General features: G+C 36.3%; 7 protein-coding genes across 7 annotated transcripts; 3 read left to right on the top strand and 4 right to left on the bottom strand.

Moving 5' to 3' along the window:
- The first annotated feature begins 31,699 nt into the window (after positions 1-31,699).
- LOC124542324 (serine/threonine-protein kinase ULK3-like) lies at positions 31,700-46,745 on the top strand. The gene is made up of 13 exons (XM_047120289.1): positions 31,700-31,902; positions 38,359-38,516; positions 39,141-39,225; positions 40,083-40,137; positions 40,609-40,696; positions 41,289-41,404; positions 41,615-41,712; positions 42,942-43,094; positions 43,572-43,729; positions 44,376-44,521; positions 44,985-45,085; positions 45,658-45,756; positions 46,403-46,745. Exons 1-13 carry the CDS (start codon positions 31,816-31,818, stop codon positions 46,460-46,462), a joined length of 1,404 nt encoding a protein of 467 aa, XP_046976245.1. The 5' UTR covers positions 31,700-31,815; the 3' UTR covers positions 46,463-46,745.
- A 7,374-nt stretch (positions 46,746-54,119) lies between these two features.
- On the top strand, positions 54,120-65,344 carry LOC124542150 (U1 small nuclear ribonucleoprotein 70 kDa). Its single transcript, XM_047120086.1, has 9 exons — positions 54,120-54,461; positions 54,813-54,995; positions 55,764-55,826; positions 56,037-56,118; positions 59,704-59,805; positions 60,854-60,994; positions 62,780-62,879; positions 64,018-64,205; positions 64,862-65,344. The coding sequence occupies exons 1-9, from the start codon at positions 54,318-54,320 to the stop codon at positions 64,972-64,974; spliced, it is 1,116 nt and encodes a 371-aa protein (XP_046976042.1). The 5' UTR covers positions 54,120-54,317; the 3' UTR covers positions 64,975-65,344.
- Positions 65,345-68,473: 3,129 nt separating this feature from the next.
- On the bottom strand, positions 68,474-71,829 carry LOC124542281 (RNA pseudouridylate synthase domain-containing protein 1-like). Its single transcript, XM_047120244.1, has 5 exons — positions 71,385-71,829; positions 70,583-70,820; positions 70,157-70,315; positions 69,513-69,630; positions 68,474-68,693 (listed from the first exon to the last, which is right to left on the bottom strand). Exons 1-5 carry the CDS (start codon positions 71,475-71,477, stop codon positions 68,489-68,491), a joined length of 813 nt encoding a protein of 270 aa, XP_046976200.1. The 5' UTR covers positions 71,478-71,829; the 3' UTR covers positions 68,474-68,488.
- Positions 71,830-72,332: 503 nt separating this feature from the next.
- LOC124542280 (zinc finger protein 709-like) lies at positions 72,333-82,357 on the top strand. Its single transcript, XM_047120243.1, has 11 exons — positions 72,333-72,581; positions 72,940-73,059; positions 74,330-74,548; positions 75,074-75,304; positions 76,301-76,419; positions 77,080-77,176; positions 78,277-78,392; positions 79,452-79,563; positions 80,552-80,653; positions 81,712-81,843; positions 82,250-82,357. The coding sequence occupies exons 1-11, from the start codon at positions 72,477-72,479 to the stop codon at positions 82,322-82,324; spliced, it is 1,428 nt and encodes a 475-aa protein (XP_046976199.1). The 5' UTR covers positions 72,333-72,476; the 3' UTR covers positions 82,325-82,357.
- A 920-nt stretch (positions 82,358-83,277) lies between these two features.
- On the bottom strand, positions 83,278-87,727 carry LOC124542274 (mitochondrial ribosome-associated GTPase 2). Its single transcript, XM_047120232.1, has 6 exons — positions 87,363-87,727; positions 86,590-86,716; positions 85,924-86,051; positions 85,008-85,194; positions 84,620-84,706; positions 83,278-83,620 (listed from the first exon to the last, which is right to left on the bottom strand). Exons 1-6 carry the CDS (start codon positions 87,630-87,632, stop codon positions 83,307-83,309), a joined length of 1,113 nt encoding a protein of 370 aa, XP_046976188.1. The 5' UTR covers positions 87,633-87,727; the 3' UTR covers positions 83,278-83,306.
- Positions 87,728-88,526: 799 nt separating this feature from the next.
- On the bottom strand, positions 88,527-104,646 carry LOC124542138 (zinc finger protein 57-like). Its single transcript, XM_047120074.1, has 15 exons — positions 104,411-104,646; positions 102,418-102,531; positions 99,982-100,188; positions 98,754-98,913; positions 97,164-97,300; positions 96,442-96,570; positions 95,671-95,759; positions 95,250-95,372; positions 94,472-94,579; positions 93,136-93,256; positions 91,600-91,682; positions 90,865-90,982; positions 90,372-90,476; positions 89,744-89,878; positions 88,527-88,640 (listed from the first exon to the last, which is right to left on the bottom strand). The coding sequence occupies exons 1-15, from the start codon at positions 104,507-104,509 to the stop codon at positions 88,563-88,565; spliced, it is 1,806 nt and encodes a 601-aa protein (XP_046976030.1). The 5' UTR covers positions 104,510-104,646; the 3' UTR covers positions 88,527-88,562.
- A 2,613-nt stretch (positions 104,647-107,259) lies between these two features.
- Positions 107,260-140,884, bottom strand: LOC124542341. Its single transcript, XM_047120314.1, has 5 exons — positions 140,824-140,884; positions 119,743-119,760; positions 112,055-112,160; positions 110,801-110,896; positions 107,260-110,428 (listed from the first exon to the last, which is right to left on the bottom strand). The coding sequence occupies exons 1-5, from the start codon at positions 140,824-140,826 to the stop codon at positions 107,418-107,420; spliced, it is 3,234 nt and encodes a 1,077-aa protein (XP_046976270.1). The 5' UTR covers positions 140,827-140,884; the 3' UTR covers positions 107,260-107,417.
- Positions 140,885-144,179: the final 3,295 nt, after the last annotated feature.

The following is a 144,179-nucleotide window of genomic DNA, read 5'->3' as shown; positions in this document are numbered from 1 at the left end:
GGGCATTCCACCAACCCACATTGGAACAGCTTGGTGGAATATGTTCCAAACCTTCTCCTTAATGGGATAGGAGGCCTTAGCCCAGCAGTGTGAAATTTACAGGCTGTTACTTTACTTTACTTTTATGTGAAGATGGGATAATTAAATAAATAGTATCTAATATGTTTATAAGTTTAGATAATTTAAATTGTCTCCAAGTAGCTGTTTAGTGTCCGCGGGTCGTTCTAAATATCTTTTAAGTAAATTCCAAGCGCTAAGTCTCGGCTTAGCGTCAAAACAATTCCCCAACTTCCAGTATTTTAGATAAGCTAACTACAGTCCGCGGTTTCGTGTTAATTTAATTGTACATTACTGACATACTCTGTTATTAAATGGCGAAGAAGACTATTAAATTTCTTGCCGGTTCTCATCAACAAAAAACAGCAAAAACAGCTTGTAAATTTCCCACTGCTGGGCTAAGGCCTACCTTTAAGGAGAAGCTTTGGAACATATTAGATATATAGAATTTTGTTGAAATTAGTCACATTCAGATTTTCTCACGATTTTTTCCTTCACCACCGAGTACAAGATCTATAATATAAGATCTACAATATAAGGTTCGAACTGCAATCATCAGTTGCATGCACCCGTTCTATTCACTGGCTCGTCTCGGCTCTCAGAAGAACAAATCCCTAAAAACCTGCATGTGATCACTGCCAACAAGCATTAGAGAAGAATAAACTGACATAGCTATCCCTCTTTCTAACAAGCGGCATTAGAATATATAATAGAGAGATAACTATGTCCATCTACTTGGTAAGTGCTCTTTCATCATGTATTCTACTGTCAAATAGCATTTTTGTGTTCCAATTTGAAGAGACAGGCTACAGCCTACGACGCGCTGGGCAAGGTTGATATGCCTTAGATTTCCAATACCTTTAGGCATGGGTGATCTTTTGTCAGTGTGAAAAACAATAAAACGTTAAACCTTCAAATAAACCGCATTAATGAAAACTTTAAGTCCATACATCTCGACGTGGAAGTTTATAATTCACGAGACGGGAGCGCGAGCCGTCAGCCCGCGGGGACACATCAACGTTTTGAACTTTCGTAAATAAATGAGACTCGACGAAAAAGTTTTGCAACGCAATAAAGTACGGCGGACAAAAAACTAACATCACTCTACATCCGAGACTTATTTCGCTGAACCAGTATATTTCGTTTCGATAACTTCGTAAGTTTCTGGTCAGGAGGGGGGGGGGGGGGGAGTAATTTGGGGTAATCTAATGTCAGACTATAAATATAGACTTATCCAATTATCGTCTCAGTTTATTGTCAATATAATCTAGATTCCGAACGAGTGATTGCTTTCAACTTAATGTATATAGAAATTTGTTTTGGATTTTGATGTCGAAGCCTTTAATGGCCACCCTCGAGATAGATCGGAGAGGCTGCAGATGTGTTTTCATAGTTCGTTGGTGTTCTTCTCTTGTGGAGGGAGTATACTCTCCTCTCAAGTGCCTCCTTATCCCAGTATCCAGTCTGCTGTCCTTGTCATATCTCCGCTGTCATAGCTTATTCTAAAAGACAGAAGAACTACTAAGGGAGTAACTCTGGGAACACTGCTATGCAGTCAACAATACCGTAGACACTTATACACCGGCCGTGTTACATTTCTTGGGAAAATGTCGAAGAAAATCGGAACAAACTTCTGGAATCAAGTCTTCGTTAAACAAAGTCTCGAATTGGGGCGAAACTTAGTCCATTTCAACAATAAAAAGACGCGAGTTTGCATGTTAACCACTGAAGAAAAACCATTTGTCGTATCTCCACGATTTGAGAACATTCCGGTTGACGCCACAGGTAGTATCGGAACACTTGGCGTCGGTATTACGAGCCTCGTTCAGTTCCGCAGTCAATTAAGGAAGGCAAGCCAAACTAGGTTGAGAAAAATAGGCAAGGTAGGTTTTGCAACCTAAGAATCATTATTCTGCAACTTTAATCAAACAAAGCCACCAAAAATAAATTTCCCACAATCCCTAAGGAATACCCTTAATGTCGCACGTTTGATATATGTATGTACCCTTTAAAAAATACCGTATATAAGAGATACTTGGTAGGGCTTTGTGCAAGCCCGTCTGGGTAAGTACCACCCACTCATCAGATACTCTAAAGCCAAACAGCAGTACTCAGTATTGCTGAGTTCCGGTTTGAAGGATGAGTGATTCTGTGTAATTACGAGCACAAGGGACATACCATCTTAGTTCCCAAGGTTAATATTTCCAACAGCGCCATTGTCTGGTGGTGGTGGCCACTGACCATCAGGTAGCCTATATGCTCGTTCAAACCTATAACATAAAAAAGATATAAAGGGAAAGCGTGGTCGACCAATTTTCACACGATCAACAGTCACATAATTTTCGACGAAGGCGCGACCATACCCAGTTATATAAATGTCGGCGCGAAACCACGAATTTAAGAAAAACACGTGTCCAGAAATGATTATTTTAATAATTTAAAACTATTTGATTGTTGAATTAATAATTTTTAGTGGATTGTGAAGTATTAAGTTAAGTGACTAAGTCTACCCACCTATTTTTGTTATAAAAGACAAAGCGCCCGCCGGTATCGACAGGCTTGGTCGAGCCGTCGGAGCGATCGGACCGCCTCTTATTAGAATAAATCAGAGAAGAATATTCCCTGAGTTTAATTTCAAACCTTGTAGAATGGATAAAGATCGAAACCCTGACACTCCATTATACATATATACAAATACATAACTAAGTCGTTAAGCTCCGACAAAAACCCCGCCGAGCGCTTTAAGATCCTTTACATTGCTAACAAAATCTGTAAATGGTTCTATGTAATTCTGTTCAACTTTCGTCTTGAATGGAAACGCTGGAGTCCCTTTCAACAAGACGTCCCTGAATCCGAATCGAATTCTTTAAGTGTTATTAAAAGATTAGTTGAATACATCTAGTGGGTTGAAAAGCCCAGATGGCCCAGTGGTTATGCATACGTGCATCTTAACCGATGATTGCGGGTTCAAACCCAGGCAAGCCCCACTGATTGTTCATCTTTTTTTTTTATGGTATAGGTTGGCGGACGAGCATATGGGCCACCTGATGGTAAGTGGTCACCATCACCCATAGACAATGACGCTGTGAGAAATATTAACTATTCCTTACATCGTCACTGCGCCGCTAACCTTGGGAACTAAGATGTTATGTCCCTTGTACCTGTAGTTACACTGGCTCACTCACCCTTCAGACCGGAACACAACAATACTGACTACTGTTATTTGGCGGTAGAATAACTGATGAGTGGGTGGTACCTACCCAGACGGGCTCGCACAAAGCCCTACCACCAAGTAATAAATCTGCTTAATTTGTGTCCATAATTCATCTCGTGCTCGCCGGTGAAGGATAACATCGTGAGGAAACCTGCATGCGTCTAATTTCATCGAAATTCTGCCACATGTGTATTCCACCAACCCGCCTTGGAACAACGTGGTGAAATATGTTCCAAACCAAACGGTGGACGTTGGTGGGTTTCACCCGAGATGATGGCGTAGTGATGACATGCGCTGAGGCACGTAATTCTGGTCATTGTTTGGATGTTGCATTATTACTTTATTATTTTTCTAAAATAAAATAAGCCTACGTTACAACTTATTAGATCAGCTGTCTACCAGTGTAAGACCCGTCAAAATCGATAGCTCCGTTCCAGAGATTAGTCCAAACAAACAGACAGACAGACAGGCAAAAATTGTAAAGAGTGTTATTTTGGTATATGATCCATATTTTTAGTTAAAAGCTGTTATTTTTATATTAAAAACAGACACTCGAATTTTATTATATGTGCAGATGTTGGGAAAATATATTTATTTTATTCGATCGAAGTCGGGAAGCTAGCTAGTATAATTATACAGTTAACAAATAAACACGAGGTCGCACACAAGCGAACATGTATACGTATTCAGCACACTTTAATGAAAGGCTTGAAAAGTTTATTCGTACAAAAACCCACTCCTCTAGTTGTATACATTTGAAACCAAATTATGCTTTTTTATAACCCCTCGCCGCATTCGAATTAAATTATAAAACCAAACATAAACTCATTCAGAGTATTTCTTTTGATATATTTTTAATTAAACTTTATTTATGTGGACTGCCTCGTCGGCTTAGTGGCGATATATGTAGCAGAGCTACGAGCTGAGCTACGAGCTACGAGGGGAACTACGAGTATAGCTACGACACGAACACGCTGCCTCTACGATCCGTGTTAAAATCGCACTCATTTTACAGTAACAGTACAGTAACAGCCTGTAAACGTCCCTACTGCTGAGGAGAAGGTTTGGACCCTATTCCTGCTGCTCCAATGCAAGTAGTAAGTAAGAAAAGTAATACCCTGTACATTTCCCACTGCTGAGATAAGGCCTCCTCTTCCATTAAGGAGAGTTTTTGGAACATATTCCACCATGCTGTTACAATGCGGGTTGGTGGAATGCACATGTGGCAGAATTTTGTTGAAATTAGATACATACAGGTTTCACGAGACGAGATGACTTATAAATATCAATTAAAATTAGACAGGAGGTCTGGTACGTTTGTTCAGAGGATCGGAATTGCGATTCAACGGGAAAATTATGCTAACATTCTTGCCACCATTCCCGCAGTCAAGATTTATACAGTAACTGTTTTTAATTCATATTTGTATATATAATGTATTTAAGATAACTATATATAGATAAACTTATAGAATCCATCTCATTTCAATCTTACGATCTGCGTTATTTGAAATCTCAGAATAAGCCTTACAAAGTAGAGCCTTAGGTTGAAGAATCGTCCTCTTTCAACCGAAACTGCTCGACATATATCGAACAAAATCGTTTTTATTCTTTTTATATATGTTGAACTTTGATTTATTTAACTCATTATTAAATAAAATCAAAACAAACTTTTTTTCAAGTAGGCTTTTACAAGCACTTTTGAATCTTCATTTAACAATTAAGTGAAGCTACAACCGGTTCGAAAAGTAGATTCTACCGAGAAGAACTGGTAAGAAACTCAGTAGTTACTCTTTTTTTGTTAACATTTAAAAAATAAAAAATATAAAATCAAGTTAGTTAAATACTATTACTTAAATTAATATATCCTGCTTGGAAGTCAACAGGTATTAACTCCACGCTTTATTATCATCTATAAAATCTTGTATTGTTATCTATACATATAATAAAATTGGTGAAACTGTTTGTAATACTGAACGACTACGCTTATATTTCGAATATCATCGTGTCTAATAACCTGTATAAGCCTAATACCTCGTTATACATATTTATAGTCCCAACCTGGTCTCTGAGCCCAGGAAATCAGAAACCCCGGCCTTATCTAGCCCACGAAAGAAACAGTAAATTACAGTCAGTTTATTCGCAACAATGACTTCCAGATATTTAATTCGTTTGTGAAGTAAAAGTTCCGCAAACTGAATACACGAACTAACTCACTTACCATAATGGAGGTCGTTAAATGAAGTCGGGAGTTTCCTTAACGAGCCTATGAGGGAAGGTGTTTGAGGTACAAATTAAAATTTAACTCCGGCGTCGACTACTTGACCTGGACTAGTGATGGGATAGTTTATCGATATATCCAATTCTATAGTTGGACTTATGATTTGTGTATTAAAAAAATATTATGAATCAGCTGAGATGGCCCAGTGGTTAGAACGTCGCATCTTAACCGATGATTGCCACTATATATGAGTGCTTAATTTGTGTTTATAATTCATCTCGTGCTCGGCGATGAAGGAAAACATCGTGAGGAAATCTGCATGTGTCTAATTTCATCGAAATCTGCCACATGTGCATTCCACCAACCCGCATTGGAACAGCGTGGTGGAATATGTTCCAAACCCTCTCCTTAATGGAAGAGGAAGCCTTATCTCAGCAGTGGGAAATGTATAGGCTGTTATTACTTTACTTTACTTCACTTTCATGAATCATAATATACTCATAAAGGCACTTTAGAAGTCACGTTACAGACTTGAACTAAATGTAAAGCAAATTATCTACTTTTATCGATATCGAGTATTTTCAGGGCTTTCAATGAATACGAATATCGGCCTTTATAACCAGCATTAAGATTTTATTAGAAAATAGTGGTGGTTCGATTCAAACCCATCTTCGTAGATCCCACCCACTCACTACATAATCTACCACTGTAGAAAACTTCTAAAAAAGGGGGTTATCAATTCGACATGCATGTGTGTAACATTGTTCGAATTTAATAACATTTGGGTATGACGATCCATTTAGGCTTACAAGCACGTTTGTTTAATTTCGTAAGTGTATGTTTTATGTTTATACACGAATATCTCGAAAAGGGAAATTAGTATTGAGATGATAATTTTTTAATCTAAGTTAGGTACACCTCAACTTAGGAAACAGTGTAAGTTTCATTAAAATCGATCTAGTAGTTACATATGTATGTTATTATTTCTAGTTCAGTACCTGTATCTAACTTAGAAGTTGGTTTAATTGTTTATAAATTATTTATTGCTATATATTATGTATAATGATATATATTAATAACGCTCGTATAATTCAAAGACAATTACAACATTTTAACCAAAACCATGTACATTAATCCTATAACAAATACAAAGTACAAAACACGCTTTTAGCACGCACTAAAAATTACAAAATTGTTTCGTATTTCTGACAGCAAACTCTTTCATTAAATACCCGTATTATGGAGGTGGATTTCAAACAGCCATTCAGCCAACTTGGCTATATTGAATTTTTTTTTATGGTATAGGTTGGCGGACGAGCATATGGGCCACCTGATGGTAAGTGCTCACCATTACCCATGGACAATGACGCTGTAAAAAATATTAACTATTCCTTAAATCGTCAATACGCCGCTAACCTTGGGAACTAAGATATTATGTCCCGTGTGCCTGTAGTTACAGTGGTTCACTCACCCTTCAGACCGGAACACAACAATACTGAGTACTGTTGTTTGGCGGTAGAATAACTGATGAGTGGGTGGTACCTACCGAGACGGGCTTGCACAAAGCCCTACCACCAAGATGTAATGACGTTTCTTAGCTAGTCATTTATTGTCATCAGAACTAAGAGCGTGTGCAAAATTTTCTCCTAATCGAAGACCGGAAATGTGGTCAAATTAAGATTTCAAGATTTTCTTACATATATAGAGAGATAGAGAGGGAAAGATCGCGTGGAGAGAACGAAAATATGATAAACTAAATAAATTAAATATCGATAACTTTCACAATGTCACATCACTAAGTAGACGTGTCAATGCAAACAAGCCAGTAAAGATCGCTCAGCCGCTAGACTCACTAAAGGTGGGGGTGGGGGGCGCTTTGCAAGACGTATTTTTTTAATCGCCTGTAGAATGTTTTATACTTCTATTGATATTTTTAATGATCAACTTCAGAGGTCAGAGGTGTTATAACTAATGGTTTCTATATCTGTCTCTGTTTTGCATATCCAGTGCCTATAGGTGTGAGGGGTAAGGGCACAGATCTCAATGTTCTGGGTTCAAAGCCGAGATCGGATAAACTATGCGTTTTTCGGATCACATAGAGCAGTTGGTGCACTGAACCGATTTTGATATGATATGAAGATTAAACTCTATGAAACGATTTAGGCAACCTTGACAATCTAAAATGAAAGCGAAGGCATGGCGGAAACTAGTCCTACTAATCATTTCATAGTATGAAACAAAGTCGCCTACCACTGTCTGCTTAGATCTTGATTACGTAATGCATTTTAATGCGGTTTACTAATAGATAGAGTGATTCCAGAGGAAGATTTTTGTATTTAACACATAGACAATATAGTAAAGAAACAAGAAAATTCTGTAGTATATTTAGTATCAGCATTGCAGCCGTGCGAATCTGGGGCGGGTCGCTAGTATTATAAATGCGAAAGTTTGGCAGGATAGTTGTATGTATGTTGGTTACTCTTTCAGGAAACGCTTGGAAGAAATTTTACAGTAATCAAATCAAACCAATTCAAAATAAACTTTATTCAAGTAGGCTTTTACAAGCATTTTTGAATCATCATTTTACAATTAAGTGAAGCTACCACCGGTTCGGAAAGTAGATTCTACCGAGAAGAACCCCAAAGAAACCCAGTAGATACTCTATATAGGTTATACATGAGAATAATACGTAGGCTACATTTTTTAATGATTTTATGTAATTTGGTCATAATATAACGACAAATATCAAATACCCAAAGCCAGGGTGGGTCGCTAGTAATCCATATATACAGGAAAATAAGATAAGTGTATAAACGATTCCACAAAGTCAATAAACCCGTCCCAGCGAAGGTAGTCGCAGATAAATTAATGCTTCCAATGAATAAATTAAAATCTTTTGACAATAAATAAAGCTCATTACTCAACAAAAGACTGTATGAATGCTTTGCGTAATTTTCGTTGATATTCATTCGGAATAAATAATGATTTAATTTGTAATTAATTATCCTATCCAATATAAAATAATAGCAGTCTGTCACTAATCCTCATCTTTAGAGAAGGTGAGGAGATCATTATACGGTGCCCTAATATGGTTTGTTGGCTACACATTTGGTCAACTTTTGTCGGATAGTTTGGAACCAAAGGCCAAGTTAAAATACTCTTCAGACTACACGAGTCCTAAGATGGTATCTCGGATGCTCTCGTCATTATGAGTGTGGAAAAACTTATCAACACAAACATATTTACTCATGATGTTTCTCAAATGTTGATGTTAGCCGAGATGGCCCAGTGGTTACAGCGTGTGCATCTTAACCGAAGATATTGCGTTCAAGCCCAAGCAAGCACCACTGAATACTCATGTTCCTAATTTGTGTTTATAATTCGCTTCGTGCTCGGCGGTGAAGGAAAACATCGTGAGGAAACCTGAATGTATCTTATTTCATAAAAAATCTTCCACATTTTTATTCCACCAACTCGCATTGGAACAGGGTTGTGGAATATGTTCCAAACCTTCTCCTTAAAGGATTTAGCCCAGTAGTGGGAAATTTACAGGCTGTTGTAGATTGTTTTTGTCAAGGACGAATTGAACACAGGAACACAAATTGAGCTCATGGAAATTCGGCATTTGTTAGTGTTTGGACCCGAAATCGATTAAGATTCACGTGCACTTGGCCACACAACTCACGTTTTTATAACTGAATTCAAAGGTCCTGACGTAACAGCCTCAGCGGGCCTGTTACGGAACTTCTATTGAAATTGGTATCAATCGATGTTTCAATAACTCAATCGTTTATGAAGCGATTCGGAGGATCATTTTCCTTTTTACCTGACATACAACTCATTTGGGACATCAGTATCCCCTAAATGGGATGAGTAGGAAATAGATTGTGAAGTTTTTTATAATCTCAAATCGTCATCATCATTACACAGTATAAAACAAAGTCGTTAACGCTGTCTGTCCCTATGTATCTTTAAAATTATACAACAGATTTTGATGCGATTTCAATAGATTGATTAATTCAAGAGGAAAGTTCATAGGTAAGTAAGCCTTGCCGCCAATCTTTTACTTACTTTATGGTAGAGCTTTTTGTATCACTCATCAAATATTTACATCAATGCCAAACAATACGCAGTATTGTCCTGTTCTGGTTTGAAGGATGCCAGTGTAACTACAGGCACAAGGGACATGACATCTTAGTTCCCACGGTTGATGGCGCATTGGTGATGAAAGGAATGGTTAAAATATCTTACAGTGCCATTGTTAATCACTTGCTATTGAGTAACTCATTTACTCGCCCGCTAAAAAAATAATATAAACAAATAAATAAATAAATAAATATGAGACAAAATCACATATATTACTCTGATCCCAATGTGAGTAGCTAAAGCACTTGTGTTATGGAAAATCAGAGGTAACGGCGGTACCGCAAACACCTAGACCCAAGACAACATAGAAAACTAATGATAATCTACATCAGCCGAGAATCGAACTCAGGACCTAGGAGTGGCTTACCCATGAAAACCGGTGTACACACCACTCGACCACGGAGGTCGTCAAATATTGTTATAGCCGTATAATAAGACTACTATTATTAAAGTACATTAATCTTAGCACGAAATCATTCGCATGAGAGAATCTTTCGTAATCGTCTGATATCCAACGCGACACTGAAAAAATGTCCTGTCAGAAACAAAGATTGGTATATTAGTGGTTCACGGCTCGGCGGAGACGAGACGCAGAGACGATCACAATGACTTATTACAATACTTATACAATACTGACGACTCGCCCCGGCTTGCGATGCTGATAATATATACACATAATATAATTGGAATGGCTGTTTGTAACATTAAAATAGCACATTTTTACTCAATGCATAGGTATGCATACACGGTACATATACCAAAATAATCTGATTTAAAATTTTTGTCTGTCTGTGTATTCCGGCTAATCTCTGGCTGGACCGATTTTGACGTGAATTTCACTGGCAGATAACTGAGATAAGAAGGAGTAACTTAGGCTACCATTTTTTTTGTTGTAAAATTCAAGTAATTCAAAGCGTACAAGGTCACGGGCACAGCTAGTACTAAATATAATAAATAATTTGTTTAATTACGATATCACGTTGGAAACTTTTAAATGTCGTAAACAAAAATCGCAATTTACCCTTCATTTAATCAACTCAAATATAAAAATACACTTATGCATAAACCGTGAACCATTATTTTCTAATAATAAATGTGTAATACGTGCCAAAGTAATAAAAATACAGTATTACTAAAACAACAACCAAAGTTACAACGAAGTACAAGAACAGTTATATTATGTTACTTGCTGGTACGGAACCCTTGAGGGCAAGTCCGAGATATGTATGCCACTTAAACTTGATTGATTGATTGCAATTTTGTTATTGTTTGTAAGTAGTCGGACGTGCTAGTGAAAACCTGATGGTGAGTGGTCAACATCGCCACCAACATTGGAAGATAAGATATTATGTCCCTTGTGCCTGTAGTTAAACATCGTGACTTTACTGTACCCAACGCGCACCGAGCCCTGTGGAATAATCTCCGAAACTTCTCGAGACACAAGACTGAAAATCTCAAGGCGCAAAACAACGCCATCTATTAATGTAAGATAGAACTACGTTGACAGTCTTGGTAGTTAATATAATTAACGACAGGTGGCGCTAAAAATAATTTTCAAGTTTTATTCTATGAAGGCTTATTAGAACAGGTTACAGGAAATGTAAAAAATGTATTGATGCCAACTCTTACACCTCGATATCATTGTTCAAATAAAATCTACAGAAACACTCTTACAGATTGCAGGAAAATAAAAGATGAGTACATAAACGCTGCCAATTGTGAGTTTTAATACGATCGAGGGAGTCGAGATGGCCCAGTGGTTATATCTTAACCAATGATTTTGGGTTTAAACCCAGGCAAGCACCAGTATTTATACTATATATATGTGCTTCATTTGTGTTTATAATTCATCTCGGGATGAAGGAAACCTGCAGGTGTATAATTTCATAGAAATTCTGCCACATGTGCATTTCACCAACCCGCATTGGAACAGCGTGGTGCAATATGATCCATACCTTATCCTTAATGGAAGAGGAGGCCTTAGCCCAGCAGTGGGAAATTTACAGGCTGTTACTTTACTTTACTTTTTATGAAGGGTTCCGTGCCATTGGCTAAAGTTTATGTTTATTGGTAATCAACTTTAGGTATACACATCTATTGATATCGAAAAAATGGCATTTTTTGTATAGGAGCCAAACATATAAATAGAGATATAAGCTGATACGAAAATAACCAGGTGAATTAAAATAAAAGCCAAAGCCTGCGGGCTAAAACTGCACTCACCGATCTTCTGGTTGAAGCGATTTTTGAAGTACTGCAATATTTTTTCACGAAATCCTTTCTTGACGTCGAGTTTTTCTTCAATCTGTAAACATAATTAATATTGACTAATCTATCACATATTATGCTTTGTTGGTGGTAGGGTTCAAAGTCAGCTGGTTAATATTCCTTGCCAATGCATATAAAGTAAAGTAAATGTAAAATCACAGCCTGTAAATTACCCACTGCTGGACTAAGGTCTCCTCGCCCATTAAGAAGAGGGTTTGGAACATATTCCACTTCGCTGTTCCAATGCGGGTTGGTGAAATGCACATGTGGCAGGATTTCTATGAAATTATACACCTGCAGGTTTCCTTCATCCCGAGATGAATTATAAACACAAATGAAGCACATATATATAGTATAAATATATATACTGGTGCTTGCCTGGGTTTAAACCCAAAATCATTGGTTAAGATATAACCACTGGGCCATCTCGACTCCCTCAATCGTATTAAAACTCACAACCACTGGGCCATCTTATCTCAATGTCAATGTATATGGTAACTAACAGTAGGTGATCCATATGACAGACTACACAATTTTTGACCTTACTGGGATATGCGTTTGGCTTTTCCCTGAGTGACCTATTGCGCCGTAATACACCGGAATATCCATTAAAAAGCGGCACTCTCTACGTTTTTTGGCGGCCGTTCTGAGATCGCTTACGAATATTACAGCAACGATACAGAGCTCGACGGTGAAGGAAAACATCATACAAAATTTATAGATATTCTGCCACATGTGAATTCTACCAAACCGCATTGGAACAGCGTGTTAAAATATGTTATACAAAACTTCTCCTCAGCGAGAGAGGAGGCCTTAGTCTATCATTGGGAAATTTACAGGCTGTTATATCGAACTGATTTTCTGTACCGAATAGATGAGTACTTGTATTAAATTTACTGAAGCGAAGCAAATTTCGCCTAATTTCCCATTAATAAAGTATTTAAAAGAGAATGAAATATATAATTTTAACGTCAATATATAAAAACGGAAGCAATGTGTCATTACTGTCGAAAAGCAGAACCATTAACTACAGACGCGATAAATTCTCTGACCTCTCAACCGCGCGCCGATTCGCTGCACACGTATTACGATTACAAAAACTTTTACAGTATAACTGGCGAACGATCGCGGTTTCACTTGTTTTTATATTGACCGCAGGGACGTAGCTACCGCCGTTCGTGCCGTGTCAATACAGAGCCCCTGGGCCACGAGAAATTAGGAAGTCTTTTATTGTTACTACCACCCATAGGTTTTAACACTGTTAGATATACATATAAACCATTCTTTGCATCCATGCATGCTACATACAAATTTCATCGAATTCGATTCCGTGTTTTGGTCGTAAAAAAATTGACAAGTGCTGACCTCCTGAGCGATAATTATAAACCAATGGTAAGATAACACCGCACTAAAAGCGAAGATATATTTATAAAATTTAATTATAATATCTGCCATTAGAATTAACATGGATCTATGAGGTCTATGGAAAACGTCATGTCACAGAAGGAGGCTGAGAAAACAACTCCTCCTCCACTCCTTCTGCTCTTGCCCCAATTGGCGTCGCCCGAACTAGTAGAGTTCTCAGTACTCTGGAAATTTCCTCTAAGTATTAGAAGCCCACATAGGAAGATCGACTGTGAGGGCGTCACGGTAGTATGCGAAAGCGATCTTGTGGCGCCTGCTGAAAAGACGTAGAGGGTTCTGGTTTTTCTTGTGACTATTCCGGTATACTAGTGCGTATCAGTGTTGTTCTGGTTACTTGAGAATACCATATACCCTAAAGCGGAGGGAAAGGGGTACCACGTTATTCCAGCGCGAAAAATAAAGTTCTATGGGGGCACTCTATAGTATATAGTAGTAGTAGTAATTAGTAATGATACAAGATTAAGTATTCAATAGTCATAATTATACAAAACTTACCTGTCCCTTCTCTTCAGTGTTTTCGTGTGAAACGACCCCGTACATCTTCACCATGAGCTCTTTCACTTATTATAATGAAATAACTTTTGGATTTATCTACCAAGTGGTCTCAGGGACTGAGCTGGATTGACACTAGGGGCACTCGGACCCAGGTGTGGCAAAATTAGATAATTTCAAAATAGCGTTATTGAAAATGTCCTTCTGCTATGAATAAGTTATCATCATCATCGTTAAATAGTATAAAACAAAGTCGCTTACCACTGCTTGTCTCTATTTTGCTTAAATCTTTAAACGTCACCTGATGGTAAGTTATTACCATCACCCATTGACAATGACGCTGTAAGAAATATTAACTATTCCTTACATCGTCAATGTGCCACCAACCTTGGGAACTAAGATGTTATGTCCCTTGTGCCTATAGTTAGATTGGCTCACTCACCCTCCAAACCGGAACACAGCAATACTGAGTACTGTTATTTGGCGGTAGAATAACTGACGAGTGGGTGGTACATACCCAGGCGGGCTTGCACAAAGCCCTACCACCAAGTAAAAGTTCGAACGTGTCGTCCTCATTAGTTTTTGGGCTACACACAAGGCCATAGATCAAATTATCCAAGTTTCGACTCCAGGTTGGGCTGACAAAAAGTTATTGAGTATTTCTGTTGACAGATTCACAGTATCAGGAGAGTCTGGAAATATGTAGTCTCGCGCCTAGAATTGAACGTTAAGCTGGTGGACCTGTGTGGACCTCTTTCTGGTCGTGTTGGTTTTCAGAGTAAACAAAATGGAGTTCACCAAGTTTTCCTGTTTGCTTTTGGATTATAATACTTTCTTTGTAACTCGTCTCCCTTGAGATTGTGACTGAAATGGGTCAGTGAGGTAATAAAAGTAGAGGTTGATGACATTTGCGTAGTAAATAATGGTTGATATTTTTCAAAGTTCCAAATCTATCAGCGATGGTGACCGCTACCATCGCTTCTCCAAAAAAGAAATACATATGATTCAAAATCTTTGGGAAGTCATGTGCAAACTATTATTCCATGGGTAGGACTGGGACGAAGTTGACCACAAACCATCTGATAACCCGTCCGAAATGAAATACGCCAAGAATTTAAACGTTTAAACATCAGCCACGGGAGATAAGTGGTCGTAAAACGCGTAACGTCAGATCGGGATCGGGTACGAGCTGGCTCGCCGCCAGGATAACGCGAGGAAACAAGGAGACGCTAATAAAAGTTTTAATAGAATGCCAACGTTTAACTGCGGAGATATCTTGTGATACCACAAGCGGAGATATGGCAAATGTTGGCCAAATGTATCACGAATGCATCTTAACTGATGATTGCGGATTCAAATCTAGGCAAGCACCCTTGAATATTTATGTGCTTAATTTGTGTCTTTAATTCATCGAGTGAAATCATCGTGAAGAAACGTGCATGTGTTTAATTTCATTGGAATTCTGTCACATGTGTATTCCAACAAAACCCATTGGAATAGTGTGGTGGAATGTGTTCCGTACCTTCTCCTCAAACGGAGGGGAGTTCTTAGCTCAGCAGTGGGAAATTTCCAGGCTATTGTTGTTGTTGCAAGCTAAGACCTCAAGGATGGATACGAAGTTTTATACTTTACACCTAACGTGCAACTTTTCACAAATTGTGGGATATTTTCGATAAAAATTCCATACGAAATTTCATCTTAATCGATTCAGCTGATAAGAGACAAAGTTACTTTCGCATTTGCAATTAGTAAGGACGGGGTCTTATACTGTCAAGTTAGACTTTAAACAATAAATTTCCACGGGCCGTTTAACTAACGAAGGCACAGTGATAAATGTCTCCGAAACCGCGACCTATGTCTGCTGTCAAATAGGACTATAAACCCTCGAAGCAAGTTGGGCTCGTGCCAGTGCCAAGTCTAAAACTGCTCGTCGTAATGCCGCTGCAAAATATTTTTAAGCGAGATTGCTGGATTTATTAACACGCCACCCCTGACGTAAATGGACAAGATTGGTCGTGATGTTCAAAGGAAACTAACACTGTTTGTCTATTTTCTAACACATAAAACATGATAACCATCCCCTAAAACGCGAAGCAATAACAACTGGTCAAAAATAAAACGACTTACGAAACACCAGCTTAATTTCAATTAACTCAGAATTACTACTGAAATGTTGGTTGGGTAAAACCATTTCTTTGAAATGACACAATCTCAATATAAAGACAATAGAAGAAGATATTATGTCAATGTCTAAAGCGCAAGAGTATGACACTGCTAGCTGGTGACTTCCAGATATGGCAATGTTTCTAAGACTTCCTTAACATCCAATGACTTAAGATACTGCATTGATTTTTCGCAGTAGAAACCAGAATGGTTTGAAACCGTCTTAGAGGCTGCGGGATCACGTAAAGGCAATCGCGTCATCCCATGCTGTGCATACTAATGAATCGGCAAGGCTTTTCTCGGGTGGTGTTGTCATCCCCTTCTTTACATTCCACGCTATTCATGATCATCATTGACAGCCTGTAAATATCCTCCTCTCCCTTTGAAGAGAAGGTTTTGGAACATATTCCACCACGTTGTTCCAATGCGGGTTACGTAGAAATTAGACAGATGCAGATTTCCTCACGATGTGTTCCTTCACCGCCGAACACGAGAAGATTTATAAACACAAATTAAGCACCTGAATATTCAATGGTGCTTGCCTGGGTTTGAACCCGCAATCATCGGTTAAGATGCACGCGTTCTAACCACTGGGCCGTCTCGACTCTCACGCTGTTATAAATAACAATTAAAGCAACGAGGCAAATTAAATACATTATTTAAGTGCCGTTAAACACACGTGCCTAATATTTAAGATGCAAGGTGCCGAGATTATATCGCTATTAACGGAGCTGAGTTATAATTTAAGTTAAATATTAAATCCAAACTTGAATTTCTACATAGTTTAAAATAAAGTCGTTTCACACTTCTACGCTTCGATCTTTCAAAATATGCAATGGATTTTAATGCAGTTTTCATCTATACATATAATAAAATTGGAGTGTCTGTTTGTAATACTAAAATTGCCCTTTTTTACTCAATGCATATGTATGTACACACGGTACATATACCAAAATATTTTTTTTACAATTTTGTCTGCCTGTCTCTCTGTTCCGGCTTGAACGATTTTGACGGCACTTTAACTGGCAGATAACTGATATAATAAGGAGTAACTTAGGCTACAATAATTTTTGTTAAATTCAAACGCGTACAAGGTCACAGCACAGCACAGCTACTAAACCAACAACAACAACAACAACAGTCTGTAAATTTCCACTGCTGGGCTAAATGCCTCCTCTGCCTTAGAGGAGAAGGTTTGTAACATATTCCACCACGCTGTTCCAATGCGGGTTGGTGGAATACATATGTGGCAGAATTTCTATGAAATTTGTCACATGCAGGTTTCCTCACGATGTTTTCCTTCACCGCTGAGCACGAGATGAATTATAAAGACAAATTAAGACAAAATATTAAAACCGCATCAAAATCCGTTGCGTAGTTTTAAAAGATTTATGCGTACATAGGGATATAGGGACAGAGAAAGCGACTTTGTTTTATACTTAAGATTGCCACAGGTTCGGAATTAAAACGAGAGGAACCGGGACCCTTTTTTAAACGAGTTTAAAAAGAAGGAAGTTCTCAGTTGTCTCTCCTTTGTTTTGAGTCGATTAAAGCAATAAAACCTTCTCCTGAATATAACAAATACTTTTCTTAACACCGCATGCAAATAGCTTTATCCAAACGCGAGATAATCGCGGACAAACATACATACATACATACTTACATACATACATACATATATACATACATACATACAAACATACAATCGAACTTAGAACCTCCTTTTTTTGAATTCGGTTAAAAATGTCCTGTCACTCTGAGTATGTTGTCAACAATTCACGAGTGAGATACGAGATGAAAACTCGTCGAAACACATGAAAAATTTCACTAATTAAATCACGAAAGATTAACAATGAAACTAAATAAATAAACCACCTTTTCCATTACAAATGAAGCTATTAATTTAAATGTTTCATTATTCTGCGAATAGGGGATATTTACAAGCGATACTCTATTATTACCAAAAACGCGCTACAGTCCTGCAGTCGTGCGACACGCTCGCGCTCACGACCACACGACTCAAGGCTCGCGTGCAAACTGCCCTTGAACTTAAACTAGGATGCGTATTATTTGGAGCCAATATACATAAAAAATAAAACATATATATTTATAAATAATCATTATCATCACATCACTGATGTTCTAGTAAACAGATATGTCATTAACGCGCAAAAAGTGAAGACGTTTTCTAACGTCCTAATTGGGACGTTGCCTTTAGTCGTTTTCATCATAATTATGCCAGTAATACGTCATAATACATCATAATTATATAGTAATACGTTTTGCGTAATTAAAACATCTAGTTATCCCATTTACTTATTGTTTTTATCAAGCTATCCTTTTTACTTGTAACGAAATGTAAAATAAACGGTCCCCGGCGCGCAAACATTTTTCTGTTGTTTAGTATGGGTATAACATATCTGTTTATTAGAATATCATTGCATTACAAAGTATAAAACAAATGCCTATCGCTCTGTATGATTAGATCTTTAAAATTACGCAACGGATTTTAATGCAAAGTAAAGTAAAGTAACAGTCTGTAAATTTCCCACTGCTGGGATAAGGCCTCCTCTTCCATTAAGGAGAGGGTTTGGAACATATTCCACCACGCTGTTCCAATGCGGGTTGGTGGAATGCACATGTTGCAGAATTTCAATTAAATTATTCACCGCCGAGCACAAGATGAATTATAAATACAAATTAAGCACATGGATATATAGTGGTGCTTGCCTGGGTTTGAACTCGCAATCATCGGTTAAGATGCACGCGTTCTAATCACTGGGCCCTCTCAGATCATTTTTAATGCGTTTATTTTCAATAGATAAAGTAATTCCAGAGGATAGTTTTTGTATGTTACATGTGAACAATATAGTAAGGAAACAATGATAATTTTGGAAATTTCTAATGTATTGTCGTAAATAAACAAATTCTGTAGTATATTTGGTATCAGTATTGCAACAGTGCGAAGCCGGGGTGTCGTTAGTTCTACATATAAAACATAGATAAAACAGTGCAACAATTATTCCCTCTGTCAATGACTCGGTTGAATTATTTTTATGACTTCAAAAATCGTTTCAAGCAAAAAATCGGTGAGTTTAGTTTTAGCCGGCAGTCTTCCACAGCTGAATCAGCACGCACTTAAGAAATTCTGATTTTATTTCCCAATCGCCCGGTGACCTGAGAAACAATTTACCAGAAATGTCACTAAAACTTTTAATTATATGAAAATACTAAGGAAAGCGTTAACTATTACAAAAAAGACTTTTGACGTTTGACAAAAGTAATCTGTTAATAAAGTGATAGTCAAGATCGGTCAATAACAGATTATAGATAATCAAAATCTAGATATGCTTTGTCTTAGGAAAGTAGGGTTTTAAACTCAGTTCGGAATCGTCATTAGTAGTTGAGCCCTGTAGAGTTAGTAGTAGAAAACGTAAATCTTACTTAAAGAATACAGGTTCAAATTCATGCAAGAAACAATGATTTTCAGGTGCATAATTCATACTTAAGTCTCGTCTCAACATCGTGAGAGAATTGGTTTAGTAAAAAATTTCTATTTAACTCTAACTCTAACCTCTTCAAAAGGGGACTACGACCCAGTTGTGATTGACAATCTCCCTGGTCAAGTAGTATGAACGCCACTTTTCATGGGTACGCCGAGTTGATGTAGAAAAAGTTCATTAGTTTGCTATGTTGTCTTGTTGAGTGTTTATGGTACCGTCGTTACTTCTGTTTTTTTATAACACAAGTACTTTAGCTACTTACATTGGGATCAGAGTGATGTAGTCCAATATTGGCCAATATTGTCCAATATTTACAATCTCTTACTTTACCAGCTAGATTATTTTCTTACCTTAAAATTATGAATAGCAATAATTTGTACGTATTATTTAATGCTATTTATTTTAATCAGGCGCAAAATACTAATATAGTCTATTGAATAGAAATTATATTACTAACAACAGCTCAGCACATTCTGTAAAACAAAATTCAATCTGGCAGTCGTTTCTGTTGAAATGGTCTGTATTACAAAGGAATACGACTCATTTTTAGCAAAATAAACGCAAATACACTTGTTTTGTGTAATGAACGTTTTCGCATGCATGTTGAACTCACAAAGCGATACATTTAATTTATGAGACAAAAGTCGTTATTAACTGTTTGTCTACATATATAATAATGCAACTGAATTGTGTTGGTGCATAACCAAAACAACGGCCTACATATATATTTACTCAGATGTCCGTCATTTATTATTTATTTGTAGGGTTGGGATTAATATTACTGATCAAAAAAATTGGTCTCTTAGACAGCGGTACTACGGCCAGTTGCGGTTCTAATAGGCTAAGTAAGCTGGAGCCTAGAGCGGCAGATTTAGTGGGGCGGCAGATTTAGTGGGGCGGCAAATTTAGCCCAAATTTGTTATTATCTCACAGAAATAAAAAAACTTATAATTATATGTATACAGATTACGTCCGTAATCCGTATAGTCGTCACTACATGGCGGGTTGAAAAAATTTAGCCCGTCTGGGTAGGTACCACCCACTCATCAGTTATTCTACCGCCAAATAAAAGTAGTCAGTATTGATGTGTTCCGGTTTGAAGGGTGAGTGAGCCAGTGTAACTACAGGCACAAGGCACATAACATCTTAGTTCCCAAGGTTAGTGGCGCAGTGACGATGTAAGGAATAGTTAATATTTCTCACAGCGTCATTGTCTATGGGTGATGGTGACCACTTACCATCAGGTGGCCCATATGCTCGTCCGCCAACCTATACCATAATAAAAAAAAAAATGATCTAGTAAAAAATTTAATAGCCTACTAGTTGAGACTAGATTTCTAAATCCGCCACTGACTACGGCTGTTTGATATAAAAAAACATAAAGTAAAATGGAGGGCGGGACTTGAATGGCGAAAATCTCGAACCATAAGCCGCTCCAATGTTTTTAATTGTTTAAAAATTGAAATATACGTAACCCGTTAATGTAAAATTTTGTTAACTGTTCTAGTTGCAAGGAGTAAGTATAATGTTAGGATTAGAGGTAGGCTTGTAGGTACTTACCTCGGCCGGTTACTAGCAAATTTAGTTTCACAACACAGATTTTGTATAAAGTTCTTATAAAGTTCTGCTTATAGCACTGATGACACCTTTTATATGTCCTGGTAACACTTTCACTGGGCCTTTTGTGTATTTTGAGGTTTTAGTATTGTTTTAGAAGAATTTTAATTAAGTTTTTTAACGCGCGCGCGTTGCAATGGCGGCGGATTAACTTCGTCGTTCGATTAAGTCTCAGTAGCGCCGCTCGCGTCACTCGGTGGTACTAAATGCTGCGGTGGCCGAGGGAATAATAGCGGAAAAAGGTTATGGGATTAATATTGGCGAGAAAATAGGAAAGCAAGCTAGAACATTCCCCCCCCACTTGAAATCACTCCAGGGTTTTCAAAAATATGACATTAAGTTTCATGAAAATAATAAGAAATAGATAATGTAGTGCTGAGTTTAAATGAACCTGATGCGAGAATAATGTTTTTACATGTTAAAATTATTATAGAAAGACTAAATTAAAAATAAAGAAATAGGTAATTAATATATTGATGAGCTAAGAATTGACCGGTAAAGGACAAATTTTTACGACGGGCCTGCGAAGTAACCCATTTGCTGTACGTAACGTAACTACTCGCACTATGCCGTCAGTGCCAGGATGAAGCGCAGTCACACGACCGAAACGCCATTCTAATGGTGGTAGGTTTTGTTCAACAATTACAACTACATCGTCTATTTTAACATTAGGCTGCCTCTCGAACCATTTGCATCTTTGCTGCAGGGTGTGTAGATAAGAGTTTCGCCACACCTTCCAAAACGATTGAGTTAGTCTTTGTAACATCTGCCAACGCTCTCGAGGCGGCAAATAAACTTCCGTAAGCGGCATCTCGGGTAATGAAACCAACGGCCCTCCAGCGAGAAAGTGTCCCGGTGTTAAGACATCCACTTCAGAAGGGTCACTAGACAACGCGCACAACGGCCTAGAATTTAACACAGCTTCAATTTTATTAATGACAGTTAGAAGCTCTTCAAATATTAGCACTTGTAAACCAGCGACTCTTTTTAAATGATATTTCATTGACTTAACACCACCTTCAAAAATCCCTCCAAAATGACTACCCGTAGGTGGGTTGTGATGCCAAACAATGTTTCGTTTCGAAAGCTCTACGTTCAGATCAGGTTGTTTAGTTAAGAGAAACTGTTGCACTTCAGTTAAATAACGTTTAGCGCCAACAAAATTAGTACCGCAATCCGAAATTATCAATTTGCAAAGACCGCGACGTGATACAAATCTATCGAAAGCAGCTATGAACGCCTGTGTTGACAAGTCTGTTACCAATTCCAGGTGTATTGCCTTTACTGCTAAACACACCATCACGCAAATATACACCTTGTAAGTGCGAGCATTACGCCTTTTGCTTTCTTTAATCACAAAGGGACCTGCAAAATCTACACCAATATTTTGAAAGCAACGTGTACCTTGTACTCTAGGTTCTGGTAAATTTCCCATAAGAGGGGTAATGGGTGTAGGTTTTACTCTACAACAGGTAACACACTTTGCGAGGCGCGATCTTATGAGATTTCGTATTCCTAAAATCCAGAACTTTCGCTGAATTATAGATTGTAGAGTTCGTGGTCCGCAATGAAGATGAAGTCGATGGTAGTAATCTATAATTAGAACAGAAACTCGAGAAGTTTTAGGTAACAATAAGGGATAAATCGCGGACAGTGGCAGCTGCGCATTTTCCAAACGGCCCCCCACTCGCAAGGGCCCTGCCTGATCGATGAAGGGAATTAGTTTGTTACATTAAAAATTATTTTCATAATTTTAACTTTTTTTATAATTATATAAAACGTTAAAAAAGTGTCAATTCGCTAAATTCCGTGCCATTGACCCATTTCCCACTTAATTAATATCGGTGTTGCTAGTATAACGCTTCAACTTGGCATTTTCTAAAATTTTAATTAATAAAATAAATTACATTTATTTTAAAGGTGCATTAAAACAATTATTAAAATAAGATTTTAATCATCTAATTCGTTTGCTGAATTTTATTAGAGGTCATTTCACATCGTTTCAGATTAATTTATTAGCTGTCTTCCAGTTTAAAGGTTAGTTCTTTGATGTAGGTGTCGGAGTCTAGTTATGATAAATTTACTTTGCCTCATATTTGGCTTTTCTTAATTTTAATAATTATTTCAAAATTATTTCCCTGATTTAATTATGGATATAATTCCTTTTTCATTAAGGGTATTTTGGTAGTGATACTGGTCACACTCGCTAACCTTTCAAAGGTTCGTGAACTTTCGATTTCGTTCTTTTTGAATTTTGGAACTATCGGCTTCACACCGAATCCAAATTCTAATTCGATATACTGAATATATCGGTGAGTTGTCTTAATAATTGAGTTTATTAATTTGTGGTTGTTTAGTATTCAGTGCTTTAATAGCAGTTATCTTTTCAGAATTTATATTAACAATGAAGTTTTAAAGTTTGACAGAACTTTATATCATGTTTATCGACTCGTAAGAAATTGTAAGTCTTTAATTCTTGTTTTTGATTAAATGCATTGGTTTACAATTCGAAAAGTCGTAGTCATGTGTAAATTGTGGTTTCCAGTGACCCTTTGAAATGGTTCTCCGGAGTTGAGATCGTCAATTTGTGTAAGCAGGACTTTGAACCTCCAGAAGGTAAATTCGTGCTTACATCTCTCGTTAAAGGTATTTATCATTTGCTTATTTGCTTAACTTATTGAACCTGTATATTTCGTATTACAGGAGGTTTTTTTTTTTTAATCGGATTTACCCACCACGTGGACTTCTTGAATGGAAATATTAAGAGTGAACAGCTCCAGGTTCCTGGTTGAGTGTGCCCAGATAGCGGCTGGTGCAACTCCAAGGACGGCAGGCCTGTTCCTTAAGCTGTTGTCGGTATCCACGTGTAGCTGGAAAATTTGGTGATGTACCCCCTTTTAATTATATTATAAATTTCGTTTACACCGGTCTGGCGAACGGTGTATTCTTTCAAACCACATCATTTCTTTATACCTAACCACCAGAAAGGTAACAAGTTTTTGAATGGACCGTGAATATGATTTGTTATCTTTAATTGATTTAATTTCTTCACCAAAATGATTTGTTTGTTCATGTTTCCAGCTCTTCTGTGATTAAACCTTCAAAATTCTTGTTAAGTTTTCTTGATTTAGAAATAAATCTTAAACACCATGCTACTATTCGCTGCACTTTAGATAATGATGAGTAATCTTTTAATATTTTTGCTATTGGATTTTCGTTAGAGTGATTGGATTCAACAGTATGTACAAAATGAGGTAACGTTCTTAGCTCCGGTAGATTTTCAGATAATACATATGAATATTTTGATATAGGCCAGTCTGACGATTCTAATACGAGCCACGCTGGACCAGCCCACCACAACGGAGACGAGATTAATTTGGAGCATGTAAGTCCACGACTACTGTGAGCCGCAGGATTGTCATACGTAGATACGTGGTGCCAATTTTTTGTTCCTATAGTGTCAGCAATTTTAACTACGCGATGAGATACAAGTGTCTTTAGTTTGTAAGGTTCAGTATTAATCCAGGATAGCACTGTACTACTGCCCGTTAGTGCGATTACGTTTCTAATTTTGATATGTGACTGAAGTAAATCGTTCATATGTTTCAAGACTCGAGCTAGAAGCACTGCACCAAGAAGTTCAAGACGGTTTATAGTAATCGGTTTAATCGGAGATACTCGTGACTTAGCAATAATTAGATTTATTGATGCTTTATTTTGATTTATAGACTTTAAATATACGCAACATTCATAAGCTTTAGAAGAACCATCACAAAAACCAATAAGATCGCATACCGTTGAAGTTGAAGCTAAAATGAAACGTGGAATTTTTATTTTATTTAAATTACTTAATTCAGCAATAAATTCTTTCCATTGTTCTACAATATCTTCTGGAATTGGATCATCCCAGTTCAACTGGAGCCGCCACGGGTCTTGAATTATAAGTTTTGCTTGCAGAACCATGGGCGTTAGCCAGCCTAGAGGGTCATAAATTCGTGCTACGTTGGATAGAATTTAACTTTTAGTGCATTTAGGGTTTAGCTCTGATTGAGAGTACGTAAAATTATCTTCAATTGGGTCCCATTGAACTCCCAATATTTTTAAAGTCTGTTGATTTTTATCGTCACAAAAGGATTTTGGTACATGACAATGCTCCGTAGGCAGTTGTGCGAGAAAGTCAGGTGAGCTACTACTCCATTTTCTCAACTCAAATTTACCGCAATCTAGTAAGTTTATTAATTGATTTTTCAGATCTAGTGCACAAGTTAAGTTGGGTGCACCAGCAGTGATGTCATCCATGAAAACATCTTCACGCAGTATGGTAGCAGCTTCAGGCCTCTTTCTCCATGATCCTTTGCTAGCTGATGTAGCGTTCGAATTGCTAAATAAGGAGAACTGCTAACGCCATAAGTGACAGTTTTAAGTTCGTATTCAAGGACTTCTTCGGTAGATGAATTTCGCCATAATATATGTTGATATTTGCGATACTCGGGTCGTAAATCTATATTTCGATACATTTTTGAAATATCAGCTCTAAATACCAATGGATGTAAACGAAACTTAGTAATTATGTCTACTATGACATTTAAGAGTTTGGGGGCCGGGTATACGATGTCATTCAAAGAGTCATAAATAACATCATACACGATATTGCTCTGTATATAGCAGTAATTTTTAACAAGAGTTTGGACACGGGTTCATTTCCTGACTTGTTAAAATGTAGTAAAGTCTTACCACTTTTTAAAAATGGAAATAGGAGCGATCCCAGTAATTACAGGCCTATTTTAATACTCCCATCTTCAAGTAAAATTTTCGAAAACATTATTTTAAATCAACTTCTTATACATTTTGGTACAAATACCATTTTTTATAGTGAGCAATTTGGTTTTACAAGAGGTCGATCCACAACTGATGCGGGAATTGCGCTTCTTAAGCATATTTACGATGCTTGGGAGAAATCACAGAATGCTATTGGAGTATTCTGTGATTTATATAAAGCATTTGATTGTGTAGAACACGAGACGCTTCTTTATAAACTCAAATATTACGGCGTTAAAGGTAGGGCTCTTGATCTCATTGCTTCACTACTTCTACTTAAGTCAAAGAATCCAACAAGTTTTCATTAATGGAATAAAGTCTACTGGATCTAAGTTAAAAAAATAGTGTGCCACAAGGTTCAATTTTAGGTCCCTTTCTATTTCTAGAAATATAAATGACCTGCCTTTCTTTGTTAAAGGTATTTGTGATATAGTATTGTTTGCTAACGATGCTTCACTGATTTTTAAGGTTGACAGGAAAAAAACTGACTATGACGATGTGAACGGTGCCTTATCACAGATACAAGATTGGTTTAAAGTAAATAATTTGGTTTTGAATACTCAAAAAACAAAATGTGTAGTTTTTACCCTACCCAATGTTAGAAAGCAAAATTATAATATATCTTTAAGCGGGGGCCCGTTTAATGTAGCCGATACTACGGTGTTCTTGGGAATAGAATTGGATTCCAGACTTCGGTGGAGTCCCCATTTGTCGTCCTTAACAGGGAGACTCAGCTCCGCAGCATACGCGGTTAGAAAAGTTAGACAACTAACTTATATTGATACCGCTCGTTTAGTTTATTTTGGTTATTTTCACAGTGTTATGTCGTATGGCATATTACTTTGGGGTAACGCTGCAGACATTGAATCTGTCTTTATTTTACAAAAGAGAGCAATCCGGTTTATTTATAATCTTGGAGCTAGACACTCTCTTCGGAATGTTTTTAACAAAGTAATACTCACTGTTGCGTTGCAATATATTTACAACAATATCATGTATATTCACAGTAACATTGTATATGCACTAGAAGTAAGGATAAGCTTATAACGACAAGTTTCCGACTCTGAAAAGTCGATAAATCTTTCTTGGGGCAAGGTATCCATTTCTATAATAAAATTCCGCAGACATTTTTAACTTTATATATACATTGGTAAATAAGGCGTATTATTCGATACAAGATTTTGTAGATGATAAAAAAGCGTGGAATTAATACCTGTTGACTTCCAGGCAGGATATATTAATTTAAAAAATTGTATTAACTAACATGACTGTACTTTTTTTTAAATGTTTAAAAAGAGTAACTACTGAGTTTCTTGCCGGTTCTTCTCGGTAGAATCTACTTTCCGAACCGGTGGTAGCTTCACTTAATTGTTATATGACGATTCAAAAGTGCTTGGAAAAGTCCACTTCAATAAAGTATATTTTGATTTTGATTTTGATTTTTGAGTGTCCAGTAGTAGTCTTTGCGCTGGCGTCAAACACTACTCTTAGTTTAGTTGTTACACTGTCGGGTCGCAGTACGTAGTGATGTGGAATGACATACCTAGAATCTTTATCAGACATTTTGACAACTTCCATGTGATTTAGGTCTTTATACTCCATCATGAATTTGCAATATTCGTTTTTTAATTCAGCATGACGACGAAAGCGTTTTTTCAAATTGTATAACCTCCGTGAAAAGAATCACCTAACTCCTCTCGCTCTTCCTTAAGTAGTATCGGTACTACGTATCTGCCGTCTTCGTTACGACGAACAATGTCTGTATATAACTTTTCACATTTTTCATTTTCTGGATTTGTAACTCTCGCCTTCGGTGGCTCTTCAACTTCCCAGAATTGCTTGACGATATTGTCTAAGCCAAGTGTGGATGCTACCAGAGCTGTAGTACATGCTGGTGTTTGATATTCAGGGTCAAACCTTCCCGTGATAACCCAGCCGAACATGCTATGCAACGCTACCGGTAAGTCCGGGCCTACGTCTAGTCGTTGACCATCATAAATGTTATGGAAAAGTTCCACTCCTATTAAAAGATCAATATCACCTGATTTCAAAATTGTTATCCGCCAAAACTAAATGTCTATAATTTGTTTTTACTATTTGCGGAATTTGAACAGAAGGTATTTTATGTAAAAGTTACGCCTAAAAGTTGTACACATGATGACGTCACAAAACTGTCCTGCGCACCACTATCAATAAGTGCCCGAATATTAAAAACACCGTTAGGGCCTCGCGCCCGTACAACACACGTACCTAATAAGACAAAAGAACGACCATGTTCTAAATTGGCACTAGAGTTGACAGAATTAATCGGTACAAATGATTCGCTATCAGCCGACCCTTGAGGAGGCACGGGTGACACCGCGGGGCACGCCGCAGTACTATCCCGATCTCTATGAAGAAGCGTATGGTGACGGCTGTTACACTTCGTACAACACGTCTTTGAAAAACATTTATCCGCAGTATGATTTACTCATAAACAGTTTACACATAATTTTTTTGTTTTAACAACAGTTCCCCTATCTTGAACGGTTTTGTCATAAAATACAGGACACTTATAAATTGAGTGGTTAGAATTTCCGCAACAGGCACACTCAAGGTATTTATTCGAAGTGGCGTGAGCATAAACATCGATATTAGAACATAAATTATTATTTTCCCTTTTATAATAATTATTCGTTAAAAATTCTTTTTCAGAGTACGGCCCTGTATTCGAGAACTGTCCGGAGTACGGCCCTGTATTTTCAAATTCCTCGCAATGTACGGGAAATGAAACGGATCTGTTAAAGTTGTTATTATTATTATTTTTACGTAAATGAGATTGCATATCTATAATATAAAAATGAGTCGCTGAATGTGTTGCTAAGCGCAAAACTCGGGAACGGTTGGATCGATTTCACTAATTCTTATTTTAAAATATTCCTTGAAGTACTAGGTTGGTTTGATGGTGAGAACAGTTTTTTATAATATGCTTGAAAAACATAAATCCATTTTTTTGTATTTCTTTAGATTTGACCTTGAAAATGAAATTTGCGGGTACTTTGGCTATCATTTTCGTTATCAGGATATCGAAATACATATCCATACAAAAATTCAGGTCGTTCAGAGGTATGGGCTTTTCGGAACTACACCCGTAAAAGGTTTGCCAATGTTCAATATTTCCATCGAATTTGATTAACTCGATTTTTGGTAAACGAGCTCGTGAAATAGGCTTTTGATTATTATAATCCGTCGTATTTGATGCGGCCCCCGCGAGTGGCATGGCGGCGCTTTCATCCGACAACGACGGCAATAATGCCTCGGCGAATTCCATTATCGCATAATACATTGTATCGAAAGAATCTAATGATTGCATATCAATATTTTCACTAGGATTCAACATAAGTTTTATCGAATTAATTTCATTTGTAAAATCTATGAATTCTTGACGTAAATCATTAATTCGTTTGTATCTACATTTAAAAGAACCGAGTTTACTTTTATCGTTCGTAACTATACAAGACAAATCGTATAATATTTGTATTTCTCGAAAAACATATTCTCTTTTATTAATAAGCAGTTTTAATTTTACTTCAAGTTCCATTTTTATAAGTTTTAAAAGTTATTATATATCAAAAATACGTAGGTACTCGCAGGTAAGCCGACGCTATAACCCGACTAAATTAAAAAGTTATTTCTGAACAAAGTTTTTAGAAATTATTTAATTTTGTTTTATTGATAAATAGTTTACGTACTTATAATTCGTTTTAAATTATATATGGACTAATCTGGAGTATCTATTCAGAAGATTTGAACACAGCACAACATAGGAATTTCGTGGAAAAAATGGCTCGATAGACCACTAATAATGGCGGGACTTGAATGGCGAAAATCTCGAACCATAAGCCGCTCGAATGTTTTTAATTGTTTAAAAATTGAAATGTACGTAACCCGTTTATGTAAAATTTTGTTAACTGTTCTAGTTGCAAGGAGTAAGTATAATGTAAGGATTAGAGGTAGGCTTGTAGGTACTTACCTCGGCCGGTTACTAGCAAATTTAGTTTCACAACACAGATTTTGTATAAAGTTCTTATAAAGTTCTGCTTATAGCACTGATGACACCTTTTATATGTCCTGGTAACACTTTCACTGGGCCTTTTGTGTATTTTGAAGTTTTAGTATTGTTTTAGAAGAATTTTAATTAAGTTTTTTAAGGCGCGCGCGCTGCAATGGCGGCGGATTAACTTCGTCGTTCGATTAAGTCTCAGTAGCGCCGCTCGCGTCACTCGGTGGTACTAAATGCTGCGGTGGCCGAGGGAATAATAGCAGAAAAAGGTTATGGGATTAATATTGGCGGGAAAATAGGAAAGCAAGCTAGAACAAAAGAGTTTTTATTATTTCTAATATGTTTTTAGTAAATAAAATAATTATTCGTAATCAACCGACTTCAAAAAGGAGGAGGTTATCAATTCGTCTGTATTTTTATATATATATATATATACATATATATATATATATATAGATATATATATTTTTTTTTTTCATATACATATTTTTAAAGACATAACAAACAATACGTTGCTAAGGAACTAGATTCTATATTCTAAAGGATATGACAATTTCCCCGCCAAATATCTTAGAACATAATTACCTAGACTTGCAGTTTACAATAAAACAAAATCAAAAACAAAACACGGCATAAGTTTCGAAATTCTTAAAATTATTTTGAATAAGCACAGCTTTGTGGGAGACACTTTTCTTTGGTATCTCCCGTTTTTGGGCTTAAAGAATCTCTAAGGCTTTAAATTAAGTATTTTCCTAGATAGAACGAATAAGTGTTTGATATTCTTACAAAAGATTACAAGATACTATTCGCAACACCACTATCGGACTCAACATATTTTTCAAATAATAATTGGAGTTTAATATTATGAGTAACGCATGTCTAACTACACTAACAAGTTGAACTTGTGCGGTTACTTTTAACTTTTCTTGTTAATATTTAAATCCGTGTTAACAAGAACTTCATAAATAAGATGTATTGATCCTACGGGGCAAACTACATCGTAATTCGCAAATGTTGTTGCGACGCTTCGACAAGAAATTAGCCCGTCAAGAACAACGTTTCCCAAATAATATTTACAGAGAGATGGTGTAACGACGCGGAGCCACCACAGACAGATTTCTGATCCGCCTCTTTCTTCAGAGGAAAATTTATCATAGAGCATTTTGTGGGCCTCACGTAAAACGACAATTTTTTTCCGATTTCATCATCCCTTCTAAAGACTCCTTATTCAACATGTCACGAAGGACAACAGAAATTATGTGAGTGTGTAACCGGCTTTAGGGTGTAAAATGGCTAATGATCACCAATCTGCGTGGAATTTTGGAGGTAGTTTCCGCATGGTTAACTAACACCACCTAGTGAAATTCAGGCGAACTAAGTAACTATCGACCCCAGATTAAAGTATACGACTGCTTCTTCATAGCAATAGTGTATATATCCTCAGGACATAATACCGGTCTTTTTGTACGTTATAAAATATTATTTAATATTTAAGCAACAAAGCGTCATCTATGTACTGTCTGAAGTACTATTGCGCTAGTAATTATGCATGAATAATGAGTGAGGTGCCCATTTATTTTAAATTTATTTATAATTGAATTATTAATAATTTGCAATACAAATTTTAAAATTAAATATTAATATAATAAAATTCGTTATAAATATATGTTATAAAAATTACTTTAACAACAATGAATAAACCGTCAATACTCAATTGTTTAGTGTCATCAGTTTGACTTCATCTGTCAAAAAAGATTGTATCTAAAATTATCGTTTGTTGACACAAAATAATCAGCGTAAATCACGATTTATTAATTTAAAACATTATTAATGAAACATGAAATAGACTACAATGTCTTTCCCGAAGATCGAAGGGTATGTGGTGACTGAGAAGTTAGGTTCAGGGAGTTATTCAACGGTGTACAAGGCATATACAAAGGTGAACAATCTTTACGTATTTACATTGTTATCTTATTGAAATATTGTATTTATTTATGTGTGTGATATATATATTACACTTATAATTAAAAAAAGTGTAAGAACTAATCTCTTAATGGAGATCTTTGTCACAAAGCTTACAGAGTAATGTAATTGTCGTATCTTTATAGTTTTATAACAAGTTATTTAACCAAAGAAAAAATACCTAGACTGTTTCAAGTCACTTTAATTTACTTAGGTGTCTCAATTAATTTTAGTAAAACCTGTAGCTGCAAACTTATTTTTGTGATTTTAAATTTAATGTACATAAATTGATTACTAAATGTAAACCTAAAAAGTACCCTATATTATCCTTTTATAACCCTATAATAGCTTCCCTTGTGGTTCAACGTTATAAGAGGCTATTATAGGCTATTTTTTGAAGGCTTGCTTCAGTAGATTGTCCATGAAATATTAATGATCAGAGTTTTGACTTATAATATTAATATAAATGCTATAATATCTAAGATTGATAAGAATAGTAACTAATGAATTACTTGATAGATTTTTTGTAGTAGAATGTGCAAATAACAATCAACAGTACTAGTAAATGACAATTTATAAAATTTTAACAAAAAGAAAAACCGCTTCAAACAAAACACTATTTTAAAACAAATAAAAATGCACTAAAAAGTAATAAAAATAATTGCATATTTTTGAGAGTCCTCCTAGGTAAAATGAAATGAAAAATATTAGACTACTTAAAAATCGATTTACGATTATATAACGTAGTTATAGTTATTGTTATATTTGGAGCCATATACTTATTATTTTATTTTTATCGCTAGTTGATTATAATATTCGATTATGACAATTACATGAACATAACCACATTCCGGAAGGTGATTTAAATATCCAAGTAAACCCATAAATAAAAGAGTTGACCGAGTATTGCTAACGTGCTCCTCAGAATTGTTCCGTTCCCTCCCGTTCCCTTAATTTGTCATGGATCCTGTGCTCAGAACCTTACCAAACTTTCACCAAACTACCCTTAAAGTATGTCCTTTATAATTTTAAAAGAATTATCAAAATTGTGCCAACCAATTTTGAGTTATTCCCCTATTTATCGCGCACATACATAATGCAAATTTAAGACTTATGTCGTTTTCATACGGTACCATCATCGGAAAAAAATAAAATTAAAATGGGACCCCACGGGAAGCACTACCTTTCAAACAAAAAAAAAATTATCAAAATCGGTCCACCCAGTAAAAAGTTATGAGGTAACAAACATAAAAAAAACAAAAAAATACAGACGAATTGATAACCTCCTCCTTTTTGAAGTCGGTTGAAAAGTACATGTAAGACATTATTTTAATAAAAACTTTTTAAATTAATTATTTCTACAAATAAACCTATCAAATAAATAAAATTTTAACAAAAAGAAAAACCGACTTCAAACAAAACACTATTTTAAAACAAATAAAAATGCTCTAAAAAGCATTAAAAATAATTACATATTTAACATATTTTTCAGAGTGCTCCTAGGTAACATGAAATGAAAAATATTAGACTACTTAAAAGTTGATTTACGATTATATAATGTAGTTATAATTATTGCTATGTTTGGAGCCGGTGTCAGCCACGGGCACAAGGTAATTTGTAAAAAACATATTTCTTAAAGTATTCTCGTATTGTTTTTTGATAGATATACTAAAGGGTTTTCTTGGCTGACACCGACTCCAAATATAGCAATAATTATAACTACATTATATAATCGTAAATCAACTTTTAAGTAGTCTAATATTTTTCATTTCATGTTACCTAGGAGCACTCTGAAAAATATGTTAAATATGTAATTATTTTTAATGCTTTTTAGAGCATTTTTATTTGTTTTAAAATAGTGTTTTGTTTGAAGTCGATTTTTCTTTTTGTTAAAATTTTATTTATTTTCAACCGACTTCCAAAAGGAGGAGGTTATCAATTCGTCTGTATTTTTTTTTTTTTTTTTTTTTTTTTTTTTTTTTTTTTTTATGTTTGTTACCTAATAACTTTTCACTGGGTGGACCGATTTTGATAATTTTTTTTTTGTTTGAAAGGTAGTGCTTCCCGTGGGGTCCCATTTTTTTTATTTTTTTTTCTGATGATGGTATCCATGTGAAAACGACATAAGTCTTAAATTTGCATTATGTATATGCGCGACAAATAGGTGAATAACTGAAAATCACGTTAACCAATTTTAATAATTCTTTTTTTATTATAAAATATATACTTCAAGGGTAATTTGGTGAAAGTTTGGTAAGGTTCTGAGCACAGGATCCATGACAAAGTAACGGAACGGAAGGGAACGGAACAATTCTGAGGAGCACGTTAGCGATACTCGGTCGAATCTTTTATTTATAGGTTATTTGGATATTTGAGTCACCTTCCGTAATGTGGTTATGTTTATGTAATTATCATAGTCGAATATTATAATCAACTAGCTACCCACCCCGGCTTCGCACGGGTGCAATACTGATACTAAATATACTACAGAATTTGTTTATATACGACATCACATCGCAAACTTCTAAAATTATCAGTGTTTCTTTACTATATTGTTCATGTATTATATACACAAACCTTCCCCTTGAATCACACTATCTTTTAAAAACAAACCGCATCAAAATCCGTTGCGTAGATTTAAAGATATAGGGACAGAGAAAGCGACTTTGTTTTATACTATGTAGTGATGGAACTCCTATACGGCTCGCAGTTAGGGTGCGATATGGGGCAGAATTTCTTACTATCTTTAATCAAATTTTGTGTATGTGATGTGATGTCATATGATGTACGAAATATAGTTGGTCTTTTTCAAAGTTTTTTTGCTGAGTTCGATTACAGCTTTATTAAATCCGCATTTTCGAAAGTCTATTTTTGCTTTACGCAAGTTTCCTTTGAAATTGTCCTCGAAGTAGTTTCTGACTCATATAAACGGAACGCTTAATCTATCCATATTAAAAAAAATTAGTTAGTCAACATCAGTTTCACTTAAAATAAAAAAATAAATAAAATTTTAACAAAAAGAAAAACCGACTTCAAACAAAACACTACATTAAAACAAATGAATATGCACGAAAAAGTAATAAAAATAATTGCGTATTCAACATATTTTTTAGAGTATTCCTAAGTTAAATGAAATGAAAAATATTAGACTACTTAAAAGTTGATTAACGATTATATCATGTAGTTATAATTATTGTTATATTTGGAGTCGGTGTCAGCCAATAAAACCCTACAGTATATCTATCAAAAAACAATACGAGAATACTTTAACAAATATGTTTTTTACAAATTACCTTTTACACAATAATATACTGGATCAATCAAGGGGCTCGTATCGCTTCTTTCTTTTGATTGTTGGGGCAAGGGCACCGTGGCTGACACCGGCTCCAAATATACCAATAACTATAACTACATGATATAATCGTTAATCAACTTTTAAGTAGTCTAATATTTTTCATTTCATTTAACTTAGGAATACTCTAAAAAATATGTTGAATACGCAATTATTTTTATTACTTTTTCGTGCATATTCATTTGTTTTAATGTAGTGTTTTGTTTGAAGTCGGTTTTTCTTTTTGTTAAAATTTTATTTATTTGATTTTAAGTGAAGCTGATGTAGACTAACTATTTTTCTTAATATGAATAGATTAAGCGTGCCGTTTATAAATATGAATAAAAAACTACTTCGGGGACAATTTCAAAAGAAACTTTCGAATAAAGCAAAAATAGACTTTCGAAAATGCGGCTTTAATACGTCACGCGGCGTAAACTACAAGGATCCCTCGAAAGAGCTGTAATCGAACTCAGCAAAAAAACTTTGAAAAAGACCAACTATATTTCGTACATCATATGACATCACATCACATACACAAAATTTGATTAGATAGTAAGAAATTCTGCCCCATATCGCACCCTAACTGCGAGCCGTATAGGAGTTCCATCACTACATAGTATAAAACAAAGTCGCTTTCTCTGTCCCTATATCTTTAAATCTACGCAACGGATTTTGATGCGGTTTTTTTTAAAAGATAGTGTGATTCAAGGGGAAGGTTTGTGTATATAATACATGAACAATATAGTAAAGAAACACCGATAATTTTAGAAGTTTGCGATGTGATGTCGTAAATAAACAAATTCTGTAGTATATTTAGTATCAGTATTGCACCCGTGCGAAACCGGGGTGGGTAGCTAGTTGATTATAATATTCGACTATGATAATTACATAAACATAACCACATTACAGAAGGTGACTCAAATATCCAAATAACCTATAAATAGATTAAGATTCGACTGAGTATCGCTAACGTGCTCCTCAGAATTGTTTCGTTCCCTTCCGTTCCGTTACTTTGTCATGGATCCTGTGCTCAGAACCTTACCAAACTTTCACCAAATTACCCTTGTAGTATATATTTTATAATAAAAAAAGAATTATCAAAATTGGTTAACGTGATTTTCTGTTATTCACCTATTTGTCGCGCATATACATAATGCAAATTTAAGACTTATGTCGTTTTCACATGGATACCATCATCGGAAAAAAAAATAAAAAAAATGGGACCCCACGGGAAGCACTACCTTTCAAACAAAAAAAAAATTATCAAAATCGGTCCACCCAGTGAAAAGTTATGAGGTAACAAACATAAAAAAAAAAAAAAAAAAAAATACAGACGAATTGATAACCTCCTCCTTTTGGAAGTCGGTTGAAAATAATAGAAATACTAAAAACTTTCACTGTGCTGAGCTCGTTACAGATTCCAATCTATAGTTCCAAGTCTTTTCAACTATACTAACAAACTTTAATCATGTGAATTATTGAAGCAGCCTAGCTTAATTATGATATTAGTAGGTACTGTCATTGACCAATGCTTCTGATTGGTTATCACAAGTCAAGAGTCAAATCAACATCCAATAATCGAAACATTAATTAATCTGTTAAAAATCTTACTAATAATACATACTTATAATAAAACAATCAAATTAAATAGTATGCAACTGTTTATATCATCATCCTCCTGCCCTTATCCCAATTTTATTTGGAGTTGGCACTACATGTTTTCTTCTTCCATATTTCTCTATCAGACGTCATCTCACAAGTAACATTCTTTCTAATCATATTGTCTTTCACACAATCCATCCATTGTTTCATTGGTATGCAACTTTTTATATATTATGCTAAATAAGTATATTGCAATTTTAACAAACAAACCAATCAAAACCTTATAATAAATTGTCTTGAATACTTGTATTTTCAATAGTTTAATAATATAAGATTTAAATTTATCAATAATCAAAGTTATGATAGTTGTTATTAAGTAACTGAATGTAAAGCAAAGCTAAAAAATAGTGATAAGCTGGAAAAAAATTGCTTTGACCATGTATTATGTATTGAATTTTTAAAAATATTATTAAGACTAAATTAATAAATAAATCATACTATTCATTAAAAGAGTACTTTTTAGAAAAAAACGCCTGGAGTTAGGCTCGGGTTCCATCATAGGACGCTAATTACTGTCAATAACAGCATTGTAAATGTGTTTATTTGAAAAGAGCAACTATGCGAGTTTCTTGCCGTTTCTTCTCGCTAGAAGCTGCTTTCCGAAACGGTGGTAGTATCTGATTATTGATGATTCAAAAACGCTTCATTGTGAAGTTTACTTGAATAAAATTGATTTGATTTGATTTGATTTGAATAGCAGACACATATTATATAGTTATATGTACATGTAGCATTAATAATTAAATGTCTAGAAATCAAATTGTTATACAATTGAAAATATTTCAATGATTAAGTCTATATATGAAATTATTGTCTGAGAGAATGACGGGGTAAGGTCGCCTACACAATGCCATCTCTATGTGATAAATGATAATTTATGCCAGTTCACTCTCTGGAACGGCTGGACTGATTTTGATGGGATTTGCATCGTGAGATAGCTAATGTAATAAGGAGTAACTTAGACTTATTTTATTTTCATATTATACATATATGTATTTTGAAAATAATAATAATAAAGTCACATTGCAATGTCCGCGCTACGTTACGTCGGGTTCCTCTCACCAACGACTTAATCAAAATCTGCTTAGTACAGAATTAATAAGCTAGCTAGAAATCTAATAAAAACACAGCCTTCTTGGTGATAGGACTTTGTGCAAGCCCGCCTGTGTAGGAACCACCCACTCATCAGATATTCTAACGCTAAACAACAGTACGCAGTATTGTTGTGTTCCGATTTAAAGGGTGAGTGAGCCAGTGTAACTACAGGAACAAGGGGCATAGCATCTTAGTTCCCAAGGTTGGTGACGCATTGACGATGTAAAGAATAGTTAATATTTCTTACAGCGTCATTGTCTATGGGTGTTGGTGACCACTTACCATCATATTCCATAAAAAAGAAAACTAGTATTCTAACAAATCTTTGACGTTAATTTGCAGGTCGGAGCTCGGTCGGTCGTTGCAATAAAATGCGTCGACAAGGCGAGAGTGAAACACTCCGGGGCCGCGATAGACAACTTGATAACGGAAATAAGGCTGCTGAAGACACTCACACATCCGCACATAGTTCACATGAAACACTTCACGTGGGATGAAAAGTGAGGACCACTTGTATATAACAACAACAGCCTGTAAATTCCCACTGCTGGGCTAAAGGCCTCCTCTCCCTTTGAGGACAAGGTTTGGAACTTATTCCACCACGCTGTTCCAATGCGGGTTGGTGGAATACACATGTGGCAGAATTTCTATGAAATTTGTCACATGCAGGTTTCCTCACGATGTTTTCCTTCACCGCTGAGCACGAGATGAATTATAAAGACAAATTAAGTACATGAATCAGCGGTGCTTGCCTGGATTTGAACCCGCAATCATCGGTTAAGATGCACGCGTTCTAATCACTGGGCCATCTCGACTCACTTGTATATAACAATGGTGAATAGGTGCCGAGATGGCCCAGTGGTTGGAACGCATGCAACACAGGCGCACAGCATTACTAGATGTTCATGTACTTAATTTGTCTTTATAATTCATCTCGTGCTCGGCGGTGAATGAAAACATCGTGAAGAAACCTGCATGTGTAGTTTCATAGAAATTCTGCCACATGTGTATTCCATCTTCTCTTCAAAGAGAGAGGAGGCCTTAGCCCAGCAGTGGGAAATTTTCAGGCCGCTGTTGTTGGTTCTGCTTTTGCATTATTTAGTTTAACACATATACTATTTCAGAAACATCTATATCATAATGGAATATTGCTGCGGAGGTGATCTGTCCAAATACATTCACAAATATGGAAGAGTTCCAGAAAAACGGGTAAGTGAGCACACATAGCCTTCCCTATTACTATGCCCAGACCCCTCATTCCCGTTGGGCACCTTGGGGCAAGTGCCCAGGGCTCTGCGAACGATAGGCCCTCAGATCAAATAAATAAGTATAATATAAAGTGAGACAGTGAGAGATTTATTTAAGACTAATAATGTCCGGCGGGTTCGCTCGTATTTTAGGGTATTGGTCATGTGTCAGGCCAAAAAATGATATCCATCGCCTTCTTGAAGAGGAACTTCGTGCCACACCGAGAACATTCGTATTCCTTCTCACCTTTGTGAATGCTGAAAGTAATGGTCTTCTAGTTAAAATTATAAAATTATACTCGCTGTAGCCTGCGGCTTCGCTTGCGTTTTCAGGGGAAAAAGTAGCCTGTCTGTAGCTGTAGCTGTTTAGCTGTGTCTGTCTGTGAGTAGTATGTCCTTTCTTGGAGATTATGAAGGAAACCCTTCATAATAAATTTACTCAAATTCGGTTCAACGGTTTGGTGGTGAAAGAGCGACATACAGACAGATTTACTTTCACTTTTATAATATTGACTATCGACCCGCCTTGGCTTCGCATTGGTGCAATACTGATACTAAATATAGTACAGAATTTGTTTATTTACGACATCACATTGCAAACTTCTAAAATTATCAGTGTTTCTTTACTATATTGTTCATGTATTATATACAAAACCCATCCACTTGAATCACACTATCTATTAAAAAAAACCGCATCCAAATCCGTTGCGTAGTTTTAAAGATTTAAGCGTACAAAGGGACATAGGGACAGAAAAAGCGTCTGTTTTATACTATATAAAGATGTAGATTTTATAGATGACAGTTATGATTATGTTTCAGGTATTATACTTTCTGCAGCAACTTGCATCAGCTTTAAAGTTCCTCAGAGAAAAAGGTACTTACATTTATTAATTTATGTGTTAGATATTTTGTTTGTTTATTACATTTGGTTTTATATTCCTCTCAAATATTAGGTTGGTTATTTAACTTTACTTTAACTCATATTAAACAAATAAAATGTTTCTGATGAAATGTTACGAGTTCGGAATTAAAACTAGTTGGAGTTATAATGTGAGAATATATTATCATTGAAAACTAAATTTAATTAATTATTTTTATGTTTATTCTAGTCTTTATTTCTTACAAACACAAAGATGTTTTCTAAATGCCAATTCAATTAAAACATACATGCACTTTTGAAGTCATTTTACAGAAATAGATTTTACCGAGAACGAACAAGAAGCTCTGTAATCTTTTCCAATATTTGAAATGCATTATATTAATCAATTACAATTATATTTTTTCGAAATCTGAAGTCTGTTCCAAAGGCAGGAGGACTGACATTATGAAGTATGTATGTTCGTAGGTGTCGTACACATGGATCTGAAGCCGCATAATATGTTGTTGCACAAGGGATCTGAGGGGAAATTTATGCTTAAGGTCGCTGACTTTGGGTGAGACTCATATTTATTTTTTTATTTGACAACACCAACATAGTACAACACAATACAGAATAGAGCAAAATTCATCATAGGTAATTGGGTAATTAGCTACTATTTATACAGGTGTTCTAAAATTACTTGAAAATTGAAATATAAGTCAACATTGTAAAATTGATTTTAAATTAACATGGTTGTTTTTACTACTAAACTTATTAATTTCGGGATATTTACCATGTTCTCGTGAACAAGACATTCGTAAATAATGTCGAAATATCGAGCTCAATATCAAATAACAAAAATAAAAAAACATGGTAAATATCCCGAAATTAATACCTTTAGTAACATTCTAAAAATTATATAAATTCTTGAAGAAACCTGCATGTGTCTAATTTCATAGAAATTCTGCCACATGTATATTCCGCCAAGCCGCATTGGAACACCGTGGTGGAATATGTTCCAAACCTTCTTCTCAAAGGGAGAGGAGGTCTTAGCCCAACAGTGGGAAATTTACAGGCTGTTGGTGTTGTAAAATCAGTTGAAATTCAGCAATCTTATTTTTCCTTGACACACATAAAGTGATATTTGTTTTTTTTTTTGTTAAAAGTTTCGCTCAATATCTGTCAGAGGATAGTACGAAGAGCGTCCGAGGGTCGCCGCTGTACATGGCGCCTGAAATGATCCTCGGCGACTACGACGCGAGGGTCGACCTCTGGAGTGTTGGTTAGTTACGGGTTGGGAAATCTTCAAATGTATTAAGTGGTAATTCGAAATAACGATCCACTAGTAACCTTTTTAAAATAGTAATAATTGAATTTATTTTTAATTTTTTATAGTGTGATGAAAAGTTACGAGTTAAGAAATTTAATAGAAGTTTGAAATTTTATTGATTGAAATGTCGGTGTAGTATAATGAAACGTGAAATCCTTTCAGGTGTAATCATGTACGAATGTCTGTTCGGTAAAGCCCCGTACTCCTCGGCGACCTTTAAGGAATTACTCGACAAGATTCAAAGACAAGCACCCATCGCAGTGAGTATCCACAACAGCGCGATTTTTAAAACATTTCCTGCCTCGCACAACCACTCCGTGGATCCAGCTTTCGCCGGCGGGTTTTCGGAACCTTTCGGAACTATTCTAGAAAATTCCCAAGTCGATACGACTTAGAGCGTAAAAGTAAAGTAAAGTAACAGCCTGTACTATTCCCACTGCTGAGATAAGGCCTCCTCTACCATTAAGGAGAGGTTTTGGAACATATTCCAACAAGCTGTTCCAATGCGGCTTGATGGAATACACATGTGGCAGAATTTAGATGAAGTCAGACACATGCAGGTTTCCTCACGATGTTTTCCTTCACCGCTGAGCACGAGATGAAGTATAAACACAAAATATGCACATGAATATAATGGTGCGTATCTGGGTTTGAACACGCAATCATCGGTTAAGATGCACGCGTTCTGACCACTGGGTCATCTCAAAATAGAGCGTACACTTTTCTTAAAGGCCGGCAACGCACTTGTAAACCCCTAATGTTGCATATGTCCATGGGCGGTGGTAGTCACTTTCCATCATGTGAGCCTCCTGCTCGTTTGCCACCTATCGCATAGAAAAAGTTAAGATTATCAGAAAACGATCATTATTGTCAAACAATCATTCACATGAATCGTATCTTAAATGAACATGTTCCAGAAAACTTTTGAAAAGCTATTAAAAATGACAAATTTCTTATTTAGTAAAATCGTTAGGCATGTGTCCGATATATCGAAACTAATATAAAATCGGACGTCGTCTGAACATCAAATGTCATCAATTTGATAATGACGTAACATTTTTCACAGCATTAAACAACTATGTATATCAAAATAAAAAAAAACTTTATTCAAGTAGGCTTTTAGAAGCACTTTTGAATCGTCATTTTACAATTAAATCAAGCTAACACCGGTTCGGAAAGTAGATTCTACCGAGAAGAACCGGCAAGAAACTCAGTAGTTATTCGTTATCGTTTTGTAAGTCAAAGCATTCAAAGTACGATATCATTAAGCTCATGAAATATTCCCTCTGTTTCTCTTTAACATAACATTAACCCATCTGTTAGAAAGAGATGAAACGAATGTTAAAGTTTCTGAGCTTTCCGTTTGCGTTGAATTGCAGTCGTATTAGATTATGTTTGTGTTTGCAGAAATTATTGTGCTACAACAAATACGGGTCAGGCAAGTCTCTTTAAAGTCTTTGAGGAGTACATCACATTACCCCCATTTCAGATCCCCCCCAATTCCTCAATCTCGGCCGGCTGCTTGGATCTCTTGACGCGTCTGCTGCAGCACGACCCTGACAAGAGGATATCGTATGATGATTTCTTCAACCATGAATACTTGGATTTAGATCACATGCCCTCGAAGGAGAATTATAATAAGGTAAATCTTAGACCTTTGCTAATTATAAGAAGATGTAGGCTGACTATCATATGAGTGATCTGATGGTTAGTGGTTACTTTTAACGCTGTATAAGCGATGCCCGATATGGCCAATGCGCCAGCAAGCTTGGGTATTAAAATATTGTGTCACTTGTGAAGTTTTGATTAGTTACACTGGCTCACTCACCTTCTAAACCGATACACTACCATCGAGGTAACTTGCGGGCATGGGGAGGGCGACTAGTGCAGCTTTTTCTCGTTGACTGTACTGGTCGCCTTCGGTTTTGGAATCCACTTCCACTTACCATCAGGAAAATACTATTGTTATGAGCGTTTGGTACCAACAAACAAGTACTGCCTTAACCGTTAAACAAATTGTATATTTTGAATGTGTTTGCTGTCCATACAAATTTAAATAAACATTTGTCATTTCAAAATCGATTTTTAGTTTCTTTTCAAAGTTTTATGTTATCGGTAGGCAGTCTTCCTGATCAAGCGCGCTATCGAACTGGACTGTTCAGGCCGCCTGTCTGAAGCCCTGGAGGCCTACAGCGAGAGTCTCAGGTACTTAGTGCCGGCTGTCGGAATTGAAACTGACGCTGACAGGCGAAGCGCTTTAGCCGCTAAGTTGACGAGGTGAGTAAGCTTCTATGATTATAAAGTAACATGTTCTCTCTGACTGATTTATCATTGATGAGCGTAAACTGATAAATTTAGGATCATGAAAAGGGTCTAGTAGTAGTAGTAGTACTTTTTTTTGAGTAGAGGAAGCCCGTTAGGAAAGAATTTTGGAAATCCAACCCCTTAGAGAGTGAAATAGGGGTTGAAAGTTTGTATGGAAGTCATTTTTAGCAGCATTCCTGTGTTCGTAAGCTTGCAAACTTTGCCTGTAGTTTTGAATCTAAAGACCTTGGTACTCAACTAACCAAGAGTGTCCGATAACAACAACAGCCTGTAAATTTTCCACTTTTGGGCTAAGGCCTCCTCTACATTTGAAGAGAAGGTTTGGAACATATTCCATTACACTGTTCCAATGCAGATTGGTGGAATACTCATGTGGCAGAATTTCTATAAAATAAGACACATGCCGTTTTCCTCGCAATGTTTTCCTTCACTGCCGATGAAGAGATTAATAATCATCAGTAAATATGTTTGTGTTAATACGTCATATGTGTTTGAACCCGCAATCATCGGTTGAGATGCACGCGTTCTAAGCACTGGCCTATCTCTGCTCTTTGGCCCCGTAAACAAAAATTAAATTGATATATAATCGTTGTGCTAGATACATGGAGAGGGCTGAAGAAATCAAACGCATCATCAAAGGCCAAGCTAATCAATACACGAACTCGCAAGAAAGCGTCCGAACAGCGCTGCAGCCGACGGAACCGGCCTGCAGCGGACAGACGCTCGGGTACAGTTTGGAATATAGTGAGTTCTTTTCTTTTTCTATAACACCGCCATTAGGGATTTCAAATAGATTGGTTAACTGACGAATTGCCAAATATCAGCCATGCGTCAAATCGTTACGAAACTGGTGGTAACTGGTTATAACTGGAATGTCTCAAACTGTCATCTAGAGACTCATTGAGAACACTTCGATAAAAAATGATATTGTAAGGAGTGTCATCCCTACCACACCAGCCTACCTGCTACAGGCTATATAAGGTGTGCGACCCCAAGACTAGGGTCCACTTATCATCTCGCGCTAGACGGTCGTCATGCCGTCGACACGTTAGCGAAATACTCATTGTATTTCGCTAATTGTTATTATTTTCAGCTAGTTTAATAAAAGTTATTGTTAAATTCTGTATTTCGATAAAACCACCAACAACCAAATTACCACTTCTGATTCTTATAATATACTAAATTTGAATTCAACGTATTGTTCCAGATGACGCAAATATACAACAAGAGACAACAATAGTTGAACCAGCTGCGAATAAACATTCAAACGACACGAAAGATGTTCAAGAAACGAATGGAAAGGATGAGGTGAGGTATTGTTTAATTGTTAAGCAAATACGTACCAGTCAGAATCAGAGTCTGCACTTTTTTTTATTATTGCTATATTTGGAGTCGGTGTCAGCCAAGAAAACCCTACAGTATATCTGTCAAAAAACAATACGAGAATACTTTAACAGATATGATTTTTACAAATTACCTTTTACACAATAATATACTGGATCAATCAAGGGGCTCGTATCGCTTTTTTCTTTTGATTGTTGGGGCAAGGGCACCGTGGCTATATAATCGTAAATCGACTTTTAAGTAGCCTAATATTTTTCATTTCATTTTACTTAGGACTCTAAAAAATTTAAAAAATACGTTGAATACGCAATTATTGCTTTTTAGTGCATAGCTATTTGTTTTGAAATAGTGTTTTGTTTGAAGTCTGTTTTTCATTTTGTTAATTTTTCTATGTTTATATGTAGTAATATATACTGGATAATAATCTTGTCAGCCATTGCAAAGACTTGGAGCGTCTACCACGCTACTCCATTATACACACATATGTTAGAATTCCACATATACTAATTTCCCACCAAATGTTCCTTCATGAACAGTCAGAAGAGTCTAAGAATAAGAAGGAGAAACCTCGAGGCGCGCTGTCGAGGTTCCTGCGACGGCCGGTGCCCTACCTCAGCGACAAGGACTCGTCCATTGTGAGTTTATATTTACGAAAGTCAGACTGACAGACTAATATAGGAAAGGTATTATAAACAAATGGGGCCAAATGGTAAGTGGTCACCGCCCATAGACACTGGTCCTGTATGAAATATTCCGTACATCGCTAAATCACCAACGAGATGGGGAATTAAGATGTTCACTTGGTCTTCCAACCGGGATCCAATGATGAGTGGGTGGTGTCTACCCAGACATACCATCAGTTAAAACTGTGTGCACTTAATATTTCAAGAGATACGATTTTTTAATTATATTTTCTAACTCGTAACTATTTCATCTCAACGTTGGATTATCTTAAATATTGTAATGTGTGACCGTGTAAGCAATTGTATGAAAATAACATATTTTTGTTAACTTCCAAACTCGTAACTGTTTCATCTGTTGTATGATATTCTAAGTATTGATATAATTCGTCCTATAATCAATATTATAAAAACGATTATTTTTAATATGCAAATAATTAAGTATTGGCACACATATTTCACACGTGACCTACACATAAAAATAATACTAACCGTTATCTGAATTGTGATTGGTCGGTCATCTATGACGTAATATTCGACCAATGAGGAATCATTATTTAATACTCAATTCAAGACATCCAATCAAAACTTTTTATTTCAGGCTGATGAAGATAAAACACAAAAACCTGACGAAACGAATGAACTGTGCAGGATTACATGAATCATAATACACTCAGGCCCAGCTGTGGGATGCGCTGGGCAAAGTTCTAATTAAGATGGAATTTGAATATATTTTTAAACTTATAATTTTAATGACAGGTGTAAAGATAAATAATTAATTTGACCTTGAAATAAAGGGATATCATTGGTCGAAATCAAAATAATCTCTATTGTATTCGTAAATAATATGTGGAGATTTTTTGGGAACGTTGTAATTGAAACCAAAGTGTATATAAGTAGTTATATCCTATTCCAATCATAACAGGTAAAAAGTTAAATAAACAACATATTATATATTAACATTAATTCTATTACTCAAAAGATTTCTTCTCTCTACCACATGTATGCAGATGATCTCCAGCTTTATATCCAGTCAACCTTGGATAACTTGCCCAGCGCTATCGCTGCCATTAATGATGACCTGGTTACAATCAGTGATTGGAGCAAGTGTTATGGTTTAAAGATCAATCCATCAAAATCACAGGCCATTATTATTGGCAGTGCTGCTATGATTTCAAGAGTTGACTGGAGAAACATTCCTACGATTATATTAGATAATTGTACTATACCATATAGTTCTACGGTAAAAAATCTCGGTATACATCTAGATTCTACACTTTCATGGTCACATCAGTTAAATGTAGTCAGCAGGAAAATGTTTTCGGCGATGGGCTCTCTACGACGTCTCCGTTCCTTTCTTCCTATTTCCACCAAGACTATGTTAGCACATTCTCTACTTCTATCTATTCTCGATTATGCAGACGCAAGCTATCTAGATTTAAATGAGGACCAATTAAATAAACTTGAGCGTCTTCAAAATCTAGCTATACGGTTCATATTTGGCTTACGCAAATATGACCATGTCTCTGAATTTCGTACTCAGCTCAAGTGGTTACCTATTCGTTTTCGCCGGAATCTACATATTGTTTGTCTTCTGTACTGTGTGTTATTCAATCCTCACTCACCTATTTATTTGAAAGAAAAATTTAAATTTTTGAATTCTCGCAATGTTATTGACGGACACAACATGAACTTACGTTCATCTGAAAATTTACTTTTAAATCCACCTGTGCAGAAAACAATTTTTTCCAAAAAATCTTTTACGGCTGAGGCTACTCGATTGTGGAATGCCCTCCCGCTTAATATCAAATCTGCAACCTCTTTAACATTATTTAAAACTAAAGTTATTAATTATTACCTTACACTCTCACACTGAATGGCGACTAGATACCGTTTGTTATTTGTATATATCTGTATATTTATATGTTTTTATGTATGACTCTATGTATATATGTATGTATAAATGCATTTATGTACCTAGCTATATGTATGTAGTAGTTTATTTATGTATTATATTATTTGTATCTATGCATGTAGTCTATTTTACACCACCTACCATTTCTCTGTTGGCTACTACTCCATATCACCTCGGTTGTCTGGAAGAAATCGCTTTAAAGCGATAAGACCGCCGGTTGTACCATCTATTTTTTTTTTATGTGTTCTTACTTATCTGTTTAATTTGTGGTGTACAATAAAGTGTTTAAATAAATAAATAAACATATGGCAGCAAATTCACGCGATATCATTGGTCGAGACTAAAAAAATGGCGATTTAAACGTTGACGAAATTTATCGGAATTTCGTATATAAAATTAAAGTTGGTATAAATAGTATCAGCATTGCACCCGTGCGAAGCTGGGGTGGGTCACTAGTATTTTTTTATGGTATAGGTTGGCGGACGAGCATATGGGCTACCTGATCGTAAGTGGTCACCATCATCACCCATAGACAATGACGCTGTAAGAAATATTAACTATTCCTTACATCGTCAATGCGCCACCAACCTCGGGAACTAAGATTCTATGTCCCTTGTGCCTGTAGTTACACTGGCTCACTCACCCTTCAAACCGGAACACAAGAATACTGCGTACTGTTGTTTGGCGGTAGAATATCTGATGAGGGGGTGGTACCTACCCAGGCGAGCTTGCACGAAGCCCTACCAAGGGCAAGTATACTATGTAATGATAAATTCTTAGTGGTGCATAATATTTCTGAGCAAATCGCTTGAAGTACATAAATCTACGGTTTGTTTATCATTTTTCCTGCTTCGATCGGAACAGGCTATAAGTAGTATAGTACTGTATTATAAATAAACATATATTAATAAAGAACTGTTTGTGCGTTATATAGATGAGTCGTTAGTGATTTGCCTGTAATATGTAAGTTAAGGTTTGTTTAACTTTATTCCTGTCATTTGAATAAAATGTCATATGTTTCTCACTAGTTTATATATGTATCAATAATAATAATGTCCAAAGAGTGCCTTTAGTAGCTTTTATATGTTATATAAAACTAGCGAACATATCTTCCTCTCTAGCTTCCTTGAATCACTCTATCTATTTAAAAAACCGCATCAAAATATAGGGACAGTGGTAAGCGACTTTGTTTCATACTGTGTAATGACACATACATATATGTCGTGGATTCAAATGGTAGCTAGCTAGCTTATTCTAGGGTATGTTGATTTTAGTAATTCAGTCAGCACGCACGTCTGGCGCTGGTGCTGACCCAAGTCCAAGAGACCAAGTGCCTCGATCAAATAAAGAACACTCTGACAGATACACTCTTAAATCTTTTTATTAATAAACACTTCTTCTGACACTATTAAAGTTATTAATTTCGGGATATTTACCATGTTTTTTATTTTTGTTCGGTGGAGCTCGATATTTCGACATTGTCTACGAATGTCTTGTTCACAAGACTGAACAATAAAAAACACGGTAAATATCCCGAAATTAATAACTTTAATAATAAAAATAACCATGTTAATTTAAAATCTTCTTACACTGTTAACTGCCAAGTATGAGGTCTAATATTTTTACTAGGCGTATAATACCACTGGCTCACTCAGAGTAGTCTACGATAGAATTGATAAGCTGCTTTCACACTATGAATGAAATGTAATAATACGAACGAAGAATGTGGAGTTTTAATATATTTACAAAATATTGAATACATATTTTGCATAATAATTATTGTCTTGCCTATACTTGGAGATTTTGTTTAATAGTTTAAGAAATCTTGTGTATGTTGTTGAAATGTAATGCCTCTGCCACATTTGCTTCAGAAGTATAACCACAGGTGTGACTGTAGCATAACAAGAGAGAGTTATGTATAATTTAACAATGCTGTATAAATGTTATAAGGATTTAAGGCATAAATGTTCTACTTTTTAGTTTTATTGTTACATAAAAGATGTAGCTTTTAAGCCGGCAATATGTTGTATTGTATAATAGTGTTGCTATTTAAAAGACATTGTTTTGCCAGTTTTGAAATATTTTCAAGGAAAATATTTTATTTGTTGATTTTTTTTATTAATGTAAGCATTTATGTGTTCACATTTTAATTTTATAGTTTTTTTTATCTTGGTTGCATATTAATACGTTTTGTTACCATTAAACATATCAATTACATCTAAGCTGATTAATATTATAATTTAAAGCCTGAAAAAAGCCTGTTTGACTCAAATAAAACTTTTTTCTATTTCTATCTGCTGTGAAGTCCAAACTTTTCAGTAGTTTCGTAATCTTTTTTTAAAGTTTTGATGGATACATCTCTAATAACCAAATAGTGTGTTGATTTATTTCGAGGTTTGTTATTTTTAATAAAGATCACCATCTCCACCATTGGAACTGTGTTGATATTGTACTCTAAGCTTGTTGTATGTGTAAATGCATAATAAATATTATTCTATTTACCTAGTCTATGGTTTTATTTTAATTTTAAACGGATATTTTAATTATTACCCGACCCGCTTGGCATGGCGTCGCACGCATACTACGTTATATATAAAATGCATAGCTTTTTGTCATTTGGCGAAATACAAACCGCTGTTTATTAATTTAAATCTATATGAAATGCACAAAGTATTTAAATTACTTTATTGGATAAGGATTAATGCAGTATTCATTACAATGCCTTCGAAAACATTTTAAAAATTCTTCGTAATAAGTAAAAGACAAAAATCATATTAAGTACGGTATTTCAGTGACAAAGGAGGTTGCATTACATTTTGTAAGAAATTAAATGACATTGTCATTGCTTATTTATAATTTGGAGCAAACGTAAAAAGCTGTTGACAACGAACATAGCTTTACCAAATTCAAAGTTAAATTAATGATAGACAGTGTAAATACCGACAACAAGTACGTTTCCTGTTTAAATTTACATTATCTGCGTATATTGTGAGCAAAACATTTAACAGGTATTTTTCAACAACTATAAATGAGTCGCTTTTTGGACTGTCTTACCTTAAAAACTACAAAACGAAGAGACTTAACTTCTAGCAAAGATTAAACATGTTTCGAAGGTTTTAGTATATAATGTTGTTATTTATATAGCTTCGCTTTTCGCCAACGAAAGACAGTTACTTATATTTTTAACATAACTAATTAACTAGGTATTTGTATTTAGTGCTGACAGTGTAATTTCATAACGATATTTAAAACTGATCTCATTTTGCCGCATTTAAGAGTAATTATTATCTATGGACTGTTCATTAAACAGCTATGGACTCGTGTTAATTTAGCACTGTTCTAAAAAAAATAGTTCATTTCAAATGGTAATACAGTTAACATAAATTAGGGTTACGTAAGGTTCAGTATATATTTATACTAAAATCTTGTATTCAATATGCACAATTATTACTAAGCTAGACAGGTATTATTATTTTTTTACTAAATAAGAATTTAAAAAACACTTCTAATATGCTTTTTTTTGTTTTCGTTTTTAGAGCAATTCCAAATGCAACCAGTAATAAAATTTGTAAGTACCTACGAACTTATTCATATATTAATATTTTAATTAGATTCCTTTCAATAAATTTGCAATGCAGGCCGGTATTTTGTTTTTTATAAAACCTCGGAAAGTTCGTATTGCTGTGCTTTGGTGAACCCATTCTAATTAGCATAGCATACAAAAAACAATGCAAGTACACACTTTTTTGTGCTTTATAGTGCTTGATATTTAAATATATTCTCCGGAACTGACAGAAATCAGTCCAAAGGGCATATTACTGAAATAAGTGATAAATGAAATGTCATATTTGATTCACATGACAGTGTTTGTTAAAACCTTTTTAAATATAATATATAGGTAGGAGGATTTCATCGCACGTGACATTGGCGAAATAATCTGTGCTCCTTTGGTACAAATAAAAGCAAAATTAAAAAATAATAATAATGGGTAGGAGGATGGAAGTGCCAATTGGTCATTAACGGTCACTACCTCCTATAAACATTTGTGCTTGGAAGTGCTTACATCATCAATACGTCACTAATGTTATGTCCCTCGTGCTACACAAGTAAAGTTACACTGGCTCACTCAGCCTTTAAACCAGGGTACAAGTTTTTCTGTTTGGCAGTTCAATATTTGTGTGCGCCATACATACTTAGGCGGGCTTGTACAAAGCTACTACCAAGTATTTAGCTTAATTTTTTTTTTTTTTTTTTTCATTTTATTTAGGGACTTTTATACTAATGTACATGCCAGCCCCATCGTAACCTAATTACATGAATTCTAATATATATCTAATCTATAAATAAACTAATCAAATGTGACTTATGAATTTGAACAATGCTATAGACTCTTTAATTTAGCTTAATTGAAGATAAACATTTTATTTGTTAAATAGATGTAGTAAGGAGTACACAAACAGAAGTATTAGAAGGAATTCGGTCCATTCATATAAAAGATGGCGTCACATGGCTTGTTATAATCGGACTGAGCGGTACGGCGCTGGCGTTCACTGTGCTGATCGTTAAATTTTTACTTCAAGTACAGAAGCATGTAAGTTAAAGTAATTATATTTTACGAGGTTCATTAAATTCCGTATTCTGACACACAAGTGCTATTGGTCATTCGTAGAGGCCTAGACTTCCAATGTAGTCGAAGGTATTGCCGATGTACTTCTCTTTATATAATATATTCAATTTCATTTTTGAAAATCAGTTTTATTTTAATAAATACGAGACAACATCATATACATTACTTTGATCCCACTGTAAATAGCTAAAGCACTTGTGTTATGGAAAGTCAGAAGTAATGATGGTACCACAAACACCTAGACCCAAGATGACATAGAAAACTTATGATAATCTCCATCCATCGGAATCGAACCCGGGACCTCATGGTATACCCATGAAAACCGGTGTACACGCCACTCGACCATGGAGGTCGTCAATCCAATCATAGCTTTGTGCTGAAATTATTGCAAATAGTAACCCCTTTCACCTACCAACGGGAATTCGCCAAATTACCTATAATCCTGTATACATGATCTAGAAAACTAGTTTGATAAATATATTTATCATTTCAGCACACAAGAAGATGAGTATCAAAAAGAAAGCCCAAGGACCGGCGGCATTTAACGCTCTAAGGGTGAATGGTCCCTTACACGGCGAAAACACATGCCTCGGGCGAAATTTTCGTTGCATTGTTATCTTTGGTATTACAATAACAGTTCTCGGATTATTGGTGACCATAACTATTCTATTATTTCGAGAATATGGTTGATCTTTCATGTATTACTTGATTTTTAAACAATTTTTTTGTATTCGTTTTAAAAGTAATGTCTTTGTTTTATTTTAAATATATATTTTGCTATTTTTATTTTATCTTATTTATGACAAACGTTTCCTCGTAACCTGTCTTAGATTATATTTCATAAATGGTTAAATGGGCTGAATACTTTTTTGAAACAACATGCTTCATGAAAAACCTTATTTGGTCCAGTAATGTACGTGAATTTTAATTTTTGGTTCATACCCAAGCTTTAGATGAAGATGACATTCTCAATAATTGACAAAATGCATACAAAACATTATTTTATTTAAATTGGCTAGGTTTTACAACTTAGTACCGTAGATTCCGTATTTAATAATCTTTTATATAACAAATGCATTTAAAAACTTTAGAACTATAAATAACATTTTATGTATTTCCTTTTGTTATGAAGCAAATTTTTAATAGCAACAAGTTAATCAAAAGTTCTTTGAAAATTAAACTTCAGTATAGTAAGGGCTTCCTAAGAGTACAGAGGTATAAGAGATAAGGAATAACAAACAAGGATTAAGGAATAGCGGAATCCAGCGATGGCAGCACCGTTAATCAATTCATAACTCAAAAATAAGGAATAAGAATAAATTTTTCGTCGCCTATGGGAATTTGTTTCTTATTTCATATAGCCAGCCAATCGCAGGGCATGCTAATAACAATTCTGTTATGTTTTTGACACTCATGCTTCGTGCAAACATAAGCTGCATGTATTCAACCTTTAATATTGTGTTTTGGTTGCTGTGCTATTCCTTATTCCTTATTTTTTCAATGGGCTTAATGATTTTAAATTTTGAAAGTCATAATTTTACATCATCTGTTTAGAAATGACTATGAGTATTTTTAATTAGGTATTTCGCTCCTACTTCAAAACTTAGTCCTTCTGTGTACTGAAATACTTATAAAACGTGTAGCAGTTTATAATTATTTAATATAATAATATAAGTTATGGTATGACTCAAAAAGCAAGAAACCATAGCAAAAACGATTAAAAATACAACGCTACAAATAACAATATGGCGTCGCAATCGTCAAACTAAAAAATTAAAAATGGCGTTGGCGTTCACATTGTGACAAGCAGAATACTATATTTGTGTGTGACATTGAAGAATTTATATAAATTAAAAAGGACTCGTTTACTTAATTAAGCGTTGTGAAGAGATCGGAGAACATTTGTGTGTGTTAGTGGATGGTATAGTGAAAGTTATTTAATAAATGTATTTATGATAATTATATGGCGTGGCGATGACGCAGTTTCTTCCACCAAATCTTCTTGCTCTATTTGCGGCACGGGATCCAATTCCCTATCTGCCGCCAGCTGCAAAACTTCCCCATGAGAAGAAACAAAAAGGCTACGATGGAGTCGGCGCTTTTCTCCATATTTTCGAGGTTAGTTAAAATGCCGTGCCGATAAGTTCATTATGCCGTATAATCGATTTTTGAATAAATAAATGTCGAATAGTACGTCAAAAATTACACTATTACTAAATATTTATTAAAAATCTCGATTAAAGATTCAAAATATTGTGTATGGATACATAAATAGTGCATTCATACTGATCCTTTTAAAAGTTAACGACGAGTCTGAATTATGCTCGCTTGCATGCATGAGTGTCAAAAACTTAATTATTTTATTGATGATAATTACTAATTTAAAAGTATTATTGCTTACATGAAAAGTAGAATATTGCAAGTAAATTTATAAGTTGTAATAAAAAAAACTATGTATTGTTACCATAGCACCCGTCTGAAACACCTCCACCTACACGAGTGGAGACAAGAGAAGAGAGACTTGAAAGACGAAGACGGGAGCGTGCTGAGCAGACGGCTTACAAATTGGAGCAAGAAATAGCATTATGGGATCCCACAACCAACACACCAGCCACAGGCGATCCATTCAAGACTTTGTTTGTTGCTAGGATAGTAAGTATATCACTACATAGTATAAAACAAAGTCCCTTATAATAATCGTCTGTCCTTATGTATACTTAGATCTTTCACTTACCCAGTGTAACAAGTTTGTATGTATTATTTGTTTATAAGAAATTCTCTTCAATCAGGCATTGAAGCAGTGTCATTGATTTGAAAAGATTTTTTTCTAAACATCCTTTAATTTAGAGAGCTATTGACATTGTCCTCTTCCTAACTGATTCCATTCGCCAACTATCACTCTGGTTGGATCATTGAATAATAATAAATGTATTTGCTTCCATGTATGTCTTACTATGTTATAGTGCCGAGGATTACTCCCAACATATAAATAAACAACTTTTACCAAATAATATTAGTATACATTACATGTTATCTCTTTCGCCCTGATTTCCTTAACAAGACATGTTATCTATGTAGAGGTTATAAAAGAATATCACTAATTACTAATACTACTAGTGTTGTACCTTAGGATCAAGCTCGCTTCCAATCACATTTTATCAAATTTAGTCTGTGGTTTGGTCGTGAAAAAGCAAGAGACAGGCATACCTGAGTTACTTTCGCATTTATAATGGTAGTAAATTGAGCTTTTAGCTTTTTTATATCTGTATAGATAGATATAACATCTTAATTACTAAGTCAGGTGATGTGTTGACAATGTTAGGGGTATCTGAAAAGTCAGCGATAGTTATTGAGATTAAAGCCAATTTATCTTCTCTAAAACTTGAACTATAAGTCTTTAATGTTTTTTTTTATTTACAGAACTATGACACATCCGAATCCAAGCTTCGGAGAGAGTTTGAAGGTTACGGAGTAATAAAGAAAGTATGTATCAATTTATCAGTCATTATCTCTGTACATTTATTTATAAAAAGTCAGTCACTTGGCCCTATTAGAATTTAAACTGTGAAACAATCAAGTGGTTTTATAGTGTCTTATAATTCATTAATTGACTAGTTTAAGATTAACAGTAAACGCCATGACAGATATCCGGCTTGAAGGACCAACTTTTGAAATTCCCCTATTTTGTTCCAGATTCATATGATATATAATAAAGACAATGGAAAACCGAGAGGATATGCTTTCATTGAGTATGAACATGAGAGAGACATGCACTGTAAGTTGATCGGTTAATATTTAACTCGCAAACATAACAAGAGAAGAAATATCGTTGGTATTTTAACTATTTTTATGTACTAGATTCCACTCGGGTATCGGTAGAGGTTAGTTATGTCCTTCTGTACCCCTGACTATGTATATGGAAGTATTCAAATTGATTGGTTGAATAATTGACGATTGAATAACTACCAGCGATACTTCTTTGTTGATCTCTATCAATTGATATTGTTCATATTTGTGAGTCTCCATCATAAATATGTCGAGTCGTAATATATTTAGATATTTATAACGAAGAATTCTCCCCCGGCTCCCCGGCAGTTCGAATATAAATACAAATATGTTCGATGTATGTGAAAAGTTATAATACCATTCAATTTATTAAATCTAAATCAAAATAAACTTTATTCAAATGGGCTTTTACAAGCACTTTTGAATCGTCATTTTACAATCAAGTGAAGCTACCACCGGTTCGGGAAAATTAGATTCTACCGAGAAGAACCGGCAAGAAACTCAGTAGTTACTCTTTTTCAACATTTAAAAAAAATACATGTCATGTCATGTTAGTTCAATACAATTATTTAAATTAATATATTAACGTTAATTTATATAAATTTAGCTTTGTTCGTTCCGTTTGATTTGTATTTAGTTCTTTAGAGAGGGATTTTCTTACAAGTAATTTTGTATCGTCATATTATCGGTATAGTATCGGTAGTTATTCTTGTCCACGATTTTAATTACAATATACAGTAAAATCTTTATATATCCTGTGTGAAAAAAATACAAAATCCACGCTTCTTTTATCATCTCGGGAAGGGATTGAACATTAAGTTATATATACTAACTGTAACATTATGAACTATCGAAATTGTTCTGACGAGATAGATTGTTATCTAACGAATATTGTAATCTTACGGTGACATATACACATAAGTCGTTAAGCTAAACGTAGCTTAACATACAGATGTCTTAGCTATGCTAAGATCAATGTATTGCACTCTTACTTATTGTGTCCAATATCCTCAATATTGGACTCATTAGGATGTAGTAATCTGTTACATTTTTTTTAAAATAATATACTTGAGAGACATATAGTTAACAAACCGCCCCTGGGTTTGGAAACTTCATTATAATCATTACATAGTCGCTTACTGTTGTCTGTCATTATGTAAACATTATATATAGGAGGGTTGTTGTAGATATTAGCGATAAAAGCTACACTATGTGCTACATGTGCTATTCCAGACTAGAATCTATCTCTGTCAATATTTAACAAACATTAAATTTTTTATCGGCCTGTCTTTCTGTTTGTTCTGACTAATCTCTGCAACGGTTGGACCGATTTTGACAGGACTTTTACGGGCAGATAACTGATATAATAGGGAGTAACTCAGGTTTCTCTTTTTACTGTATTCGATTTTATATAAACTAATTTTTTGTTATTGTTTTAAAGCCAAAGTTTTTAAATCTATATTAATGATTCTGTTTTTTTTTTCATATATTATTATTATTACACAGTATAAAACATAGTCGCTTACCGCTGTCTGTACCTATGTATGCTTAGATCTTTAAAATTATCCAACGGATTTCGAGAGGAAGGTTTTTGTATATAATACATGTACAATATACTAAAGAACGTTTCTTTAGTATATTGTATACTAAAGAAACGTTGACAATTTTAGAAGTTTCTAATGTGATGTCGTATACAAACAAATTCTGTAGTATATTTGGCGGGTCGCTTGTATAATATAAAACGAAAGTAACTACATTCGCTTTTTTTAACTTTAAGTTGTCGTTGAAATTTGTGCTCGTGATTGGAAGCATCTTCGACTACCCCAAGGCCGCTTTGTGAATTAAAAACTAATTAGACATTTCAAAGGGGCGAAGGGAGATAACAGTCTTTCCAGCAGTTTGAATTCGGATTTAACTATCTAAATATATTATGACATATTTTTTATACAGTATATTTTTTTAACAAAGTTAGGTTTACATAAACTGCTTGGATGGTTTTTTTTTTTTTTTTTTAATTAAAATTCACATGTTTTATTTTAACAGTAAATAATATTTGTTATTTTTATTTCAATAAAGTGGTTTGGATAGGGTACAGTCTGCAAAACAAAGTTGAGTTCATTGTAGTCTTATATGTTTATATAATGGTACCACTCACTCGGCTAACAGCAGATTTTTAATTGTGTGTGCATCAGGAAAATATTCTCGCCAAATAAAATAAAATTTATGACGTTTTAAAAACTCAACTAACGTATTCTATAAATATCGAACATATAACTTAGGTATATTTAAATAAGAAACAAATATTATTTCGTATACTCTAACGCTACTAGAATTATATTACAATAACCAGTAACGAATTATAAAATAACGTTATTTTTTGTATAAAACCCTCCGAGCAGTTTGTGACAACGCGCCCACGTACGTAAGTCGGTTGAATAGTATGTACTGTGATTAATAAGTGGCTTTTTCTATTCACACCACAGACCCAGCCGTATTGACACAACACAATGTCGAGATAACCGGCGTTATAGTATAGGTTTGTATGTGGTAAGATTCGATACCAGCATACAAGAATATATACCGGAAATAGTTTATTGAGATTTTAAGATATATGAATGTTTAACATAACGAGTAACGATGATAATTTTTAACGAGTAACGAAATAACGTTACGAAAAATAACCGTTATAAAGGAAATAACGTTGCTATATTTTTTTGCGATAACTTTTTTTAAGTGTGACAAGTGTTGGATTATAAAACTTCACTCGTAAGATAAGTATGGAAGTTTATTTAGACATTTATTTTCTCAGATAAAAGTTAAAGTCGTTTTTTTTTTTTTAAATTTGGAATATTAAGTTTTTTTTTTTCTAAATATGCGCAAGGAACGTAAGTAAAGCGCACCAGGTAATGGTAATGTTAACGCCGCGTCGCTTCGCTGCGATTTAAAAAGTATATATATGTAAGTAAAATATTTTGAGAAGTATATATAATTCGGAATATGAAGTGATCGCTGATGGTAGGTATATAGTCATGTCAAATCACGTCTCGGCTCGGTCGGTAGGTATCACAGTAGGTATATGTGTAAATGTCGTGAAATTGTTTTTTTTTTGTTGAAAGAATAAAAAAAAAACTCTTTCCACTTTTTTAAATGTTGTCAAATAGAACGTTTGATGTTGCTCGTTTCGCATTCAATATCAGCAACGTTGAATGTTTATGGATTTACATGGATTTATTTTGAAATTGATCTAAATTATTAACTCGTATTCGTGTGTCCATGTAGATCTATACATAACTGTTTAGAAATATTCCGCGCGGGCGACGTTTGTTCAAAAAAGTAGATACATACAGATATATAAAATCCAAACCCCTCCCCCCCTTTCCGCCTTAAAGACATTCAAAAACGTTTCAGTATTTGAAAATGGAATCAATATTCAATATACGAGAATTGTTGACGTTTTGAAATGTTTATCCCCTCCACTCTGCAGTCGCTAATTCCTAAATACGAATGAAATGAATGTCGCTCGTTCGGAAGCAAGTCGGTCGAGTGTTACATGGTCTCGTGCGATGTGTTCCAGCCGCGTACAAGCACGCCGACGGCAAGAAGATCGACGGGAAGCGGGTGTTGGTCGACGTCGAACGAGCGAGGACGGTCAAGGGATGGCTGCCTCGGAGACTCGGTGAGATACTTAGTTATTGATAGCCCAATAAACACTACCACCGGTTCGAAAAAGGTACAGTACAGTAACACTCTTTCCTGAGAAGTCCCGGTGAAGGAAACTCAGCGGGTCTCTTTCTTTTTGTCAAAATGGTTATATACAATTATTGAATCTATATTAATATTGTTAATGTTAAAGAAACTTTGTCTGTCTGTCGCGTTTTTACGACGAAAACGATGAACCGATTTTGATGATTTTAATATGAAGAAAACTTGAACTTCAAGGAAATACATAGACACATGAAATGCGTGCGAAGTTTCAGGAGACAACTAGTATGTAATACAGAGTAGGAATTGGTTCGTTGTGCATGTATGTGAGTGTATAGAAAGAAAGAAATACTTGGTGGTAGGGCTTTGTGCGAGCCCGTCTGGGTCGGTACCACCCACTCATCAGTTATTCTACCGCCAAATAACAGTACTCAGTATTGTTGTGTTCCGGTTTGAAGGGTGAGCGAGCCAGTGTAACTACAGGCACAAGGGGCATAACATCTTAGTTCCCAAGGTTAGTGGCGCAGTGACGATGTAAGGAATAGTTAATATTTCTCACAGCGTCATTGTCTATAGGTGATGGTGACCACTTACCATCAGGTGGCCCATAAGCTCGTCCGCCTAGCTATACAATAAAAAAATGCTTGAAGCAGGAAGTGTGTACATTTCCGTGTTCTGGAAAGAGCAAGTTGCCGTTGGCTTTGCATGTATACAATTTCTAGTCCATCAGCTGATTAGAGTGAGGAAGAAGGGGGTACACGTAAATTTGTACCCACTCTGTAATATGTGATGCATAGTTTGTTGGTGTCATTAATACGGACATTACATTGACTCCTCTATATTATATCCATGGAAACGAAACACAACTATAACCATTCACCACCGCTGTACAAAGTCCTACAAACTGGTGCAGGTGATGTGACCGTTCCTTGCGGTCTAGGTGGCCCATATGCTCGTCCGCCAACCTATACCATAAAAAAAAAAAGAAAGAAAGAAAGTAAGTATGGTGCTGTGTCGCGCAGGCGGCGGGCTGGGCGGCACGCGGCGCGGCGGCGCTGACGTCAACATCAAGCACTCGGGCCGCGAGGACAACGAGCGCGAGCGCGAGCGCTACCGCCTCGAGCAGCGCGAGCGCGACCGCGACGAGCGACGCGAACGCGACCGTGAGTGCCGCTACACACATATAGTACGACACAACTTAGATGTAAAGTAAAGTAACAGCCTGTAAATTTCCCACTGCTGGGCTAATGGCCTCCTCTCTCATTTAGGAGAGGGCTTGGAACATATTCCACCACGCTGTTCCAATGCGTGTTGGTGGAATGCACATGTGTCAGAATTTCAATGAAATTAGACACATGCAGGTTTCCTCACGATGTTTTCCTTCACCGCTGAACACGAGATGAATTATAAACACAAATTAAGCACATATATACAGTGGTGCTTGCCTGGGTTTGAACCCGAAATCATCGGTTAAGATGCACGAGTTCTAACCACTGGGCCATCTCGGTCCATTTGTCAACTTAGATGTCGCATCGGTAAAATTCGTAAAACCGACCGCATCCGAATTGAGTACGCTATCCCGAATTATCAATATTTATTTCACATGCGAATATGATCTTTGCACAAACGTAATAAATTGTAATATCATATGACTTAATATATACGTCAATTTGGCGTGTCGATTTACATACAATTGTTTTTTCTGACCCGTGAATCTATAGCGACGAATAGCGTCGAATGGCGCGATAGGGAGCTATTTCTATTGGTCGTGTAAATCGGTAGTAATCGGTTTTATTTTCATTCCATTGCATTTTCCGATGCTACATCTAATTTGTGTCGTACTATATATATATTATGATCTACTATTCACAAAAATACTATTAACAAACAAACACAATTATATTTAATAAAAATAACAACAGCATAAAACAATACTTTAAATTCAATACTTTAATTTCGTTCAACAATATGTTACCACCATACACAAAAACATCGTTAGATTACAATCTAACTCGTGACATTATATACTGTCCAAATATTGTGAACCGTTGAATATGATTACAACTTAGATTATAATCTATCTCGCAAACACATACAATTTCAATATAAGATTTTAAATGGTTATTTTTATTATTAGTTATTAATTTCGGGATATATATGTTTTTTTATTTTTGTTCGGTGGAGCTCGATATTTCGACGACGAATGTCTCGTTCATGAGACTCGTGTAAAAATCCCGAAATTAATAACTTTAATAACAATTTCAATAGTTCGTTAGGTTAGAGTTTTTATAATTTAAGTGAAATTTACTTGAGTAGATTATAATCTATGGAAAAGTAATGAGTTAAATTATAAACAGTATGTTACTGTTCACAATCTTTAGACAGTTCACAATCTCGCGAGATAGTTTATAATCTAACGGTATTTACAATTTTACATTGACATTCTATAGTACATCATCCTGACTGACGCAAGCTTTATATGCCGTAATTAAGGCTTCGTTGGTTTTTTTTATGTTATAGGTTGGCGAACGAGCGTTTGGGCCACCTGATGGTAAGTGGTCACTGTCACCCATAGACAAAGAAGCTGGCTGTAAGAAATATTAACAATTCCTTACATCGACAATGCGTCACCAACCTTGAGAACTAAGATGTTATTTCCCTTGTGCCTGTAATTTTTGATTCTTTATTAATATTTTTGTTAACAGTTCACGAGAAATACTATACCACCTTATATACACTGATATTACTATTACAGTAACAAATCTAACACAATCAACAAATAAACAGATTTTCAACAAATACATGCTATAATAATGCCTTTAATAATCAACACTTGACAAAGTATTACAATTATGTAAGTCTGTCTATCTGTCTGTCTGTTACCTAAACGCGTCAAAACCACTGATTAACAAAAAGCAGTCAGTATTAACTATGTATGTACTTTGAAGGCGGTCGACGTCGCAGTCGATCTCGTTCCCGGCGACGTTCCGCGTCTCGCTCGCGCAGACGGGAACGCGAGAGGGAGAAGCGAGACGACGATACCGAGAGGTGAGTCATATATAACTTGGTAGTAGGACTTTTGAACCTACTGTTAAAAATACATTGGTAGAAAAAGCATACTATTCGATACAAGATTTTGTAGATGATAAAAAAGCGTGGAGTTAATACCTGTTGACTTCCAAGCAGGATACATTAATTGAAATAATTGTATTTAATTAACATGACGTTGTATTTTTTAAATGTTAAAAAAGAGTAACTACTGAGTTTCTGGCCGGTTCTTCTCGGTAGAATCTACTTTCCGAACCGGTGGTAGCTTCACTTAATTGTAAAATGACTATTCAAAAGTGCTTGTAAAAGCCTACTTGAATAAAGTTTATTTTGATTTTGATTTTACTGTTAGACTCCTCGAGGAGAAATGTAGTATAAAGGCTCGCGCAAACTATAGCAGCGAAGGGCCTCAACGCATCGTTTTCCAAAATTGCGCCAAAGCATATAGCAGGAATATCGGGCCGCAACCCAATATCTTATAATCAGTCAGGTTTTGGCAATCCAAGAAGATGGATGGTTCTTGTTGATGATGCGGTTTCTGTTTGGTAATTCACGAACAGAATTCATTCAGCCGTCTACTAGTTAAGTCTGCTAACGCACACTGAGACGGGCCGCATTGCAACAACAACACTATACAACGAAAATACGCCTGGCTAGATGCGGCCCATTGCGGCCAGCCTGCGGTGTGCGATAGCCCATACAAAATGTATGAAACTGATTCAGGAGAATTTTTGTTATGTGTGCGCCTATCTTAAGAAGTGTATAGTAAAAAGTAAAGTAACAGCCTGTAAATTTCCCACTGCTGGGCTAAAGGCTTCCTCTCCCTTTTTGAGGAGAGGGCTTGGAACATATTCCACCACGCTGCTCCAATGCGGGTTGGTGGAATACACATGTGGCAGAATTTCTATGAAATTTGTCACATGCAGGTTTCCTCACGATGTTTTCCTTCACCGCAAAGCACGAGATGAATTATAAAGACAAATTAAGCACATGAAACAGCGGTGCTTGCCTGGGTTTGAACCCGCAATCATCGGTTAAGATGCACGTGTTCTAACCACTGGGCCATCTCGGCTCTGTGTATAGTGTATTTCTATTAAATATGAAATAACTCGTTGCATTGAATCGCGTGTGCCCGCAGACGTCGGCGGCGGTCGCGCTCGCGTTCGGAGCGCCGCCGTGAGCGCCGTGACCGTGACAAGGACCGGGACAAGGAGCGGGATAAGGACCGGGACAAGGACCGGGATAAGAGGCGGCGGCGCGACAAGGAGCGGAAGGAGCCAAAGGTCAAACCCGAGGACATCAAGATCAAGGAGGAGCCGCAGGACGGTGAGTTATCTACATTTATATCAAGCAATTTTCGTAGGAGAAAGGGGGGGGGGGCAGGTTTCATGAAACAACTAAAATCTGTTCTTACATACATATATAATTGTAATTGTATGACTGTATTTTGAATGTTGAAAAAGAATATCTACTGAGTTTCTTGCTATTTTCCGAACCGTATAGTGGTGATAAATATACTTCACTTGATATAGTTGTTAGATGACGATTCAAAAGTGCTTGTAAACGCCTATTTGAATAAAGTATATCTGGGGCCACGGCAGTGCCTCGCCCAAGTCTCGAGCAAAACGGGCACGCCCGTACCATCTTTTGTCGAAGCGATTCGCCGTTCAAACAGCCGTTTGACAAGTCACTATAATTATAATATAAAGAAAACTATTGATACAATTACTAAATGTTCATTCATAACTACAAAATAATTTGAATAGGACTTGGCTTGTATGAGATCTCAAAACTTTTTACGATAGAAAAACTACGTCGAGAGACTAGGCATTTTTTTACATTTAATGTTTTTGGTGGGATTTTGATTTATTTCTGGTCTGATTAGATAAGTAAAGTTGATTCAGGCCTTTTAGTTTCCGGATATTTGTGGATTAAAAAGTGAGTTTACCTCCCTTTTTACGAGTATGTATTACAATTCACAGATTATCCAGAGTTCAGCCTGCCGGCCCTCGACGTCCAGATCAAACAGGAGCCGAGCGAGGATGAAAATAAATATAATCCTGAAGACGCCAACGGGGACGATTATAACTATTAGACTACGCACACACAAACACAAGTGCCCGGTAGCTTCTCCCGCCGCGCTAGGTAACATCCACTTGAAATCGGTCCAACTGCTAACGTTATTTTTTTTTCTTGTTTTGCCAACCGTACTTTTGTAGTGTTTTACGTAACGTGTGTGTTACGTTTGACTTAGTTTAAATAGCCGACATGGATATAGTACGACACAACTTAGATGTAGCATCGGCAAAATCCGCAAAACCGATGACATACGATTATGTACGCTATCCCAAATTATCGATATTTATTTCTTATGTGATCTTTACGCAAACGTAACAACTTGTAATATCATATGACCTAATATATTCGTCAATTTGACACTTCGATTTACACGCACTCGCTGTCTCGGGTTGAACTGACTCGAGAATCTATAGCGACGAATAGCGTCGAATGGCGCGTTAGGGAGCTGTTTCTATTGGTTGTATAAATGGGCATTAATCGGTTTTATTGAATATGCCGATGCTACATCTAAGTTGTGTCGTACTATACACCGAGCTGATCGTCCTATAATAACGCACGCATTCACACATTCATAAATGTATACAGTCACACATACACACACATAACAATTAGATTAAACCCTTCTTGGTGATAGATCTCTTTTCAAATTTCGTTCAGGATTAATATATAAATATGTAAATATTTCATTCGGCGAAAACTATGTTTTGTTTAATCGAATATCATCCCTTATTTCGTAATCTCTAATGTAACTTGTAGAAAGAGACGGAGCGATACGGAAAGGCGATACTATTCTAACACTGTTACAAAGTAAATATGGGATCGGCTCATATGCTGACCGTTTTAAACGTGTACAGTCAACACAAACATTTGCCTTATTTCCTTGACATGTTGACAAACACGTGCTTGCTTACCGACATATTTTACGTCATAAAACGTCGTTTCCAATATTTATAGTTATAGTTTCAAAGGGAATTCACAGTATGATATAGTATATGTGATATGTAAGAAGGAGGCGATATTAGTCGGTTGAGAAATAGTGGTTTTTTTTATAAACATACGACTGCACTTATAAATGTTTGACTCCTCAATGGCATTTATAAATAAAGCCGTATGTGTTCGAAGCAATAAACACACGTCTTTCCTTGGTTGTGTTGTATACGAATTGATTTATAATTATAGCAGAGACAGCCAAGTGGATTACACTTGATACGTGCTGAAGGTTATACCTTCAAATCTAGCAAGTATCAAATTTAATTTGCTTTTGTAATTGGTTGGATCCAGTACTACATATATATGAGTTTTTGTGAATGTAAGATTTTTATCCGAGGCATGCAGGTTACCTCACAATGTTCTGTAATGGATTCAACTTTGAATGAAGTCACTCAGCTTACAGACATTTATTTGCTATTCTTTTCTTTCTTTAATATAGCTATCCCTCTTTAAGGCTATACGTTAGAAAGAGATTTGTATACAACACAATTGATTCATTTTGTAAGATGAACTTTTAGTTCTTAATTTTAAAATGTCCTGTGTTCTAGATAAGGCGATAAAGATTAATAATATATAATGCATTTTTATTTCTATTCTTCACCAACCCTAGGAAATAAATAAATATTGGACAACATCACATACATTACTCTGATTCCAATGTGAGTAACTAAAGCACTTATGGGCACTTTACTTGGTGGTAGGGCTTTGTGCAAGACCGGCTGGATAGGTACCACCAACCACCATTAGTTATTCTACCGCCAAATACAGTACTCAGTATTGTTGTGTTCCGGTTGGAAGGGTGAGTGAGCCAGTGTAACTACAGGCGCAAGGGACATAACATCTCAGTTCCCAAGGTCGGTGGCACATTGACGACGTGAGGAATAGTTAATATTTCTTACAGCGTCATTGTCTACGGGTGATGGTGACCACTTACGATCAGGTGGCCCATATGCTCGTCCTCCAACCTATACCATTAAAAAAAATGGAAAATCAGAAGTAACGAAGGTATCACAAAAACCCAGACCCAAGACAACATAAAAAACTAATAAATTTTCTACATAGATTCGGCTGTGAATCGAACCCGAGCCCTCGGAGTGGCGTACCCATGAAAACCGGTGTACCACTCGAACACGTTGGTCGTCAAACAGTTAACACTAGATTTTAATAATAATCTCTTGTCAAAGGTGTAAAGTTATAATGCAATAAATAAAAATTTTAACAAAAAGAAAAACCGACTTCAAACAAAACACTATTTTAAAACAAATGAATATGCACGAAAAAGTAATAAAAATAATTGCGTATTCAACATATTTTTTAGAGTCTTCCTAAGTTAAATGAAATGAAAAATATTAGACTACTTAAAAGTCGATTAACGATTATATCATGTAGTTATAGTTATTGGTATGTATTTATATGGAAGTATATATTTTATAATAAAAAAAGAATTATCAAAATTGGTTATCGTGATTTTCAGTTATTCACCTATTTGTCGCGCATATACATAATGCAAATTTAAGACTTATGTCGTTTTCATATGGATACCATCATCGGAAAAAAATAAAAAAAAAATGGGACCCCACGGGAAGCACTACCTTTCAAACAAAAAAAAAATTATCAAAATCGGTCCACCCAGTGCAAAGTTATGAGGTAACAAACATAAAAAAAATACAGACGAATTGATAACCTCCTCCTTTTGGAAGTCGGTTGAATACTAAATAATTCTATTAAAAACGCTTAGGAAATAGTCCATTACATACTATTTTCTTTTTGAATCAAGGCACTAAATTAAAAAAGGCAGTTAAACACTAAATACAGGAGCGATGTCTTCAAAGTACTGAAATCGCGATAATCCCCTCTGAAAGTAAAAAAATATCGCACGCAGATTTTTCATTTTTACAACTGACTTGTCGCCTTTAAGTAAACGATACAATAAAACTATTCGACTAATCTGAAAACATTCTTTTGTTTACAAATTCAAAAAATTAAAAATGCCAATTTTTTTATAAATCGCGGAATATCAGCGAACGACGAGACTTAAAAATCAGCCCTCGTTATAAAGAAGATATCTTTGGCGACAAGGGTAACCGACCCAACGCCTCCAGCGACCCTAGCATGTGATACTTGAGCTCCAAAAAAGGACATAGGCATTTTTTGCCTGACACATGACAAAAGTAACAGCCTGTAAATTTCCCACTGCTGGGCTAATAGCCTCCTCTCTCATTAAGGAGAGGGTCTGTAACATATTCCACCACGCTGTTCCAATGCGGCTTGGCGGAATGCACACGTGCCAGAATCTCAATGAAATTCATCACGATGTTTTCCTTCACCGCCGAGCACGATATGAACACAAATTAAGAACATATATATATAGTGTTGCTTGTCTGGTTTGAACCCAAAATCATCGGTTAAGATGCACGTGTTCTAACCACTGGGCCATCTCGGCCACACATGACAGCCAAAACCCTAAAACGCAGCAGCAGCGGGCGACTAATAGCTACGAATATAGGAAAATAAAACGACACAAAGTATTTGCTCAGTATTTATTCTTGAAAACAGAATTCCTGGTACCGCAGCCCGTCGATTCGGTTTTCATCAATGACGTCACAAACGGACACGAAATCTTCTCTACTTCTGTACTTGAAGAAAACTTTCTCAGACTCCCATTTGGACGCGAACTGCTCGTCCGCGAAGAACGGTTCCTCCGTCTGGATGTCCAACGTGTTACTTTGGAATGGTAACACTAATCTAGAAAATTACCGACTAAAATAAATTATTCCAACTATTTGAGCAACACTAAATCCGCCCCGGATTGAGTAAATTTTGATAGTCTTATGTTTGTGCAGACAACTATAATCTGCTTAATTTTTTATATGGTATAAGTTGGCGGACGAACATATGGGCCACCTGATCGTAAGTGGTCACCATCACCCATATACAATGACGCTGTAAGAAATATTAACTATTTCTTACATTGTCAATGTGCCACCAGCCTTAGAACTAAGATGTTATGTCACTTGTGCCTGTAGTTACACTGGCTCACTCACCCTTCCAACGGAACACAACAATACTGAGTACTGTTATTTGGCGGTATAATAACTGATGAGTGGGTGGTACCTACCCAGACGGGCTTGCACAAAGCCCTACCACCATTCGCATAGAAATTTAGAATTACATTAGAAATTCTTCATTCGCATAGGAACACATTGTTATAATAGGCTTCTTGACTGTTTTTAAGAATCCATTTATATTATTTAGTAGCGGTTAAGGAACCCAGTAAAAGTTATTTATTTTTTAATTCTAGTACATATGTACGGACAAAATATCAAATTAAAAATTTTACGAGCGCGCGAAAATGGTACTTTGAAAATATGGCGCTGCAATGCGGTTAGTGACGTAACTTGCCTGTGACAGATATTCCACTTACAATATTCAAAGGGTACAATGGGCGGATTTATGGCTCCATACCCATCTCTTCCAGACAACCAAATCTGAGAGATTTTTCAAAGCCATCGGGGTAGGTGGTGCAGTCATGAACTATGATGACAGACAACAATTAATAATTACCTAGTAGCGTGTAGGAACATTCTATGTGGCGCGGTATCAGCCCTGTTGCTGTATGTGTAGTCGCCGAGGATCGTGTGACCAATCGTCATGCAGTGCACCCGCAGCTGGTGAGAGCGACCTGGACCGGAAACCAGGGTACATCGATGAGAGTCGATATACGATAAAATACGACCAAATCGGAAAGAGCTTAACGTCTCTATAGTCTATTCCAACCGTAACAGAAAAAAAGGCAAAAAATCATTTGACAGCAAAATGACGTCACATCGATCGAGGTCTTGATTAATCTATGATATCTTTAATAAGGATTTGTTGAAAAATGCCATTATAAATGGCGAAATATTGAAAGTAAAATTAAAGTGGAAGTAAGTGGTTAAGTGCAATAGTGTTGTATATAAATAAAGATATATTAATCATCAATAAACTAATGCACAATATACTTGAATTAGCCAATCGAATCGAATTAGGAAATCCTTATACCGAAGGTTTGTTTATCTTTGTTCTATCTCCGATGGGAAAAGACTATACGTAATTTTCGAAACACGGGCAGTTACACGGTATTTTTCTACAGAAAAACTCAATAAGATACGATAGATAAGGAGATGTCAAGTTATAACAAAACGGCGGCGCCAGTGTGATGATCTGACCTGTGATGGGTTTGAGCAGCACCACGCTGGCGGGCTCCCCGCAATAGGTGCCCGACTCCAGTGTCAGGACGCGCGTGTGCGCCGCGCGCGCTGGACACGTGGGCGACGCCGCGCGCACCGCTCGCATCCGGTGCGCGCCCTCCTCCGACGGATCTACTCCTTCAGGATGAAGGCAATACTATTTTTATTTCTTTCTGGTTTTTGAGATTCTTGATACTTTGCAAATAAGCCTGTTAACGTCATTTCTATTGTGAAATAGATCACAGTGGTTAGGAAATCAGTCTTAGATACATGTCATTCATTGCTTCTATTCTGACATTATTTTTTGAGTTCACAATATTTCGACAGTTTACAATCTAATTAAATAGATTGTCATCTAACGAATTTTGTAATCTCACGGTGACGTGTCCAAGCCTTAATACTCACCGATTGCGTATTTAATATCCGCCACCTCAAACGGTGGATGCCGTCGTAAGACAGCCATGTAATATTTCCTCGTCAGCCTCTTCTCGAACAGCCTGCCTACTCTGGCTGCAGCCTTTTTATTCTTGGCTATACAAAGAACACCGCTGGTCGAGTAATCAAGACGCTGGACGAAATGTAAAGGATTCACAGATGTTGATAGATGGGAGTCGTGCGATGCGATGCGGCAAGCTACTGTGTTCTGGAAATACAAAATAAATATTTTATTTCATAGAGGATGGAAGAATTAACGGAAACATCTACTAGTTATCGCCTATAAGAATCTTCGGTCATTAATTTTTTTACAGAAGCTCCAAAGTTTGTTGCGCATTCAAACAAACATGTTGTGTCATAATTACATTCAGAATGAGTGAAACCCTCCGAAAGCCCCTTTGAACCGGAACAAAAAATAACTAAGTCTTACTGTTTGACGCGTAGAATAGGTGATAGGAGGTATCTATCCAGACTTACTAGCAAGTAAGAATTAAAAATGTAATAACTACCTACTGTACACGCTTTACATAAAATCGATTTTATTGAATTATAAACTCAATTTGATCACTTGATTAGGTCTGCTTCATGTTTAGCAGAAACTCGTTTAAAGTAATTAAAACATAGTCTGTGGAATTATATAACTATAAAGGCAATAAGACTGGTGTCCAGATATGCAAAAAAAAAACAATGTCAACGTCAAGCTGCTAGCAATAACAAAAATATAACCTAAAATTTATTTGTTTGATCTTCAGAAACTTAAAAGGATGCTTACCTTTTCACTCTCATCGTTTGAATTAATGAACATATCATATGGTTTATTGACAATAACATAATCGTCATCTTCGTGTAATTTTGTGACGGCCATGTTGATTGCTCACAAATCCAAATAATGAAAGATGTTAAAAATGTAAAAAGGTTGAACTCTTGGGATTTAACTGTTCAATTTTTATGCTTGTTACGAAGTGTGATACCCTTGGACATAAATGCAAAAGGAGAGTTTGAAACGCCGCCTGGATAGTTCTATCAAGAGTGGCGTTTAGTAATTCCTCCAAATGCATTTTGTCCTGGGCTTTATAATAAATTTTTAAATATTTTACATTTATATAGATTTTTCTTCTCGCAATTCTTCCAAAACTATCGAGAGACGTTTTCTTTTTTTTAATAACAAAAAAAATTAGTTTCAAAAAAGTTGCTATATATTTTTGCCTACAAAGGTCAATACAAAAATTAAAATGTTGGTAGGCTTTGTTAGTTGAGGTTAGTTAATTTGTATTTTGAAGACTGAAGATGAAGAATCAACAATATTTTATAAACTTTGGCATATATAACATAACGGATATAATTATTAACATTCTCTTCAAATTAGTTAATACGCAATTTTTATTTAATTGATAGTAAAGTAAACTTAGGAAAATTTTCCAATTTCTTATTTAAGGATCCTCGATTTTACAACAAAACTAAGAATGTTACTTTAACTTGCATTCTTAGAGTCATATCTACTGTTTTTAATTATGCATAAGTGTCATATTTAAGATCAGTAGCTTGCAATAAATCTAGTATTATAATAAATATAATATGAGTGTTTATTCTTTCTGTTTACTTTTTGCTGTAATTGAATTATATTATAAAATTTATAATTATATATTTACATTTTTCTTTTGTTGTATTGACAAAAAATATAAAACAAAGTGGTGTTACCCGCTGGCAACATTTATCAAACGCCAAATGTCAATTTTATGACAAAGGGAATTCTTGAATGCAAGAGGACGCTAAACTATTACAGAAAAAACAATACAATCAATATTTTTTTAATAATGAATAAATGTCACCTCGAGAACATTTAGAAAGTTAATTAAATATAAAAATGGAGGAATTGTGCACGGCTTGTTTATGTTCGGGGCGATATTTGTCTTACATCGCTGGAACAGATTTGCAACAGACTTATGTACAAATATTAAACGAAATTTCGGTAAGTTCATTTTCAAGTTGACTACTATTACTGAACTACTTACTTACTTACTATTTAGAATATGTATTTGAATAACTTATTTTGTTACGTTATTTGTTTTCAATGTAATGACACTATATTTATTAAATAGTTTGTTATTTTTTATTCGGAATATTGGAGCGCTTTCAAATATATTTCGGAACGCATAATCTTACTGTGCTACTGCAGTTTATGATAATAGTTAAATTACGTAATAATAATAAAAACACTGATGATTTATTTAACAAAATAAATCCTCAAATTATGATTTTATAAATTGTTTTCTGTTACAATATTTTGTGCGTGGCGTGTTAAGAGTTACTTAAGTTTTATGAAATAGATTTCAGAAGACATGTTGTCCATTTGCATCCGCCTCTGTTGGGAGTGTAAAGCGATGCTACATCGCTACATAAAGTTTAAAAGGCAAGCGCAATACTGCTACAAAGAACTACTGGACTATGTGAGTATATTATATCTCTTTTATAGGCACTAAATTCCTTTACATGGCTTACAGTAGATATTGACATGTAAGAGACGAGCATTATCATTCCTCCATAGGAAAATTCCATGGGGCCATTTCCATTTCTTATCTTTCTATTTATTTGATTTACTGTTCAACTCAGTATTTGTTAAAATTGGAGTGTCTGTTTGTAATATTAAAATAATCACTTTTTACTAAAGTCTTTTACAATTTTTGTTTTGTCTGTCTATCTGTTTGTTCCGACTAATTTCTGAATAGCTGGATCAATTTTGACATTACTTTCATTGATAGAAAACTCATGTAACTGGAGTAACTTTAGCTACAATAAGCACCTCATTATGTGTTCCATACTTTTGTATAAGCTATTAACTTATTTTCATTTATAACACAACACTATTCCTTAATTACTAATTAGGGATGTTGCGAATATTCGCATTTGCATCCGCCAATGCGGAACTACCGCATTAGTTTAGAAATCCGCAACCACTTCCGCATCCGAGATAAATGCGGATTTGGATGCGGATGCCGCACAAGTTGATTCAAGAAAAAGATCAGTGCGGCTGGCGATCACCTCGTGCTCATTGACCAATAGAAGCGAAGTATCGTTCGAATTGTGTGTTCAATTTATTTAAATAATAATAAAAATATCTTACTACAATCTAAAAGGGGCATTATTGGTAGTGTGGGTTTAATTATAGAACCTCTGCGTAACAGACTTGAAAATACCGAGAAATATTGTTTTTTATTAAGTACGAGCTGTGCCCGCAACTTTGTACGCCTTTGAATATAACAAAAAAAATATTATTGTAGCCTAAGTTACTCTCTATTATATCAGTTATCTGGCAGTGAAAGTCCCGTCAAAATCGGTCCAGCTCTTCCAAAGATTAGCCGGAACAAACAGACAGACAGATAGACCGACAAAGATTGTAAAAAATGTAATTTTGGTATATGTACCATGTATAATATATATGCATTGAGTATAAAGGGCTATTTTAATTTTACAAACAGACACTCCAATTTTATTAAATGTATAGATGGATGTCAAAAACATTGCATCCATATCATCCCTTCTACTTTATACACTTTAGTTTTACTTACAAACAACTACTTCAACATTTAATATGCTACTCTTGTCGAAAATCACTAATGTTAAATTCAATGTAAAATTTTGGCTTGTATCCTCAGAGTATATAAAGGAATCTACTTCAGTGTATTTGATAATGAAATATGTAATAATTCTTCATTACAGAACACTACAGACCTCAAACATGCACTAGAAAAGCAGCCGAAGATACAAATTCATTCCGTACACAATATAAGTTATCCGGAGTTCGAAGTTAAGGTTGAAATTGAGGATCTGAATGTCAAAGATGAGGTGACTGATGACGACGACACCCACTATGAACCGGAGACGTTTGTAAACGATTTAGTCGTCGACGATGACATTAAAGACAAGAAAGTCAAAAAGGTAAGTCGTTTATTTCATGTAATAAAAAATAGATTCAAGAGGAATGTTTATAATATTCTAAAGTGATGTTGTTAAAACGCATTTTGTGGTACATTTAGTGTCAGCTTTGCATCAGCATTATAATAACACAAGCCTATCCATTTAGTTTCCCACGTTCATCTATAGTTTCTGAGTTAATCTACAATGGTAACTATTACACCAGAAAAGCACATCAAAATTCTTAGTATTACACTAGCTGTGCCCGCAACTTCGTGTGCGTTTAACAAAAAAGTTTTTGTTGTTGTCTATGATACTCCTCATTATATCATCTTTCTGCCAGTGAAAGTCTCGTCAAAATCGATCCAGCCGTATTTGAGATTAGCCGGAACAAAGAGACAGACAAACATACATATACATTAAGTATAAAAGCGGTTATTTTAATATTACAAAAATAAACTCCAATTTTATTATGTGTATAGATAAATTTGTAACTTTTAATGTTAATGTGAATTGTTTACACAACTAAATATTAATTAATCTTTATAGATAACAAAAAAGAAAACAAAACAAAAAGTCAAGTTAAAAAAGAAGAAAATGGAAGTGAAGAAGATAATAAAAGTAGCGAGTGACGTTGAACCGGAGTGCCTTGAAAGTGAGACGGAGAGCAAGAAGTGGTTTGACAATGAGACTGATGCCTTTAAGTGTAAGGACTGCGGGACGCTGTGCAAGGATGAGATGGAGTTGCAGACTCATATTGATAGTGAACATGCCGTTGAGGTAGGTTAACATTACAACAATGACAACAGCCTGTAAATTTCCCACTGCTAGACTAAGTTCTCCTCTCCCTTTGAGAAGGTTTGGAACATATTCCACCATACTGCTCTTTTTTTTTTCTCGTTGGAAAAACGCATTACGCGCTTCCCCCACGTGATGGAAAGTGGGGGGTGTGTGGGACTCCCCGGAGCCCTGGACGCCGAGTGCGCCCAAGTACGCCGGGTTTACCCACTAAAAAACCAGCACCTACCAACCAGCACGGGTACCTCTCCGTCTTTCGATGGACGCCACGGGATCGCTTACGCATGCTACCGTGACGCACCGTACTGCTCTAATGGGGTTGTTGGAATACACATGTGGCAGAATTTTTATGAATTATTCACATGAATATTCAGTTTTGCTTGCCTGGGCTTAAACCCATGATCATCGGTTAAAATGCACGCGTTCTAACCACTGAGCCATCTCGGCTCTTTAAAATTAACAGTCTGTGATTTCCCACTGCTGGGCTATGGCCTTTTCTCCCTTTGAGATATTTAAATTTATATATATACAGGTTTCCCCACGATGTTTTTGAGTCGAATTATAAATACAAATTAAGCACACAGATTCAGCGATTTCTTATGCAAAAATTAATAAAACATACTTCGATAAACATCTGTTTTCGATTTGATTTATTTTAAATTGTCCTAATCAAAATCAAAATCAAAATCAAAATAAACTTTATTCAAGTAGGCTTTTATAAGCACTTTTGAATCGTCATTTTACAATTAAGTGAAGCTACCACCGGTTCGGAAAGTAGATTCTACCGAGAAGAACCGGCAAGAAACTCAGTAGTTACTCTTTTTTAACATTTAAAAAATACAACGTCATGTTAATTAAATACAATTATTTCAATTAATGTATCCTGCTTGGAAGTCAACAGGTATTATTTAATTATATACAGTAACCTAAGCCAAACGACTCCATCAAATAAGTCAGGGTTATATTTCCGATGTTCAGGAATCGGCTCCGAAGAACGGCGTGAGGCCGCGCAGCAAGGAGCAGCTGCCGGACAAGCCGCAGTGCGTCGAGTGCGGGAAGATCTTCAGCTCCAGAAAGACTTACAGATACCACCTCAAGTGAGTCCCGACTGATTTGGGCAAATATGACGACCTCCTTGGTCGAGTGGTGTGTACACCGGTTTTCATGGGTACGCCACTCTGAGGTCCCGGGTTCGATTCCCGGCCGAGTCGATGTAGATTACCATTAGTTTTCTATGTTGTCTTGGGTCTGGGTGTTTGTGGTACCGTCGTTACTTCTCATTGTCCATAACACAAGTGCTTCAGCTACTTACATTGGGAACAGAGAAATGTATGTGATGTTGTCTCATATTTATTTATTTATTATTTATTTAATATGTATACATAAGTCAACTCACATACGACCTTTTTTAAGCAATAAACATAGTTTTTCACGTACGAACTTATGGAGAATTTGTAATACTTTTTCACATACGCCTTCTTTTAGGTATTTAACACACTTTTTCACATACGACCTTTTGAGAATGTAACACACTTTTTCACATACAACCTTCTGGTTATTATAATACACTTTTTCACATACGACCTTTTGAGAATGTAACACACTTTGTCACATACGAACCTTTGAGAATTGACCTTTTCGTTATTATAGCACCCTTTCACATACGACCTTTTGGAAACTAACACACTCCTTCACTTACGACGTTTCGCGTTAAAACACGCTCCTCTCAGTTACTAATAAATGTAATTGTGTTCCAGTGTACTTCACAAAGGGCAGAACCGTTATCCGTGCCCGAGATGTGGGAAAGTTTACCAGTGGAAATCGAACCTGGGACGGCATATGAGGAGTCATAAGGTAAACCTGGATATTTATTACGAGTTTTATCAGCTATGCGATATTTTATTGAATGAGGGAATTGTTAATTTGGTGGCACGTGGTCACCTCTCTTCGAGGGGTATATGGGAATTGTCTAATACAACAACAACAACAGCCTGTAAATTCCCACTGCTGGGCTAAAGGCCTCCTCTCCCTTTGAGGAGAAGGTTTGGAACATATTCCACCACGCTGTTCCAATGCGGGTTGGTGGAATACACATGTGGCAGAATTTTATGAAATTTGTCACATGCAGTTTTCCTCACGATGTTTTCCTTCGCCGCTGAGCACGAGATGAATTATAAAGACAAATTAAGCACATGAATCAGCGGTGCTTGCCTGGGTTTGAACCCGCAATCATCGGTTAAGATGCACGCGTTCTAACCACTGGGCCATCTCGACTCTAATTGTCTAATATTGTTAGGAAAACCCAGAAATGCTGCAGCTTCAAAGCTTGGCACATACGACGTTTATACAGTAATATATTACAACTCTAATGGTTTTCTGAGCGCCAGAAAAGCTCGCAGTCGACTTGATAATTCTCGTCAATATGTAGCCAATTTACACGAAGCTTTAGTTGATTCGTATATTTATGGAAACTAAGGATATCTCTTAGACAAGTAAGATGACAGACAGGAGTTGGATGCGAGTAGCCAGAGAAAGACCACAGTGGCTTACACTTGGAGAGGCCTATGTCCAGCGGGAGATAAACTCAGGCTGATGTTGATAAAGGATATTCCTCAAAGAGACATATTTTGTTATGGTATAGGTTGACGGACAAGCATATGGACCACCTGATGGTAAGTGGTCACCATCGCCCATAGACAATGACGCTGTAAGAAATATTAACTATTCCTTATATCGTCCATGTGCCACCAACCTTGGGAACTAAGATGTTACGTCCCTTGTGCCTGTAGTTACACTGGCTCACTCACCCTTCAGACCGGAACACAACAATACTGAGTACTGTTGCTTGGCGGTAGAATAACTGATGAGAGATGAGACCGACCCAGACGGCACAAAGCTCTACCACCAAGTAAATACAAGACATATAAGTGACCCAAATACTGTTCCCCCGGCAGGCGCGCGACTCGGGCGAGCTGCACTGCCGCACGTGCGACAAGCGTTTCGCGTCCGTCGCCACCTACCGACAGCATCTGCGCGTGTCGCGCAGACACGTCGCCGAGACTGACTTCACGTGAGCACGCACACACACGCACACACACACGCACACACGCACTCACACACGCATGCATTCACACACACGCACGCGCACACACTCACGCACACACGCACGCGCACACACGCACGCAACACGCACGCACACACACGCAAGCACGCAAACGCACGCACACACACACACGCATGTACACACGTACGCACACACGCCTCCGTGCGCACGGGCACAGAGCTCATGTCGTAGTGACTAAGGGACCATTCATTTATTACAAGAGAGTATATTGACTACATCCTCCCCCAACCCTTGTTATAAGAAAAAAAAATAGGCCGATCCCCTCACCCTTGTTTAATATTCATTACGTAAGAATCTAAAGGAAAAAAACATAATACACGTTCGGTTTATTTTTCAAGGTAACAATTTTTTGAAATGTTTATTTGTAATTTGAAAGTTCCTTAAGGTACGCCGATCCGATCCAGAGAGCTTCCAGAATCGCGCGGTTTCACTCGCGAAACTCCTTTCCACCCCCTTTTAAGAAAACATAACTCATGGTCCATACCCCCCACCCCTAAATCGTCTTACGTTATCAATGAATGACTCCTAATCGCTAATATAAGATTTTAAATTAACATATACACTACATACAGAAAATAATCTAACTGGTAATGTAACAGTTTGTAAATATTGGACAGTATTGGACAACATCACATACATTACTCTGATTCAGTGTAACCAGCTGAAGCACTTGTGTTATGGAAAGTCAGAAGTAACGACGGTACAAACACCCAGACCCAAGACAACATAGAAAACTGATGAGCTTTTTCTAAATCGACTCGGCCGGGAAACGAACTCGGGACCTCGGAGTGGCGTACCCATGGAAACTAGTGTACACCCTACTCGACCACTGTCGTCCATTTAGTTTCATCATTACAGTTTAATACGGGATAAGGGGGGACGGGGAAATACTTGGGCACAGAATTTACTGTCGGTTCAACTATTACATTAATTACCGGTGGTAGTGTGGTGGCACGAGTGGTATGGTAGTTGGTGGTAGGTTCGGCTCACGACGGTCGCGTTCAGTTTCATGTGCAACGAATGCGGCAAGCGGTTCGTGAACAAGACCCGGCTGCGCGACCACGTCGACTGGGAGCACCTCAACAAAATCAAGTTCCGCTGCCAGCTCTGCGACAAGGTGAGGGGGGCGGTGCGGGGAAGGGGGGGGGGGCAGGGCAATGTACTTGGTGGTAGGGCTTTGTGCAAGCCCGTCTGGGTAGGTACCACCCACTCATCAGTTATTCTACCGCCAAATAACAGTATGCAGTATTGTTGTGTTCCGGTCTGAAGGGTGAGTGAGCCAGTGTAACTACAGGCACAAGGGACATAACATCTTAGTTCCCAAGGTTGGTGGCGCATTGACGATGTAAGGAATAGTTATATTTCTTACAGCGTCATTGTCTATGGGCGATGGTGACCACTATCCATCAGCCCATATGCTCGTCCGCCAACCTATACCATAAAAAAATAGGTGAGGGGGTGGTGCGGGGAAGGGGAAGGTTCTAGGCGATGTAATCTGGGAGTCGTTTTTTCTTATATCCAGTCTGAGTAAGAAAAGGTTCGTCACCTTAAGATCTATTTTCGTGTGCTCAGTGTGAGCGATAATCTGCTGTACGAATCGAGAATGACATATTGCGTCGCAATTATTGGTGTTTAAATTCAAAAGGTACTAAGGGTCTAAGTCTTGATAGAGGAATAAATTTTCTTACTCTGACTGTACATTGTCCTCGTTGTTACATCGTCTAACTCACATCAAATTTGAACTCAGCATGTATTGCTGTTTGAAAGGTGAGTGAGCCAGTGTAACTACAGGCACCATTAGTCAACCAATAGCATAAAAAATGCTATTTTTAACTTGGTTAGTTCACCATTAAGAAACATTAACTATTCCTTTCATCACGAATGCGCCACCAACCTTGGGAACTAAGATGTTTTGTCTCTTGAGCCTGTTGTTATGGCTCACTCACCCTTCAAACCGGAACACAACGATACTGTGAACTGTTGTTTGGCGGTAGAATAACTGTTGAGTGGGTGGTACCTACGCAGACGGACTTGCACAAACCACCACCAACTATTAACACATAACATCTTGAAATTAGTTGAGTTGAGTTGAGTCTCATTTGCAGCCGTTCAAGTGTCACACGTCGCTGTACGTACACATGCAAAACGTGCACAGGAACAAGGAGAAGAAGGATAATCTGTGCCACGTCTGCGGGAAGTCCTATCAGGTCAGTGACCTTCATATCGATAAAGTTATGACGTCATTGATTTTTTTGGCGTTATATATAATGGAGCTCGATTTCGATCATTATCCATCATCGCAAGTTTGAAATTTAACTCAGGAAATATTCTTCTCTGATTTATTCCAATATGAGGAGGACTGATCGCTCCGATGCCTTGACCAAGTCTGTCGATACCGGCGGGCGCTTTGTCTTTTATAACAAAAATAGGTGGGTAGACTTATTCACTCAACATAACAGCTGTTTACGAACACTAAAATATTTCAGACTAATTTGACATTTCAAAATTCACTAAAAATTATTAATTCAACAATCAAATAGTTTTAAATTATTATTATTATTAAGATAATCATTTCTGGACACGTGTTTTTTCTTAAATTCGTGGTTTCGACATATATTTTCGTCCCTTTAAAAATCTCTTTCGTCTCGTTAAACTAATCTATCAATATAATATAAACAATTTAGATAGCTCATAATATTTAGGTTCGGTTAGAGTTTTAACAGAAATTTACGTAGTTACAATGTAAACTACCGAATAATAACGGTGACACGTGATTGGTCGCTCCTACAATGAGACCGGCCAATCAGGAAGAGCCTTCGACAGTTGACAATCTGACGCGCGACAGATTGTAATCTAACAGTTTAACTTCGATAGATTACAATATAGAGTAAAATAATGCGTTAAATTGCAAACATATCTCACAGTCCACAATATTTCGACAGATTACAATCTGTCTCAGTTCAGCTTAGATGGCTGCGTGGTTAGAACGCGTGCATCTTAACCCATGATTTCAGGTTCAAACCCAGGCAAGCACCACTATATATATATGTGCTTAATTTGTGTTTATAATTCATCTCCTGCTCGGCGGTGAAGGAAAACATCGTTAGGAATCCTGCATGTGTCTAATTTCATCGAAATTCTGCCACATGTGCATTCCACAAACGCGCATTGGAACAGCGTGGTGGAATTTGTTCCAAACCTCCAACCTTAATGGTAGAGGTCTTACATATACATATGCTGAGCGTGTCTGTGTGTGTGTACGCAGAACGCGGCCAAGCTGAAGTACCACATAGTGGCGATGCACACGAGCGAGACGCCGTACTCGTGCGAGCAGTGCAGCGCCGCCTTCGGTTGGTACTCCTCGCTCTACCGACACGTGCGCGAGGTGCACTACAAGGTAACCTGACGACTACAACAACCCCCCCCCACCTCTCACACACACACACATAACACTTGTCTGCATTTGACATACAATTGAGAAGAATTTACAATTACTAGCCTACCCCTCCCAGGCTTCGCACGGGTGCAATGCTGATACTAAATATACTACAGAATATGTTTATTTACGACAACACATTAGAAACTTCCAAAATGATCAGTTCTTTACTATATTGTCCATTCTATACAAAAGCCATCGTCTCAAATTACTATATCTATTTAAAGAAACCGCATCAAAATCCGTTGCGTATCAAAGATCTAAGCATACATAGGTACAGACAGCGGTAAACTACTTTGTTTTATACTGTGTAATATTTCGTATTGGATTATAAGTAAGTGCTTGAAAGTTGTTATTTGTTTTTCAGATGAAAATTCAGCCGAAGAAGACCAAGAAGAGCAAGAAGGCGTCGGCGGAGCTGCCGTCCCCGGGGCCCGTCTAGCGCAGCGCTATGTAATAAATATATATAATACTATGTTTTGGTTGTTTCACTACCTGATACCCGACAGTCTTCCTTATAGAGAACTAGTTTTCGCACGTGGTAGAGGGGGTTGTAATACTAACTCCATACCTAATCTCATCAAAATCGGTTTAATAAAAGAACATGAGATAGACAACCAGCAAATCTTAATGGGCAGCCAGTGTAACTACAGGCGCAAGGGACATAGCATCTCAGTTCCCAAGGTTAGTGGCGCATTGACGATGTAAGGAATAGTTAATGTTTCTCACAGCGTCATTGTCTATGGGCGATGGTGACACTTACTATCGGGTGGCCCATATGCTCGTCCGCCAACCTATCATAAAAAAAGAGCAGATTATCTATATGTTATATAATGCAGCAGATATTGAAAAAGTATTAATTCTGCAGATAAAGAAGCTCTATTTATAATCCGAACTATTTACAATATTAGCTCTTGGCCATCATTACGCGGGAAATTTAAAGAAATCGGTGTATTAACGGCTGCTTCGCGATATATTTATTCCGCCAAAGCTGCTAAACGTATGTATAATAATGATCATCTCCATACGGTTTGTAGTCTTCGAGAAATTTTTGGACAAATATCCAGGCCCAGGGCCCTTTGATCGATAGGGGCCCCAGATTAAATAAAACTAGGGCATATTTACAAAATAAAAATTTAGATTTTTCTGATGGTAATAAATCACTAACTAGGTACTACAACAAAGCATTATTTTTTCCCAAATTGAAGAACAATGAAAGTTACTTTGTCTATTTGGACAAAAGTGTCCTGTCAAAGTCACAGAGGCCCCATTACCCTTATACGCCCAGAGTCTCCAACAGATTAAAGACAATCCTGTCCAAGGGACATAACATCTTCACTCCTAAGTTTATCATTACACACAGGGGTGAATAAGTAAAACATCTCTCAATTAAAACATTTAATCAATAAACTATATATAAATATCTAATCACTACTCGCGTCGGCGTCGGCGTCGTACATGCGTCGCACGAGCGCCAGGAACTCCTCGAGGTTGGCGCCCGTCTTGGCGGAGATGCCGACGACGCTCAAGCCGCGGCCGCGCATGCGCTCGAGCGCGGCGCGCGCGCCCGGCACGTCCAGCTTGTTGACGACGAGCGCGCGCGGCCGCTCCGCCAGCGCGGCGCTGTAGCGCGCCACCTCGCGCGCCAGCGTCGCGTACTGCCGCGCCGGCTGCGCGCCGCCGTCCAGCAGGAACACCAACCCGCGGCAGCGCTCCACGTGCTGAAGGAACTGGATGCCTGCGGGGGGGGGGGGGGGGTGTCAGGGGGGGGTGTTACACACTTACGTCACGTGTGCTAATACATGTCACCTGGGACTCGGGTGTAGTGGGACACAACTTAGATGTGGATTATCACAACCAGTAGAAACATCTCCCTCGGCGCCCGCGGCACGGGGGATCGGAGGGGGGGGTTATATGTCACCTGAGACTCGGGTGTAGTACGACACAACTTAGATGTGGATTCACACGACCAATAGAAACAGCTCCCTCGGCGCCCGCGGCACGGGGATCGGAGGGGGGGGGTGTTACATGTCACCTGGGACTCGGGTGTAGTGCGACACAACTTATATGGATTTACACAACCAATAGAAACAGCTCCCTATCGCGCCATTCGACGCTATTCGACGCTATAAATTCTCGCGTCAGTTTAACTATGTCGACGTGTCAAATTGACGAATATATTAAGTCATATGATATTACAAGTTATTACGTTTGCGTAAAGATCATATTCACATAAGAAATGAATGTTGATAATTTGGGATGGCGTACTTAGTTCCGATGTGATCGGTTTTACGAATTTTGCTATCTAAGTTGTGTCGCACTATACGTTTATATTGAGAAGTTTTCCACTTCGATATCCAAACGTTCTGTAACTTTTAATGGTATTCTCATAGACAATCTCAGAAGCTTTTTAATCCTTACAAAACATTCTAACCTAACATTTTAACGTTACAAATAAAAAATATAACCAAAACAATATTGAATAAATATTGGTCATCACATACACTACTCTGAACTCAATGTAAGTAGCTAAAGCAATTGTGTTGTGGAAAATCGGAAGTAACGATGGTACCACAAACTCCCAGACCCAAGACAACGTAGAAAAATTTTTTTTCAACATCGACTCGGCCGGGAATCGAACCCGGGGCCTCCGAGTGGCGTACCCATGAAAACCGGTGTACATACTACTCGACCAAGGGGGTCGTCGTATATTATCCGTTATAAGTGCAATTCTCACCCAATCCGTAATTCTTGTGCGACCCGGGAATCAAACCGGGCAAGTCAGCTATCGCCACTTGTTCATAATCATCGTACGGCACCATCCCTACCGACAGAACAATCATTACGTCATAGTAAGTGAAAGAGATAGAATACATACAATTAATAAGAAAAAAAAATTGTGTATCTAAATATTAACTGTGTGCATATTAACTGATGATTGCGTGCTTAATTTGTGTTTATAATTCATCTCGTGCTCTGTGAAGTGAAAACGTCGTGAGGAAACCTGCATGTGTATTATTTCATGGAAATTCTGCCACATTGGTGGAATATATTCGAAACATTTTCCTCAAAGTGAGAGGAGGCTTTAGCCCATGATTGGGAAATTTACAGGTTGTTGATAATACCTATGTGTGGTCGGAGCGTGGTGAAGGGGTAAGGGGCGACGGTAGGCCTTGCGCGAGTGATCGCCCGCAGTAGGGTGCTCTTCCCAGCGTTGGGAAACCCGATGAGACCGAGGTGGGCCATGGACCGTACTTCCAATGTGTACTGATAGGTCTCCCCTATCGCACCGAACTCTGCCACCATCGGAGCCTGGGATATTCCTCGAAATTAATCATTAATTAATTATATTCACAATTTGTAGATTTATAAAATCAAAATATTTTTTACTATCAGCCCCCAACGGCTTCGCTGCGTTTTAGCGAGTTGGTTTACCTAAATATTATAAATGTGAAAGTATATCTGTCTGTCTGTTTGTTTGACACTCTTTCACGACCAAATCACTTAACCGAATTTGATGAAATTTTTGTATGAGAGTCGAGATGGCCCAGTGGTTATAACGCGTGCATCTTAACCGATGATTGCGGGTTCAAACCCAGGCAAGCACCTCTGATTCATGTGCTTAATTTATCTTGACAATTCATCTCGAGCTCAGCGGTGAAGGAAACCTGCATGTGACAAATTTCATAGAAATTCTGCAACACATGTATTCCACCAACCCGCATTGGAACAGCGTGGTGGAATATGTTCCAAACCTTCTCCTCAAAGGGGGAGGAGGCCTTTAGCCCAGCAGTGGGAAATTATAGTTGTTGTTGTTTGTATGAAGCAAATTTGAGCTGTAAGAAAGGACATAGGCTCTTTTTATTTGCATGACACATGACAACCAACACCAACGAAAGCGAAGACTCGGGCGATTACTATTAAGGAATAACATTAAAGTGTTTTCTATTTTGAAATAACAGACATAAGTATTATTATTAATTGTATCGATATCAAACATAAGACCTTTCTAACATATGTATACCAGTATTAAAAACATACCTGTTCTGTATCTGTGAGGAAGAACTTATTCCCCCTCCCTCCGGCTCCCCCCCTCGCCGCCACAAACATCGTGCCCTCCTCCTCTAAATCTCCAACCACACGGCCCGTACTATCCTTGATTATTGTACCTGAAATATAATATACATATTTATAGAACATTTCATCGAAGCCAGTTTGATTCGAATCATTTTTAATTTGTAACTAAAATTTATAGTTAATGTTTTGAATCCCATGACATACAACAAAAGCCTGTAAATTTCCCACCGCTGGGCTAAGGCCTGCTCTTCCTATGAGGAGAAGGTTTTGGAACATATTCCAACACGCTGTTCCAAAGAGTGTTGGTGAAATACACATGTGGCAGAATTTCTATGAAATTAGACAAATGCAGGTTTCCTCACAACGTTTTCCTTCACCATCGAGCATTAAAAGAATTAAGCATATGAACAGTCAGTGGTGCTTGCCCGGGTTTCAACCAGCAATTATCATTGCAAATGCATGCATTCTAATGGCTGAGCCATCTCGGCTTTAAATAGATATAATTTATACTAATATATTGTAGTGATATCACTGTTTAACCAAATGTATATTCATATAAATAATGTGTTTCTCATGTAAGTCATATCTTTTTAAATCTTTTTAAGAAAATAAATATACTTATACACATACCTAGCGGCACTTGTATGACAATGTGCTGAGCGTTCTTTCCATTGCAGTCCTTTCGTGAGCCCTTATCTCCGTGTTTCGCTTGAATCACTGAATTACAATGGTTCAAACTCTTTTTTGAGTGTGTAGCCTTGAAAGATAATATAATATCCACATTAGCATCAACAAATACATATAATCTTGGTTCTCGTGGTAAGGTAAAACTGTGGATATAGTATTTGGCAGCATATATATAAATTATATATTACTTTATTCACATACCATGTAATTATATAGGCATAAAAGATAGTGGAAAGGAGTGACAAATGAGTTTCTTGCCGGTTCTTTTCGGTGGAATTTACCTCCCAAACTGATTGTTAGTTTACATTTCATTTAACACTCAGTCAAAAGTGCTTTTATGTAGATACAACAACAGTCTGTGAATTTCCACTACTGGGCTAAAGCCTCTTCTCTCTTTGAGGAGAAGGTTTGGAACATATTCCACATAGATGTTCCAATGTAGATTGGTGGACTACACATATGGCTGAATTTCTATGAAATTAGAGACATGGAGGTTTAGTCAAGATGTTTCCCTTCACCACCGAGCACACAAATTAGGCACTTGAACAATAAGTGGCAATTGCCTGGGTTTAAACCAGCAATCATCGGTTTAGCTACACGCGTTCTAACCACTAAGCATCTCGGGCTTTATATACTTGATTAAATGATATTTTGATTTGATTTAAAACTTTAGAACGTTAAGCTTTTTAAATAAACAAATGAAAAGCAAACGTTACCTGAAAAATGACGTGACCGCCATGCCCACCGTCCCCCCCGTCAGGCCCGGCGTGTTCCTTGCACCAGGCACTGAGGAATGACACACAACCATCACCCCCATTCCCACCAACAGTCCGAACTCTACAAGAATCTACGTAATATTGTGGGTTATTACGGGTTGATTTTGCTTTAAGACTACGTAACGCTTTAGGCACGTTATCATTCGATAGGTTACGGGTTATTTGTGAAAATGCTAATTTAGGGCCACGATATAATATGGCTAGCCTCATCTTTGGATATACATTTATTAATTTAGGTTATTTTGTGTTGTTTTGCTATTGCTATTTGACATATTGGATTGAATAATGTTATTTTCACATTGACACTGACGTATGACACTTTAATATATTGTTCGGAAACTACATGCTAGCATTCTTGCCACCATTCCACGCGGTCAAAATTTATGTAGCAAAAATGCAAATATGAATTAAAAATATAACTATTTTTAATTCATATTTGTATTTTTAGAACCACATGAAGAAATTACTAAAAGAAAAAAAAAACACCTTTAAATTATACCAACAATCAATCTACCAAACAAAAGAAAAAACTTTCTTACACTTACTATACTTCTCTACAACACAACCATCAACAATCACATTACACAGTAATAATCATAATGACAGCTGCAAAACTCCCGCCTTTTATTTAAGGGAATTTGTGTGACGCGACGCAGATGTTTCTTGTTCATTCCAACAGTATATATTTAAGTAAGTAAATAATTTTACCTAACTAATTAATTGCTACGCAAACAAGTTATTAAAGTTTAATTACTTCCAATGATTTAGTGTATACTAGCGACACGCTCCGGCTGGCATGGCTGCAATACTGATACTGGATATTCTACACACTTTGTTTATTTACGACATCACATTAGAATCTTCTAAAATTATTAGTGTTTCTTTAATATGTTGTCCATGTATTATATACAAAAACCTTTATCTCGAATACTCTATCGCAAAAAAACGCACTCAAATCCGTTTTGTAATTTTAAAGATGTAAGCATACATAGGGACAGACAGCGGTAAGCGACTTTGTTTTATACCATGAAGAATGAATGAATGAATTATATTTGAAATAAAACTGGGTAGATTATTTATATTATATATAAATAAAACACAACATCAAATAAAATAATATATTATTAGTCTATAAGCACATTAGGCTAGTTCGTTGGACGTCTGCGGCGGAACGGGCACGTTGATGGTCCAGTCCGCTGCCATACGGCTGCGGCCACACTAGATAAAACAAAGACACATTAAAACGCATAGTATGAACACTTCGGGTATTCCTAAGGTAGACGGAATGGATAATGGGTATCTGGTGATAAGTGGTGGTGACATTAGTATAGGCTATTTGACTGGTTTTTAAAATCACTTTTATATTATTTAGTAGAAGTTAACGAACCCATTAAAATTTGATAATTTTATTTCTAGTACATATTTGCCGAAAAATATCATATTAAAAATTCCATATTTAAATAACGCGCGAAAACGCTACTTGGACAATATGGCGCTGCAATGGGGTCGGTGATGTTACTTTGCTGTATTTTAATCTGTGGTACATATAGTAGAAAAGCAAGGTTTACAAGAAAGTGACTTCATCATAAGCCCGGCCAATCAGGAGCGTTTTGTATAACGTGACAAACGTTTGAAAAAAATGCATTTTTATTTATTGATTTTTGAATAAATAAAGTATTGTTTTTAACTTTCGTTAGTAAATAACCATTTTTAAACTCATAATATACTCTGATTAGAATAATTCACAATTGATTTTTCGCATTGTCAAACAGCCTATTGTGAGAAATATTGATTACTAGCAATCCGCCCCAGCTTCGGGCTTTGTGCAAGCCCGCCTGGGTAGGTACCACCCACTCATCAGATATTCACTCAGTATTGTTGTGTTCTAGTTGGAAGGGCGAGTGAGACAGTGAAACTACAGGCACAAGGGACATAACATCTTAGTTCCCAATGTTGGTGGCGCATTGACGATGTAAGGAATAGTTAATATTTCGTACAGCGTCATTGTCTATGGGTGATGGTGAGCACTTACTATCAGGTGGCTCATATGCTCGTCCGCCAACCTATTCCATAAAAAAAGAATGTCTAAAATTATCAGTGTTTCTTTACTATATTGTCCATGTATTATATACAAAAACTTTTCTCTCGAATCACTCTATCTTTAAAAAAAAAATGCATGTAAATCCGTTGCGTAATTTTAAAGATATAAAAAAGGAAATGGAATTTCTTTCATACTCTGAAATGATTATTTCACCTGGACGACATCAGGCCGGTCAGTCAGTGTATATATACCATTGGTGACCAGGAGCTGAAGCACTCACCTTGGGCTTCAAGTGCACGAGCTTGTTGTGGTTGTAGAGCGCGGCCTCGTAGCCGAAGGCAGCCGGACACTTGTCGCAGCGGAAGGGACGTTCCCCTGTGTGCGTGCGCAGGTGTCCCTCCAGGCTCTTCTTGGTCTGTGCAAGATTTTGATATTCAGCCATTATTGAGCAAGTATAGTTATAATTGCAGGTAACTAGTGGTGCGTTTTAGGGATTGGTTGCCAGTTGCCAGGCAAAGAAGCTCAAGTTTGCTTTATACTAAATTTCACCAAAATCGGTTCAGTGGTTTGGTCGTGAAAGACCGACAGACATAGTAACTTTCACATTTATAACATAGAGTATATATCAGTCAGTATATAATTTGTCTTTATAATTCATCTCGTGCTCAGCGGTGAAGGAGAACATCGTGAGGAAACCTGCATGTGACAAATTTTATAGAAATTCTTCTGCCACATGTGTATTCGACCAACCCAGCATTGGAACAGCGTGGTGGAATATGTTCCAAACCTTCTCCTCAAAGAGAGAGGAAGCCTTTAGCGCAGCAGTGGGAATTTACAGGCTGTTGTTGTTGAGCGATCTCTACTCAAGAAACATCTAATTATCATGGTTGTGTGCGGTGTGTACTCACGGTATAAGTCTTCCCGCAGACGTCGCACACGTGATTGCGCGTAAGTCTCGCATTGCGGTGCAACATTCGCATGTGTGTCCGCAGCACCGGACGTGACGAACAGCTCTATCGGACAAGTAGAATATATGTATATTGAATTTCCCGTTTGCTCTTCACAGGGCGAGATGGCCGCGTGGTTAGAAAGCGTGCATCTTAACCGATAAAGGCGGGTCGAAACCCAGGCAAGCACCGCTGAATATTCATGTACTTAATTTGTGTTTAAAACATCGCGAGGAAACCTGCATATGTGTAATTTCCTAAAAAATCAGCCACATGTGTATTCCATCAACTCGCATTGGAGCAGCCAAACCTTCTCCTCAAAGGGAAAGACTTAGCCCAGCAGTGGGAAATTTACAGGCTGTTGTTGTTATTATTGTTTCTCTTAACAAAAGCTGTGCATTTTAAAGACTATTACAGACGGATAACACCCCCCCCCATCCCCCAATGTACTCACAAAGTTACAGCCGGCGACGGAGCATGCGATGGGGGTCACCTTCAGATGAACGGCGAGTTTGTGCTCCTCCAGGCGGGTCGCCTTCACGAACTTCTTGTCGCACAGCTGACAAGCGTACCTACACACGAAAACAGACAGACAAATACAAATATAATAAGACTTGATGGTAAGATGCAAGGACGTCTGTAGGCACCACGCACTTATCACAGTTTACCACCAAAGACACAAGGCCTCCCTTATCACCACAACTTAGCGAACTAAGATGTTAGTCATAAAATGTGTGAAGCGACGTAAGGATGGGTAGCGGCACAAACAGTTGTCTATAGGTGATGGCGACCACTTAGTATCAGGTGACCAAAATAAAAAAATAACAGGTGGACATAAGCTATTTTTTTTATATTTTTACCATTTATGTATATATTTTTTGCTGCTTTTCTCCAACATTTTTTACCAATTGTCGTTCTATTTCAACCTATTATTACTATCTAAACCTTCCTTATGAATCTCTCTGTCTATTAGTGAAAGCCGCATGAAAATCCGGTCAGTGGTTTTGAAGTTTATCGCGAATATACAGACCAGACACACAAGACAGACTTTTTTTATAATATTAAGTGATTAAAATCTCTGGCTGAATAACTAGTACTAGAACTCGACTCGACTGAAAAAAAGTTTGGAAGCATACGAGGGAAGGAGACGGAATGATAGATAAGAGCGAGTGGGAGGATCGTTACTTACTTGAGTTTCGCTGGGTCGATGTGTTTGAGGTTGTACTTCAAGTGTTGGTTGTACGACATGCGGTTCTTGAAGTTCATGTCACACTGAAACAAATACAAATGACATTTAGACAGACGCTGATACGCCTAGTTTTTTTTTCTTAATAATTCAATGGCTGATGCAAAAAGTTCCAATATAAGCACTCGCCCATTTTATGGGTTAAAAACTGAGGTTATGTAAAAAAGATATGACATTCAACGTGGGTAACACTGATCTTGGTTAGGGAGCGTTTGTCTCATGTACCAGGGGACCATGAATAGTGAGGTCTTGTCGAACGTGGGTAATACCAATCTTAGTAATGGAGAGAGTACGTCGTGTACCAGGAGATCATGAATAGTGAGTGAGTGTGGTTTCGTCGAACGTGGATGACAACAATCTTTTTTATGAGCGCATGTCTGATTATACCACCAGATCATGAATCAACGAGGTCTCGTCGAACGTGGGTGACAGCAATATTGGTTGTGCTTCGTGTACCAGGAGATCATGAACAGTGAGTGGGTGTGGTCTTGTCGAACGTGGGGGACATCGATCTCGGTTATGGAGCGCGTGTCTGACGTACCAGGAGATCATGAGTAGTGAGCGACTGAGGTAACGCCGAACGTGGGTGTCACCGATCATGGTTTTGGAACGACTACGTCGTGTACCAGGAGATCATGAACAGTGAGTGAGTGCGGTCTCGTCAAACGTGGGCGACACCGATCTTGGTTATGGAGCGCATGTCTGATGTACCAGGAGATCATGAGTAATGAGCGACCGAGGAGATAACGGCGAACGTGGGTGACGCCGATCATGGTTATGGAACGAGTACGTCGTGTACCAGGAGATCAGTAACAGTGAGTGAGTGCGGTCTCGTCAAACGTGGAGGACACCAATCTGGGTTATAGAGCGCGTGTCTCATGTACCAGGAGATCATGAACAGTGAGTGAGTGAGGTCTCGTCGCTCGTGAATGACACCGATCTTGGTTACGGAGCGCGTACCCCGTGTACCAAGAGATCATGAACGCGAGAAAACTCAACAAACGTGTGTAGCACCGATCTTGATTAGGCAGCGAGAGTCTCATGTACCAGGAGATAATAAATATGAAAAAACTCAACGAACGTGCAACACCGATCTTGATTATGGACCGCGTACTTCGTGTACCAGGAGATCATGAATAGTAAGTGATTAAGGCCACACCGAACGTGGAGGACACCATATGCTGAGTGATTTTTCTTTTTGTGGCATCGTACTGCTATGTAGGCAGCATTTTGTTTTTATTTATTTATGCCTCTTTTTATAATCTTTCTTAGATATTATTTAATTGTATTGTTATTTTAAGTTTTTGTTTTTTTTTTGTTGTTTTGTTTATGTCACAAATGTATCAAAACGATGCTTACAAATAAAAAAAAATCTTTCTTTCTTTCTTTCAATTTTGGCTATAAAGCGAGTACCTCGTGTACCAGGAGATCATGAGTAGTGCGAAAGAAGGCTTTACCAAACATATTGAATGTACTCACCTGATGACAGTACAGGTGCGCGGACTCGTCGTGCGTCACTAGATGAATTTCCATCGCCTTCTTGAAGAGGAACTTCTTGCCACACCGAGGACACTCGTATTCCTTCTCACCTTTGTGAATGCTGAAAGAAAATTTTCTCGTAAACATTATCTTCTTCATCATAACATAGTATAAAACAAAGTCGCTTACAGCAGTCGAGATGGCCCAGTGGTTAGAACGCGTGCATCTTAACCGATGATTGCGGGTTCGAACCCAGGCAAGCACCGCTGATTCATGTGCTTAAATTGTCTTTATACTTCATCTCGTGCTCAGCGGTGAAGGAAAACATCGTGAGGAAACCTGCATGTGACAAATTTCATAGAAATTCTGCCACATGTGTATTCCACCAACCCGCATTGGAACAGCGTGGTGGAATAAGTTCCAAACCTTCCCCTCAAAGGGAGAGGAGGCCTTTAGCCCAGCAGTGGGAATTTACAGGCTATTGTTGTTGTTTGTTGTTGTTACAGCAGTCTGTCCCTATGTGTGCTAAGATCTTGATACGCAACGGATTTTGGAGCGGTTATTCTTAATATATAAGAGTCATTCGAGAAGAAGGTTTTTGTGTATGATACATGGAGAATATAGTAAAGAAACACCGATTATTTTAGTAGTTTCTAATGTGATGTCGTAAATAAACAAATTCTGTTGTATATTTAGTCACCCAAAGATGGTAGAACATTGTTGATCAAAGGTGTTTTTATTATTTCTTATAGTGTTCTCGTCTATAGGTGATTGCGGTGATTACATACTGTGAGATTAAATCTGTCTAATTAATAATTACAGAACAGGTTGCATGAGCCGAGATGGCCCAGTGGTAAGATTAGTTGGTTAGCGGGTTCAAACCAAAGAAAGCACCACTGAATATTCATGTGCTTAATTTGTGTTTATAATAATTCATCTCATATTCGACGGTGAAGGGAAACATCGTGAGGAAACCTTCATGTATCTAATTTCAAAGAAATTCTGCCACATATGTATTCCACCAACACGCATTGGAAAAGCGTTGTGGAATATGTTTAAATCCTTCTCATCAAAGGAGAGCCTATTAATATTAATTTAAATAATTGTATTTAATTAACATGACTTTGTATTTTTTAAATGTTAAAAAAGAGTAACTACTGAGTTTCTTGCCGGTTCTTCTCGATAGAATCTACTTTACGACCGGTGGTAGCTTGTAAAAGCCTACTTGAATAAAGTTTATTTTGATTTGATTTGATCTAGCAGTGGGAAAGTTCTTACCACCCTGTCCTACCATCAACAGACCTAGGGTATCTCATAACTCATAAGCAGTACTCACAACAGGTGCGTCCTCAGGGACGTCCGGTCGCGGAACGTCTTCCCGCACAGCTCGCACTTCTGTCGCTCGGAGTGATTCTTGATGTGATTGCGTAATTTCCCTAGAGACCTGTCGAGCGATATTGAACAATATTTACACTGCCCATACAGTATAGTGCACTGTTGCATAGTTATGTCTGCTGTACTGTAGTGCATTGTGACATAGTTGTGTCTGTTGTACTGTAGTGCATTGTGGCATAGTTGTGTTTAGTGTACTGTAGTGCGCTGTGGCATAGTTGTGTTTAGCGTAGTGCGCTATGGTATACTTGTGTCTGTTGTACGGTAGAGCACTGTGGCATACTTGTGTCTGTTGTACTATAGTGCACTGTGGCATAGTTGTGTTTAGTGTACTATAGTGCACTGTAGCATAGTTGTGTCTACTATACTATAGTGCGCTGTGGCATAGTTGTGTTTAGTGTAGTGCATTGTGGTATAGTTGTGGTTAGTGGAATGTAGTGCTTTGTCTTGTAGTTGTGTCTAGTATACTGTAGTGCACTATGGCATAGTTGTGTATAGTATACTGTAGTGCGCTGTGGCATAGTTGTGTTTAGTGTAGTGCACTGTGGTATAGTTGTGTTTAGTATACTGTAGTGCACTGTGGCATAGTTGTGTTTAGTGTACTGTAGTGCACTGATGCATAGTTGTGTCTAGTATACTGTAGTGCGCTGTGGTATAGTTGTGTTTAGTGGAATGTAGTGTACTGTGGTATAGTTGTGTCTAGTGTATCACGGCCAACTCACGTTTCGACCCGGCCGCACACGGAGCAGGTGTGCGTGGGCGTCTCCCCGCCGTGCTCGCGCGCCACGTGGTCGGCGCACACCGCCGCGCGCGACCAGTCGCAGCCGCACCACGAGCAGCGCCACCTGTGCACACACTCCGTCACGGGGAGTACCGGCGCGTAGCCGGCTGAGCGCGACAAGAGACAGGGGTCGCACAGTGCACACACGCAGCCAGCTGTGCGCGCGCACACAAACTGGTCACAGAGCGCACACACACAGCCGGCTGTGCGTGCGCACACAAACTGGCTGCAGGGTGCGCACACGGAGCCGGCTGTACACGCGCGGTGCACACACGCAGCCGGCTGAGCGCGCGCACACAGACTGGTCGCAGAGTGCGCGCCCACAGCCGGCTGTGCGCGCGCACACGCGGCGCCGGACTCACCGCACGCGGTGGCGGCGGCGGTGCGCGGCCAGCGCGTGCTTGTCGCGGCAGCGCACGCGGCACACGGAGCACTCCGCGCTGCCCGACGCCTGCCACAAGAAACAACCACAACTTTACATTTATTTACAGTACGTAGGCGAAGTAGGCTGGTACAGTACACTGCCTCAAAAGGCGCCGTAGGGAACAGGAGTCTCAGTACCCCAAGAAACCCCCCTAGGAGTTGGGCAGACCGTTAGGGCGCCACTGTAGCATGCGAAAGCATTCCCGTGGCGCTGGTTAGTGGGTAATCTGGTGTACCTGGGCGCACTCGGCGTCCAGGCCATCGGGGAGTCCCACGTACCTCCCCACTCCACTTCCATCACGTGGGGGAAGCGCGTAACGTGTTTTTCCAGAAAGGCTGATATAAATATTTATTTCTCATGTTAATATGATCTTTACGCAAACGTAATAACTTGTGATATCACATGACCTAATATATTCGTCAATTTGAAACGTCGATTTACATGCACTCGCTGTCTCGGGTTGAACTGACGCGGGAATCTATAGCGACGAATAGCGTCGAATGGCGCGATAGGGTGCTACATCTAAGTTGTATCGTACTATACACCAAACTGATCGTCCTATAACACGCGCTCTAGGGAGCTGTTACTATTGGTTCTATAAATCGGCAGTAATCGGTTTTATTGAATTTGCTGATGCTACATCTGAGTTGTGCCGTACTATGAGTAGGTAGGCACTAGTTTACACATGTATGGCTGTCGCGTCACCCACCGGGTCGTGCTTCTTCATGTGGTCCTCCAGCTTGCAGCGGTGGTTGAACCCGAGCGCGCAGTCGTAGCAGCGGTACTCGTGACGAGTGAACGACTCGCTCTGCAGTGCGCGCTGACGTTCCGCCTCCACCTGCCGGGAGATTGGGGGGGGGGGGGCGGTCGTTGTTGTATTACTTAGTAACTATAGTGATAGGTCATATTTAAACAGTATAGAGATTGGGGGGGGAGGGGGAGGTGCGTTGTCGTATTACTTAGTAACTATAGTAATAGATCATCTTTAAACAGTATAAAACAAAGTCGCTCACCGCTGTCTGTCCCTATGTATGCTTAGATCATTAAAATTAAGCAACGGATTTTGATGTAGTTTTTTTTTAATAGATAGAGTGATTCGAAAGGAAGGTTTTTGTATATAATACAAGGACAATATAGTTAAACACAGATTATTACAGAAATTTCTAATGTGATGTCATAAATAAATATATCAGTATCAGTATTGCATCCATGCGAAGCCGAGGCAGATATTTTATCTCTATTAAAATTAAATACAGAGTTTCTCTAGCAGTTAGCATAACATACTGCAAAATTCGGGCATAAAAAATAAAAAATCAGTATATACTCAAAGTATGGACCATAGCCTAAATCGATCACGAAAATATCAGAATAATTAATGACTAATAGTAACACGTTATTAGTCAATCGTAATTTTGTCATGTCACAGCTCACCTCCTCCCAGGTCAGCACCACCATTTCCAGCTGGTCGCTGCTGACGTTCAACTGCTGCAACTTCTTGCTGACCCTCGCGTTCCTCACCACTCCAGGTGTGGTCTCGCGTTTCGGGTCCTTTGTTGGGTTTAGTTTATCTGTGCAACAATGTTTTAGGGAGAATGAGCAGGTTCACCTAATGAAAAGTGATTACCACTGGCCATGGACATCTGCAACACGGGGAGGCTTGCAGGTGCATTGCCGGCCTTCAAAGACTAAGCTCTTTTCATGAAGGTTCCCAAGTAATATCGGTTCGGAAAAACCGCCGGCGAATGTTGGTTCCACAGAGTGGTTATGCGAGGCAGAAAATGTCTTAAAATCACGTTGTGGATTTTCGGAAATCAAAGTCGAAATTTCAATTTTGACGAGATGTCCGAAGGTGAAATTCAGCAGCCGGGATTAATCCGAACAATTCTTCGAAACATTCCCCGTGAAATATTCGGCAGAAGATAACATAGTGATTGTGTTAACATAGCTGAATACAATAAGGGGCTGCAACCTTGTCAAAGTGAACGAAAGCTATAGAGCAAGGAAACGTTAGCAATGTATTGCAATAAAGAATTATCACATTCTGGCAGATTATGCCCACGTATGTATGTATGTCTTTATTGACAGTAGGGCGTTAATAATAATAATAAATATGAGACAACATCACATACATTACTCTGATCCCAGTGTAAGTAGCTCAAGCACTTGTGTTATGGAAATCAGAAGTAACGACGGTACCACAAACACACAGACCCAAGACAACATAGAAAACTAATGGTAATCTACATCGACTCGGCCGGGAATCGAACCCGGGACCTCGGAGTGGCGTACCCATGAAAACCGGCGTACACACCGTCTTGGGGCGTTGAGCTACCTATCTGATTAGGCACCACCCAGTAAAATTTAGCGTCGTCAAATTCAGCTTAAACGGTGAGTGAGCCAGTAACTACAGGCACCAAGCTGGTACTGAGAAGTGTTTGATGGAAGAACCCAATAATGTTAATCGGTCCGGTCAGCGGTTCATTGCTATAACCTCGGGAACTATGGTCTTTTATCTCGCCAATAGACCAACCAGCTAGTCAAAATCAATCGTCCACGTATAATATTAAGAGGGTCAAAAATAAACTCGGGTATGTCAAAAAATCTTAGGAAGACCGAACCCTCGTCGCTCCATTGAAATAAAAAATAATATTGGAGAACATTCAAGTAGGCTTTTATAAGCACTTTTGAATCGTCATTTTACAATTAAGTGAAGCTACCGCCGGTTCGGAAAGTAGATTCTACCGAGAAGAACCGGCAAGAAACTCAGTAGTTACTCTTTTTTAACATTTAAAAAATACAACGACATGTTATTTAAATACAATTATTTAAATTAATCCCAATGTGAGTAGCTAACGCACTTGTGTTATGGAAAATCAGAAGTAACGACGGTACAAACACCCAGACCCAATACAACACAGAAAACTGATGAACTTTTTCTAAATCGACTCGGCCGGGAGTGGCGTACCCATGAAAACCGGTGTATACAGTGTGTCGTCCAATCGACATCAAAAGCTTACTTACCGTTGTTAATTAATTTCCTCCGTTCCTTATTTTTCTCCTCCTTGACGATTTGCAGCGGCTCGTCGTCTGAATCGTTAAACTTATCCTCGTTTCCACCGGGTTTCGTCGTTCTCGACTTGAGAGATGAATCGTTGTCAATTGGATCGAATTTAAGATCGATCTGAAAGTAATTATCACTAAATAGTATAAAACAAAGTCGCTTTCTTTATCCCTATATTCCTATTTATAATTAAATCTTGAAAACTACGCAACGGATTATGATGCGGTTTTTTTAATAGATAGAATAATTTGAGAGGAAGGTTTTTGTATATAACACATGGACAATATAGTAAAGAAACACTGATAATTTTAGAAGTTTCTAATGTGATGTCGTAAATAAACAAATTCTGTAGTATATTTCGGGTCGCTAGTATTGAAAATTTTCGTCTTCGGTGGGTGGCCATTACGAGGCGATACATACATCCTTAGTGACACTATTGCTGTCACTGCGGTTTATTTTAAAATAATTTCACAGTAATTACACAAGAATAGAAAGCCTCTAATATTTCTCGCATAAAATTAAAGTTAATTATGATTTAAATTTAATTACATTTTAATTATAATATTAGATAACGTATGTGTATAAATAATCTTGTTATAATTATGATGTTAATTGGATACTTAAATTATATAATGAAATTAATTAAGTTTAAATTAAATAATAAAATTTTATTTATACATAGTATGAGTTTAATTTTTTTTTTGTATAGGTTGGCAGACGAGCCTATCGGCTACCTTATAATGAGTAGTCACCATCACTTTCACCCACCTTGGGAACTAAGATGTTATGTCCCTTATGCCAGTAGTTACACTGGCTCACTCACCCTTCAAACCGGAACACAGCATTATTTCGAATACAATAATAGAAAGATGATATCGCAATCAGCGAGATGACTGCATGGTTACAACGCGTACATCTTAACCGATGATTGTGGGTTCAAAGCCAGGCAAGCACCACTGAATTTTCATATGCTTAATTTGTGTTTATGGAATGTTTTGAGGAAAACTACATGTGTCTGATTTCATAGAAATGCTGCCAAATGTGTATTCCACCAACTCGCATTGGAACAGCGTGGTGGATTATTTTCCGAGCCTTCTCCTCAAAGTAGGATGAGGCCTGAGCCCAGCAGTGGGAAATTTACCGTTGTTGAATGAATGAACGAATATTAGATTAGACTTTAATTCTTACCATCAAAGCGCCTTCTTTGTCATCGTCGTCATCATCATTCAAACTGACTCCTTCAGTCAGATTGCTGTGGTAATCATTACCATCGTCTTCGATCTTCACGAAGGTCAGAGATGGTGTTTCTGGACCATCGCACGTGTTGTATACAATTTGTTTATCACAAACAGTCGTAGAGAGATTGGAGAGCGATGTTATGGTTGAATGATGAAGCTTAAATAAAAATAGGCTATTTGACTGATTTTTAAAATCCATTTTATATTATTTAGTAGAATTTAAGGAAACCAGTAAAAGTTATGTTTTTTTGTTTCTAGTACATATTTGCCGAAAAATATCATATTAAAAATTCCATATTTAAATAGCTCGCAAAAACGCTACTTGGACAATATGGCGCTGCAATGGGGTCCGGTACGTCACTTTCCTGTATTTTAATCTGTGGTACATATAGAAGAAGAGCAAAGTTTACAAGAAAGTGACTTCATCATAAGCCTGGCCAATCAGAAGCGTTTTGTGTCACGTGACAATGGTTTGAAAATTTGCATTTTTTATTTATGGATTTTTGAATAAATTAAGTATGAAAATATACTTCGTTAGTCCATAACCATTTTTAAACTCATAATAATAGGTTGGGGAAAAAGTTTCTTCGTATTTTATATGAAAATTCAAAAAGTTTTTTTTATAGTTTATTTACATTTGACTAAAGTATGTAGGTGCCATTTTGTTCCATAACTTTTTGCCATCTTGTTGGTAGTGACATGATCCCATTGCTGTAAAAATTTTGGGGCTTCTGATCGAAAAACTGCGACAAGTGGTTTTGGCAGTCCTCTCGTGATGTTAACCTGACACTGCCTAAGGAATTCTGCAGAGACCGAAACAGATGAAAATCTGAAGGTGCATGGTCAGGACTATACGGCGGATGCATTAATACCTCCCAGCCAAACTCTCGTAATTTTTGTTGAGTGGCTAAAGATGTGTGAGGTCTAGCGTTGTCATCGTGAAAAACCACACCCCTTCTGTTCATCAATTCTAGCCGCTTTCTCTCAATTTCTTGCTTCAATCTCATCAATTGTTCGCAATACAGTTCTGAATCGATGGTCCTGCCGGGCGGTAACAGCTCATAATGAATGATGCCCTTCCAATTCCACCATACACACAGCATTACCTTGTTGCGAGTTAATCCGGGTTTTGACACAGTCTGTGAAGCTTGACCGGCCTTTGACCATGATCTTTTTCGCACGTTCTTGTCGTATGTGATCCACTTTTCATCACCAGTTATCAGCTTCTTCAAAAATGGTTCGGTTTCATTACGTCGTAATAAAGAATCACAAATGAGTACACGGTTCATTAGGTTTCTTTCAGTGAGTTCACGAGGCACCCATATATCGAGCTTTTTTGTGCACCCAGCTTTATTAAAATGAGTCAAAACCGTTTTGTGGTCAATTGCCAGTTCTTCAGCTACATCGTAACTACTAATATGCCGATCTTGCTCCACTTTTTCAAAAATGGCATCAATTTTGTCCGTAACAGGGCGACCAGAGCGAGATGCATCTTTGATATTAAAATTTCCGGCTTGAAAACGCTTAAACCAAACTTGCGCTACTCTCATAGATACTGCATTAGGTCCATAAACATCACAAATTTTTTTCGCGGCTTGAGTTGCATTTTTACCTTTTTTATAGTAAAATTTTAAAATGTATCGAATTTCTTCTTTAGATTCACTCATTTTAACAACAACAAAAACAAATGAAAATCACACAAATTCCTAATTTGAATTTGGAAGTGCCTTCTTATTCAAATGGTATAGCCAAAGAGATTTTATTACAAGTTCATACATACTATATGCGAAAAGACTTTTTCCCCAACCTAATATACACTGATTACAATAATTCACAATTTATTTTTCGCATTGTCAAATAAGGCTTAGGCTATTGTATTGGTTAGTAGCGATCTTAACTTAATATTATCAATGTGACAGTAACTCTGTCTGATTAAATTTGCTGGCTCTGGTGGTAACAGACTGATTACAGTCAGTTGAATTCTTGACAAATTGGATAATTAATAAATTGATTAATAAGTGTCCGTAGATATTTATTTTAAACTAACTGTGCCCGCGACCTTGTACGCGTTTGAATTTAACAAAAAGTATATAACTTTACCCTAAGTTACTCCCTATTATATCAGTTATCTGTCAGTGAAAGTCCCGTCAAAATCTGTCCAGCCGTTCCAGAGATTAAACCGGAACAAACAGACAGTCAGACAAAATTTGTAAAAAATGTTATTTTGGTATATACCAAAAAGTACCATGTACACACACAATGAGTAAAAAGGGCTTTTTTAATATTACAAACACACATTCCAATTTTATTATATGTATTGATGTATAGATGTTTTAATGAATGGTTTATTATTAAAGATTAATGAATTCAGTTAAAGTTTACTTACCATGTAACTGACAAGAATGTCGTGAGCATTTCTGATTTGATTCTTAAACCTCGTAAACTTCTTTAAGAGTGCTCTACACTCCCAGCACAGGTCCAATTGTGTTTTGCTATAATTCTGAAAAACAACAATATTTTTGAATACTCCTAATATTATAAATGCGAATGTAATTCTGTCTGTTGAGGTAAAAGACAGTTACTAAGAACTTGGACTTATAAATAAAAAAAATATCAATTAGATAGAATTTGTAAAATGTGGTAAAGATCAGACTAGTCTAATATTATTCATTTAATTTTACTTAGGAGAATTCTAAAAAATATTATTTATACGTAATTCTTTTTTTACTATTTAGTACATATTAATTTGTTTTAGAATTTTTAATAGACTTTTAAACGACAGTTCTGATGATATTTTCCATGTGAAAACCATATAAGTCTTAAATTTGCATTTTGTGTGTGCGCAAAAAATGAACGAATAACTCAAAATCACGCCAACCAATTTTGATGATTCTTTTTTATTCAAAAAGATATACTTCAGGGTTGGTAAAAGTTGGTTAGTTTATGCTCATAGGATCCATGGCAAAGTAACGGAACTCTTCAATTCCGCGGAGCAAATTTGTGATCTTCGACGGCTGGTTCTCAGTATAATCTACTTTCTGACATGGTGGTAGCTTTAACTTTCATTTACCACCATAACATGATGATTCAAAAGTTCTCTGATTAGCTTAATTGAATAAACAATTAATATTCAAGGATGATTGATCGGAGGTTCAAAACATACCAGCTGAGCTACTCACAAGCTCAGGGAAGTGTGTTGGGGCCAACTCTATGTATCTCCTATTCATACGATACAGCTTTACCAGCAACCTAAATATCTACAATATCATATCCATAAAATAGGAGCATGTCTTAATTCATAGTACATCAAAATCAACCTAAGTAAGTATATGTAACTTTTACCCTAAGACAAGAAATGTGTATCTAAAAAATTAGGAAAAACCGCACAATGACTGCGCTGAGAACTTAGGACTGAAGATAGACAGTTAACATAGAAAAAGGATCTGTGGACTAAAAAAAACCAAACACGAAGTTGCTTGATATGTATTTGCTAATATAACACCACTCACAAATAAATGCACATAGCAAAATTATGATATACACAGCAATCTTCATCTTTCAAAGGTCATAGGGGTTTGTACAAGTCTGTCATGGTAGATATCACCATACATTGTATTCTATCTACCAAACAGACATAATTACTACTGTTGCGTTCCAGTTTGAAGGGTTAGTGTTATTAAAGACACAAGGGCATGTCCCTTTCTCCATATCTTTGTTCCTAAGGTCAGTAGCATTGATAGTGAAAGATAGGTAATATCTCAATCAGGTGGCCAATTTCACAGTCGGCATATCTATGTTTCTATTAGCAGTAAATATCAAGTATGAATGCATTGCTTTCTTGTTTCCTGCTCCTCTGTATGTGTATTGTAATTGAAGAAGCAATAAAGTAACTATTGATTTATTTCATGTAATATGTTATGTTGTGAACTACTAATAATTCTAGATTAATATATAATTATTAATATATACATACAATATATACACAATTTCACATAACCACTTAGGGTAAGATAAAAAAGAGTTACAAAGTTTGACCATCACATAATAATCTATAAATTAAGTAACAAATATAATTTAACATTTTATTACTACAAATGTTTATATTGGGACAAATGTATGAATAGAAACATTTTAAAAATGAAATTATGTTACATTACAAATTATTTTATTAAGTAAACAAAGCAGTTTCATTAATTAATTTATTATAGAAAAGTTATTAAGTAATTTCAGTTTCTAATTCAATGAATTAGACAAGTAATAACTTGTCTAATTCATTGAATTGAATATGAATAATTCATTATATTAGTCTGATATGTCATTAAAATGCTATCGCTATTGCCGAATCATAGTTTAACTTAAAAAAACTTAAATTTACTTACAATATTGATAAAACTGTAAAATAATTTTCTGTCGGTCTCATCCACAGTCTTCAAGTTTCTGTTTTTGCTTAAGCAACCTTCACAAACGTTGAAATTCATTTTAAATCTATCTATACTTATTTTTATTAAGTTAAATAATATTTCAAATATCACTTAATTTTTTTGTTTATTTTCAATTGCATCAATAAAATTTTATGACAGATGAAAATTCAATTCTTTCAAAGTTGCCATAATTCAGAAATGTCAAGTTTCCATGATGGTTGTATAATAAAATACTATTTATAAGGCAAACTTCATATTATATTGCGGGATGAATACAATATAGGACTTTCCAACTTGCTCAACAAGCCACTGTGGAATAACTGTATCACTTTACTTTTTTAATCTTTGACTGTGCTTATCTGTGGTATCTTAAAGTCCGCGTAAATTTCGGTTGAAATTAAACAAGTGAGTGTATTTATTTACACTTGTTACAAATACTTCTTTGGTGTTACTAAAAAATTGTCAACACGGCGCATAGAGTTTCCTTTTCATGAATGTACTGTAAACTTTTTTAAGCGGCTTTTACCTAAGTTGGTGGCACAGAGATTTGTTTCATCGTGTAGATTTCTTGTGTGCATTATAAAAAAATCATTGCCATGATTTTTTCATTATGTGCTTAAAGTAGTTCGATTATAATCATATAAATAAATTTCTTAATTTGTTTATTCAAAGTATTGCATATCTATTAAAAATGGATAGAATCTGGAGCTGAAATTCTCATCTATGATTCTATTTAGTAAGCAATTAATGATTTTACAAGGGGTCAGAAAGTACCAATTAATTTTGACTATTGAGTATCTTCATTTCAAACAATAAAAAATCCTGGGTTTTGTACTTAAATCTCTTTTAAATACGAAATTAAGCAGAAGTGCTTGGAAGCTTAAATGGATCACATTTAAATATGCTTAAATTCTAACAATGCTACATACATACATATTGAACTAATACTTCCATTTTTTGTTGTAACAGATATTAAAAAAAAATGCAATTTTGATTATTTTTATGCTAATGTAACAGTTTAATCTTGAAATTAATTTGGACTAATATAGCTTTCTAGATAAGATATTGGCATGCATGAGCGATGCTTGTATCAACAGGGTACTTTCGATAGTGAATAATAAATGATGAAATTTGATAAAAATTGAAATACATGTAGAAATATACTTAAACATTTTTACTTTGAGTCATAAAAGTGCATTATTAATTCGTTATATTGAACTTAATAGTCGTAATTTTTAGGCCTTTTTTTACGTGACCTAAAACAAGAGCTACCACGGTGTGGCGTCAGATCGGCAAAATTTCTCATTCCAACATAATTTGGCACTTTGATAAACGACTCTTATGGAGTTTTAATGTTAATATTTGTACATTACATGTCAACAATAGCGATTGCAATTCATTATAATTCCAAAAAACATCAATATAGCTGGCAACGTTGAATGAGTGTCTTGACATAACTGTTGTTTTTATCAATGTGACGTCACCGAAACGACAGACAACTTTTGGCGGGAATGAAAAAGCTTTAAAATTTAATTTAATTCTATGGCAAAGAAATGTGTTTATTATATATAACGAGTTTGGCATCAGCTCGTTATCAGATATGATGATATTCAAAATCTAGTCGTTCACGTTCGTAATATCTTTCTTTTCGATATTCTTTGAGATATCCTTTTCTTCGCTGTCATGTGTCTTATGTCATACTCGCGTCGCCAGTACGTACGATAAAAAAAAAATTAAACTTTTTGACGTTTCGACATATACAATATGGCTTCTTATTAGGAAGTTCAACATAATAATAATAATAAATGTTTATTTCATCAATAACCAGGACAGTACAATAACATCTCAAAGGTTGACTTCCTCTTTTGAGTGCCGTGAGCTCCCGTGCCAGAAGAAGTCGCTCTTTCTTAACACACTCATACTTTAATTCAAAGTTATAAGATGAAACAAGCTAAGAATTACAAAAGTATACATAATATTTAAAGGTAGAACGCGCGCGCATGTGTGTTTCTCTTTCTCTCTCTCTCTGTGTGTGTGTGTGTGTGTGTGTGTGTGTGAGTAGGTATGTAAAGTAACGTATGTAAATTACATTATGAAGTATTTTTTCAAACATAGTAAAAAAATAAAGAAGTTAAATAAAAATACTGTTATACATATATTTTTTTATTAATCGTTTTCACATGCTTAAAAACGAACGAAATACAATGACAGTCAATACGTTTATAAATAAATAATTCGATTCACACTAGTTATTACTAGTTACAAAAAATAATTTAATAATAAATTACCGATAGAATACCCAAAAAATATTCCTAAAACTAAGATTATTCGTATAAATATATTTTAAAATTAATACATTTAAAACGCGTCCTTAGTTTCGAAAGATTTATAATTAAACAGATCGATAAAACTGGGACGAGTTTTAAATTGTCGTCGACAGATGGCGCTGTTTATTAGTAACTTAATGAAATAATTTAAATAAGAGCCTCTAATAATTACTTTAAATGGCCCCAGTGAGCTCATCTATATCAATAATACTAACTTTAAATTATATTACATTGACATGAATTTCTAACTGGAGAGAAATAATATCAATTGTAAGGCAAGACTATTTAGTTTATAACAACAATAAATAACAATAAGTGCAGTTATAGACATATTACTGATATTTATCAAACAGTCATAATATTTACAATTGGATTTATTCAACTAGCAACATTATTTTTTGACATTTAAAAAAAATCATGTTAAGCTTTGAATATTTCTGAAAAAGCTGCGGTATTGCCCTTTTAATATTTTATTTCCTATTTTGTTTTCCGTATCAGGTGCGCTGAAAAATTGTTTCGGATAAAATCAGATGTAAACAGACTCGACCAAAAGACCACTTGGCTTTACTTTTGTTCCGTTTTCAAACTGTCAGCTCACTGGTTCAATAAAGACTAGATTAAAACATAAATAATGTATTTCACGTCTTTTTAATCTTCTCCCCGTACTCCGGCGTTTTGGCGTATTTATCTACGTTCTCACTAATACTCGTTGCTACCGATATTTCCGTAACCGGTTCTTGATTTTTCTCATCACTATTATCTTTTGCCGATTCACCGAAGTAAATTACTACATCATTATCTTCCACTTCATGGACTGGTGGTACGTTTTCTACGTTCGGTGGTGGTACGACTATCGTGTGAGTGACGGAATTGTCAGCTCGCTGGTCGCAGTCACCGTGACTGAAGTCGTTGAAGTGGCGATGAGATTCCTTTTGCAATAAATGCTTTATATCGTTAGTACTTTGTATTTCTTGATCTTTTTGCTGTTTCGATCTGTCTACTGGTTCATATCCGGCTGGAAGGACCAATCCTTGTTCAAGACTATCGTAATTTACATTTGTTTGATATAAATTCTGATTTGATTGATGTTGATTTGACGATTGCTTGAAAGCATTCTTTGTTTGGCTTTGGTCGTTCTTAACTTGAGAAGGTTGTTCTATGGCTTGTAATATGCTCTGAAGTAGTCCTTCTGATAGAAGCTGTTCGTGAGGTATCGACGGTGATGTTCCCTTGCCCCGGCCGTCATCAGCTGATTGTATTTGAACGGAATAAGTTGCCTGATTGCTTTTAATTGGTATTTCTGATTGACTGATTTGCTCATTCACTTGATGTAAATGTTGACTCGACGACACGATCTTTTGTTGCAGTTGCTTCGTTTCTTCGCTCAGATTCTTGATCTTTTCTGATGTGTGATAGATTTGGTCTGATAGAGAATTTTGGCTGTAAATATTTTTGTTGCCATCTTTTATGGATTTCCCTTTTTGAGTTGTTTTCGATGTCTTTCCGTTGTCGATTTGATTGGGTAAGATCGTTTGTACTAATGTATGGGACGCTGTCGACAAATCTTTGGTGTTGTAAGAAACGGATTCACTACCTTCTGCGGGAGTGTTGAAAGCATTTTGGGAAGACAATAACTCTTGTTGGTGCTTGTGGAATGCGGAACCCAGTGAGCTCAAACTTGCGACGTAGTTTGATGCTAATTCTGATGGTATTTTCCCACCATACTTAGCGGCTTTCAATATGGCTTCGTGGTAGGGACAGTGCTTTAAAATAGCAGCCGCTTCTAAGTTAGATAAATTAGCCAATATTGTACCGTCGATTGTCGCTGCCACAGCGTTGCTGGTAGATCCAGAAGCTGTATGATCTCCGACTGTCAAAAGTGGCGCCGAATATGAATCAATTGGTGAACCATACAAGTTACTCGGTTGCTGGGATTGGAAGTTTATCGGTTGTCCTGAGTGCGGTAGGCTGTAGAGATTCGATGGTTCGATAGAAAATGAGACGCCGTTGAATCCATGGTTCCCAGAGTGATGACTTGAATCTTTGACGTCACGAATCGGTGGTGGTAAATAGGCGGGGCCTTGTTTCACATGATCGATTCCATGGGAGTCCTTATGGTGGGATATTTGGCCGATCTGCTGTATTAAACCTTCGGGTACCGAATCTCTGAACTTAATGGGATGTCTTGGTGAATGACCACCGGTATGGATAGCGTGCCCACCACCTGAAATTGACCCATAGGGTATAGGTAGATTAGCCGGTAACGGTTTCGGTGGGGCGCCGTATTGGTTGCCTGGTGGAACTCCATATACACCTGATGGTGGTATGAGGCCTTTGGCTCCCTGTTGTCTATGAGATGGAGGATAGGGACCATTGGACAGTGACTCAAAAGGTGGAGCACCGTATGAGTCAGAAATAGCCTTTTCAGGTAGAGAGGATTGTATGAATGTGAAATCGGATTGTGGGTTATTGTTTTCGGTGTAATGTGCTTCGAAGACGGTTTTTGATTGGTCAATGTGATTGGAGTCTCCACCGACGATAGCATTCAAATCGATGTTTGCTAAAGCATCCTGATGTACCGTGGAATAGCCTGACGATATTTGTGCGCCAGAAAATTGTGACTCTTGGTTGATGTCAGGTAGGGAATGTCCGTCTAAGTTGATGCTCACTTCTTGGACCAGCGGTGGTGGGGGTCCGTATTGGTCCAAAACTTCAATATGTCCATTGCTGTGTCCAATGTTTTGTATGCTTTGTATCGTGTGTACATTATCACCGTTGTCGAATAATGGCTTTGAAACACCTGGAATTGGTTTCCATCCGTCGTATAGGACGTGGGGAGGTGTTGGTGGAGCGGGTATGCCTGGATGGGGTGGTCTTGGGTTAGGGTCTGGTTGTGGTGGTCCGTAATGGCCGATGCTACCAAAATCTTGTACCACTAATTGGTCATTAGGTCCAATAGGGCCAAGAGAGTGTCCCGGAGGTCCATAAGTGTCTGCTGGTATGGGGAAATTAGGTTTCAAGTCTCCTGGTAAGCTAGTGATTGGAGTGCCGTATATTGGAGCTGGAAGATTTAATCCTATATCATAATTGGTTCCAATGCTTGTTCCAACACTTGTTTCTAGACTTCCAAAGTTGGTTCCAATAGTGCTAATACTTCCCACACCTGTTCCAATGTTACCAATACTTGCGCTAACTGTGCCTAGATTTTGTGGTAAAGACACGGGTAATTCAGGGAAGCTTTGAACATTTAGTAATGGAGGCCCATAGCTGACCTTTGGTGGTCCATACACAGGTTTAGGTGGTCCGTATACTGGTTTTGGTACTCCGTAAACAGGCTTCGGGAAAGAAAGTTTCGGTGGTTTAAAAGGTACTCCATATGTTGGCTTTGGAAGGTTTTGCTTTGGCGGACCATAGTTCTTCTTTGGTGGGCCATAAATTGGTTTCGGTGGACCATATGTCTGTTTTGGTTTGTTTGAATGGTATTTTGGTGGTCCGTAAACTGGCTTGGGTTTACCGATAGGCGGTGGGGGCCCTTCGTAGTTCTGGTTCGGGAATACTACCGGAGATGGGGGGCCGTATGCACCTGGTGGTGTCTCTAAAAACGATGGTGTATCTGGTACTCCGTAAACGGGAGCAGGATGCGGTAAATCTGAAAAAAAAAATTAAATTTAATACAACTCACACCATTCAATCGACTGCTATTTTTCGTCACTAGATGGCGATAGTTGTATGCTGAATCGCGCTATCGTTTGGTATTTCTTAAATTATATGACGTCTAATGTCATAACGGAGAAATGTGGCCAACAGTACTCATCCGAAAGTTGATTAGAACAGACCATTGGAAATGCTACCGGGTATCCAAAATGTAGTTCCAGAAATTACGTATAAATATGTAAGAGAACTAAGATGTTATGCCCTTATTGAGTGCCTGTAATTACAATGGGCCACTCTAACAGTTCTAATTGGAACACACCAATGGTTATAGTCATACATTATTTATTTAAAAAAAAATACTACCCACCACTAGGTATGTTCAATGGTGGTCCATACGCATCAGGGGGTAACGGCTCTCCGTAGGAATTTGATAAACCTGCTTCTCTTTTCTGCGCCTGCGCACCTGGAAATTACAAATCGTCTGTTAAAGATACAATTGTCATTGACAGATGATCGTTTTTTAAACATATTCAAATTAAGAAAACTGTTTTTAAAACTGTATACCACGCTAGCACTGTTTTGGGTTTTGTAAGCTATAGTTAATAATATGTAACTTTTATTACTTGTCTTTTAGTTCACTCCATATGTTTAATGCAACAATGGAAACTTTGTTGGCGTATGGTAGAATTATTTTGTTATTAATTGCATGTACTATATACTATGCTGTATGTTTTCCTAAATAAATAAATAAATAATTTTTTAGTCAATGTTAATCGCCATTAAATCTCAACCAGGTAACAGAGTAATAGTAGTTTGTTATAGCTACAAGTCATGACTTCAAATCGGTGCAATGAGATTTAATTATTGTATAACCCTGGATTCGAACACAGCATAACCTTTCCGATCCTATTTAAACCCACTGGTACTGAAATACCAATCATCAAATTGATTCAGTAAAGGAGCTGAGTTTCATACATACTTATAGCAAATTATATAATGTATATAATTTGCTATAAGTATTTATTTAGACTATTACTTTCCGTGAAGTTCAAGCTTTCGTCCCAATTTTCACGAGCAACAGACAGACAGCATTTTTTTTTCACATTTAAAAAAGTATAGATCGGTATATACACAAAAAATAATATAACGATTTATCTATAAGTAACATTGCAATTCTTTTACCTGGTACACCCTTAGTCGATAGAATAAAACGTTACTAATATATCTGATTATTCAGCCATCCTGGTGTCTGGATGTTGACACGTGCCTCGGATAGCACGTAAAGCTATGAACCTTGAACGTGTGCTTTCCAGATGGTCTCGTGGTAAGAACGAGTGCATCTTAACCGATGATTGATGAAAAACCTAGGCAAGCATCACTGAATATTCATGTGCTTAATTTGTGTTTGTAATTCATCTCGTGCGGTGAAAACTTCGTGAGGAAACCTGCATGCGTCTGATTTTATAAAATTCTGCCACAGCATATTCCATCTTCCAAACCTCCTCCTCAAAGGGAGGCCTGCCTTAACCCAGCAACCCAGCGTTGGTATTTGTGTAATACGTTTTGCACAGAAAGCTATCCCCTTGGGAGTTATTAATCGGCTATAAATAAAAGGAAATACCGGATTGTGATGCTTCAGCGACTAAATCCTGTTCGTTGTCCTTGTTGACCAGGCCTGGTGGACTGTCTTCAGCCGTCACCAGCGCCGCCAGCAATACCACCGCCCACTGGAATAAAATAATTAAAGAGGATCAGAAAAATGTTGTTTAAGGCACGAATATTTTTACAGCACAAAATCAAACATGTCATAGGGAACAATTTCAAAGGTTAATCCTGTCTTTGGGCTTGCCGTTTCCTCTCCTAGCATAAGCTTTACGCTTAATTTTGGGGATTAAAAGAAATATAAGAGCATTGCGAGGGAAACCAGTCAAGTGCGGGTCGGACTCGTGTACCAAGGATTCCGTACCATTGACTAGGTAAACAGCAATACACACATTTATTGATATTGAGAAAATATAGACATAAATGCATATGCATTCACGGTTCATGTATCTATATAATATTTTTTACAATTTTTGATTGTCTGTCTGATTGTTCCAGCCAACATCTAGAACGGCTGATGTAATAAAAGTTACCTATGCTACTTTTATTTTAGAACTATACATACAATAACGATAAAGTCACGCTGCAATATCTAAATACTGTCCAGTATGAAACATGCCACCACTCCGCCGTCACGTGGAGTGCCTCATACCAACGACATAATATCACAAAAGCTTAACAGAATTAATAAGTTAAATCTGCGAATTGAACATTATTTTTTATTCACTAGCCATCGGCACTCGGCTTTGCACGAGTATAATACTGATACTAAATATACTACAGAATTTGTTTATTAACGACATCACGTTACAACCTTTCAAAATGATCAGTGTTTGTTTACTATATTGTCTATGTAAATGAAAGGAAGAAGAAATAAAGGAAATGTCTAAATTGTCAGCGTCTCTTTATATACAAAAACCTTCCTCTCGAATCACTCTATCTATTAAAAAAAATCGCATCAAAATCTGATTGTTAATTTTAAAGATTTAAGCATACAAAGGGACTTAGGGACAGAGAAAGCGACTTTGATTTACTCGTATACTATGTAGTGATGTCAAACGCGCCCGAAGTCGCAGACATAGCTTGTATTTTATTAATTTTCATTTAGAAATCACAAAAAATGCCTTGTCATCTATATTAGTTCAGATATGATCACTCATTTTCAGTCTGTGAATTTCAACTATATAATGCAACAGTCACACACGAGATGTAACGTCTCAGCCACCATTCACAGGTCAACGAATTAAAAAAAAAATACTTTCACCTTTCGCACGCTCTTGAACAATCTAGTTTAACAGTAATGGGAAAAGATTTATCGACACATGACTTTTTAGTGTTCCGTCAGATAGCACAGATTAGTAATTGGACTAGGCTGTTATTTTTTTAACCTTCGTCTATACTTCTTTAGAAAAAGTTTTGATGACATCGATTTTGGCGCCTTTCATAATGACACATTTGTAATTACTGTCAAAAACGGTTTTTGATGCGGTTTTTTTTAACGGATGGAATGATTCGAGTGAAAGGTTTTTGCATACAATACATGGACAATATAGTTAATAAACACTGATCATTTTAGAAGTTTCTAATGTGATGTCGTAAATGAATATATTTTTTCACTTACATTGCAAACTTTCTGAAACCTACTAGATAGATCAAAATAATGTACTGCAGTATACACAGCTTACACACCACACCTTATTTTCGAAGGTATTACAGTTTTAAAACGCAGCGACATAGCATTGTATTTTAATAAATTATAATATTTAGTATCAGCATTGAACCATTGAAATATAATAAAATTGGAGTGTCGGTTTCTAATATTAAAACCACGGTACATATACCAAAATAACATTTCTTACAATTATTGTCGGTCTGTCTGTCTGTCTGTTTGTTCCGGTTAATCTCTAGACTCTAGACGGCTGGACTGATTTTGACAGAATTTTCACTGGCATATAACTTATATAATAGGCTACAATAATATTTATTTTATTATTTTCAAAGGCATACAAGGTCGCGGGCACAGCTAGTATAATATATACTTACTAATACTACATACTTCACTAATCAATTGGTTTTCTTGTAATCGGAACTACAACTAAAACCGTTCTTACTAGTTAACTTGAAAGAGAACTGGTTTCAACTAGTTATAACCGGTTTGTATACCATTTCCGACTATTGATAAGTACTATGGGAACTAAAACTGTTATAGTTTTGTAAGACAATGTCGTTGTATGTGGGTTTTTAGTGTTTAACCTAATGAAGGTGGGAATGAGCGCGGGTGAGCTTTATGATCGTAATCGTGCCATTGATAATATAAATATATTGATAGCTGTGTTTGTATTTAACAAGAAAGTTATTCTTGTAGCCTACGTTACTCCTTATTACATCAGCTATCTGCCAGTGAAAGTCCCGTCAAAATCGGTCGGTACAACTATTAAAAAAAATAGCAGACACACAGATTAAAAATGTTATTTTGGCATATGTACCGTGTTGACATACATATGCATTGAGTAAAAATCGGTAGTAAAAATTTTAATATTACAAACAGACACTAAAATTTTATTGTGTATAGATTTCGACTAGATCTTCGACACCAATTGAAACCTATCCACAATTATAAATCGTTAAAAAATAATGATTTTTCATTCGATAACATAGGAGTCGTACGTACGAAGCAATCGTATAATCGATACATTTCGATATTAAATCCGCAAAATTCAATGACATGACAGACAATACATGGCCGCCCGTAGGGCCATGTTTGACGTTTACGGGTGCGTTCAGTAAGTGTTTCAAATACCGAACAACTTCCCTGTGTGTTACTTTTATAAAACGTCTTAATTGGCCAATACGTCTCATAAACAAGAGATGTGTATGCCATTGAATATTAAAAAAAAAAGAAAACGTGTTTCAAATAATATTTCGTTCTAGGTTAAGGATTAACAAGGAAATTGTTACCACTATGCTCGTCTTCAAAAATTAATTAATTCTTCAAAAATTAAAAAGTTACTGTACCCTTCCCATTTATATCAATATTATGATCCTTCACCCAAAGGTTGGATAAGGCCGCCTGTTGCACCTCATGCAACTTTTGTGTAACAAAAATCTTATTTTTTAGTTTTAAGATTGGGTGCAATAAAGAATAAATAAATAAATAAGTCTATTTCCTCAATCGTACTGATCAATCTCTTTCGTGTCTTGTATATACTACGTGACATTGGCGAAATAATCTGTACCCTGTCACTACAACTATAAGCCATTAAACTAAGAATTGAATATTATCGAATAATTTTGTTAACTCAATAGAAAGTTATCCACAATATATTATTATTAACTAATAAAACGTATTTTATTTAGTTTTATTTATTTTGCCCAAATGAAGGGTTTTCATCTGGGTTTAATACAGAACAGCCTGTAAATTCCCACTGCTGGGCTAAAGGCCTCCTCTCCCTTTGAGGAGAAGGTTTGAAACATATTCCACCACGCTGTTCCAATGCGGGTTGGTGGAATACACATGTGCCAGAATTTCTATGAAATATGTCACATGCAGGTTTCCTCACGATGTTTTCCTTCACCGCTGAGCACGAGATGAATTATAAAGACAAATTAAGCACATGAAACAGCGGTGCTTGCCTGGGTTTGAACCCGCAATCATCGGTTAAGATGCACGCGTTCTAACCACTGGGCCATCTCGACTCAGATTTTATTTTATTTGAGATTTTATTGAAATTAGACAAATGTAGAATACCTCAAGATAATTTTCTTCACTGAATACGAGATGAATTATAAACACAGATTAAGCACATGAAACTTCAGTGCTGTGTATTTTGGCGGGTGGGTGTTACCCAGATAGATAAAGTCCCATCACCAAGTAATATAACTCGTTTTAAGTATTCCGAGCCGTGCAGGCCCAGTGGTTAGAAAGCGTGCATCTTAATCGATAATTACGGGTTCAAAACCAGGCAAGCACCACTGAATATTAATATGCTTAATTTATGTTTATAATTCATCTCGTGCTCGGCGGTGAAGGAAAACATCGTGAGGAAACCTGTATGTCTCTAAATTCAAAGAAATTCTGCCAGATGTGTATTCCACCAAAGGGCATTGGAACAGCGTGGTGAAATATGTTCCAAACCTTCTCCTAAAAGGGAGAGGACTTAGCCCAGCAGTGGGAAATTGACAGTCTGTTGTAGTTGTTAATTAGTCTATAGCCGAAAAAAAAATTGCTAGTTAAAGCGCTGTCAACTAACAGTCCTCTAAATCTACATATTCTAATATTATAAATGGGAAAGTAACTCTGTCTGTATGTTACGCTTTCGCGGCTAAATCACTGAACCGAATTTGATGAAATTTGGTATTAATACGAAATACGTGTAAAGCTGCGTGCTAAATATGATTCATTTCGAACACCGGTTCGGTTGTCTAGAACTAGCATACGTAAACATCCCTCTTGTAATTGACATAGTAATATCATAGCCAGGTAAGCCTTTTTCAAACAATATATATAATAGTAACTGATAAAAATCAAAATATTCCTTACTAGCGATCCGCCTAGCTTCGCACGGGTTAAGTAATACTGATACTAAATATACTAAAGATTTTATTTACGACATCACATTAGACACTTCTAAAATTATCAGTGTTTCTTTACGATATTGCCCATGTATTATACACAGAAACCGTCCTCTCGAGTCACTCTATCTATTAAATGAAACCTCATCAAAATCCGTTGCGTATCAAAGATCTAAGCATACATAGGGACAGACAGCGGTAAGCGACTTTGTTTTATATTGTGTAAGGATGATAATGCAAATAGCCTCATAAGAGCACTTTTCATCTCATATCACGTTTGTTAATGTAACGCTACCTTTCGGAAAATAGATTCTATGAAAAGAACCGTCAAGAAACTCAATCGATCTACGTTTCCGTAGCCTCATATATGACTAAATCAACGAGGCATAACTTAGGTGAGAATGTAATTATCTATTCACATATAATAAAATTTTAGTGTCTGTTTGTAATATTAAGACAGCCCTTTATACTCAATGCATATTTATGTATACACTGTGCATATACCAAAATATCATTTTTTACAATTTTTGTCTGTCTGCTAGTCAGTTTGTTCCGCCTAATCTCTGGAACGGCTGGACCGATTTTGACGAAAATTTCACTGGCAGATAAGTGATATAAAAAGCATATTATTCGATACAAGATTTTATAGATGATAAAAAAGTGTGGAGTTAATACCGGTTGACTTCCAAGCAGGATATATTAATTTAAATAATTTTATTTGTATTAACTAAGATGAATTTGTAATTTTTAAATGTTGAAAAAAAGTAACTACTGAGTTTCTTACCGGTTCTTCTCGGTAGAATCTACTTTCCGAACCGGTGGTAGCTTCACTTATTTGTAAAATGACGATTCAAATTCTTGTAAAAGCCTACCTGAATTATGTTTATTTTGTTTTTGTTTAAGAGTATCTTAGGCTACAATAGTAGGTTTCTTTTGTTAAATTCATACGCATACAAGGTCGTGGGCACAGCTAGTTATAATATACATTACGCTCGTCAAGACGTAATCGAGAAACTTGTTATTACGAATAAGTAGAAAGTAATAAGTGAACAGGAAGACGTAATGTTTCTTGTTTCAACGACTTTCAAAAGTTGATAATTGTGCCTCGACTTTAGAGATCCGTTGCGAACATATATACTAATATTATGTATGCAAAAGTAAGTCTTTCAGAAGCTTTGGTGTGTGTACGAACCAAGCTTAGTGTACTTTAGTTACTAATTTTAGATTAGCTGAAATAAACAGAGAGACAGACGGCAAAAATTTTTAAAAAATGTTATTTCGTTTTATATGTACCGTGGATAAAAAATAATTATTTCTCGATAATTTTAAAAACCAATTTTTGGAGTATCGCAATCGGTGCAGAAACGGCGGAGGACGAGCCAGGACAGACAGACGGATAGACATGACGAAACTATAAGGGTTCCTTGTAGACTACGGAACCCTAAAAACAGCTATGTATTTGATTATTAGACATCATGAACATAAGCAGCCTATAAATTTCCCACTGCTGGGCTGAAATTAGACACATGCAGGTTTCCTTACAACGTTTTTCTTCACCGCCGAGCATGAGATGAATTATAAACACAAATAAAGCATGTGAATCTTCAGTGGTGGCCTAGGTTTGAACCCGCAATCATCTGTTAAGATGCACGCGTTCTAACCACCGGGCCATCTCTCATCATACTAGACACTCCAATTGTATCATATGTATAGATAAAATATGCTCAAACCAAACGAAAATACAACGTGTATTCGTATAGAAATACTTAGCACTGTTGTGTTCCAGTATAAAAGGTCATATCTTTCATACGTAGGTTGTCTCACTGGAACGAAATATAGTAAAGTAACAGCCTGTACATTTCCCACTGCTGAGATAAGGCCTCCTCTTCCATTAAGGAGAGGGTTTGGAACATATTGCACCACGCTGTTCCATTGCAGGTTCGTGGAATGCAAATGTGGCAGAATTCCGATGAAATTAGACACATGCAGGTTTCCTCTCGACGTTTTCCTTCACCGCTGAGCACGAGATGAATTATAAACACAAATTAAGTGCTTAATTTGTGTTTATAATTCATCTCGTATATATATATAGTGGTGCTTGCCTGGGTTTCCATCTTAACGAAATATACTCGCCCTTGACACTGACCTTGCCAGTAGAAACTCAGTCAATGGTACTTAGTAAGAAAAACGCGCCGTCAATAATTAACATCTCATAAAATATACAACATACAAACATACTTAACAGCTAATGTACATTAAGAACGCATTAAGTGACCGCCTATGTAGGTCTGAGCCGTGTTACGAATAGACCTCAGGTGACTCTATAAATGGATGTTAATTATAAACTCGTGTTTATTAACGATCTCATCAATTTAGTCGGTTAAAAGTGAAAACTATGTCTTTAAACGACTCCAAAAAAGCAGGTTCGTAATTTAGATTTTGTTTTTTTAATCTATACATATAATAAAATTGGGGTGTCTGTTTGTAATATTAAAATAGCGTTTTTCTACTCAATGCATATGTATGTATACACGGTACATATATCAAAATAACATTTTTTACAATTTTTGTCTGTCTGTCTATTTGTTCCGGCTAATCTCTGGGACGGCTGCACCGATTTTGACGGGACTTTCACTGGCAGATAACTGATATAATAAGGAGTAACTTTGGCTACAAATTTTTTTTTGTTAAATTCAAACGCGTCTTATTTCGCGGGCACAGCTAGTTACTACATAATTTTTATTACTCCTAGTCATAGTAAAACATCTTTTGTTTTGTTGTTTATTATCAACTTTTTTCTGTATTAATAATATTGTAAAAAAAACAAAAACGATTATCATTTTTTGTGTAATTAAGTTATGAGCTGTGATGGCCTAGCGGTTAGAACACATGTATCTTAAAATGATGATTTTGGGTTAAAACCCAGGCAAGCACCATTATGTATATGTGCTTAATTTGTGTTTATAATTCATCTCGAGCTCGGCGGTGAAGGAAAACAACGGACTCCGAGCTTACTGAGAAGTTTTCGCTGATATACCCAATAACTTTCCATCAGCCCCCCTTGGGATAGGCAGACTTATATTTAGCAGTAGACCAACGAGGTAGATAAAATAAAAATATCAAAACGATCCTCACCGTTCCCCATCTCGGTATCTGTAAAAAAAACAAGTAGGAATTAATAACAAAATACAAAAACGTGTCACAAATTATCAATATTTATATCTCATGTGAATATGATCTTTATACAAACGTAATAACTTGTAATATCACATAACCTAATATATTCGTCAGTTTAACACGTCGATTTAACGCACTCGCTGTCTCGGGTAGAACTGACGCGGGAATCTATAGCGACGAATAGCGTCGAGTGGCGCGATAGGGAGCTGTTTCTGTTGGTTGTGTAAATCGGTAGTAATCGGTTTTATTGAATTTGCCGATGCTACATATAAGTTAAGACAACATCGCATACATTACTCTGATCCCAATGTAAGTAGCTGAAGCACTTGTGTTATGGAAATCAGAAGTAACGACGGTACCACAAACACCCAAGACAACATAGAAAACTAATGGTAATCTACATCGAATCGGCCGGGAATCGTACCCGGGACCTCAGAGTGGCGTACCCATGAAAACCGGCGTACAAACCACTCGACCACAGAGGTCGTCAAATAAGTTGTGTCGTACTTATGTGTATTTTTGTTTACGTCATCGATTTCAGAATTAAATCCATGTTAAAAGTGAAATTAGTCGATCGGTGAAAGTTACACATATTGATATGACTTACTAAAATAATAATTATTATTTCATTTGTGGTAGGACTTTGTGTAAGATAGTCTGGGTACCACATACTCGTCAGATATTCTACCGCCAAACAACAGTATTCAACATTGTTGTGTTCTGCTTTGAAGGGTGAGTGAGCCAGTGTAACTTCAGGCACAAAGGACATAGCATCTTAGTTCCCATGGTTGGTGGCGCAATACCGATAAGGATTCATTACATAATACAAAACAAAGTCGCTTACCGCTATCTGTTTCTATGTACGCTTATATCTTTAAAATTAGGCAACGGATTTTGATGCGGTTTTTTTTAATACATAGAGTGATTCCAGAGGAAGCTTTATGTGTGTAACTCATGCATAATATAGTAGAGAAACATGTGATATCGGAAATTAACTTTTTTTGTTGTGCTAACATTGCAAACGCTGGCTGAACCCGATCGGAAAATTGTACTCCTGACTCCTGTGTTGTACACGTTAAAAAGTTCTACAAAAGAGTCCGCGATGGTATATGTCTATCTCCTAAGGATAATCCACAATAAGTATGTTAATCCTTTACTTATTACGATTTGTAATTGCTTACACGCATAATATAGTAGAGAAACGCATATAATATATACAATTTAATGTGATGTAAATGACAGTCGAAAAAAAAATTCTTTATAAATATTATTAAAAAAAATAATTATTAATTCGTTACAATTATATTACATAAGCTATTTAATTTTAATACTCTTAAATATTCTTACATTTCACAGCTATATGACCTCACTTTTATATACATATATATTTATATATGTGAACTTTCATTTGACACCTGACTGATACTTTCTCTATAAGAATGTCGTCAGACTGCCGTTGAAAACAAGTACTCCCAGCTCTACGTGGATATAACTTACATCTCGATTTTACTATAGTACGACACAACTTAATGTAGCATCGGCAAATTTAATAAAACCAATGACTGCTGATTCACATAACCAATAGAAACAGCTGCCTACCGCGCCATTCGACGCTATTCGTCGCTAAAGATTCTCGTGAAAACGACGTGTCAAATTGACGAATATATTATCATACGATGTTACAAGTTATTACGTTTGTGTAAAGATCATATTCTCATGAGAAATAGATATTGATAATTTGGGATGGCGTATTGAATTCGGATGTGATCGGTTTTACGAATTTAGCCGATGTCACATCTAAGTTGTGTCGTACTCTACGTAAAATGGCTCTATGTTATCTATGATTGAAATTAAATATATTTTTTTCAAGTCGACTATTAAATTGGTTCACGAGGTTAATATTTAATATTCCGAATCTTCTTTCTGAACTGGTGGTAGATTTGCATTTAATTTGAGACTGTTACATGACAATTAAAAAGCCTATATGTGCCTATTTCAATTTTGACTTTTGATTTTGACATATTGTGTCAGATCTTCACTTGACAAGTGTAAATATACTTTATTCAAGTAGGCTTTTACAAGCACTTTTGAGTCGTCATTCATCAACTATATTAAGTGAAGCTACCGATTCGGAATGTAGATTCTACCGAGAATAACCAAATCAAATCAAATCAAAATAAACTTTATTAAGTAGGCTTTTACAAGCACTTTTGAAACGTTATTTTACAATTAAGTGAAGCTACCACCGGTTCGGAAAGTAAATTCTACCGAGAAGAACCGGCAAGAAACTCAGTAGTTACTCTTTTTTAACATTTCAAAAATACAAAGGCATGTTAGTTAAATAAAATTATTTAAATAAATATATCCTGCTTGGAAGTCAACAGGTATTAACTCCACGCTTTTTATCATCTATAAAATCTTGTATCGAATAGTAATCGTCAAGAAACTCAGGAGTTAGTCTTTTTCAACGTTTAAATATACAATGTCAATTCAGATTCACAGTAATTTCCTTTTACGCATGAGATCATCAAATAATATACAGTCGGAGTAAGAAAAGGTTCGTCACCTTAAGATCTATTTCCGTGTGCTCAGTGTGACCGATAATCTGCTTAGCGATCGAGAATGACATATTGCGTCGCAATGATTGGTGTTTAGAATCAAAAGTTACTAAGAGTTTAAGACTTGATAAAGGAATTTGAAAACTGACGAAGGTTTTCTTACTCTGACAATACAATAATTGAAAAGTAAGAAAGTCGGCTAAAAGTGTTTGTAGAAATGTTTTTTGACGCGCAGTTCTCAAACACGCTTGTACAAACTTCATCTCACCATTGAACTTAATGACCGGTATAATCATGTACCTCTTTTTTGATCTCGTTGGTAAAACGCGTTGCGCATTAACTTTTAACAATTTTTATCTGCCTGTCTGTTTGTTACGGATAATCTCGGGAACGGCTGGACAGATTTTGATGGGTCTTTGGCAGATAGCTGATATAATAAGGAGTAACTTAGGCTACAACTTTTTTTTTTTGTTAAATTCAAACGCGTAAAAGGTCACGTGCACAGCTAGTATATATATGTAGGTTTATAGACATTTATTCTCAAAACAAAAACAAAATCAAAATCAAAGTAAACTTTATTCAAGTGGGCTTTTACAAGAACTTTTGAATCGTCATTTAACAATTAAGTGAAGCTACCACCGGTTCGGAAAGTAGATTCTACCGAGAAGAACCGGCAAGAAACTCAGTAAAAAAGTCGCTGACATGAGAATACACGTATAGAGTAACGCATTCGTGTTCATCTTAAAATAACCACCCATTCAACGCATAATTTAAATTTTAATCATTTAATCAAAAGTATAACACCTCGCCTCATTGCCTCCACTTGTGACAGGAGGGCTGGTTCGTTCGCCTAGAGGATCGGAATTGCGAATCAACGGGGAAATGCTAGCATTCTTGCCACCATTGCACGCGGTCAAGATTTATACAGTAACTAGTTTTAGTTCATATTTGTATATCTTTAAGCATTTAATGTTATTAATTCTTATGTTAATCAAAAAAACCTAAATTCAACGCATTGGTTTATTATTGTTATTGATATCATCATGATCATCATGTCAGCTAAGGAACGTCCACTCCTGGACTTAGGCCTCCCCCAAAGATCGCCACAGCCACGCCACAAGACTGGTCAGTCTTGTGCAGCTCGCAACCAGCGGCTTCCCGTGACCTTCACCGGGTCGTAGGACCACCTTGTGTGGCCTACCCACACTGCGTCCTCCAGTCCGTTGGTCACCTCTCGAGACTCATCTGCTCCATCGGCCTTCTTCAAACGATATTGATATTATATTTGATTACTTGACGACCTCCGTGGTCGAGTGGTGTGTACACCGGTTTTCATGGGTACGCCATTTCGAGGTCCTGGGTTCGATTCCCGGCTGAGTCGATGTAGTTTATTATTAGTTTTCTACGTTATCTTGGGTCTGGGTGTTTGTGGTACCGTCGTTGCTTCTGATTTTCCATAACACAAGTGCTTTAGCTACTTACATTGGGATCAGAGTAATGTATGTGCTTTTGTCTCATATTTATTTATTATTTAAAGTGATTGGGCTTTTATATATATGCTTTATAATATACCGTATTAAAAAAAAAAAATACCATGCGTTTTTATATACATTTGCCATGCTGTCTTCTCTATACAACAACAACAATGACAACAACAACAGCCTGTAAATTCCCACCGCTGGGCTAAAGGCCTCCTCTCCCTTTGAGGAGAAGGTGTGGAACATATTCCACCACGTTGTTTCAATGCGGGTTGGTGGAATACACATGTGGCAGAATTTCTATGATATTTGTCACATGCAGGTTTCCTCACGATGTTTTCCTTCACCGCTGAGCACGAGATGAATTATAAAGACAAATTAAGCACATGAATCAGCGGTGCTTGCCTGGGTTTGAACCCACAATCATCGGTTCAGATGCACGCGTTCTAACCACTGGGCCATCTCGTCTTCTCTATGGTACGCCATAAAGGCACCATATCGACCTTCATTGATAAGGAACAACTCAGTGTCACTATTCTAGTACCGGTTTGAGTGACTTTCTTGTTGACGTTTCATTATTCTATTAGTGTTTTAAGTTATGAGATGTGAGTCGTCAGAACCCTCAATAGACGGTGGGAGCGGGGCCATTGACCTATTGACTTATTGAGATGATAAAACACAGTGGTAGGAAGCTTGATCTTAACCTAGACTTTGTAGATTCAAATATACTATATTCAAGTAGGCTTTTAAAAGCACTTTGAATCGTAATGTATCAAGTGAAGCTACAACCGATTCGGAATGTAGATTCTACCGAGAACCGGCAAGAAACTCAAGTAACAAATACTAAGTACCCGCGTTTTTTTGTCTTTAATAAGATCTTGTATTGAGTAATATGCCTTATTTATATATTATGTTCTAGCTGTGCCCGCGAACTAGTAAGCGTTTGAATTTAACAAAAAATATATATTCTAGACTAAGTTACTCCCTGTTATATCAATTGTCTATCAGTGAAAGTCCCGTCAAAATCGATCCAGCCGTTCCAGACATTAGCCGGCACAAACAAATAGACAAACAAAAATTTTAAAAAGTGTTATTTTGGTATATGTACCGTGTATACATATATATGCATCGAGTAAAGAAGGGCTATTGTAATATTACAAACAGACACTCCAATTTTATTATATGTATAGATAATGATGACACATACAAGTTTAATTCAAACATTTAAATGAAACGGCTCAAGTGTTATCATTTGTTCGGACGCATTACAAGTCCAAGATTCAACGCTTACCTGCTACGGAGATCAATGACCTCTTTAAGACGAATTTGAAAGTGTATCAAATATGAAAATCTCTACGTAGATTGTGTAATATAATCTTAACATATTGTAAACTGTATTCTGTATACAGTATGTCTATAAACATCATTACATAGTATAAAACAAAGTCGCTTTTTCTGTCCCTATATGTATGAGTACCTATGCTTAAATCTTACGAAAAACTACGCAACGGATTTCGATGCGGATTTTTTAATAGATAGGGTAATCGAGAGGAAGTTTTTTGTACATAATACATGGATAATTTTAGAAGTTTCTTTTGTGATGTCATTCACCCATGCGAAACCGGGGCGGGTTACCAGTTTTATTATAATTCACCGCATTTACTACTGAAAGTTATGGTGTAACATTTGTACCAACATATGTACCTTTTCAACCGACTTCAAAAAGGAGGAGGAGGATACCGGCTCCAAGTTCAGTAATAACTATAACTACGTTATATTTTTTATTTTTTTATTTTATTTATTCATGCTTTTTATTTATTTATATCATATACACGGTACATATGCCAAAATATCATTTTTTACAATTTTGTCTGTCTTTCTGTTCTGGTTAGTCTCTGGAACGGCTAAACCAAATTTGAGGAAATTTTGTATAAAGCAAACTTCAACTCAAAAAGGACTTAGGATACTTTTTTGTCCGTCACATGACAACCAAAACCCTAAAACTCGAGCGAAACAGCGGGCAACTACTAGTTTGAAATAAGCTTTCATCTGTTTATTCTTTGTATATTATCTCTTAGGGATAACCCACAATAAGCATGTTTAATCTTTACTTTTACTAGAAATAATGGCTTATTTACGATGTGATTTTAAGCAATACATCATTAATCCTTATCTATTTAAGGACCTTAAATATATTGTGCCTTAAACACAATACAAAGTAAATTATAGTATGTAATTTAAATTAATATTTTCGAAGATATTACAGATTTAAAATACCGGGACATAGCGGTTTGTATTGTCCAATGACAAAAAAGCTGTGAACTATGTATATAACCGACGACCTCCATGGTCAAGTGGTGTGTATTCCAATTTTCATGGGTACGCCACTCTGAGGTCCCGTGTTCGATTCCCGGCTGAGTCGATGTAGAAGGTTTATCAGTTTTCTATATTGTCTTGGGTCTGGGTGTTTGTGGTATAGTTATTTCTGATTTTCCATAACACAAGTGCTTTAGCTACTTACATTGGGATCAGAGTGATGTATGTGAAGTTGTTCAATATTTATTATTTATTATATAAAGTTATTATGAGGTATATTTGAAGAGGGAGGGTCGCTAGTATTACATAAAAGCTACGCTAATAAGTCGGAAGCCATCTCTAAAGAGGAAGAAACATGATCGCATTAATGAAGGTTGAAGCTTCGTTGAACATTAGATGATCTAAGGTATGTCGGAGAGATTCATAGTTTGATAATATATCTGCGTTATATAATATAGGTAATATGAGAGTACGCCGAGGTCAAAGAAGATTTGCAGATAGTGGTAAAGAAGACAGCAATCAAAATCAAAATATACTTTATTCAGACAGGCTTTTGAACTGTCAGTTGGAATATTTGCGGTATTAAGGATGGTTAATATTTATAAAAGTACCAATGATATTCAAAATCCACCAATATCCATTACATCACTTTTGAAAGATATCACAAATCCATCAAAAATGACAGCCACTAAGGATTAATCAATTCCTTGAACAAATTACTTATTGACATTCATTGGTCTGTTTCTCGAACTTTCTAGATTAATTGGTTCTATAGATAATGATAGCGTCATCTACTCTACATAACTTAGATACATCAGGTTAAAACTGGTAAGAGCTTAAATAAAAACATAAGCATGGTGATGAACACAGAGAAGATAGGATATAGAATGCCACCCTGGGGTACACCTCATCTTTAGGTGAGTTTATACAAAGCTACATTTGGGTACGCCTTTTTTGGCCAATGGCTAATACGCCACCAACCTTGGGAACTATGATGTTATTTCCCCTGTGCCTGTAGTTACACTTGCTCACTCGTCCTTTAATCTGGAACACGACAATACTAAGTCCTATTTTTTGGCGGTAGAATATGAGTTGGTGATATCTTCCCAGGGCTTGTACAAAGCATAACAATAAGAAAAACGCCTAAAAAGCCACCAATCCGAAGCAAATTGTTTGACTGACTTTGACCTCAAGTTCTGGAATCGGATTCACGTGATTCAATTTACTAAAAGCGTGTCCAAATTCCTTGATTGATCGTGACTGACATATGATACCGCGTTCGTGCCATTTGAATGCAATTATACTGTTTTTCACATGCAGTTAAATACCATTTCACGCATGTTGTGTTTCAAAACCATTAATAATCCATACTAATATTATAAATGCGAAAGTAAATCTGTATGTCTGTCTCGATTTCACGCCAATACTACTGGACCGTCTCTTTCTCTTTCTAAGAGGAAAGACCTTTCTGTATACCAATCGTCGACGGCATATTTGATGTTAATTTGTAAATATATTCATATTCTATATTCTATTCTATTTGACGACCTCCGTGGTCGAGTGGTGTGTACGCCGGTTTTCATGGGTACGCGACTCCGAGGTCACGGGTTCGATTCCCGGCCGAGTCAATGTAGATTATCATTAGTTTACTATGTTGTCATGGGTCTGGGTGTTTGTACCGTCGTTACTTCAGATTTTCCATAACACAAGTGCTTCAGCTACTTACATTGGTATCAGAGTAATGTATGTGATGATGTCTCATATTTATTATTTATTTATTATTCTACGCGAGCAAAGTAGGTAACAGCTAGTTAACTAACAAATACAGTAAACCAGATATAAATGTAATAAATTACAGTATTGATTGATATTCCTGGTATACAAATAGTCTAGAGCCCGAGAAGCAACATAATAAAGTCAATATTTTTGAAAACAAAGAGGTCTTACCTCTTTCTCTTTCCAAGAAGTAAAACCTCTTTGTATATCAATCATTAACATTATATTTTTAGTAAGTTTGTAAATATATTCATATTCTACGCGATCGTGAGCGAAGCCCGCTGATTTTAAAGCTAGTTAACTAAAAAAAAACAATGAATTAGTAATTGATTTATATGTCATAATAAGGGGTGAATTTTCATGTGCTTGAATCGTGTTTGTAGATCTCGTGAAGAAAAATATTGTGATGAGCTTTGGGAAGATAACGGTTTGGTGGAATACAGATGTGGTAGAATTTCTTTTGAAATTAGATACATTCTGGTTTCCCTACGCTCCTTCACCGCCGACCTCTATATGAATTATAAACATAAATGAAGCACATGAATATTCAGTGCTGCTTGCCTGGGTTTGAACCCGAAATCATCGGTTAAGATGCACGCGTTCTAACCACGCGGCCATCAACGCTAAACCTTTGATCGCGATAAACCCAAAAAATACCAATAGATTTGTGGTTAGAAATCTTTATTTCTCATTAAGAAGCATACATTCTCTCATACATCATACAAAACAATAAATAAAACATCCATTATTTGCGTTAAAAATAATAACAAGATTTTCATACGATTCTCAGCAATAGACAGAGCGAGTTACAGAATCTAATCCGAGATTTTTTTTATGGGATAGGTTGGCGGACGAGCATATGGGCCACCTGATGGTAAGTGGTCACCATCACCCATAGACAATGACCCTGTAAGAAATATTAACTATTCCTTACATTGTCAATGCGCCATCAACCTTGGGAACTAAGATGTTATGTCCCTTGTGCCCGCGATTACACTGGCTCACTCACCCTTTAAACCGGAACACAACAATACTGAGTACTGTTATTTGGGCGGAAGAATAACTTGCATTAGTATTAGCATTTGTGGATGATTTTGATTTTTTTCAAGAGGACTACCTACTAAATAACTTTTCATTGGTCTGATCCACAGACTTCTATCTAGCCACTAGATCTATGAAGCAACTAAGATGTTATGTCCCTTGTGCCTGTTGTTACACTGGCTCACTCACCGTTGTTTGGCGGTAGAATATCTGATGAGTCGGTGGTACCTACCCAGGCGGGCTTGCACAAAGCCCTACCACCAAGTGAGATGATGACAATTGTTAGAAAATACATTTCTTATCGTTTGGCTTGAACGATTCTGACACGCGATGTAGTTTTGACGCAAAAAACTTTTTAAAACTGGTCATAGAACCGTAAAAGATAAATAACATTCATCACTATAAGAGAGAGGTTCTGTTTAAACGAAAGAGAACGTTAATAATTTAACTAATGTTTTCTCGTGACTGTTTAGAAAATTAAATTCTGCTAAAACTTATGCATGCATACTTCAATAAATTGAATTAAAAATTAAAAAAACCCAAACCAAAGAAGACAAATTCAATGAGCCAAAAGGCGATGGGTTTACTAAAAGTCAGTCCAAGGTTACGTCTCTTATCTTCGAGCCCTAACAGCAGACCAGCTCAGTGGTTCCAGAAGACATTAGTATTTCAAATGTCAGATCCCACATACGAGTATGCTTGCAAGCAAGCTGATTGTGTAACATTCCTATCACACCTAACAAACGACCTGATGACCTTGAAGACCTGAACCGATTTCCACCAAACATAGCTCAGAACACTCTCGACTGATATAACTTCAAACAAAACAAACCGCATTGAAATCGGATCATTCGTATGGGAGCTACGATGCCACAGACAGACACATACACATTTACACAGGCACGTCAAACTTATTGGTTTTCAAAGTATTCAAAACGAAAAAATACATTACTAGCGATCCGCCCCGGCGTCGCATGGGTGCAATACTGATACTAAATATACTACAGAATTTGTTTATTAACGACATCTAAAAATGTCAGCGTTTCTTTACTATTGTGTCCATGTATTATGTACAAAAACGTTCCTTCATAAAACCTTTTTTAGAGAAACTCCGTAGTTACTCTATTCCAATATTTGTGATACAGAGTTACGTCATTTAAATACTATTATATATCATGATGTTATCCTAATCTGAGCACTAGATGGATTAAAAAATAAGCACTTGGAGCTTAGAAATCAAAAAAAAAAAACTTCGCGTTGGGGGACCTAAATTACTAACTATTAACCAAAATTAAAAATGACTAATCTAAGCAACAAACATGAAAGATGAGATAGGTAAGCATGTGACACTAATTCATTAGGAGCGGTCCCCCAACGCAAAGTTTTTTTTATAATATTAATACATACTTATACATATGGGTGCTTTAGGATTAATTTTCTTTTATTATTTTTTACTTTTTAAAGGTAGCTTATGTTTTTTGGGGGGGGGGGTTTCTCAAATTTTTAATTTAATTTTTTATTTATGTCTTAAGCTAACATACCCATCTCAGATTTACACGGATATTGCATCTAAGTAAAAAGAAAATTCCTTATTTACTACCGACAACAAAATTTAAAATTTTCGGCTTTTCCCTGCTATAATCATCACTCATTCGTTTTATTGATTGAAACTGCATTAAAATCTGTTGAGTATTTTAAAAGATATAAGCGTAAAGACGGAAAGCAACTTTGTTTCATACCATAAAGAGATATCTGACTGCTTTATAATATATTAATGATATACACATATATATGTTCAATTTAAATACATTAATAATGTAAAAAAAAATAGAAAACGTATACAAGAGAAAGTAAGATTAAAAAATGATCTTTAGAGAAATTTTGCTAACAGTCATTCGTAAAAATTCGATCTATCAATATAGAGAGTTGTTTTTTTAATCGCTTATTCTAATACTTTGAATGTTTTGAGCGATTTCGTTCCGATTATATTATAACTAGCGCCCCGCGCCGGCTTCGCACGGGTGCAATGCTAAGACTAAATATACTACAGAATTTGTTTATTGACGACATCACATTAAAAACCTCTAAAATTGTCAGTGCTTATTTTCTGTATTGTCCACGTATTACATATACAAAATCATTCTCTTTAAATCACTCACTCACTCATACTATGGTGATAACAAATAGGTACACAATATACACTGTTTTCATTCATTAGGAAATACAAACCGCTATGTCCCTGTGTTTTAAAACTGTAATATCTTCGAAAATTTTCACTTAAATTACATGCTGTAGAGGGCCGTATTGATATATATTGAATGCACAATTTATTTACGGTACCTAATTGGATAAGCATTAATGCTATATTGCTTAAAATCGCTTCGAAAATAAGCCACTTTTTCTCGTAAAAAAATAAATAAAAATGTTTATTATTGGTTATCTTTAAGAGATAGGCATATACCATCGCCGACTTTTTTGTAGATATTTTTGAGATGTACAATTCTGTAGTACATTATTTTGATCTATCTAGTAGGGGTCAGCCAGCGAGGAGTTTACGACATCACATTAAAAACTTTTAAAATTATCAGTGTTTCGTTACTATATTGTCCATGTATTATATATAAAAACCATCCTCTCGAAACACTCTATCTATTAAAAAAAACCGCATCAAAATCCGTTGCTTAGTTCTAAAGATTTAAGCGTACAAAGGGACATAGGGACAGAAAAAGTGACTTTGTTTTATACTATGTAAAGATAATTATAGGTCAAACTAAGAACGATTTTTTCGAGTCGATTAATTCACTAAAACCTCCTGAATGTAACATATACTTTTCTGAAAACCGCATCCAAATAGCTTTAGCCAAACGCGAGATAATCGCGGACAAACATACATACAAACAATCTTACTGAGAACCTCCTTTTTTATTAAAATCTGTGAGCCAATACTATCGATATTATTAAAATTCGGATGTTTGGTCGTGAAAAAAACAGAGTTACTATAGCAATTATTCCCGCGGTTTTGCTTGCGCGGTAATTTAAAACTTTACCAATGGCAAACACATCAATAGATTCTAAAACCTGTTCAAAATAGAGTTTTGAAAGTGCAAATAAAAGCCTTCTTGAATAGAGTTTATCTTGCGTAAGGTCAATTAAACACAGTGCGACGTTTTACATAATGCACTTACTTTCTTTTAGGCCTTTCAAAAATATCTCGAACACGTGTCGCGAAAGTACATCTTATTAATAAGTTAGCACGGCTTAAATTTGCATGTGATTTAAAAATCTCACGATCAACTTGCCGCTCAGTGAAGGTTTAAGTGTATTAGTGATTATTCTATACTAAAATTCCACGGACATTTTTAACTTTGCCGTTTCATAAATTTAAATTATTTGTAAAAAAAAATGGATAATCAAAAGTAACGACGGTACCACGCACACCCAGAGCAACGACAACGTAGAAAAGTAATGAACTAGTTCTACATCGACTCGGCCGGGAATCGTACCCGGGACCTCGGCGTGGCGTACCCATGGAAACCAGTGTACTATTTAACCACGGAGGTCGTCAAATAATATACAATATATAAAAAAATGCCGTGTATTTTTATTAATTGCTAAATTCTGACGAATATAATCGTCAACTCCAATTGAAAGCTTTTTCAAGCAGCATTTATAAACGCGTTCTTTAACCGACTTTAAAAGTAGGAGGTTATCAGTTCGACGCGTATGTATGTAACGTTGTTACAATTGAATTATATGTGTATGTATGATGAGCCATTTCGGCTTCCAAGCGCGTGTTCTTAATTTCTTAAGTGTACGTTTGTTCACAATTCTTGAAAACTGAAATCCGTTGAGATCATCATCTTTATTTTAAGTAAGTTACACTTCAACTTAGGGAATAGTGTAAGTTTCATTAAAATCGGTCCAGGAGTTTCATAGATATATATTTTTCATATTTTTTTCACTGATTCTAATTTTGAAGTTGGTTTAATCTGTACCTAATATTATTAATGTGAAAGTAACTCTGTATGATGCTCTTTCACTACCAAACCAATGAACTAAACTTGAACTCCAAGGTAGCATAGGTTACTTTTAACCTAACACGTGTCACCATCCCCTAAAACATGAGCGAAGCTGTGGGCAACAACTAGTTCTTATATAAATTGTTTATAATTCACATTCATTCTAATTTCAAGACAAAGTGTAAAGTTAAATAAAAAAAGATATCAAAAAGAATAAATAAAAAATGTATCAAAAAGAAAAACCGACTTCAAATAAAACACTATTTTAAAACAAATGAATATGCACTAAAAAGTAATAAAAATATTTACGTATTCAACATATTTTTAGAGTCCACCCAAGTAAAATGAAATGAAAAATATTAGACTACTTAATTATTAAAACTACTTAAAACTTAAAAGTCGATTTACGATTATATAACGTAGTTATAGTTATTGTTATATTTGGAGCCGGTGTCAGAGAAGAAAAAAAAAACAGACGAATTGATAACCTACTCTTTTTTGAAGTTGGTTAAAAAGCAAATAAACAATTTTAGTGTTAAATGAACGCAATATCAACGGTCGACATCTTGTATAATCTGTGCGTGTTGAGGTTTCAAGAATATTCCATTCTTAATTCGTAGACGGATTAAATTGTTTTTAATTAATTATATTAATTAGTGGATAAAACTCAGTTTCACTGGCAATTTGGATTTAAAATTGAATTGCATATAAAATAGTGTTGAATAATGTTGTATTAATCAACTGTTTTTTTTTTAACTAGCTGTTCGCGCGACTTCGTATTAATTTAAATTGGTTTGAAATTTTATTGATAATTCTAAAAATAAAAGTATCTTAAGTGTGATCCTTATTACATCAGCTCTTTGCTAGTGAAAGTAACGTCGAAATCGATCCAACCATTTCAGAGATTAGCCGGAACAAACAGACAAAAAGTTTAATAAAAAAATATATATGGGATATATACAAATTAAAAAAATTTATTAAGGAACGCTTGTATGCGAGAGGTTATTATACAATTAATGAGTTTATGATCGATAGCACACCTTGGGAATAAAACGATCGCCTCCTGGCTATTTCATTTCATATTAAACTGTTTATATAATACATGAGACAAAAAAGCCCGCTGAGTTTCTTCCGTCGGTTCTTCTCAGGTCAGGGTATTTTCTTTTCCGAACCGGTGGTAGTGTTTCAATTGACCATCAATAAGAAAGTGTAATGCTTCTATATTGAATAAAGCAATTTGAGTTTGACTTTGATACCATGTATACCTATGTATTTAAAAAAAGCGTTTATATCAATATAACAAACAGACAATCCAATTTTATTATATGTATAGATAAATTTGAAAGTAGTCACAACTTTTTAGAAATTACTCGATGACATAATATAGGAATATATTTCATAAAAGCGACTCTCGAAGCTTTCACCACAAACGATATGTTCTTAAATACATATATTATAATCAATCATAGTATATAATCGGTGCGGACGATCTCTCCAAGCCAACAAACGTTTTCCTTAAGGCAGCACTCCACTGGGTTTGCGTGGCGATACCAAGACATTACTTTCTCTGCGGTTCTCAAAAGAAATTATCAATCTCAAATTTTTAACTTATGGAATTAAATGTAAATTGACAATGATTCCGTAAATTATATTAGGTCGAAAATCGACAAGAAACTCAGTAGTTACTCTTTCCCCAAAACTTTATACATTTGTTGAGTGTTAAAGTATACCGGTCCGGAAAAGAATATACTCTGAGAAGAAACAGCGAAAGAAAACCTCAGCGGGTTTTAATAATTATAAAAACTATAATTATTAAACTTATTATTATTTTGAAGATTATGTTGTTATACCAAAAGCTCCTACTCTACCTACCTGACGAACCTACATCTGGGAAGGTAAGAGCTTAGATAGATTGTAATCTAACAGTTTAACTTCGATAGATTACAAACAATTTCACGGTTCACAATATTTCGTTAGATTACAATCTATCACGTCAGATTATAATCTAACGAATTTTGTATATAACAAAATAACATTTTTTTAAATTTTTGTCTATCTATCTATACGTTCCGGCTAATCTCGGGAACGGCTATACCGATTTTGACGGGACTTTCACTGACAGATAGCAGATATAATAAGGAGTAACTTAGTACAATAATATATTGTTAAATTCAAAAGCGTACAAGATTGCGGGCACAGCTAGTATGTATATGTTCACCTTGACTCCGCCTGCAACGATGTCAGGAAGAACTCATTTCTCGTGTAAAGCAAAGCAGCCTTCCTGTCACAATTCCACGCGGTCATTTGTAAGAGCTGAGATGGCCCAGTGGTTGGAACGCGTGCATCTTAACCGATGAATGCGGGTTCAAACCCAGACTAAGACCACTAGAAATATATATGTGCTTAATATGTCTTTATAATTCATCTCCTGCTCGGCGGTGAAATAAAACATCGTGAGGAAACCTGCATGTGTCTAATTTCGTTGAAATTCTGTCACATGTGCATACCACCAACATTGGAATAGCGTGATATGTTTCAACCCCTATTCTCAATGGGAGAGGAGGTCTTAGCCCAGCAGTGGGAAATTTATAGGCTGTTACTTTACTTTTTGTAAAGCCATTATTATCGCTCGCTAGTGTCGATAGCGCAATGGTTACAAACCAAGCGTAAAATGTCGCGGGTTCGATCTTAAGCTAATCATCTCACAAATATCTTCTTATGGTTGGATTTGATCACTTCGTAATACCTGGGATTTGACTCCAGAAAATCAATCTCTTTAGCCTAGGTACTATCGTTCACAAAACTACTACAATTATTTTCAACTAGCGACCCTACACGGCTTCGCACGACTGCAATGCTGATACTAAATATAGTAGAGAATGTCTAAATTGTCAGCGCTTCTTTACTATATTATCCATGTATTATATACAAAAACATTCCTCTCGAATCACTCTATCTATTAAAAAACCGCTTCTAAATCCGTTGCGTAGTTTCAAAGATCTAAGCATACATAGGGACAGACAGCGGTAAGCGACTTTTTTATACTACGAGTATGTAATGATATGTTTAAGAAATTTGGCCTATGGCAGTTTTTTGTTTTGATTTCATTGTAAACTGGAAATCAGTCATCAAAATGATGAAACCTTTGATTTATAATCAAAGAGACCCCCCCCCCCCTACTTCGCACGGGTAATACTGATACTAAATATACTTCAGAATTTGTTTATTTACGACATCACATTGCAAACTTCTAAAACTATCAGTGTTTATTTACTATATTGTTCATGTATTATATACACAAACTTTCCTCTTGAATTACACTATCTATTAATAAAAGCCGCATCCAAATCCGTTGCGTAGTTTTAAAGATTTAAGCGTACAAAGGGACATGGGGACAGAAAAAGCGAATTTGTTTTATACTATGTAAAGATCAAACATTATACATTAGTTCAGTTAGAATTGTAGTTTGTTGGAGACAAATTACTTTAATTTTGTTTACGTTTTTTTCCATTTGTTTGCCATTTCGACATCTCAAGAGGAAGTGTGATCGTCATTGTCTCGTCAAATTCAATTGTTGACGTAATTTATCATTCGTACGCCGTTGTATTGCTTAACGCATTGAAAGTCACAAGTTGACATCTTAGGTCCAAGGTTGGCATATTAGTATTAAGGCATAGCTAGATGAGGAAGACCCCCGGCCAAAAACATTAAATGTAAAAAAATGCCAAGCCTCTCGATGCATTCCTTCCATCGTAAAAAGTTTTGAGATCTCATAGAAACCAAGTCCTATTCAAATTATTACGTCGTTAGAAATCAACATCATCATTTGGTGGGATAATAATTTCTGGAAACGTGTTTCTCTTATATTCGTGGTTTAGTGTTATGTTATCTATATATATAATAAATTGGAGTGTATGTTTGTAATATTAAGATAGCCCTTTTTTACTCAATGCATATGTATGTATACACGGTGCAAATACCAAAATAACATTTTTTACAATTTTTGTCCGTCTGTTTGTTCCGAGTAATCTCTGTAACGGCTGGACCGATTTTGACGGGACTTTCACTGGTAGATAAGTGATATAATAGGGAGTAACTTAGGCTAAATTTTTTTTTTGTTAAATTCAAAGGCGTACAAGTTTGCGGGCACAGCTTGTAATAAATAAAAAAGTATTTTAATTGGTAAGATACTCACTCAAGGTGTATTAACAGGCAGGTGTCAAGTTCTTGTAGTGATGGAACTATCTGCCTACTTAAAATAAATTAAAATAAAAACCCGTCAAAGGTGTTTTGAGTCGCGGTAAGAGGGTTCCGTACGATTAATATTGTATGTATTTTACGTTTTTCATTGTGTCCAATTTTGTTCTTGATAACTTAAATAATATTGATCCATAAACAAACACAAAAGTAGTTTTTTTGTTATACTGTAACACTAAATACTAAAAGACTCTTTTAAAGAATTTTGCTGATTTCAACGGCTTTTCTCTGGTATAATATGCATGTATTATACATAAAAAAATCTTCCTCATGAATCAGTCTATCTTTTAAAAAACTGCATCAAAATCCGTTGCGTATCAAAGATCTAAGCATACATAGGGACAGACAGCGGTAAGCTACTTTGTTTTATACCATGTAATGATGTAATGTACATATAAAGATAATAATACGATGTTGCGTTTATTTAAATCCATATTTATTTGATGAATCTTAATTTAACTGACGCGTCTGATTGACGTCCAAAATTAAACATCAAATTATTTAATATACGACATACGGAACCCTAAAATAAGTCCATGCATTACTCATAACCCCCTTACACTAACAAGTCACACTAGAACACTTTCACTTCACTTTGCGTTTACATAAATTTACATGTGAACAATAAGTGTTACTAAAATTAACGGTTTATGGTTATAGTTAAACAGAATAATATTATATACGCTTTTTTTTATTAATAGTAGTTGTTATCTGTTACGAAAGCTTAGCTAATAGTCAACAGATTAAAAATAACATATATACTAATATTAAAAAGGCGAAAATTTATGTGTATGTTCGTTACTCTTTGACGCATAACTCTTAATGAATTTTAATGACACTTTACAATAGGCTATTTGACTGGTTTTTAAAATTCATTTTATATTATTTAGTAGAGGTTAAGGAACCCAGTAAAAGTGCTTTTTTATTTCTAGTACATATTTTGCCGAAAAATATAAAATTGCAAATTCCATATTTAAATAGTGCACGAAAACGCTATTAGGCCAATATTGCGCTGCAATATCTGTGACGTCACTTGCCGGTATTGCAATCCGTGGTACATATAATCCACATACAGGCAAATGAGGTTAACAAGCAAGTGACGTCTTCATAAACCCAACCAATCAGGAGCGTTGTGTGTCATCCGACGACCGTTTAAAAAATGCATTTTTATTATGGATTTTTGAATAAATTAATTATCATTTTCAACTTTCGTAAATAAATAACCATTTTTAAACTCATGATATATACTGATTACAATAATTAACACTTTATGATAAAATAAAGTGTTAATTGCACTGTCAAATAGCCTGTAGCTTACACGTCAGAATAGTAATGTCTAAGGACGGTGGTGACCATCCCTAAACGATCATTGCCAGTGTACCCATTAAAAAAAAACAAAGTATTGTAGTAAAATTCTACTGAAATGACATCACATATTTGTCCAAAAAACTCTACAGAAGTTACTTGACGGAATAAAGTTCCAACAACAACAACAACAACAGCCTGTAAATTCCCACTACTGGGCTAAAGGCCTCCCCTCCGTTTGAGGAGAAGGTTTTGGAACATATTCCACCACGCTGTTCCAATGCGGGTTGGTGGAATACATATGTCACAGAATTTCTATGAAATTTGTCACATGCAGGTTTCCTCACGCTGTTTTCCTTCACCGCTGAGCACGAGATAATTATAAAGACAAATTAAGCACATGAATCAGCGGTGCCTGCCTGGGTTTGAACCCGCAATCATCGGTTAAGATGCACGCGTTCTAACCACTGGGACATCTCGACTCGAAAGTTCCAAAGTTCTAAACCTTCTCCAAAAGAGGGGGGAAGATTGAACATGTTACCTTGCTAAATTAAAAAGGCTTGTTAAGAGATTAAATAAGCTAATTGATGTACGAACACATAAACATGTCTTATAAAAGATTAAACCTAATAATATTATAAATGCGAAAGCAGCTTATCATCACGAACTTATCCCTTGAGGGTGTGAAAAGGGGGGTTGAAATGCGTAATGGAAATCAATTATTTCTTAAGTAAGATTAACAAGTAACAGCCCGTGAATTTCCCTTTGCTGTTCTAAAGCCTTCTCTTCTATTAAGGAGAGTTTGAGACATATTCCTCCACGCTGTTCCAATGCGGGTTGGTGGAATGCACATGTGGTGAATATCGATGAAATTAGACACATGCAGGTTTCCTCACAACGTTTTAATTCACCGTCGAGGATGAGATGAATTATAAACACGAATTATGCACATACATATAGTGGTGCTTGCCTGGGTCTGAATCCAAACTTCGCGCGGATATGCCGCAAAATCAGGAAGTTCTAATATAAAGCTCTTATCAGTTCGCAGATTGGATTCTTAAAGAACATTCAAGAAACTTAGTTATTGCTATTAATACATTGCAACGTTTATTAAGTAACGAAACGTTAACGATCGCTTCTGGTGCCTGTAGTGTTAAGAACTTTACGAGTTACGTTTTACGCTAAGACATGTGAAAGGCAAATTTCTTGCCCGTTTCCACTAGAAGCTGTGAAGATCGTTGGACTTTACCTTATAATTACTAGCGGCTCACGGCTTGCCATGTGTGTAATGCCGATACTAAATATAGTACAGAATTTGTTTTTTTAATTTTTTTTAAATATGAGACAACATCACATACATTACTCTGATCCCAATGTAAGTAGCTAAAGCACTTGTGTTATGGAAAATCAGAAGCAACGAAGGTACCACAAACACCCAGACCTAAGACAACATAGAAAACTAATGATAATCTATATCGACTCGGCCGGGAATCGAACCCGGGACCTCGGAGTGGCGTACCCTTAAAAACCGGTGTCCACACCACTCGACCACGGAGGTCGTCAAACCGTCAAAGTCGTCGGTTTATTCACGACTACACATTAGATACTTCTAAAATTATCAGTGTTTCTTTACTATATTGTCCATGTATTATATACACAAACCTCTCGAATCACACTCTATCTAATAAAAATACCGCATCAAAATCAGTTGCGTATTAAAGATCTATGCATACATAGGGACAGACAGCGGTAAGCGACTTTGTTTGATACTGTGTAACGATATAATTATACAGCTTAGTACTAAGAACTTTTTTTATAATATATAAATGGAAGAGCTTAGGAAATCCATTATGCATCCTCTTAAACTTTCGTTACTATAAAATAAGTAGAAAATTAACAAGGTCATGTAGGTCAAACAGACTATTGTTTACTTTTTGTATATTTGATGCACAGATAACTCAAAAGTTGATTTACTTAGAAAGTAATTACTTGGCTGTATAGTATGGGTTTTCGTCTAGAAAGTTGTGATTAAAAACAAAAAAGTTGATGAGTAACAGATGAAATGTTTCTGTATATTGCATTTCATATTATATTATATGGAATACAGTGCTTGAAAATTCCAAGTTGATATTTTAATAATTGTAATAAAAAAATAATTGTCGTTAATAAAAATCTCCAAAATTATAATATATTATATAATATATTGATTAAAAAAAAGTCTTGTATTTTTTTATCAAAATTTACCTGAAACAGATAATTATTAAATAAAAAAAAACTTGTGCAACATACCATCTTTAAAAATATATCCACACCAAAGTCACAAAAACACTTTAATAATTAAAAAACAAAACTAGCAAATAATTTAATTTAAAAAAAGAACTAGCACAAATGTCACAGCACTCGCGCGCTTTTTATTTTTATTTTTTTTTAAATTCCCATTTCAGTCCAAAGTCATGGAGATGTGTTTCAAGACTGAGATGAACGGAAGAAAGTGGGCTACACCTCCCCATACATCGAGCCAGTGTGTCGCTTAAACCTGTAGTCGCTGTACCAGTTATTGGAAAATAAACTGTATTGAATAAGTAATACGATTGAATTTGCGAATGAATATTACATAACTTTGTTTTCATAGTGACCAGTGTCTACGAAACCTGTAGTTACGCTAGCACTTAAGCAAAATCAGACTTTATTTGAATGAAGATAGAGTTCATTTTGTATTGATTAAATCTTGAACTTTGTTTTCAATGAAATTTCCAGCCATTTTCCCGCCATTGCGTTCTGAGCTTTACGCGTCGTCATTTAAAATTGATTTTTTATTTTTTAAATTAAATACAAAAACAGGATGTATATCTTTTCTCTTTTATAAGTTTTGGTGTGGTTGGAATTTGGCGAATTTGCATAATATGGAAAAGCAGAAAGCGATAGTTATGGCCATTTCAATATTTCGAATTTGGGACGCGCTTTGACATAACCGGTCCAAGTTTCACTTGCGTCATATTTGTGTGTTCTTTATTTAAAAATACAATCGTTTTGACAACCACGACTTTTTATGGCATCGTAAATGTTTAGGAATTTGTTTTTTTTATCAATTTAACCGAAGGTGATACTTTTTGGGGCTTCAATTAATTTGACATTTTTTTTTTAATTTTAAATTTCCAAAATTGCGGGATTATTTTAAAAAGTAATAGTAATTATATATTAAACAAAATTTAAGTTTTAAAATTAAAGAAAAAAGTGATCTACATAAATTTAGAAATTACAAGATAGCATTTCAGAGTTTTTAGACATTTGCCAAAATCTAGGTTAATTAATTCTTGCGACTAGATTTTAACGAATCACTCAAATTCGGAATGCATAGTTTTTAAGTTTTTAATACGAATAAAATCTATTTCTGTTTTTTTTTTTAATATTATCATAATTTCTATTAAAGAATGCGTTATTTATAGTCAATAACAATATATTTATTATAAAGAGACAAATTATGATTGTATATGAAAGTAGACTTTACAACAACGACCTGTAAATTCCCACTGCTGGGCTAAAGGCCTCCTCTCCCTTTGAGGAGAAGGTTTGGAACATAATCCACGCTGTTCCAATGCGGGTTGGTGGAGTACACATGTGGCAGAATTTCTATGAAATTTATCACATGCAGGTTTCCTAACGATGTTTTTCTTCAGCGCAGAGCACGAGATGAATTATAAAGACAAATTAAGCACATGAATCAGCGGTGCTTGCCTGGGTTTGAACCCGCAATCATCAGTTAAGATGCACACGTTCTAACCACTAGGCCATCTCGACTTTAATTATTATTATTAAGTAGCTAATCCTGCGCTTCTACCCGTGCGAAATATATAGAACTTTATTTATAATACAATAAATCGTCATTCTCCATTTTACCCCCTTGTGATTGTCGAAAAGTAACGAGACTCAAACTATCGTCACAAAAAAAAATCATCAAAATCGGTTCAGCAGTTTAATCGGGAAGAGTTAACAGACAGAATTACGGCTGAAAAATAAAATTTTATTTTTAGTTTCTTAAATTTACGGGGCTTTAAATTTTATTTTTAGTTTCTTAATTTATAATTACTTATAAGCCTCGTACCGGTATTATGATAATGTTCATACGAAGCCTTAAACGCCCCGCTGATATTTTGCAAACATTATCAGGTGTATGTTTTTGCGTTTTTTTATTCATTCATACCTTTTTTTACAGATACGAAGATGGGGAACGGTCGGGATCATTTTGACAACAACAACAATAAAACAATAACAACAGTCTATAAATTTCCCACTGCTGGTCTTAGGCCTCCTAACCTTTTGAGGAGAAGGTTTGGAACATATTCCACCACGCTGTTCCAATGCGGGTTGGTGGAATACACATGTGGCAGAATTTCTATGAAATTAGACAGATGCAGGTTTCCTCGCGATGTTTTTTTGTTTGTTTTTTTGGTCATATTATAATGATAAATAAGTATTAAGTATCCGTGTGATACCGGGGCAGATCGCTAGTTCAACAATGAAATGAACTCATGACCTCAGATATTCACTTTCATTATCTGTGGTACACAGATTATACACGAATGACAGTTCGTTTTGCGTAATTCCTGTCATATTACAGCTGTAACCACAGATTAGATAACTTTTTTGCAAAGATTGATTTTTATTTAAACGAAATAACATCAGATTCACGCCTGACACTGCAATAGGTAACTACGAGCAAAACTGAAAAGTGTAGCTAGTTATCATTATAATTACATAGTATCAAACAAAGTCGCTCACCGCTGTCTGCCCCTATGTATGCTTAGATCTTTGATACGCAACGGATTCTGATGCGGTTTTTCTAATAGATAGAATGATTCGAGGAGGAAGGTTTTTATGTATAATACATGCACAATATAGTAGAGAAACGCTGATAATTTTAGATTTTTTAAAAACGTTATCTAAACCCTACGAGATAGATCAAAGTAATTTACTAAAATATTGTACACCTAAGAAATAATCCACAATAATCATGTTTGTACTTTAATTTATACGAGAAATAATAGATTATTTTCGAAGAGATCATAAGCAATTAAGCATTAATCTTTATCTAATTAAGTACCTTAAATACATTTTACATTTCATACATATCAATATGGCCCTTTACAGCATGTAATTTAAATTATTATTTTCGAAGATATTACAAATTTGAAACGCAGGGACATAGCGGTTTGCTTTTCAACCGACTTCAAAAAGGAGGAGGTTATCAATTCGTCTGTATTTTTTTTTTTTTTTATGTTTGTTACCTCATAACTTTTTACTGGGTGGACCGATTTTGATAATTTTTTTTTGCATTGTCTAATAACAATAGCTGTAATCGTTTTAAGACATTCTGTACTATATTTAGTATCAGCATTGCACACGTGCGAAGCCGGTGTTTGATGCTAGTTATAACTACACTAAAGGCTTCTCCGAAACGCGCTGCGTCGTCTGATATAAGTATTATGTATATTGTTTTAGTAATTTATTTAGTTTATGTTTATGTCTCATTTCTACATAAAACATAGAAGGACGTAACTAAATGAATTTCTAGTGAGCATTGTATCGTTCCGGAACTATGTTAATCTGAATTGTTGATTGTAATTAAAAGGAATTCTTACTCGTAC

The sequence above is a fragment of the Vanessa cardui genome, chromosome 30, assembly GCF_905220365.1.
Source record: "Vanessa cardui chromosome 30, ilVanCard2.1, whole genome shotgun sequence".
NCBI classification, from domain to species: Eukaryota; Metazoa; Arthropoda; class Insecta; order Lepidoptera; family Nymphalidae; genus Vanessa; species Vanessa cardui.
Note: the sequence above shows the minus strand (reverse complement) of the source record. Positions and strands in the feature narration are given on the sequence as shown.

Coding starts and splice junctions, on each gene's coding strand:
- LOC124542324 (XM_047120289.1), top strand. CDS start 31,816: ATGTCTTTCCCGAAGATCGAAGGGTATGTGGTGACTGAGAAGTTAGGT. Junction 40,697..41,288: donor CTTAAGGTCGCTGACTTTGG/GTGAGACTCATA, acceptor TTTTGTTAAAAG/TTTCGCTCAATATCTGTCAG. Junction 45,757..46,402: donor GCGACAAGGACTCGTCCATT/GTGAGTTTATAT, acceptor TTTTTATTTCAG/GCTGATGAAGATAAAACACA.
- LOC124542150 (XM_047120086.1), top strand. CDS start 54,318: ATGACGCAGTTTCTTCCACCAAATCTTCTTGCTCTATTTGCGGCACGG. Junction 54,462..54,812: donor CTTTTCTCCATATTTTCGAG/GTTAGTTAAAAT, acceptor TTGTTACCATAG/CACCCGTCTGAAACACCTCC. Junction 59,806..60,853: donor ATGGCTGCCTCGGAGACTCG/GTGAGATACTTA, acceptor TGTGTCGCGCAG/GCGGCGGGCTGGGCGGCACG.
- LOC124542281 (XM_047120244.1), bottom strand. CDS start 71,477: ATGGCCGTCACAAAATTACACGAAGATGACGATTATGTTATTGTCAAT. Junction 70,821..71,384: donor CAAACGATGAGAGTGAAAAG/GTAAGCATCCTT, acceptor TTGTATTTCCAG/AACACAGTAGCTTGCCGCAT. Junction 70,316..70,582: donor GGATATTAAATACGCAATCG/GTGAGTATTAAG, acceptor TTCATCCTGAAG/GAGTAGATCCGTCGGAGGAG.
- LOC124542280 (XM_047120243.1), top strand. CDS start 72,477: ATGGAGGAATTGTGCACGGCTTGTTTATGTTCGGGGCGATATTTGTCT. Junction 73,060..74,329: donor ACAAAGAACTACTGGACTAT/GTGAGTATATTA, acceptor TCTTCATTACAG/AACACTACAGACCTCAAACA. Junction 78,393..79,451: donor GTCGCCGAGACTGACTTCAC/GTGAGCACGCAC, acceptor GGTCGCGTTCAG/TTTCATGTGCAACGAATGCG.
- LOC124542274 (XM_047120232.1), bottom strand. CDS start 87,632: ATGAGGCTAGCCATATTATATCGTGGCCCTAAATTAGCATTTTCACAA. Junction 86,052..86,589: donor TGTCATACAAGTGCCGCTAG/GTATGTGTATAA, acceptor ATTATATTTCAG/GTACAATAATCAAGGATAGT. Junction 85,195..85,923: donor TCCTCACAGATACAGAACAG/GTATGTTTTTAA, acceptor GGAATATCCCAG/GCTCCGATGGTGGCAGAGTT.
- LOC124542138 (XM_047120074.1), bottom strand. CDS start 104,509: ATGAATTTCAACGTTTGTGAAGGTTGCTTAAGCAAAAACAGAAACTTG. Junction 94,580..95,249: donor GTGTGCGGCCGGGTCGAAAC/GTGAGTTGGCCG, acceptor ATCGCTCGACAG/GTCTCTAGGGAAATTACGCA. Junction 93,257..94,471: donor TCCCTGAGGACGCACCTGTT/GTGAGTACTGCT, acceptor ATTTTCTTTCAG/CATTCACAAAGGTGAGAAGG.
- LOC124542341 (XM_047120314.1), bottom strand. Junction 110,897..112,054: donor CGCTGAAGCATCACAATCCG/GTATTTCCTTTT, acceptor TGTAATTTCCAG/GTGCGCAGGCGCAGAAAAGA. Junction 110,429..110,800: donor ACCATTGAACATACCTAGTG/GTGGGTAGTATT, acceptor TTTTTTTTTCAG/ATTTACCGCATCCTGCTCCC.